At 43.0% G+C, this 144,179-nt stretch overlaps 7 protein-coding genes across 8 annotated transcripts; 2 read left to right on the forward strand and 5 right to left on the reverse strand.

The window, feature by feature from the left end:
- Positions 1–4,206: 4,206 nt before the first annotated feature.
- On the forward strand, positions 4,207–5,907 carry fgfbp2a (fibroblast growth factor binding protein 2a; the record flags this gene model as incomplete). Its single annotated transcript, XM_083652280.1, has 2 exons — positions 4,207–4,865; positions 5,396–5,907. One exon carries the CDS (start codon positions 4,207–4,209, stop codon positions 4,855–4,857), a length of 651 nt encoding a protein of 216 aa, XP_083508406.1. The 3' UTR covers positions 4,858–4,865; positions 5,396–5,907.
- Positions 5,908–13,212: 7,305 nt separating this feature from the next.
- Positions 13,213–14,518, forward strand: fgfbp1a (fibroblast growth factor binding protein 1a; the record flags this gene model as incomplete). The annotated part of the gene is made up of 1 exon (XM_083651868.1): positions 13,213–14,518. A coding segment is annotated over one exon (423 nt), but the record flags the coding sequence as incomplete, so codon positions are not given.
- Positions 14,519–24,086: 9,568 nt separating this feature from the next.
- anxa5a (annexin A5a) lies at positions 24,087–47,600 on the reverse strand (the record flags this gene model as incomplete). The annotated part of the gene is made up of 11 exons (XM_083651411.1): positions 47,573–47,600; positions 44,713–44,807; positions 42,456–42,569; positions 39,833–39,923; positions 38,839–38,918; positions 38,361–38,411; positions 36,166–36,259; positions 32,274–32,369; positions 31,957–32,015; positions 30,468–30,590; positions 24,087–24,146 (listed from the first exon to the last, which is right to left on the reverse strand). Exons 1-11 carry the CDS (start codon positions 47,583–47,585, stop codon positions 24,087–24,089), a joined length of 876 nt encoding a protein of 291 aa, XP_083507537.1. The 5' UTR covers positions 47,586–47,600.
- Positions 47,601–66,041: 18,441 nt separating this feature from the next.
- ccna2 (cyclin A2) lies at positions 66,042–71,278 on the reverse strand. 2 transcript variants are annotated; one of them, XM_083651452.1, is made up of 9 exons: positions 71,202–71,278; positions 70,599–70,849; positions 69,737–69,971; positions 69,504–69,610; positions 68,918–69,141; positions 67,911–68,115; positions 67,264–67,377; positions 67,005–67,138; positions 66,042–66,716 (listed from the first exon to the last, which is right to left on the reverse strand). In XM_083651452.1, the coding sequence occupies exons 2-9, from the start codon at positions 70,842–70,844 to the stop codon at positions 66,665–66,667; spliced, it is 1,317 nt and encodes a 438-aa protein (XP_083507578.1). In that variant the 5' UTR covers positions 70,845–70,849; positions 71,202–71,278; the 3' UTR covers positions 66,042–66,664. The 2 variants fall into 2 exon arrangements, with proteins under 2 accessions (XP_083507578.1, XP_083507579.1); XM_083651453.1 differs by having other exon boundaries at positions 70,599–70,915; positions 71,202–71,268.
- A 1,183-nt stretch (positions 71,279–72,461) lies between these two features.
- On the reverse strand, positions 72,462–80,601 carry bbs7 (Bardet-Biedl syndrome 7). The gene is given in 19 exon segments (XM_083651402.1): positions 72,462–72,758; positions 73,194–73,317; positions 73,505–73,608; positions 73,747–73,856; positions 74,033–74,197; positions 75,152–75,291; positions 75,556–75,621; positions 75,733–75,807; positions 76,311–76,503; positions 77,302–77,404; positions 77,681–77,765; positions 78,234–78,364; positions 78,572–78,677; positions 79,018–79,107; positions 79,206–79,392; positions 79,559–79,734; positions 79,846–79,908; positions 80,076–80,141; positions 80,513–80,601. Coding segments are annotated over 19 exon segments (2,154 nt in total). The 5' UTR covers positions 80,549–80,601; the 3' UTR covers positions 72,462–72,624.
- Positions 80,602–87,382: 6,781 nt separating this feature from the next.
- tmem33 (transmembrane protein 33) lies at positions 87,383–94,988 on the reverse strand. The gene is made up of 8 exons (XM_083651504.1): positions 94,924–94,988; positions 94,060–94,148; positions 93,364–93,458; positions 92,922–93,109; positions 92,097–92,164; positions 91,690–91,823; positions 90,028–90,111; positions 87,383–88,503 (listed from the first exon to the last, which is right to left on the reverse strand). The coding sequence occupies exons 2-8, from the start codon at positions 94,126–94,128 to the stop codon at positions 88,374–88,376; spliced, it is 768 nt and encodes a 255-aa protein (XP_083507630.1). The 5' UTR covers positions 94,129–94,148; positions 94,924–94,988; the 3' UTR covers positions 87,383–88,373.
- An 866-nt stretch (positions 94,989–95,854) lies between these two features.
- On the reverse strand, positions 95,855–111,625 carry LOC310789948 (uncharacterized protein). The gene is made up of 10 exons (XM_083651668.1): positions 111,588–111,625; positions 111,421–111,501; positions 111,239–111,274; positions 107,332–107,451; positions 104,606–104,716; positions 102,859–103,127; positions 101,764–101,832; positions 100,458–100,650; positions 100,058–100,211; positions 95,855–98,321 (listed from the first exon to the last, which is right to left on the reverse strand). The coding sequence occupies exons 5-9, from the start codon at positions 104,702–104,704 to the stop codon at positions 100,101–100,103; spliced, it is 741 nt and encodes a 246-aa protein (XP_083507794.1). The 5' UTR covers positions 104,705–104,716; positions 107,332–107,451; positions 111,239–111,274; positions 111,421–111,501; positions 111,588–111,625; the 3' UTR covers positions 95,855–98,321; positions 100,058–100,100.
- Positions 111,626–144,179: the final 32,554 nt, after the last annotated feature.

A 144,179-nucleotide genomic window follows, 5' to 3' on the forward strand; every position in this document is an offset into this window, starting at 1 on the left:
CTGCTAAATTTGAGCAGGTGTTAGAGGCTAGTTCAATTCAATGTATTGTCATTAACAATTTGCAGGTACATAGTAACGAAAAGGGATCACTAGCTAATTAAAGTTTTATATATATTTTTAAATGCAGTATTTTACATGCCAATCTTCTGGGTAGAGGCTCCCCTGAGTTTGGCATAAATACCCATGGCCAACATGCAATGAGGTCAATTGCTAGCTTTTCAATTCTGTGGGAAATAAGATTATAATACCCAACACTTTATTCAGTTGTTAAGATGGCCAGTTTTTGCAGTGTACAGTGTATCGTGTGCACTTTCACAGGACTATCACAGAATCAGTGGTGTATATCAGGGTCCGTTTGACCCATTGATACCTGATGCAGCATTTGTGTGTGTATCCCTTTAAGACCGCGAACCGCGTGGTCTTAAAGGGATACACACACAAATGAGGGATATACATGCAAATGCTGCATCAGGTATCAATGGGTTAAGACCCATCGTGGGGGGGAAATGTATGATCATGACACACAGTTTTACTAAGTGCTTAAACTAGATATCTTGTATCCTGTTTGGATGCCATCAGGACAGGTACAATGGTAACTGGTTTGAAATGTGATGCTCCATAGTTGAGCACTGATGGAGCCACTGGAAAGAAACCTTTTTTATGTGGTGATGAACAGTGTACAAATTGTGAATAAACATTAAAATTCAGTTAGTTTTTTTCACTGTCGTTCTTATCAGCTTTCTTTAGAGGTTCAAATGCCTCTATAAATGTTTTTTTATGAGAAAATTCTATTTCGATTTTTGAACAAGCAGTATTTCACAACGTGTTTGGTATAATAGGTTTGTATTTTTGTTTTTACATGCAAATTTATTTTGTGCCATTGTGTTATGGCACAAAAATACATGCGCATTGATTTTGTGCCATTGTTGCTATGGCACACAAAGTGCATAATGAACTCATAGGGAACTCTTAAGTGAGTGGGACACGTGGGTGTGTGTTGGCAGAGTGTGCTGTTACTGAGCATGTGTAGTTGTGTGTTCATAGAGAGGAAGCAGAATAACATGTAATTGTGTGTTGTTGAATCAGTTCTTCACATGTTGATGACAGTTTGTTCATAGGCTATCTTACATAAGAATTTAACACAAGACCGCACATTCTTAGGCGATGCTGCCACCGCTGGCCAAAACCCCTGCTGTGCTGCATTACTGGTCAGCTATTTTCAATAGGGGATGATTATCTTCCTCTATAAGCTTGCTTTGAGGTTTCCTCTGTGACCAGGCAGTATGTGAATAAACACCACCGGCAAAAACCACATGGTGCCAACACACGCCTCCTCCTAAATGGCCTTGAATATGAAACAGATGAAGACAAACTGGTCAAAAACAGAAGAAACGGCCCAGAAAAATATAATTTTTATTGTGTTTACTTTGACATCAAATGCTCAGTTGGAGTGGCTTTGCAATGCATGGTTATTTCTAGGGATTTGACAAATAATCCATGTTTATTCACTGAGTTATGTAAAAGTTAGATTTTGAATGATCTACCTTTCAGCTTGATGGGTGGAGCAGCCAGGGAACTCATTTGATGTTTAGCCAAGGACAGGAGCTCAGCTGAATGACTTCACTCCACAAGGATGAGCCACTCCTACTCTATTATGCAACCCGGTCATCAGAATAAAATGTTCTGCAAAACCACGAACATGTTAAATCTCAGCATTTGTGAACCAAAAATAGCCTATGTTGCAGATCAACATTTCAACAAGTCCTCCAACCAGTGGAGCGTTTCCAATGTAAATTTGAAAACGTGCAACTAAAACAACTTGGTTAAGGTTTAGGTTAGGATTTATTATTATTATTATTTCTGATTCCACCCCCCCATTTTCTCCCCAATTATACTTGGCCAATTCCCCCTGCTGCCCCACCCCCTGCTGCCGATCTGGGGAGAGCCATAGACACACATGCTTCCTCCGATACATGTGCAATTGCAAGCCGCTTCTTTTCACCTGACAGTGGGGAGACCGGCAAGACGTAGCACGTGGGAGAATCACGCTGTTCCCTTCCGCCCTGAACAGGCGCCCCCACCAACCAGAGGACGCACTAGTGCAGCGGCCAGGACATACCTCATTCCGGCTTCCCACCCTCAGACACAGCCAATCATGCCTGTATGGACGCCCGACCAAGCCAGAGGTATCACGGGGATATGAACCTGCAATGCAAAGGGTTAACAGGGGTAGGCAGGGAATCTACCGCTACACTACCCGGACTCCCAGGTTTAGGTTTGGGTTAGGGTTAACAAAAATGTTAAATGTGCCTTACAGTTGAACTTTGAACAGCCAACCCCAGTCTTCAGTGTTTAAGGCAAACCCCTGACCACAACGGCCTTACTGGGCACCATGCTATTTCAATAGCAGACTGTTGTTATTTAGCCTATACAACCGCTATAGAGGTCTAGGCTATAATGTTCCCCGTATCTAGAAATGTTGATATGCAAGGTATTTTTGGTTCAGCACCATAACTCCTACATTAAATTGCTGGCTTGCTGGGAGAAGCTAAGCAGGTCTGACTGTGGTTAGTCCTTGGATGGGAGACCATGGTGCTGGAAGTGGTGTTGGAGGACTAATAGGAGGTGCGCTTCCCTCTGATTTCATGAATAATATCCCTGTTTCCATTGCCCCAGGGCAGAGACAGGGACTCTGTCCTGTGAGTGAGCAGCACCATCCTTCTGAGACGTCCAAGGTCCTGACTGGGTCATTAAAGATCCCATCGGCACCCTTCGCAAGAGTAGGGGTGTGACCCCGGTGCCCTGGCTAAATTCCTACACAGGCCTTCCTTCAATCATGGCCACCTAATCATCCCTCGATATCTAATTGGCACATTCAGTCAGTCCTCAACTCTGCACCGTGATATCTGAAGTTTGGTGGGCGTTCTGGGTGCTACACATCGGTGGTGGAGTTGAATTCCCTCCCCCATAAACACACACCCTGACATATAAAGCATTTTGAGTGCCTTGAAAACACTATATAAATCCAATCAATTATTATATTATAATCATCATAAACATTGAGAGTCAAAGTATTTGCGGTTTGCAGGAACATATAACATGCCAAAAAAAATCTGGCAACTGGGGCTGTCAACATAATTTGTGGCATGGACGTAAAAGTCTATTGGGTATTAATGAAGTTCTTGCCTATTTTGAGCCTCTGACTCAGAGAAAGTGGTGGCTTTTTAGACTGAGGATGCAGTCTTCTGTGTTTTTGAACGTCAGGTCAGGTCACTTTCAGGGGGGGGGGTGCAAAATGGATCTACAGCATCGCATAAACCCTCTAATTCGTGTCTAGTAAAGCTCAAGCGCCTCCGGATGTGTCAATTACTGCCCCCCCCCCCCCCCCCCCACTCACAATGAGACCTTTTCCTCCACATGGGATTGATTGCCTGGGAAATAAAGCAGCTAAAGACAAGTCCTAACCCCCCCCCCCACACACACCAATCTGGCACTCTCTGGCCCAACAAGCATACTGCTACATACATGCAGTCTGAACTCACCAGTCTTGTTCTTCCTTAATTGGATAATGACTTACCCATGTGAGAGGAGCCTCTGACTCGTACTTAGGTTTCTCTCTCTCCGTGGCTGATTGTGCTTATGTTTGGAATGGGAAATGATAGGTTCTGCTTGCCTGGTTGTGAACCTCAGCATGCCTTTTAAAACAAGCAGGAACTTGACGGGTACAGCTTGTGCACTCGCTTGAGTGTATTCTGAGACACGGCGGTGTGTTTTTATTGTTGAGATGCCCTCAGCAGACAGGAGAATTCTCGTTTTATGTTCCCCTCTGGAGGCATCAGCCACTTTTTGGGGTTAGTTTTTAAGAGAGTTGTTCTCCTGAGATCCAATTGACAAAGTTGAGTTGTCAAGGAATTTGTTCATGAGTTACAGGCTGAACTCTCATTATGTAACACCTGGGCAAAACGTGAGCAATTCAGTGTCAACCCCACTTGGGTTTACGTGTGGCTGTGTGCACCAGACAACCACAACTGATGCTGTCACTGCTGAGGGCCTCCTGCCCTCCTCCTCTACAACCAGCTTATTTTAGTCTGCCTCCCCCCAAACTGAATTCCCTCTTTGTGAGCTCAGCCAATAAATAGCAGGAGGGACCCTTGGCTCGTGCAGTCCCTCTCTCCTCCTCCCAAACTCAGCATCCCATCTGGAACCATGTGGACTCAGGCTCTGCTGCTGCTGCTCTCCTGCTGCCTCTGGCCGGCCCAGGCCCAGAGCGACACTGGCCGGAGGCAAAGCATCTGGGACGACCCCATCAAGTTCAAGACCAAAGCGGGGGACTCGTGCACCATGATCATCACGGGACACCGGGACTTCACCAGGCTGCGGCTGTCCTGTCAGAGCAACAGGCGCTCCTACTGGTGCGAGTACACCGGCAAACCGGACACCTGTCGCCCCTACAGCAAGAACCCTCGGCACTACTTCGTCCAGATGATGTGGGGCCTGAGGAAACTGCAGAACGCTTGCCAGGCGCCCAGGGAGATCAAGCCCCAGATGTGCAGAAAGGCGACCGATGAGTCTCGGATGGTCTTCCAGGCGGCTTCCATCCCCCGGACAGAGACCATCCGGCCGGTCAGGCCTGTGAGGCCAGAGCCACGACCCGTACCTACAAGGCCCGAGCCACGCAGAAGAGCTCCCACACCCTCTGCCCGGGTCGCGCCACCACGCGTACGAACCACGAAGCCAGGCACCGCCAAGCCCACAGCACCCGCCGTCAAGAGCCACGCCAAGAAGATGGCTGAGCAGTATTGCTGGAGGTCACTGCAGGGCGTCTGTGCCTACGTCATCGGCAAGTTTCGGAATTAGCGAGGAAGGTGAGCAGCAAACGTCATCTTTAATCTCATGAGACTGATTGGGGAAATTCATATTCACAAGTCTTTCAAAGTCTTTTTGAATGATTTTATGTTTTTAATACAGTCTCTGGAATTATGTAAATGGTAAGAAGACATGTATCTGCTTAATTTGGTTTAGTGCTGCCCTTATTTCTACTTATTTGGTTTTAATTACATTTTTGTTTTGCTTTTTGTTTTTTTGCCTTTTGTACTTTTTAAATTGTAAAATGCATAATATAATAATAATAATATTTATATATAAATACAGTACAGTGTCCTTGAGTTCGAGAAAGGCGGAGTTCGAATTTATTATTATCATTATTATTATATTGATCATATATAAATGTTAATTTAAAAATCCCAAAACAATGAAATAACTGAACTGACTGCCTCCAGCACTATTTTGCACACAAAAAAAGGGGGGGTTTGTTCTTTTATTTGCTCAAGATATTACTGATGCACATAATTTTCAATTACATATATGCATTTCCCCCTCTGTTATATATTAACAGATTTACAATTCTGATGAAGAGAACTTCAGAAGTCTGATTGGAGGGGATATCCAGATGAGGAGAACTACAGCGTCCTCTGCAGGGTAAAATATGGTACTGCCAAGCAAACCCCTGGCACTACTTCACCATGAGCCTTGCATGTACAGTATGTTCTGTGGAGAGCCATTCTCGTCTGAAATGTTTGGTAAACATCATTCCATGTATCACAACTGGGAGAAAACTACTACCTGACTGCTTTATCAGGTAGCCTATGAACAACTGTTTTGTGAAAACTGTATATAGAGTAGTAGGCTACTGAATAAATCTATGAAATGGTACAAGTTTAGCCTGTGACAGGGGTTATGCAGCTCCACACAGCTCTTTAAACAATATTGGACACAAGCCAGGTGTCATTTGCTTATGTATTTATGTTTGTTTACTTGTATGTATTTGCATCATCTAAACCAAGTGTTGAATATTACGCTGTTGTGTTGGCGAAAGACAAAGGTTTTTGGTTTGATCCACAAGGCAAGTAGTTCCACTACAGGTGTGTTTGAGAAATTATGAATGTCAGATTTTTTTTTTGTATGCAATGAATAAACATTGGTTCTTAATTTCTGTGTCAGTAAGCTTCATTTTGTTGCCTTTTCCTAATGAAAAAGACTATAGGCCTACCTATTATAACCAGTGATGGGCAAGCTACTTGGAAAATGTAGTAAGCTAAGCTATCAGTTACTCTCGATTAAATATAGCTAAACTACATTGAAGCTATCCCCAGAGAAATGTAGCAAGCTAAGCTACGAGCAACATGGCAAAAGCAGCTTGCTACATCAAAGCTAGCCTACTTTTTTTTCTCACATTGAATCAACTTCATGTCAAAGAACAACTTTCCACCAAACAAATAGGCACTTGTTGTCCGTCATAATGGAACTGGAAGTGCTTTATTGGCTACACAGGCACACTTGACATATGCAATGTCTCCTCCTGTTTAATCCAAACCCCAGCAGAAATCTCCACTGCGTGCTTTGCTCATGGATTTTCTCTGGCAAGTAGCTTGTAGCTTTTGCGGGAAGCTACAAGCTACTTGGGTCTATAAATAGCTTAGCTACTGAAAAAGCTACTTGGTTCAAAAGTAGTGAAGCTACCACCAAGCTACTGAGAAATGTAGTTAAGCTATGTAGCTTCGCTACTTGTAGCAAGCTACTGCCCAACACTGATTATAACTGTAACAAATAATCCTTAACACTGTGCCAACCAACCCCATGTATGCCAAATTGTCAGTGTTGGGGAAGCTACTTTGAAAGCATATAGCTTAGGAAGGTACCAACTACTTCAATGTGGAAGTAGTTGAAACTACAGCAAAGCTACGCTGGGAGAAATGTAGTTCAGGAAACTATAAGCTACGCAGAAAAAGTAGTTCAAACTACTTTATAAAATAAAGCATTAAATTGACAATGTACATGTGAAAGGAAAGAGAGAAAATTGCTGAGAAAACCAGTCTTAAGAAGTCTGAGATGGTGGCACAGAGGCTTAGCTTGATGCCCTGCAGTCATGAGTCCTTGATGACTTTTGAGGTTGTGGGTTCGAGTCTCAGTCAGTTTTGAATGAAAGCCAACCGACTCTACTTAACTATTTCTAAATGGACTAAAAGCTCAAATATAGCCTTTTCCAGATTTTGACTTATAGCCAGGCACTTCAAAAATCAGTGCGAAATAGAGCATCAGCAGCAGTGCCTTTGTGGTTCACTCACTATGTCAGCTTCCTCCAGAGGGTGAGGTTGTGTGTTCTAAGCTGGGATGTGTACAATCCAAACTTTCATCTGTGCTGTTTGAGACAGCAAGGTTATTTGTATTTGAATAAAAGTTGAAATAGGCGCAACAATCTTCTTTTAGTTTGCATTACACTTCTAACTAATTTGAGGATGTTAAAGTGTTAATATAAATGTTCTTCAATAAACTATACTGCAAAGGAAAGTTCCTACAGTGGGTTTTGCTCCCTCGTCTTACACCTCCATGACACACAGACAGAGGCAGAGGAAACAAATAATTTTATAAATATTTATATGAAATAAATAACATTTGTAAAAACCCACGTATTTGTGCTTTTCTGAATACCGGGTTCAAATCCAGCCTGTGGGCTTTTGCTGCATGTTCTTCTCTCGTCCTCTCTCTCTCTCTCTCTCGATACATCTGTCAATAAAGCATAAAATGTCTGAAATTAAAAAAACATAAAGGAAGAGCTCTTATCTTTGTTTTTCACCATTACATTTTAACTTCATGAGACTTTATGAACCCCCCCCCCCCCCCCCCAGTCTATAGCTGCATGTGGCTGCGTGCTCCTGCAGGGCCAGCCCCTCCCCTCCCCTCCCCCCCCCCCCCCCCCCCACACACACACACACACACACCAGCTTTATGTTGATTGACAGCTGAAATTTAAAAACAGACAGGTCAAACTTTTTACAGCGGGATTTTGGCCGAAGTCTGTTCTCTCTCTCTCTCTCATTGTCTTTATATGTCACTCGCTCAAAGGAAAGTCAGGCTCCCTTCAGGTACTATCAGTTAAATTCAGATTGGGATGTGTAGTTTACCATGTACAGTAAGCTTCAGTCCTCTCACAGTAACCCTGGTACAAATCCAGCATGCGGGATTTTGTTGCATGTTCTTCTCTCTTCCTCTCCAGCTTTATGTTGATTGACAGCTTAAATGTAACATTTTTTAAACCAGACAGGTCAAACTTTTTACAGCGGGATTTTGGCTGTTCTCTGTTCTCTCTCTCTCGCTCACTGTCTCCATATGTCACTCACTCACATGAAAGCCATGCTTCCTTCAGGTAAAGTCAGTACATTCAGCTTTGGGGGTGCTGGTGGTGGTTGCTTAAACCTGTGCGAAACCTCTGGTATCACTCTGCATTTACTCTTTAGGCTTTAGGGCGAGATGTCACAATAGTGTACTGGAAATGTCTTCGACCCAGTAATGTTATTTCTTATTAACTTTTATGATTGAAATGTCATATGTACAGTATGCCTAGTGGATGAAATTCAACTTGGTTGCTAAGAGTTGCATGTTGGGCAATTTGAGTAATTACCATAATGAGCTAATTAATCGCCAAAACTGGAAATTAGCATGAATTATATAAATAGTGAGGCTGAAACCAGGAAATTGTTGTTGCTTTTAATCAATTTAGAAAGGTGATCTAGAGTCTAAATTGATGTTTGGAAGTCCAGAAATTAATCTCTTGCCATAACCGAGTTTAACTATTTCTAAATGGACTAAAAGCTAAAATATACAGTAGCCTTTTCCAGATTTTGACCTATAGCCAGGCACTTCAAAAGCCATACAGAAATAAATACAGTCATATAGAGAGAAATACAGGAACAGTGGCAGTTCCTTTGTGGTTCACTGTGTATGTCAGGTGCTTTCAGAGGGAGAGGTTGTGAGTTCTAACCTGGGATGTGCACAGACTGAACTTTCCTCTGTGTTTTTTGAGGCAGCAAAGTTATTTGTATTTGAATAAATAACAATGTTCTTTTAGTTTTTATTACAAATCAAATTAATTTGAGGATATTACAGTCGGCTGGGCGGTGCTGTAATATGTCTCCTCCATCGGGAATTGAACCAAAAGTACACCTGTCAGGTAGTGATAGGGACACAGCAACTCATCATGCTGAGCTATAAGCCTTTTGGAGTTCACCTTCTGAATTCTACTCACTGTGTTCACACTGACAACAACACAGAGCATAAAGAGTGAGATAGGTTGGAATTGAACGTGAGCAGCTGTTGATCAGACTGACCTAGTCAGAGACTGACTAGACTCCTCCATCAGATTATTTCTATCAGTGTTCTAACTACTGATGATGATAAAAAAAATAGCATGACTGGTGCTGCCTGAGGTATGGGATTGAACAAAAACTCTTCGAACATCACACAACATCCACATGTTTATCTGAGTGAGCTATAGCACACTTTCCCTAGTAATGCTTTCATATTGTAGCTTTAAACCTTGATCTGTGACTGTTGAAGTAGATCTGACAAGAAGGAGATAAGAGAGGAATATATGTGATTTGAAAAAGAAAGTTGTGCTTCACATTTAGGAAGTTCTTTATCGGACTCATGAGCCTGAAAATCTTCCGTAAATATCCTGCAGTCTTTTTTTTAAGATAATTCTTTTGGGTGTATTTCTGCCTCGGCCCTCGGGTCAGATCCTCCGTCATATGTGCGAGCCACCTGGTAGCACAGGTATGAGAGGATGCACAGGTATGCATGGTATCCTGCAGTCTTTGATATGTCACCTGGACCAGATCTTTCCAGGTACTAAATCGGCTGGGATCCAGTAGATCTGGATGCTGATTGAGCTGTGTGAGGTCACCCAACAGGTTTCCTCAAATCAGGGAGTGGTGTCACAGTGTGTGTGTGTGTGTGTGTGTGTGTGTGTGTGTGTGTGTGTGTGTGTGTGTGTGTGTGTGTGTGAGCAGGCCATTGTTCAGAGGGCATAACGAGAAAAGCTCTGTTCCATCTGTGAGCTTCTGTCAGCCCCACCATGTTTGGGGGGGGGGGGGGGTAGGATTCTGTGTGGGGGGGGGGGGGGGGGGGAGTTACCCTGGCCCATTATCAAGCCGGCTTTATTTTTTCATATATCTCATACTTATTGTTTCTTCTTTGATTGAAATAGTAGCTGCCGGCATTAAAGATGATTCTTTGGACCCTGCTCCTGCTCCTCCAAAATCCAAACTGCAATACTTGATGTGACCATTGGCTGTCACCATTGCATCAGTTTCTATCAGTAGTGATTTCATGCTGCAGGGACATCTGTCCTCTTTCAAGATGTTCATGGGTCGATTTATCTCAGCATTCAACACCATAGTACCCTCCAGGCTGGTATGCAAGCTCAAGGACCTGGGACTTAACACAGCAATGTGCGACTGGATCCTGGATTTCCTGACAGACCGCCGCCAGGTGGTGAGGGTGGGCAACCTCACCTCCTCCCCACTGACCATCAGCATAGGAGCGCCCCAGGGGTGCGTCTCCAGCCCCTTCTGGTATGACCTCTACACCCACGACTGCGTGGCGACTCAAACCTCTAACACCATCGTGAAGTTTGCAGACGACACAGCAGTCGTGGGGCTGATCTCGGGGAGCGACGAGACGGCCTACAGAGAGGAGGTGGGGGCCCTGGAACAATGGTGCCAGGACAACCACCTCTCTCTGAACGTCTCCAAGACCAAGGAGATCATTGTAGACTACAGGAGGGGGGGGGGGCGCACACCCCCCAATCACCATCAACGGCACAGTGGTGGAAAGGGTGGACAGCTTCAAGTACCTGGGAGTCAATATCCACCAGGACCTGCCTGACATGGGCCGGCCACACCGCCACTGTCGTCAAAAAGGCCCAACAGCGAATACACGGACTCAAGCGCCTGAAGAAATTTGGGCTAAGGAAAGAAATCCTCAGGGACTTCTACAGAGGCACCATTGAAAGCCTGCTGACTGGCGGCTTCACCACCTGGTACGGGAACTGTACCACCATGGACCGCAGGGCGCTACGGAGAGTGAGACGCGCGGCACAGCACGTAACAGAATGTGAGTTGCCAGATCTGCATGAACTGTATAAACAGCGGTGCCTCAGGAGGTCCCTGAAGATCATCAAAGACACAAACCATCCCCACAACAGCCTGTTCTCCCTGCTACCCTCAGGGAGAAGATACAGGGTTCCGAAAGCACGCACAAATCGCTTGAGGAACAGTTTCTTCCCGCAGGCCACGAGACTCCTTAACATACACAAATAGTGTAGTAGCCGCACTGTACCGTACTGTAGCTGCTACCATTACGTATGTCTAACGTTTAATTGTATGTTTAATAAGGAATATGCTATTTGCACCTGTATGTCAAATACGCCGAATTTAAAATGCCGAGTTTAATTGTATGTTTAATAAGGAATATGTTATTTGCACCTGTATGTCAAATACGCAGAATTTAAAATGTTTAAGCACGTCTAAAGTATGCACCCGACACGTGCACCTATGTGCAGTGAATATGCCACTGTCTCTGACTTGTCTTATCACTATACTGCCTTATGCTTGTTGTGTCTCTTGTTGTTTTTGCACCCATATGCCCTGTTATATTTGTTATATTTGTACTATTTGCACTATGTTGTAAACGGAGTCCACAGCACAAGAATTTCACACGTGATACTTGTACCATGGAGTGACAATAAAAATCTTGAATCTTGAATCTTGAATCTTATCTTTGGCATGCTGTATTGACAATACCCCCCCCACCCCCGTGAATTCAAAATCATTTAACAATGAAAACAGCTGAGTCATTTGCATTTGCATTTTGTAAGTAAATGCCTTAATGTTATTTATGTGATGAAACAAATAATGGAAGTCAGGCAGCCTGCCAATGAACGCACTGAGGTAGGGTAATAATGTTCCAATATTTCTAAATAAGTCTGGTAACTATACGACTATACGATACTATAAGCTTCTTAAAATGTATTTATCCTATAAATTGAAATTATATATAAAAGTGCATGAGATGTTTTGTGTGTGTGTGTGTGTGTGTGTGTGTGTGTGTGTGTGTGTGTGTGTGTGTGTGTGTGTGTGTGTGTGTGTGTGTGTGTGTGTGTGAGGGGAGGGGAGGGGAGGGGCTGGCCCTGCAGGAGCAGGAACTCAGCCACATGCAGCTATAGACTGTTAGGCTCGGCTCTCAGGTGTCACACAACGGAAAACCGCAGTTTACAATCTCAAAACTACAGGTAAGTTTACTAAAGTCCATTGCTTTTGCTCTAGGACCAGTGTGTCAGGATCAATAATGACATAAAAATAAATAATAATATTCCTATAGTGACTTATTAGTGTTTCTGTGATACTGAATAGTTAGTCTACAGTGACTTGATCATACTTGATGGTATTTTTTTAAATCGCTTATCACTCTAATATTCTTATAGACACTTGTGTGCCTATGGTAATCAATATCCTTAGTTTAAAGTTTATAGTGAAGTTATTTTATATGGACTATATCCCTATATTGATTTGTAGTGTGTATGTACTATCTTCAATAGTAAGTTCATAATGAACTTAAAACTTATGACATTGTTTTACCTCCTGTGGCATCCCTATAATATATCTATAGTGTCACTATAGCGGGGGGGAGGAGTCAATAGTGTGTTTAATGGCTTTTTTCTTTACATCCTATGATATTACTAATATACTATTCATATTCATATACAGTAACCATACTATAGGAAGTTCGAGTAAGGTTTCACTATCCCTATAATATTTCTAGGGAATTATAGTGTTAATATACTTATCTCATGGTACTTTATGGTACAATGGTACTTCTTGGTTTATCACTATACTATTCAATGAAAACTATCTGATGCTATGGTTATTCTTTTGTGTCTTGTGCTTTGTTTGCTTCCTTGTTTATTTTGCCATTTGTTCTGTGATTGATTGTTGATTAGTAGACCTAGGCTCGGCTCGGCTCCTTTTAGACTTGCTGTTTGATTAATGGCTATTCGAAATAAATCAACTTGAACTGAAGTAAATGGACTTCTAAAATCAATAGCAGGACTGCAGAAGTTCTCATTAGTAGTAGGGGTGGATTTGAGGTAACAGATCTGACTCCCAGTTTCTCCTCTTGCAGGTTGTTTTTGGAGAGGTGTTGGTTTCCATGGCCGTCCTGACTCATGTAACCGTCCTGCTGCTGTTGGCCTGCATGTCCCAGCAGCTAGCAGCTCAGGGGCGGAGAGGACGCGCCGCGGCCCGGGGCAGAGACAGGGACGGGGGGCAGAAGGAGGGCCGGCACCCCAAGTCCGTCGCACCCCTGCCGGTGAGGGGGGAACTGGTGGCCAAAGACAAGTCTCAGTGCACCTGGGTGGCGACCGGCGACCAGCTCCTCACGCTCTCTGTGAGCTGCAGGAACGGAGAGCGGCGCTTCAGCTGCGAATACGTCGCCAAGCCGGCCGCCTGTCCGCAGTACGCCTCCAACGGCAGACTCTACTGGAAGCAGATCGCCAGAGCGCTGAAGAAGCAGAAGAAGCCGTGCCAGGACACTGGTGCTGCGGTCAGGGCGGGTGTGTGCAGGAACGCCCCCGGTGATGCCCACTTCAGGTTGGCCGCCCCCCCTCCCTCGCCCCAGCCCCGCCCCACTGTCAAAGCCTGCAAGCCTGATAACAAGAAGCTGGCGCAGGAACACTGCAGCCACTCCTGGTCGAGTTTTTGCACGTTTTTCTTCACCATGGTCCAGAACGATGACTGCTGAGATGAAAAAAACAACAACACATTCTCACTCGCAACTCGTCAAATACTGATGTTTGGTCAAGACCCCCCTTGGCATCACATTTGAACGCCCTGGGTAGCCTACCCCTTTTCCATAATTTTTCGACGTCATCTTTTTCGTCACTTTTCGAAGCCACGAGATCGTAACCAACAACTTGTTACGTTATGGTTAGGCAACCAAAACAACTTGCTTAGGGTTGTGGTTCGGGTTAGGCGTAAATAACAAAAACGTTAAATGTGATTTGCGATCGGGCGTCCAGGTAGTATAGCGGTAGATTCCCCGTCTACAACACGAGGGTCGCAGGTTCGCGCCCCCGTGTTACCTCCAGCTTGGTCGGGCGTCCATACAGGCACGATTAGCTCTGTCTGCAGGTGGGAAGCTGGGTTAGGGTTATGTGTCCTGGTCGCTGATATAGCGCCTCCTCTGGTAGGTCGGGGCACTGTTCGGGGTGGAAGGGAACTGGTGGGAATAGCGTGATCCTCCCACGTGCTATGTCCTGCAGGTGAAAAGAAGCGGCTGGCAACTGCGCATGTGTCGGAGCAAGCATGGTGCTAGTCTACCAGCTCTCCCCAGGTCGGCAGAGGGGTGCAGCGACCGGGGCAAGCAGGGGGAAATTGGCCAAGTACAATTGGGGAGAAAATGGGTTGGAAATCGGAAAAAAGTGACTTACGATTGAAATGTAGACTTTGAACACGGTGGGGATCGAACCCCGGTCGTCGGCATCGAATGCAAATCCTTAGGTCCATCTGGCACCCTGGTCACCGTTTTAGTTTATTGTTACACAGGCGTCAATTTCAATGCGTTACAAAGTGACGCCAAAGGGGTCCTGACCAAACGTGAGTATTTGACAAGTTGGGAGTCACATCGCTGCTTGGCTCATTATAGACTCTTGGTGCTTGGATCATTATAGATTCTTGGTGCTTGGCCAACAGTTCCTTGATTCCCTGCTCAGTATTGCACAGTGTAAAAAAGAGAACTTAAAAGTTTATGCCCTACTCTGATGCATGTCTCTCTCTCTCTTTTTTACAGTGCCTCTACCTCTCAATAAATAGTTTCTATATTCTTTGATATTGCTCTGTTTCCCCCCTCAGAGTATAATTGATAAATATTCAATGAAGCTATAGCAAAATATATGACTTATGTGACTAATATGACATGATATGATATGATCAACTTATGATAATACTGCATGGACTGGCCTTGATTGTTCTCACACAAACACGCACACACGCACGCACGCACGCACGCACAAACACACACACACACACACACACACACACACACACACACACACACACACACACACACACACACACACACACACACACACACACACATGCATCCCAGCCCATTTGCCCTGTCAATTATGCATTTAGCCTCCTTACTATTTATTTTCATATAGAGAATGTTTCACAGCATCTATATTTAAAACAACACAATGTGCTTAGTTTTAAAAAGCAGTTTGGATTTGGATGTGTGGGGTTTTCCTTACTTCTTGCGTTCTGAGTCCCTGCCCTCTCAAAATGTAAATTGTGCTGAAGGCGTGCATTCGCCAGGAGATTAGGAGTTTGAGCATGTTGGGGAATGGCACAGCAATTTAAGCAGAGGGATTTTTTTTTTAGAAGACTTAGCCTGCATTCCATGGCATCGACATGCTTCTGGTTCAGTGGTTCCACACTGCCTGGGCCAAATGTTTCAAACCTCATTTCGGTGCAGCAGTAGCTTGTCAAAAGCATTGGGTAATCCTAATGAAAAGAAATACTTGGAATCTAAAATTGAAGATTTAAATCTTCCTTGCCTTTGTGTATGTCGGTTTTTCTGTCTTTCAGATTAGACGTGCATTACTTCCTGATCAGTGTGTAATTAACTACAAATAGTTTGGCCGACGTTAATTGGTTACTCTACTGTAAATCTCATTGAGTGACCTTGAGAGACGATTCCATTTTGAAATTTTCCTTTCATGTCAACAAGTGTTAGCTGAATCTATTAATTGATGGAATGCATTTGATTGTTATGAGGAGGCTTTTAATGTCACTTGATCTTGTGTCACAAATTATTCCACCTTCAGGGTCGCCTTTATAAGAGCACTTCAAGTCCTTTGAGTGGCTGGGATTACTTGGCCAGGATATTTACGAAAGCTATTCTGGGAAATGTATGGAAATCACTCACTGAAATAGAAGTAGACGAGGCAGAAGAAGTCTTTCACCTGCAATCATTTTTATCACCAAAGATGCCTCTGCTACAACCCATCCTTCAGACAAGCGTCTACATGACATACACACATTCTCCACACTATACAACCACCCGACATATTCTGCTCCCTTGCAATGGAAACTATGTCCAACTGTAAGAAACATGGTGAATTGTGGTCTGTAGGCTATGTCTCAATGACGATGATGATAATGATAATGATGGTGGTGGTACTACAGTCTGGGTGAGGGGTTTGAGTCCCACATTAATAATAATGTACATACTCATTTGGGTAAAATGACATATTTTGTTATGTTTACAACATTGTGAAGCGATAAATCACAATGTAGCAAACACATCGTAACAAAATGACCAAAATCATTTTGATTTCAGTTATAATTGCTCATAGATATACTGCAAGTGTATCCACACAGATTTTAACCAATATAATTTCTGTCCCTGCTGAAGGTAATATATTATATAGACTTGTGCTCTTGCCTGAGTCTGGTTACAAGCATTAATATGTAACATTTCAATGTAGTATTAAAGTCAAGACAAATGTATGTATCAAGTGTTTTGTATACATGTATACATAAAACATAATCATAAAACAATAAACAGCAAGAGAACAAGCTTGACTGTGTGTGTGTGTGTGTGTGTGTGTGTGTGTGTGTGTGTGTGTGTGTGTGTGTGCGTGCGTGCGTGCGTGCGTGCGCGCGCGCGTGTGCGCGTGTGTGTGTGTGTATGCGTACTTCATCTGTTATTCATTAATCCTATAGATTCCAAAACCTCCTTTGGAATCCCTCTGCTGTCATTAAGTTATGGATGAACCCTGCATAAATTAGATGTAAAACATGGTTTCCTTCTCCACTTTGCTTAGTAGGAAATAAGAGACAGAGGAGCTTGTGGTGTAACACAGGAGATGCATGATGGGGTTACAGAGGTGATTTGATTTGATGTTGAACAACACAATGACAGTTGATTACAGTTAATTCTCTGTTGGGCCTTTGAAGATGTAGTCCTACACCAATTGGATAAATCCATACATGTAAGTAATCCATACTCCTTCCCATAGGCTACTACACTCCTGCAGCCTATCAGTCATGTGTTGAAGGTGTCAGCAAGCGTGACGTCACCGGACGTCACAGCAGCAGCAACGACGGAGGAAAGAAGAAGAAGAAGAGGACAACAATTTAACTAAACAAAGGTAATCAATAAATCTCAGTCAAATCAAAATACTCATTAAATCATTGAACAAAGGAACAGCAATAACTATAACAAGCACCTGCAACTGACTTAAATAATGCATCTTTTCATGGAACGATCAAGCAGGGAATAAAAACACTAAAGCAGCATCTCAGGAGACAGAGGGCAAATGGATCTGAAGCCTAATCAGAGCCTGTTAACTGTCCAGGTGTGTCTGGTTTGGCTGAGGCTTTTAGGCTATGTTCACACAGCCATCCTTAGTGCTTAAATCTAATATTTTCCAGTGACTCAGGTCAGTCTTTTTCATGACTGTGTGAACAGTACAAGTCACACTGAAAGTGACTTTTTTTAAAGACGACCTGGGCTACTTTCAAATGTGGAAAAACATCAGATTCGAATCTGATGTTTTGGAATGTGACTCCGGTGTGAACAGACATCTGACTTAATGCTTCAATGTGACTTTTACGTCATTCCAGTGCGACATTCATCACTATTCTGCACTGGCGGGAGGAGGGAGGACAATCAAAGATTGTGATTACAAACATGGAGGACAGCTGCGAGGGAGCTAATCAGTGGAGGGACAGTGAGGTTTTAGACCTTGTAAGTATTAGCAAGAAGTAGCAGCTATTGCTCCACAGAAAGCCATTATTAAAATGTTGGCTCTCTTTCTCCTCTTCCTCGCTATCTGCTCCCGTATTCGTGGACTTCCACTGCACAATAACTTGTAAATTAAACTGTAAACGAACAGATGAAACAACATCGTCAGCTACCACCATGTTTACTCCGGTCTTCTTCCGGGTTTACGTAGAACAGCAGTGTGCTGCATGTAACGTTATTGTTGTTCTGCGTATGCGGGTCACTTCAGGGCCGTGACCTGTTCACACTGGAGTCTGATATGGGCCACTTTTAAAAAGTCTGTGTGAACAGCCGCACAAAAAATCAGATGTGAGCAACAAATCAGATTCAAGCACTAAGGTTTGCTGTGTGAACGTAGCCTTAGACAAAAAACCTTTTTCTCGCGGCCAATAGACCCTTCTCACGGGGGCCATTTTGTGTCGAAAAGGCAGGGTAAACAGACGGTCTTGATGTGATACTGGGTTGCTCTGAACACTCTTTGACTCTTCCTCGAGCCTTACAACAAGCCCTCATGTTCGGTATGGTCATAGCAAAAAGGGTTATTCTGAGAGAGTGGAAATCAGTTTCCCCTCCTTGTTTCAAGAAGTGGTTAAATGACATGGTGTCCTGTCTATACCTTGAAGAAATTCGGTATACTCTGTCCAACACTCACCATAAGTTTCTCAGAATATGGGGACCATTTATTGAACATGTTAAAAATGAGAGGAGGAGTCAACCTGTGGCTTAATTTTGCTCTGTTTTGTACTGAATGTTGAACTGCTGGGATTTAATCTAACCTGAACTTTCCTACCCGGTCTCTGGACTTTCCTCGACTCTGCACGGATTTTTGGTTCTGTGGACTCATTCTCGGGTCTTCAACAAATCTGTGGACAAACTGGACTTTGCACTACTCTATGGACTGATATGCATATGAGCACTTTTTTGATATGGCAGTTGTCTTGTTGTTGTTTGTTTGTTTTTTTGTTTTCTTTGTCTTGTCTTCTGTCTGATTTTGTTGTGTTAAACTCAAAAATGCTATAAATAAAATACATAAAAAAAAGAAAAGGCAGGGTAAACACAGGGGCAAGCAAAACACTAATGAGGGTTTCCAACTTCCATGATTGGAATTTGGAAGAAGTTACCCTCTTCCAGCAGTGAAACATACCTGGTCTAATGGATAAGGTGTCTGACTTTGGATCAGAAGACTGAGGGTTTAAGTTCCTTTGTGGCCAACTACAGCAATTCCAGACATTTCTATAAAAGCAGCAGCTATAGTATGTGATTGTAGTTGTCCGTTTCTAACCACATGGAATTGATCTTATTTTACACAGTATTGATAAGCAGCATACTATACACAATTGTTACAAGCCTATTCTGTTTTACAGCTTTATTTTTCACCATGATTGTGTCTATTTAATCTGTAGGCCAATTTCTGCTTATTCGTATTTCTTTTTCCCTGCTGATCACATTTGCTGTTGTGGCATTCTAATTTCCTCCAAAGGATCAATAGAGTTTCATATCATCAGTGTGGACAGCATCACTGCAGAGCTTGAGGGACCAAATCAATTTAACATTTCGGATGGCGCCCAATTGATAACCTGTGACGCACACTCTCATCCTCCCATCCTATAGTCTCACAAGCCAGACTGTCTCTTCTACATTCTGCGAATGCAGCTTAAACAGTCTGTAATTCACGCCCACAGAACATGGACAAAGGAAGTTGGGGGGGGGGGACGCTTCAGACCGGAGGAAGTTCGAACCGATGCATCCCCCTATCATCGCTCATTATTTCCCCCATTTCCCTTTCCGTTTTGACCAAGTTTTCCCAGCTCAAAGTACAGACGTTTTAGGCGAAAGCATTTGAAAATTGCAAGAGCCAGCCGTCTGTTTTAAGAGACTACCCTTCATATAACATCCAAGCTTGATTCCAATGTCGGCTAGCACAAAATGTCACTACAACCATTATTTTATTTTAATTTTATTTCTATTCTTTCACGGTTTGCCTTATACATACATCTGAGAGTATGTGCACAACTTGCCCTGACTGCACCTAGTGACAATGGGTGCTAGTTTATCCAATTTTATTTCTACTAGGGTATCGGACCCTTCGGGGCTGAAACCCTAGGCTCGCCCGCTGCGTGGGCTCGCCGCATGCAGCTCGGTCACTATGCGACCTCACCTGCTTTAATTGCATGCGCATCGCACAATTGCTCAACTTCGCATCACTGATGATGATGACATCACTGTCACGGATGATGTCACAATGCCTATGACATCACTGATGATGTCACAATGCCTATGACATCATCAGTGCCTATGACACCATCAGTGATGTCATAAGATGATTTTGGTCAATAATGATGTCACTGATGAGCTCACTGATGATGCCATAGAGATTGTGACATCATCAGTGTGACAAAAATCAAAACAGACAGACAGACAGACAATGCCCACTTGCTCCCTTTTACAGTATATAAAAGGATTATTGTGTTTTTCATTGTTGCCTTATGTACATCTGAGTATACATATTGTTTTGAGATTATGCACCGATTATTTGCTGACGTCCTGTAATAGAGCCCCCTAGCATGAGAATTTCACACGTATTTACTCGTACGACGAGTGACAATAAATCTCTTGAATGGTGAAGAATTCATTAACTTCCCCGGCTTAACATACCGTTCCTTATTGGCTCTTCTCTTCGCCCCATCCGGGCACATAAACTCATCATAAGCACTCATTCACTTGTTAGTTCACTACACTAGTTAGATCCCCTAAAGATGTATTCTTTGGTCAGAGGCGGCCTTCCTGTGTGGACTTAACAGGTGGCCTGATGGCTCCTTCCTCCTGATTGGCTGAGAAAAGTGGGCCTTGGTCAAACTAGTGCCCTCTAGAGAGAGAGTGGTGTCAGCGGAGGACCAAAATGCGAGACTCATTAGCCAATGAACAGCCAGGAATGGGTCTTGCGCTACTTTTGCATGCTAAAATAAAGCTGATAATGTACAATTTGATTCAAGGGATGAAAAAACCTTTCAAAGCACAACACAAACTGTCTATTTTGCTGCAACTCGACAGTGCTGCTTTTTTTACTCAAAAGTTCCAGGACCTTACTTCATGGAAAAAAAACTGGTCCATTGGAGTGAATGGAGATGTCGGGACTCTTCTATCTAAATGGCTCTGGGTCAAACCAAAACACAGAGAACACACCCTGCCACTATGCAGCGATTTGGCACTCAGTGTGTGTGTCTCTGTGTGTGTGTGTGTGTGTGTGTGTGTGTGTGTGTGTGTGTGTGTGTGTGTGTGTGTGTGTGTGTGTGTGTGTGTTTTTTTTAATTGTTTATTAAAAAGGATCCCCATTAGCTGACACCTAGGCGTCAGCTAGTCTTCCTGGGGTTCAAGACAACAAATACATTACATGTCAGAAACATGTCACATAGAGTAAGAGAAAAGATAAAAAGAAGAAACATTTAAGAAAATAGTAAAAGTATAACTAGAATCAAATAGAACATTACTGCAATGAACATTACTGCAATGATCAGATACTTTCAATCTCTAAAACAGACATCACAAATATGACCAGAGATAAGATAAAATACAAGTTAGGTAATGTGAAAATAAAAAAAATCTATGTTTCTTTTTAAAACCTGCCTTTCCTGTGATGGAACGAATGTCACCAGGAAGACAGTTCCATGAGACTATAGCCCTATAAAATACAGCCTTCCTTAAGTAGTTAGACCTAGGTTGGGGTAAAGTAATCTGTCCTCCATTTGCCCTTCTGGTGGGGTGTGTGTGTATATTTGAACTATAAATTATGTTATTGTGAAGAAATTCAGGAGTCTGGGTTAGAATCACTCTATGAAAAAATGTGCGCGTGCGTGCGTGCGTGCGTGCGTGCGTGCGTGCGTGCGTGCGTATGTAGGGGGGTATGTGTGAGTGTAACCATGCTTACATGCATGTACACATGCCTTTATGTGTGCGCATCATCAGCTTGGGTTTGATTTGCAAAGAGCTTTACCCAGGATTACAAAGACCTGGCTGGATGGAATTAATTAAACTCCACAATCATTGCATTGTTAGTGTAAAATGAGACTATTAAGAACAACCGGCCCGGAACAAGCAACATTGACAAGTCTCTGGCACAGTTTACTCTGTCTGGCCTGTAACTGTCACGCATAACAAAGTCACATTCTGTCTGTCTGGCCTGTAACTGACACACATAACAAAGTCACATTCTGTCTGTCTAACTGACACACAACAAAGTGACATTCTCTCTGTCTGGCCTGTAACTGACACTCATAACAAAGTCACATTAAGTCACATTCTCTCTGTCTGGCCTGTAACTGACACTCATAACAAATTCACATTCTCACAAGAGAGAGGTGGAAGCTATAACAGCAGAGAGCCGACAGACATTCTGGAACAATACTTGGACTTGAGATTAATCTTTTGTGACACCGGTGTGTTGCTTGTAGCAACACTGTCCTCCATCATTGAGCAGCTGAAAATGTGTGTGTGTGTGTGTGTGTGTGTGTGTGTGTGTGTGTGTGTGTGTGTGTGCGTGCGTGCGTGTGTGTGTGTGTGTGAGCTTTGAAAGTCAGACATGTCAGCAGCAGCTAGGCCAAGTAGCCAAGTAATCATTGAGTCACTGGTATTGATTGAACCACCTTAACAACCCCCAATTGTACTGTACGTTTTTCACCTATAAGTGCAATTGATCTAATCTTTGAACTAAAATACATGTATTTGTTAAACATCATGAAAAGCATAATCCTTCCTCTGAGCCATAGGTGCTGAAATCTAAATCATGGAAATGGAAAAATATGGGACCTTGAACAAACTGCCACAGGCAGCATGATGGAAAAATACATTTTGCAGTGAGTAAAGACGTAGAGAGGCTCAGCTGAAGCATGCCGACACATGAAAGCATTTTCCAACTTGAGCCTTGAGGCGGCGTCAAAATACATAAATGCCTAAAAAGCACCAATTACCTCAACATAAGGAGGGGGCTCTGAATAGCATTGTGAACCACAGAGACATCTAGCAATAATCACCTGGGTTTGTGATGCAATATAGGTAAGAGTTGATGGAGCCAGATTCAGGTCTTCATTTACATAGCAGTATGTGTCAGACTCACAAACCTACCAGTGTTCTCCCTCAAACATAAACTGTCTTGAATTGAATCAGAACAAGCTATAAGTATTAGGCATCAACCCCATGAGATTCATTAGTGCCAGTAAAGATCATATTATGTATAGTATATAGTTGTATTAGTATAATTATTTGTGTTTTTCTTACAAATCCATTCCAGATCATTGGTTTAAAAAAGAAGAAGCTAATAGGCAATTTTCAATGAGTCTTACTTTTGTTATCAATAATAAATCTGTCACATATTGGTGGATCTCTAATTTTGCAATGCATTCACCTCTTCAATTCCACTAATGAAAAACAGTGTTGGGAATATTTAATATACTATCTGGGGTTGGGAAAGAAATGCAACCCCCCCCCCCCTCCCCCCTTTTTAACCTTAAATTTAACCTTTGCTGCCACCCCGTGGTTCAACTTCAGCTCAGTGGAGTCTTTTTAATTGACCTAAGGACCCAATTAAGTTTGACATTAGGCGATCATACAGAAACACGTGAAGACAAACAAGTCTTCATATCACTCAACAAATGTCTAATAGCCTCCCTTCACTTATTGATCACTGACAGCCATGTTGCAACCCAAGTCCGGATCAGCAGTTCATTTGTAATGAATGAGAGCGCAAGCGTTGTCGACATGAGAGGTTTAATAATTCAGCAGCAGCCATTGTATCTTCTAACGTGCATTTAACACTTCAAGTCAGGCATATGTGCACAAGTACATTCTGCACAGTTGTACATTTAGCTAATAACAGGGTGTAAGCAGGACAATTTAAGTATTTCCAAAAATGTAACCATAAATTATAATAAATATAATAATTCAAATGCACAGATCCTATCTACTATTTTAAAGCAAAGATCTTAAGGTAACGCATAGTAATCTGCTTGATGTTCACGACAGCAATCATTTTGTCAGAGTCTGTGTCACTTGTCTTCAAATGGTGAATATCTCATCTTGGAATGGAATGAAACGATGCGTTAACTGAACAGGTGTATTGTTGTGTACTGATTGTATTGTCTTTTACATCAAAGAAAAACAATAGGGCAAGAGCTTTAATAATACATCTCTAAACTAACTGCTCTTGCTTTAGTTCCTGACCAAGATAATGCCATAAATGAAGATGACAAGCAGGGTAAGTTACGCTAATTAAATCGATAGCAAACCAATGTCAGAAAGAATCAACAATATGCGGATCGATAACTTCATCTGTGGTATAGCTTTGTCTGGCAGCACCATCACAGCTCATCATTCAGTGCTGCTGTGCTCATCATAAAACAGCAGCGTCGTTAATCATTCCCACCGCACAGGTAGAGCAAAGCCTTCTGGTAGTCTCCTTTTGTGTCCTCCTGGAGGAAAAACAACAAACAGAAGCAGATGCTTAGTATAATAATAATAATACATACAATTTATAAAGTGCTTTTCAAGAGCTCAAAGCACTTTACAACATAATAAACAGTAGAGTTAAAAACCATTAAAACGAAGGAATTAGGATGTATAAGTATAAGTATTGTCACGATCAGATACAAAACCTGGACCCAAATGCACGACTCAAGAGACAAGTTTCCAAAGTCAAAAGTCTTTACTCCAAAACAAACTCCAACAAACAAAACAGGCAAGATTCCAAAAGGTTAACTGAGGCAGAAAATGCAGAACAAGATCAAAAATCCAAATGCTATGGAGCTGAGCTGTTTCTCGGTGGATGGCAATTACAATCTGGCAGAGAGCTTCTTCTTCTTCTTTTTGATTTCCGGCAGTGTAGACGCTACTCGGCGTATTACTGCCCTCCACAGTTCAAATGGAATTTGATGTCTTCTTTATAGTTCTTCTTCCCAAAATGCTCCCATTCATAAATATTGTCCATACTAACACTCAGACGTTAATTGTCTGAGTTTGCGCAAATGCGTCCCTCAGTATTTTATCGATATCTGTTCCCGATACGTCCACCACATCCAGGAACCTCTTTGCAGCATCCACCACCATTTCAGTCCTCTCAGTCTTCCCAGTTATAGTAGCAGTACAGTTCAACACCATAGCAATAAAGGCCAAGAATCGCTTCTTATCCATGCAGATAACATTACTCTGAATCGATCTGTCCATTTCCTTTCTCGGTTCCTTTTGTACACCCACGCTATCCTCATTTCTTTCCACCCTCTCACGTTTCCTCTCCACACTTTTGACAGCCTCAGCATATGACAACCCTTTCTTTTCTCTGACTTTACTCACTATTCCTTCTCGGATTCTTTTTGGGCACTGTGCTGATCCTGTATAGTGTTTTCCCTCACAATGCAGGCATTTCACCTGCTGTTCACACTCATTGCCATACCTCATATCACAATCTTCCTTCCCACACCGACCACACCTTTTATCTCCTCTACACACCGCAGCTACATGACCATACTCTTGACAACTGAAACACCTGAGCGGCGCCCTTTCATAGGGCCTCACCCTGTAGCTCACACTGTCCAGGAACACTCTTTCCGGAATCCCTTCACTAAAAGACAGACACACAGATAGACTATCCTCTTTCTTACCTTCTACAAACCTAGACATCCTTCTAGCCTCATACACACTCTCTACCTGTTCCTCAAATAACTCCACCTCCACCTCAAGCGGCACACCACTGACTACTCCTTTCTTCATCGGCTCTTTGCTTAGTTTAAAGCACTCAACCATACACTGCTTATACTTACCTATCTCAATTACTTTCATTCCCTGATCCTGTGACACACACTCTATTACTACCAACCCACTTCTAGTTACCCTTATCGCTTTTACTACACCAACTTTCCTTTCCATAAACTTTCCCAACTCATGCAGGTTACTGAAAATTCCATCCACTTTTGACTTCGCTCTCATTCCTACACTATACGAACCCTCACTCCCTTGCCTCACCTTCTTCACTTCCTGATAGCCACCGTCACTTGAGTTACTACTTGATACACGATTACGTTTATTTTCAAGATCCCTTGTATCCTCATCACTTTCTGATTCATTCTCATTCGCACTCTCAAACGCCATTGCCGCCATTTTTTTCCGCCACGCCGCTTGCTCCGCCATCCTCCCTTCTACCCTTCCTGGCAGAGAGCTGGTGGAATGGACATGAAGATATACTAGGGAGCTGATTAGGGAATGAGGAGCAGGTGAGTGGGGATGATTGGCACACAGGTGAAACTACTGAGGGAAGACAGGCAGGTGGGAGTGGCTGGGTCTGGAATGACAGCAGAGTTAGAACATGAACCACAAGACTAAATGAATGAGGACTGAATAACTGAATGCAAAAAGTAACATAATAAAGAATGATATTACAAAACTATGACAACTATAAGATCACTCGGTGTTACAAAATACACAAGTTCACTCTTTATGTCAAAGGAAGAACAAAAAGAAGCCATGAACCAGCATGTGTGTGTGGAGAGAGAGATCAAGTAGCCTAAATGGCAAGCTAGGCAGTTTCGAGCCAATTACCTGTCACCAGGGTGGCTCTGCTTGTGAACAGGCAAGGCAGGCAACTGTTTGGGGCCCCCAAGCCATTAGGGCCACCCCAAGGGATGACACATTTTACTCCACACTCAGCAATGTCTCAAAATGTGCGAATTCCCTAGCCTGGTATCCAGCCCCTAATCGCTATGCAAATTCAAAGAGTGCTGAAAACTGCCATTCATAGGGGGCTGGACACCAGGCTACGAATCCCCCTAAAGTAGCCTACTATTGTAGCGACAATAGTAACCCCCCTAAAGGGCCCCATTTGCATCTCTGTGCCCAGTGCAGCTGAGAGTAGAACACGTTTGTTTGGATACTTGGTGATTTATTTTACTGTGCAAAATGAACAGGAATTATCAGATAGTATCATTGGAATTGTAAAAAGAGAGAGAGAGAGAGAGAGAGAGAGAGAGGGAGAGGGAGAGAGAGAGAGAGAGAGAGAGAGAGGATGAAGAGAAAAGAAGGCATGACACAAATGATGATCAAATAGTAAGTCAAAAAGTTAGCAAAGACACATGATGTCATGTAGGGCTAAAATATACAGTAGCCTAGCTAACATTTGGCAAGGCACATTGACGAACACTATCTCTAGACATACGGTAAATCTAATGTCAATAAATAGTGTAAGCTTTGGTAAGGTTGCCTGTGAAACTGATTAAAGTTAAGTAAATGTATCCTAAATAAATGTAATCAAATGGAATATTGATTTGAAGATGAGAGGAAATAAATCATAGTTAAATAATAGTTTACATTTAAAAAATTAATGTTTTCATGTATTTAACTTATTTGTTGTGGGGAACATAATCACAAACTAAAGTCGGTCAGAAGGGCCGCATGGGATTGTCTGCCTGGGGGGCCGGCGGGGCCCCCAACAGACTCTAGAATGGCCTGTGACCCACAGTGTGGGTCTCGATCCTCAGCCCGGTTTCCCTGGAGAGACCCACATTGTCACCCAGGAAGTAATTCAAGCAATATCACACAAGATGGAGTACTCTTATACTATGTTAATATACGTAGAACCTCCTTGCTGTAGGCTATGAGCATAGCTGCAATCTGGGAACCCATCGGTTAAACAAAAAAAAACTAAATTCTTTTCTCTAACCTCTGGGGGCAGCCCTGTTTCAATGTGGTGCAACAGGAACTCAAGAGGCGCGGTTGTCAGCGGAAGAAAATACCGTTCCGCTCCCTGCAAGCTCTGCTATTGGCTCCAACCGACCGGCTCTGCCCATTAATGGATTTATTTCCGCCCCATGTGTGTCGCTCTCAAATCCGTCGCTATGAAACAACAATAACAACTCTAGCTCGTTGCTAGTAGCAAGTAGCAACTTGCTATACGCTGAAAATGGTAAGTTTTGACCACACACCGGTCACGTTCACTTCATTTTGATCGGGTAAAGCGCAGCATGCGTGCGAGCGCTGTTACACCCCTTTTGACGGAGCCTGCCGACAGATTTTCGATGCAAGTCGAAAGTCTGTCTTGAGAGATTAGCATAGCTGTAGTCTCGCTAGCCAGCCTCCCTCCGGAGGGGAGGCTGGCTAGCGAGACTAGCATAGCTGTGATACAGTCGTAGGCACTAGGCTGCAAGCCGAGCGCCAAAGATACTAATATGCACATTCAATAGACTTATATCAGAAGTGACCGAATTCCCTCTGCTTTGTTTTACCTGGGGCATTTAATTTAATCAATTTCTCTTTAATTTATGAAGGCAGTTATTCTATAATAACTGCTGGAGCGGAAAGGGATGAGTTGGGAATAAATTCTGTTCACAGGTTGCTGCTGAGCATAATAAATATTTCCAGCTGGATGGACAAATATTCGTGGCAGACTTCTCTGAGGCCAAGCTGCTAGCGTCAGAAATGATCTAATTTGCTGAGTTAAAACTCAATGGGCGGAGCCAAAGAATCACAGTTTTTCAGAGCTCAAGTTAGCTAAGTGCCACAAACGACAGAGAAACAGCTCTGGTCGAAATATAAATGGCAATGACTTTTTTTCTTCATTCATTCATTCAGTCTAGCCTCCAGCCCGCCCCCAGTGATTTCCAGAAACTACAAAGTGCACCGGCCAATCAGGGACCTGCCTCTTAGTTGATAACATAACCAGCCAATCAGGGCAAAACGCTGGCAAAATGGTAACGAAGCAACGAGTAGTAATGTTAACGTTAAGAGTAAACAGCCATAAGTGTTGCAGAAATAGACTTGATAACAACAATTAAACAAGAGTATGTACCAGCGGAGTTTCTCGGGGGAAAAGACATTTTCGCTGTACTTCAGAGTGGATTTGGCAACGCTGATTGGCTGAAGGAGTTGTGTGTCAAAGCAAGCAGCCTACTCCCGCCCACTGAAATCGATGTGGACAGATTGAAGTCCAGACTGATATGTAGAGTCAAACCGAATGTAAGATCACATTATCAGGATGGTTTTTAAGGTGCTATAGGTTAGTTCAGCCTAACCTAGATTACTTATCTAAGCCATGTTACATTTTTCAGTTATGAGATCTGATCACACAACAAAACCATTTGGCAGCATCGATCAGGTTACTCCAGAGCAGCTCTCTCTCTCTAAAACCCCAACCTGCTAAATATTAATTAAATGGATTTTTGAGTTTTGGAGATGAAATGTCAAATTGCTGCCTTTGTGAGTCATGTTTGTTTTTATTACCAACAGCAGTGATATGACATGGTAAATAGTGAATGCCCTGCATTTATATAGCACTTTTATCCAAAGCGCTTTACAGTGAGTACGAACATTCACCCATTCACACAGATATTCACACACCGATGGCAGCAAGCTACCACGCAGGGTGCTGGCACAGCCATAGGGAGCAATTTGGGGTTCAGTATTTTGCCTGACGACGCTTCAACATGCAGACTGGAGGAGCAGGGGTTCGAACCACCAATCTCTTTTATCTCTTTTACCTCCTGAGCTCCAGCTGCCCCATGGAGGAAACGTTTTCCACCCGTAACTACAATCTACTGGATGTCCAATGGGAAGAGTAGACTCGCCTTCAGTAAGACTTGAAACATTACCCATCCATTCCAACCATCCAGGGAAATCAGGAGTGGAAAATACTCCATTCAATTGAAGAGAAGCAGTCACTTACAGTATGTTTTCTCTTATCCACTGAACTTTCACGGCTGAGGAATGAGATGGTTGAGGCAATAAGAACAGTGGGTCCAGAGAGATTAGATGCATGCAGTGGGCTTGTGTGTAGAGCAGAAAAGCAGTCCAATAAATCTCTACGAGGCGTTTAAAGAACAGTCCTATTTCCCTTACTGTCCTTTCCATCACTGCATGACATGAAGAAGAGCATAACCACCAGATGGTGCTTTTAAATGTAAATATGCCATGCAGTATGGGGAAACTGAGCAGATATTGGGGAGAATCTACACTTATTTTGGGGGGGGGGGGGGGGGGGGGGGGTCAGGCATTTTTGCCTTTCAGATAGGAGAGTAGGCAGACAGGAAAGGTGGGCAGAGAGAGGGGATGACATGCGGCAAAGGACCTCGGGTCGGATTCGAGCCCACGTTGGCCGCGCGAAGGACCCAGCCTCCGTCGTATGCGTGCTACCAGGTGAGCACGGAGAGAATCTACACTTTGAAAGTCTTACAACAATGCTACACCCCCCCCCCCCCCCATATTCAATTATTTATTTATAATAATTTCAAGTAAACATTTAAATTATATGCCATTAATTATGTAGTAATGACTGGAAAAGCTAAGTAACATAGAAGTAATACGTAGATATAGCAATAGAGTGACTGGAAGTTACTGAGTAATATAGCCTACACCAGTGGTCTTCAGTACCCCCTTTCCCTGATTTATGAATCCAAGTACCCCCTTTACCCGACTACAAAAAAAAAACGCAATGAATGAATGGTAACCCACCTTTGAAGAATATAACATTACAAATAAGAAATGGAGTGAAAGAGTTGCAATTAGTGCAACTTAGTGCCTTTATTTTAACGTTTTGTTTATTTTCACAATTTATTGTTACCCCCCCCCCCCCCCTTTCTACCCCCTGTAGTACCTCCATCTACCCCTCCATCTACCCTAGGGGTAGATGGAGGGGTATGCATACCCCAGGTTGGGAACCACTGGCCTAGACCTAAACACTAATGGAGACATGTTGAAGTTAGTTTAAAATGGATGACAATTTCTGTACGCCTTCATACTCTAGTGGACAGTACCTGAATGGTGGTGTGAAGCGAGGCTCCATGCTTCTTCAAGAAGCAGGCTCTGATGTCCAGCATGTCCTTCTCGCTCCTAGACACCATTATCCTCATCAGGGTGTCGTCGTCGGTTCCAGCACGCTAAGCATAAGAACAACTGGAGTCAATCAACAATTATGAAACTCCTTTAGACTCAGTTGTGTCTTTACTAAACTGTATCAAACACAATTTCAAAGAATATATTATCATATATTATCCGTCTTTGCCCGGGAAGCAAAAAACGTAGTGCCACTCAGTGTGCTGACACTGCAGTGGTTAATTATGTGCTGAATAGAACCTTGAAAGAGAACTCAGCAGGCTTTGAAGAAGTTGAATGAAAAATTTTGTGATATAGAGACACTGCATGAAATAGGCCACGCCCATCATGGGGGAAAGCTCTCCATTCACTCCCACACACCAGCGTCATTTTCCTTGAATTTAAACATAGCTAAAAGCTGTTGTGTGGTGGGCTGCGCAGACAACAAATGTAAAAAATTGCCAATTAAAGTTTTTTTGTACTCCTGAGCAAAACAAGGAAGCCATTGAGAATTGGCGAGAAGAAAAATGTGGATCTAGCTGTCAAGAAAGTAAGTTGGAGTGTTCGTCTTCCGTATATACGATCTTTGTGTGCAACACCCGACCATGCACGCGACATAGGAGAACGCCAGGATTGGGGGGGGGGGGGGGGGGGTGGGGGGTGTTTCCCCCCATTTTGGGGGTGGTTTCTGAATGATGACGCGCTCCGCAGTGTCTCTATCACAATCATCTCGTGACCCCTGAAAATTATCTCACGACCCCTTGAGGGGTCCCGACCCCTAGAACACGGGGCATGTTCACACCATGTTTGGAGCAGTCTGTTTGAACTGTTTGTACCTATGAACACCCACTACCCACATCTCTGACTCTGGTGGGATGACAGGCTACCAAACCTCTGTCCAATAAACGAGCCACATGTGAGTTGATGTGACTTTTGTTTACACTTGTAATACAGCTCAACAGGCACGTGACTTTTCGTGACGTAATTTGCCTCAGAAGTAAGTTCCGCATTCCAGCCCCCCTCCCCGTTGTTATTTTTTGTTCTCGCTTAAACCGAATGTTTTATGGTCACTCCAGATTCTCTGGAAGACTTTTTGGCTTGGTTCAAGCCTTAAAACCCGTTATTTATTTGGATTTATCGAAATGCCTACGAAGAAAATGGATGCGGAACTTACTTCCGGCTCAAATGACGTCACGAAAAGTCATGTGCCTGTTGAACTCTATTGGGCAGTGTGGAGCAAAACAAACAAAACAAAGTACACTTTTCCACTACGGTTCATAGCAAAGAAAATGAACTGTAGGTGTGATCCCATACACCACCCATACAGACAATTCCAAGACACAGAGCAACACTAGAAGACACCTACCGACTACAAGGAGCTACCCTGCAGGGAGACATACATTTAGGACACTGGGGCACAGTGATACATACCCTCATCGATCCATAAAGTTCCTCTGCAAAATACATTGGGACACTCCTGGCACACCTCACTATGGAGGGGGGAAAAACACAAGGGATTGACATGGTTCTTTGTTATCAAATTTACTGTATGTGGTGTTTTTGTCTTGTAAATCTGACTTTGGATTGTTTTAGGACTTTTTCTTACAGCATTGATTTGTCCTGTCAAGTATTACCTTATGGTGTACAGTATTTCATTCTATCATGCAAGTCAGAAAACGCTCCCCTGAGGTCAAAATGTCTGTTAGAGTCAGTCTAGTATCATCCAACAATAAAGCAATGGGTCTTACCAACAGCTAGCAGCAAGGTCTCCAAGTTCCCAGTGCACTCGCCTTTAATACTGTCCTCTATGTCAGTGCCAGCCAGCTTCTTATAGGCGTCAAACACTATGGCAAACAAGACAATCACAGTCACACTTTGATGTTCCTTTGAGAGTTAAACAAACCCCCTCCAGTGTTATCATTTGCTTTGTACATTATTGCATTGTACAGTATCCACTTTATTAGGTACACCTAGCTAGTACTGCAAAAAGGACGCACTTTCCTCCAGAACAGTATAGATTCTTTGAAGAAATGGATTCAACAAAGGTGACTCGATGAGATCGTTTAGTCACACATTCATGCTCATCCCAGGGTTTAGATTTAGGGAGGGTCATGGCAGTGGACTAAAGTCACCTCGGAGACTGACTATGCCAAGGCATCTTTCCAGCTCAGGCATGCATATACACTAGGGGTGTCACGATACACTCAGTTCACGATACGATACAATACACGATATTGGGTTTACGATAACGATACGATACGATATTTTAACAATATTTTTTTGCGATCGATTTGTAAGTTGAGGGGGCATCCTCCACGCTAATTTGAGTAATTTCACCATTTTCATCCTCCGTGTCTGTAACGTCCCTCGTCTGTTCAAACAAAGCAATGAAAAGGAGAGCGAGCATGCAATCAGATGCAGATCAGTGCCACCATGTTCAACTTCTTTTTCTCTCGATATGAGATTTCATCTCAACGATACATGTTTTCACATTTTGCTATCGCGATATATTGTGGGACGATATATTGTGACATCCCTAATATACACACAGTACAAACACACTTCCGAGCAGTGCCGAATATTTTCTGTCATCCACAGAATTGTTTTAATGATGACGGAAAAATCTGAAGCTGTCTGTCATTTTAACACAGGTAATAATAGCTTATGACAGAATTTTTACGACCCTGTCTGTCAAAGTGACAGACAACGGGAAGGTCTACCGCCACCACTGCTTCTGAGTTAGGTTATTCTTTCTATTATTCATGTATTCTCTGAGAGTCCCTGGTAAGCTCATTATTATAGTCCTTAATGGTGTTGAGGCTGCACTGCTCAACCGATAATAAGTCCAAGAAGTCCTTGTATAGTTCTTGCATGTATATCTTCCACTCTATCTCCCAATATGCATGCAATATAAGAGGACATTGACGAATATGGACATTCATTAAAACGTCAATTACCTCAGTCCAGAATCTTTCTACCATCGGACAGGACCACATAAGTACATGAGTGTACCAATCCTGCCACAGCCATTCCAGCACAACTCAGAAGCATTTTGGGTTGATTTTTGTATTCACTTGTGTGGTATAATATGAGTGACCTTCATTTGGATAATTGTATATCTCACATAGCTGGACATAGATGTTGAATGCTTCAATATTGAGTCCCAGTGATCCATAGTGAGGCGGGTGAACTAATGTCTCGTTCCCATTGTAATTTGGTGTGGATATTGCTGCTGTCAGGGAGGGATAGACTTAATAGCTTATATATAGCAGCATCCCTGCGTTTGCCATCAATGATTCCCTTGGCTGTGATTTTTTTTTAAGATCGATCTCAGCTGTAAATGTGCAGTGAAATGCAGAATTATTCAGCCCAAACTGCATGTTCAGCTCATGGAATGGTATAATATCTTATAACCTGTCCAAGTGTTCTTTGTCAGTGTTGTACCGCCTGCAGTTAACAGTGGATTATTGGATAAGATGGTGGAGATAGCCTACGGCAGCAGTTCCCAACCTTTCCCGACGGATGGACACTTGAACATCTCAAAAACATTTGCAGCCCACATCCAACCGTCAATAGTATGGAGGCCAAATAATGCCTTCTCAGAGCACTTTTCTTTTTACGATAAAAGGAGCTGTCTCTCAGCACCACACAGAGATCAGAAAATAAAAGTGAGAGGCGAATTAACGAATAATTGATTACAAACTAAATAATGGTATCATTCAACAATGGAGAAATGCATTCTCATACATAATAATCTTAATAATAATAATAAAAAAAAATCATGAAGATCGTAGTGTTTTGCAAATACTTGCAATGCCTTCGCGGCTGGCTAGAAAGTTCATCTTTATCACCTCTGCTCTGCCCCATAGCGATAAAGCCAGGTAGGACTGCCCATCTCCTTATATATCCTCTCTAATTACTTTTAAAATGTTAATGCCATTTAAGTTGAATATCTTGCTAATTGGGGATCTGATATTTATTCCGAGGTACTTCATGCCTTGAGGTTTCCAGACAAAGGGTGCAAAGCCAAGGTGGAGAAACAGTCTTGAGAAGATGCCACATCATCCTGCTGGGAGTTTGCATTTTGATAAAGGGGAGACTGTGGCCATGAAGGAATGAGCATTTTGGCCTTTTTGCAGTCTCGGCTCTGAGAGATGCGGATAGAGACTGAGTACTGAGTCTAGGCCAGCCATTCCCAACCTGTGGGCCCACTGGTGGGCCGTGAAGGTATTGCAAGTGGTCCGCCATGTAAACTATTACGATCTTCATGAAAAATAAAATATATATATATATATATTATTAGTTATGAAAATGCATTTCTCCATTGTAGAATATACCATTATTTAATTTGTAATCAATTATTTGTTAATTAGCTTATTGCAGACAGATCCTCACTTTGAGTTTCTGATTTCTGTGTGGTGCTGATGGACAGCTCCTATTATCGTTAGAATAAAAAGCGATCTGAGATTACACATTATTTGGCCTCCATAATGTTTACGGTCGGAGGTGGGCCACGGACAATTTTTAGATTTTCAAGTGGGGCATGAGTCGGAAAAGGTTGGAAGCTGCTGGTATTTGTGCTGCACCTCAGCATTATGGTATGCTGCGGTGTTCCACCGATTGTGAGTTACTGTGACACAGTCATCTGTCCGTCTATAGCCGTAGTCTAAGGGACCAAACATGTGCATCGAAACCATTCTCACATCATTACAGCACCAAGAACAGCCTGCGCTGCTGACACCAGGCAGGATGGATCCCTGGACCCATGCCCTCCGGACCGCCACTGAATGGATGGCTTTTGTTTACCGCACAAATCCTCGCTACACTTACAAGTTTGTAGTCGTGACTTTTGTTTACTGCACCATTCTCACTACACTTGCAGACTGTACTGCACAAAAAGTCCCATCCACGACCATACTACCTGGCTCATTCTGACACTGAGCAGTAACTGAACCTTTTGACCCTGTCTACGTGCTTTATGACTTATTTACATAGGACTCTGTCTGGAGGACTGTGTGTTGACGTAAATAGGGGGGTGAAATAATAATGGGGAAGTAGGACTATTATAGTGGATATTCTTTCTCTGCAACTTGTGATGCTGCTCTCTTCACCTGTTGATCGCAATGGGACTCGCCAGTTAAATAAACATGGAATTAAAATGATCAATCTTTTTTTTTAAGTGTATTGGTTTAGTAACCTTGCTGCGCTCCAAGCTATTGGTTTAACTCCGTCGCAGCAGTGGGCCGGACCAATTAGCGTCCAGAGGCAGCTATGCAGGATTTTGGTGTGACGACAGCGAGAAGCGAGCCTGTGATAGACGGTGATAGACAGATGGTTCATCCAATCACCTGCCAGGGTATTTTTTGAACGTGCCTGCCCTTTTCGAAAACAGTTTCCAAAGACTAAAGTCCCAGACGGTCCTGTGTAACAAACCATTTGGCAGCATCAGTTTATATGATTGGAGAGATCAGTAACACTCCATTTCACAAGATTTTAGGAGTAAAATAATCAAGTGACACATAATAAGCAAATGCACTAGCAAACATGAACATGAATGCACACACACACACACACACACACACACACACACACACACACACACACACACACACACACACACACACACACACACACACTCACCTTTTCTGAGATGCTCTGCGCTCCTGTTGCCAAGAATCGTAACAAATTTATCCTCATCTGTGCCAAACTTGCCCTCACCAGCAGCATACAAGTCCTAAAGTCAGACACACGCACGCACGCACGCACACACACACACACACACACACACACACACACACACACACACACACACACACACACGCAGAGCATTCTTGTAGAGACTTGACTTGAGCTTCTCGGTTGTCAAACAACATACATTTCATCATCGATCAAATGAATACAAATAACGGTTCATTCATTCTAATTAATTAAAATCTTTTTTTTTTATTATACACTGCTTTTTCTGCTTCAGTTGATCACAGAATGTTTTCACACTGCAGTAACGATGGTATTATTGATTAATTTACCATTATCAAGGAGGATTAGCAACATGTTAAGAGCAGCTAGATGCATGTAGGATCACTAAACATGGTCATTAGTGTTGGATGGTTCCCAATTTATAACTCAATATTAATGAGGAATCGTTCCGAAGAAACAGAATTCTTCCGTTCCGGGAAGTTAATATCATTAAATCAATTGATGGTATATTGACCGTTCTTCAGAGAGTGCTGTGATGTGTGCAAAGCTCTCTTGGCCTTTTGCTCTCTATACTTTAGAGAATGGCGTGAAGAATGCGGTCATATCCTTAACATGTTGACATTTGAAAGACTTGAAAAAATCTAATTATTTCTGCTCTGTAGCACACAGTGGTGATCGATGTAAGGTTTTGTCTTTTATTCACGTCTTTTTAGTCGTTAAAGGTGCTACATGCAGCATTTTAACCTCAATAAATCAGGGACCACATTCATTTTGAGATATTTGTACAATTACCCTACCGTAACCAAATGAGGCCATTGCCAAGAGGATTGTCAGCTTCTACACTGCATGTAATCTGATGTATTGCTTTATGGCACACGGGGAAATTGCTTTATGGCACCAAACAGGAAGAGTGCAAAGTTTCAGCCTACTGTTAGCTCACTTCGTCTGAATCTGAATTGCATTCAGTTATAAATGGCTGTTAATTGTCTCTTATCCTTCTTGCTTTTCAAAACAAACAAACAGAGTGACAGCAGGGAGGGGGAGGGTAGTGTGGTCCAGCCTGGGTTCGACTCCCTGTATGGCGACTACTACTTCAGAGTGTCCAGGTAGTGCAGCAGTAGATGCCCTGCCTACCTACACGTGCGTCACAGTTTGGTGCCCCTGTGTTACCTCTGGCTTGGTCAGACATCCATACAGGCACAATTTGCAATTTTCACAGCACCATTTTCTGTATCAAAGGTAAGAAGTAACACAGGTGCAACCAAAGCATTAACAAGGCCCCGGTACTGGAACACCTGGTTTGGAAGTTGGAAACCCTCATTAATGCTTTGCTTGCACCTGTGTCACTTCCTGCCTTTTAGACACAAAATGGCTGATGTGAAAATAATCAATGGGCCGTGTCTGCGTATGGGAAGCTGGATTAAGGGTATGTGTCCTGGTCGCTGCACTAGTGCCTCATCTGGTCGGCCTGTTCAGGGGGAGGGGAACTGGGGAGAATAGCGTGATCCTGCCGGTGAAACCCCTCGCTGTTAGGTGGAAAGAAGCGGCTGGCAACTGCATATGTATCGGAGGAAGCATGTGCTAGTCTACAACTCTCCCCAGATCGGCAGAGGGGGTGGAGCAACGACCAGGACAGGCCAAGTACAATTGGGGAGAAAATGGGGGAGGTGGGGGGAATCCGGAATTCCGGGGGGAAAAACTTGATAGAGAGAAAAAAATCATAATAAACTCACTACTATAATAAGACACAATTAAGACACAAACACAATTGCTCAACTGCGCATGTGCGAAATGGGCGAGACCTCGAGGGCAAACCAATGAGGCGTGGTAAAAATGAGCGCTGCCAGTTGAGTGTGTGCGAGGCAGCGTGGGACGATAGAAAGGAGCGTGCAACATTTCTAGTAATAATAATTTGCACAGGTGGGTGCTACACATCGATCGGTGGTGGAGGAGTTGAGTTCCTACCATTCACCCAGCTGACAACTGGGGAGGGGGGAGGAACAGTGCTATAGATAGATAGATTTTAGAGAACCTTCATGCATTTGATTATGAGCTTGGGTGATTTCAGAATTCTTCCATCTTCTTTCACCCCTTCTTTTTAATAAGAAAAAATGAGTTTTGTTGTCGTCTCTTCTTACCTTGGCGTCTTTTTCAATCTTTCCCTCGTCCACCCCCTCGTCCCTGCTCGCCTTCATGGCCGGATGAACAGTCAATCAGACAGAGACAGACAGACAGACAGACAGACAGACAGACAGACAGACAGAGTCAGTGCAGGTAAACAGACTGTCAAGACAGATGGATGGTAAGGAAAATTAGGTCAGGGTGGATGGAAACATGGTGACCTCAGTCCAGCTGAGCGCCTCTCAACCTGGCAACCCATGAAAATTACATTATCCATCGAGTCTCTCAAGAACCTGGTAAGCCGTGAAGATTACATTTCTGCCTGTACAACAAACACATCTGAGAAGCTGGACTGTATGCAGCACGCCTTCCTTCCGCAATCCACACTTAAACCTCTCGCGACTATCTATCTAATGGCATCACCGGAGCCTCTCATTATCAGGAGAGGAAGGAGAAGGTCCAACACCCCCCCCCCCCCCCCTCCCCCCTCTGTACCTGCAGCAGGATCACCAGGAGTTTCTGATAGCTTCCTGACGTGTCACCGCAGACATCTTTCTCCAGCTTGCGACCGTGCTCTGGAAGAAAGGGGAGAAGAGGGGGCAGAAGATTGCTTACACTTCCCTGGTCACACAACAACCATTACTGCTGCTTGCAATCGAGCCCAGTGGGGCGTCCTGTGTTTTGCAGATGGATCTCATTTAATTAGTGGGCTAACGTAACGGCCAGCTTGGCCTTCTCTTTTGTCCGGATCAAATAAACTGGCCTATTTGCCTTTGGCCCTTTGTGCCTTTATTGTCACTGTGGCAGACCTGTAAGGTGCAGTTCACACACTGTTTTCCATGACACTTTGTGCAGGATGTAGACAGGTGTGCAGGATGTAGACAGGTGTGCAGGATGTAGACAGGACACATATTTGGTCGTATCCAATTTGAGTGGGTGTCTTCATCTTGCAAGTTAGGGCCGGTCGATAATTCAATATTATTGTTTATCGTCTTGCTAGTGGAATTGTATTGTGATGTTTTGGTGATTTTTGGATAGACAAACAATTCTGCTGGCTATTTTTTTTATAATAACAAGCACATTATCATCATCATCATCATAAAAATGCGGGTTGGGCGGTGTTTGTGTGTGTGTGTTGTCGGCGGACACACACACACACACACACACACACACACACACACACACACACACACACACACACACACACACACACACACACATTTTAAATACTTTATTTGGTTCCACAAATTACATTTCATAAGCAGGGAAACAAATATATCAGGGTCAATTAATACTGAGCACTTATGGATACACATAGCACCTCCTTCTCCACACTGCTAGACTAGACACACACACACACACACACACACACACACGAACAAACACACAGAAGTGTGTGAAAACAATACCAGCCGAGCTGTCGTGGCTGATATTAACCAACCATTTACAGTTTGTTGTTTTGTTTTTGCCTCTCATGCCTCTCATGTACCTTTCTTGTAGGCTTTGATAATGTCCTTAATCTCTTGTCCGGTCCTGGAGGCCAATATCTCAATCAGCACGTTGTCATCGGTCCCGGCGCCCTGGGAACCAAACAACACATAAACTTCACTGCATTTTTAATCCACGAGTCCATGAAAGGCAGGTACTGTAAGTTTAGTTTCTTTCTTGCCCTCTTTTTCCATGGTGCATATACTGTATACAGTATGCATTATACAGTATATCTGGTCATATGGGTAGCCTATGCATATATGTAAATAAAAGATAAATATATGTATTGTAAATGTACACACTTTGTTATACTTGAGTTGGACATAATTTGTGTTGCAATGTATGTTGATAGCAATACAGCATATTTTGGCTTTAACATGCTTCTACTGTGTAGAAAAGTAATACGCTATGTACGCTATTAGACATACAGATATGCCATAATACATACTTTTAAGTAGATTACCATAAATCCCCTAGCATGGAAAACAATATAATTAGAGATCATTAAAGTTTGGTTTTATGTTGTGTCATGTTTTGTTGGAAAGAAAAAATAGAGCGAGAGAAAAACGGATAAAGGATAAAGGAAATAGGAAGCAGACTTTGTGAATACAGGACTCTAACGGATTTTGTAATCACAGAATGAGTCAGCTATAAGTTCAAACAGCGAGTGCAGAAGAGAATTATAGTGTTATGGTTCAGTCTCAGCGTAATTAACCTTACAGAAAAAAAAGCCTGAAATACCAAACAAACTGGTTTAATACCAATGTGGAGGCCAAGTTCTGAGTGCTTTGCCTTCACTTTGATTAAACGTTTCATTCACAAAGGGAATGTAAAAGTAAATACAACTGGAGCATAATGAGCTACTAAAAAACGAGTTTCATTTGTATGCTATGAGACGATCCAGAGACTCCTAATCGTGTTTTCCTCTGGGCAACTCAGCCTCCAAACTTTATGGATCTCGTTTGCAATTGAAAAGAGCATTAAAAGCTAAATCTCACGGTGCCTCAAAGAAAGAGAAAATGTCTGAGTCATGCCAAAGAAATGAAGCAGTAAATCAAGCCTACGATACCAATATGCTGCACCTGCTGCTGCTCAATGGAGCATCTCACACACACTGACGTGAGCAATGCTAGGCGCAAGAGATAGACATGACGAGAAATGGAGTGCACAAGGAGGAGTAACTGTGCCGTATTTCCCAGGTGTTCCAACATGGATTGATTCTGCAGATGGAACATGATTCAAGCAGTCCCATTGGTCCCAACTATCCAAACACAATAAGGGGAGCATCTCTCCAGAGTAACGCTAATAAAAGAGCAGCCCTGACCTGCGTTGACCTTTGCGTAGACCTGAAGGAGATGCGGGGTCCAAGGTAAGGTTAAAGGCGTTATGAAGACGACAGCACATGAAAGATGTTTATGATTATGGAGCACACACAGCGCTTTTCCAAAACAGGACTCAGGGACATTAGACCCGTTTGCCACTGATGAGCCTCGTCAGTTTTGTGTTTAGATAACGTCAGCTTGTTCGTTGACTATAACAGCTAACGTAGTATCTGAGCTATTAGTCCTGTTTACACGGTAGAATGTGTTAGGGTTTAGCAGCAAGCAGGACTTACGGTATTACATTTAGGCATGTTACTGTAATGGTGCATGCTCCCTAGTCCGATACCTCACGAGTCCGACACCTCACGAGTCCGAAAAAAGAGGCATTGGACAGGGGATCATGTCTATGTTCCCCGGCTTCTATGTTCCCCGGGTTCTATATTCCCCGTTTTTCACTAACCCTAAACCTAACCTCCCCCAGACCCTAACCCAAAACCTAACCTCTCCCACCCCCACGCCTAAACCTAACCTCCCCCAGACCCTAACCCAAAACCTAACCTCTCCCACCCCCACGCCTAAACCTAACCTCCCCCAGACCCTAACCCAAAACCATGAGGTGTCGTCGGACTCGTGAGGTATCGGACTAGGGAGCAGTCCCCACTGTAATTTGGTTGCTTTTTTTGTGTAGCTACTTGCACTTTTTGAGTATTTCTTAAAATCAGTATTTTTCTGAAACTGGCTGTAAATTCACAAGTCAGCAATGGAATTGAGCAAACCTGCTTTACTTTGTGCAGTTAATTTGGTAATGTTGAAAATGACCACCACAGCTAACAATGTTCTCTTTTCTAAAAAAGTAACTCAACATTTACTCAGAGTAATTTTAAATGAGCTAGGCTACTTTAATCATTTTACTTTATAGCCTACCTGTACGTTTACTTCTTCTTACGTAAAATATCTGCAATTCTACTTGAGTAGGATTGAGGCCTTTTCCACCACTGAACATGAGTTATTCTGCTAATTTAGCGTGCTGGCTAGTTAGCTAGCTAATAGTTTGTTCAGGCTAACTGAGCTGACTCTTCTCAAGCTACAACTCAGTGTTTTGGAGTAGAGCTAAAGACAAGGCAGTTTACTCACAGTAACCTACATTAAGAACAAATTCACAATATCAGACCATTCACTTTTACTTATGATGCTACTGAATGGATCCACCGACCTGGGCTACACCACCACCACCTTTAGGTATCTCTCTTTTTAGAGACCCAGTTTATTATTAGAGTGGAGAAGGAAATGTTTCATATCTACCTTTATGGCCTTGTGCAGTTGCAAAGCATCAAAAGCGATAGTTGGGGTCATCAAGGCCACAATCAGATCCTCAAACAGCCCGCCCAGCTCTGACTTCAGAGCGCCGACCAAGTCCTGTGGGCAAATGGTGAGTGGCAATAAGAGCAAGAACAATAATAATTATATTTGTTTTGCATTTAAATGAGTAACACTGCAATGCTGTAAAATTGAAGAACCAGAACAAATATATCGCCAGAGGGAAGACACCCATAGCTCCTTAAATTCATATCCCAACAAACAAATTAAAAAGAGAATGAAAAGCAAGTTCAATGCAAAGACGTTCAGATGTGTTTTACCAAAAGAAAAGAAAGTTTCAGAGAAATAGGCCTATATGTTTGCAAATGAAAAGACTATGGGGGTTGCAACTAACCATTGATGGCTGTAGGGGTGTAGTGGTAAAGGTGGGTAAACTATCCAAGGTGAGTACTGTAGTTTACCAACTTTGTCTCCCCCATTGATTGATAGATCTGAAAATAGGTGAGTAAACGCTCTGCCTCATTTCAAAGGGGTGGGTAAACTGCATTTACCCTCCACACTGCCCCTGCTGGTAGCGATCTTATTTTGCCCACAAACCAAAGATAGTCAGTACTGTCATAGAGGAGTACCAAAGAAAATATTCACATTTAAGAAGTTGGAAGCAGATAAAAAAAATTGACCTTACAAAATTACTCGAACACATTAATCGATTATAAGTTCGTGATTAATTTAATGGTTGACAACTAATAGATTAATTGTTGCAGCTATAGAAAGACATGTGGCCTATACATTACAGAAAAGTCATATATTTACTGCGTGATATTCCCCCTAACCTCAGAGTCATGACACACAGCAGCCTATCATTCACAGACTGCTGCATCGAAAATTGATTTCTATATGCAACTAATCAGAGATTTGAGCATTTCTGGGAGCATGACCTGAATGGAATTAGACAAAAGAGTGAATGATAGCACGTGTGTGTGTGTGTGTGTGTGTGTGTGTGTGTGTGTGTGTGTGTGTGTGTGTGTGTGTGTGTGTGTGTGTCCGAAACACCCAGCGGACCTATGATCGACTTGCAGGTGCTGTTCAATATACAGAAGACAAATTCCATTTACTGTACCCTATTCCCATTTTACTTTGCAGATCTGTTAATAGATAAGTTAAGTGAAATTAACATATAAAGAGCTTTTAGCAGAGCTATGTGCACGTGTTTATGAGCAGCCCCTGATACACTGTTAGATATCATCAATCAATGTTGTTCATGTTCAATGCATTCCAGGACTTATTTTGTGATCAATGTGATTTTTCTTTAATGCACCCACTTTCCCTCAAACTGCCTTGTCCAATTCCACTTCAGTTAGTGATTTCCTACGTTTGCCAGAATGCCGTTCAACAGCCTGCAGAGAAGGGGCGTGAACTTGTTGCTGTCAATCAAAGGGCACGTGGGCAGATAAATCACTTGAACGATGGTGCAAAATGAAAGAAAGTAGACTTAGAAAAAGAAAGATGCCTTCGCTCTTTGATTCTGAGGGCCTGACACCAAAACCTGACATTTACTGTTATCAAACTCTATTGTACAGCAGCTGCTGGAAATGTCTGAAGTCACATCAACTACTTTTGCCCAGTTATCCTAATAAGAAAAATACTCATAATGTCCGAAATTCATCGCCAGTTTGGGTGAATTAGGGTGTACGTATTTTTCCTCTAATGATAATTCCATGATCGTTCCTGGCCTGCATACAGCAAAACAAAACAATGACGGGACAATAGAAGAATATAAACAGACAAACAAGAGTAGGTCTACACGTATTTGCTATAGCGGCCAGCTCAGCCCTGTGAGCCCGGGGCGAGCGTCACCCAGCTACTGTTGGTGAGAGAGGAGGATAACATCCATTAGTCGCTGGCTGCTGCCTGTCATCAGCTCTCTGTTGTGTTTCCCAGTAGCTCAGCTCACTTTTCGCTGGGCCTTTTTCCCAGCGGCTCAACTCACCTTTCCCTGGGCCTTTTTCCCAGCAGCTCAGCTCACCTTTCTCTGGGCCTTTTTCCCAGCAGCTCAGCTCACCTTTCTCTGGGCCTTTTTCCCAGCAGCTCAGCTCACCTTTCCCTGGGCCTTTTTCCCAGCGGCTCAGCTCACCTTCTCTGGGCCTTTTTCCCAGCAGCTCAGCTCACCCTATCCTGGGCGTTTTTCCCAGCAGCTCAGCTCAGCTTTCCGTGGGCCTTTTTTCCCAGTGGTTCAGCTCACCTTTCCATGGGCCTTTTTGTAAGCTGCCTTAATTTGCTGCCGTTGATCATTGCTGCGTGAGGTCAGGAGCATCAGGATCATGTCTTCATCCGTACCTGGTCCAGAATGCAAATAGGCATTAATATGTAGAGAAGTACGGTAGAAGGTCGAACTTCAAGGTCAGGCAGTAGAATCAGATGCAAGATTGTGGATAACGGATTAAAGGGATCTTTGATTTCAAATAAATTATTTTCCTTTAAACTAGGGATGGGCAATAATTCAATATTACCATTTATTGTTTTGTCTTTCAGTGGAATTAAATTGTAATGCTATGGTGATTTTGGGATATACCACATCACAACAACACAGAATTGTTCTGTTTAAATAGGTGGAAACAAGCACATTTTATTTAAAACCTGACAACATGAGGGATGCAACATTACCGGTATTTGACTTTTTTATTTATCATCACGCTGTTGAGGAAGAAATGGAAAAATACCTATACTAAGGAACTTTATATCCTCACTTCAGGTGTAAATATGGGTCAAAGGTCACATATTAAGCGAACATATAGGAATGTTGTTTAGTATAGGTACCATTCAGTACAATGGGATGCACATTCATTTGATTAAGGGCACCCGTAGTATCACTCACTCTCACACACACACACACACACACACACACACACACACACACACACACACCCACACGCACACGCACACACACAACACACACACACACACACACACACACACACACACACACACACACACACACACACACACACACACACACACACACACACACACACACTTCGCATTCCACAGACACTTCACATTCTTATTATTATAGGATAGGATTACTTTTTTTTTTTCTTTTTTGTCTGGTGGTGAAACAACTGAATCCACCAGGCACTTACATTTGGCTGGGCTGGTGCTAATTGTGTGCCCTATAGCGATACCCGAATAAGAGCAACTGACTGACAGCATGCAATATTCTCCTAGATGAAAGCAGGAGATCAGCTGTTGAAAGAATGGGAGGTGCTGATGGTCCAAACAATCAATAAGCTGCTGAAAGTCATGCGGCGCCTCGGGGGAAAGCGGCTGAGACAGACAAACAAGCAGAAGGAAGACGACTCATGGCATTTCCTCAGAGGGTGAAATGGTTACGTTTCCTCCAGGCAATTACGCCGCAAAGCCCCAATCCAAAGGTTATGAGCTCTGGAGACAGACCAGCTGAGCCTCGGCTTCCTCCTTCTGCTTCCATCCTTTTTTAGTTCTTATTTGATCCTTCCATCTGAGGACACCTCTCATTTGCTGATAGGCCAATTGATTTACACTAACGACCAAAAAAGCAAGTTGCCATTTTCTATCTCTGAGATGAACCATCAGATGACCTGAGACAGGAGAATGAGGTCAAAGGTCAAACAATGAATCCAAATTAAGATGTCTTCAGCCATTCAGTAAAAACTGACCTGCTCGCTGACCCCGGTTAATCCTCACAGTCCATTGTTTATGGATATTATAGTACAATCATTTACAGTCACATTAACACAATAGTGCAGGGCCAGAACGGTATTGTTGGGCCAGGATGGGAGCCATGAGAAATGACTTTCTGAGATTGTTAGCTTATTTACCATGTGTATACACCTGTGTAATAATGCATATAATAATACATGCAAATAAATAAATAAATATAAAGATAAAACATATTTTATCATATTATTACATCAAACACTGCTTTTACTGGATTACGTTGGAGATTAGACATATTTTCCAAGACACAGAATTGCATGTAACTATCACTTATGGGTGATTGCCTACTGTAAACCTTTCTTGGATGTGAGACGAAAATGTTTTTTGTGAATGTAGCTTATCACTGTAGGGACGCCCTGCCATAGATGTTTCATTAAATAGCCCACACCTGGGCTCAGCCAGATGTTCTGCTGTCCCACAGCCATCTCCAATAAAAACATGAAAGGCTTTCCAGGCTGTACAGATTTGGGTCTTGGGGAGAGTCGTTTCTCTTCAAATATACGTAGTGGACCATACTAAGGATTACATGCCATAGAGGTAATGTGTTGTGTGGGAGTGGCTAAAGTGGAAATAGCCAGGCCGTCCTCACAAGGGAAACAACAACATTGGTCGATTTTCCAGGTTAAAACGACCGATGTTAACGAATGCGACCTCTTGCGATCGTGTGAGTGAGTGCATGTGTGCAGTGCATACGCCAGAGACGGGAGCTGTAACCTAAACCAGAAAGTAGCGGTGACCTCTGGCGGTCTTTAACGTAGACCGCCAGAGTCTAGTCTGATAGCTATATACGAGGGATCAACCAAGCAGCATTTTGGTAAATAAGCCGTGTCACTGGGCGGCTGCGACAGTTCACACAACTTTAACACAACATGCATATATTATACATCAAACTCTTGAGCTAATTCTGCTCTCGCTCAGAATTTCAAAAATATAAGCAATGTGATGTATACTTTTTGAGATATTAACGTTTGTTTGGCACAACTCATACTAGTTAACACATTTTTGGGTGGCAGTGACGTCACGCTGATTCGTCCTATAGCTCGCTGACACATAAAGGGGAAGGGTGGGATTAGTCGTGAGAGACCCGGTTCGCATCCTGATGTGTTCCATTTTTAGCCCTAACCCTAACCAAGTTGTTTTACTTGCCTAAACATAACATAACCAATGTTTGAACATAACAGATGTGACGTTTTCAAATTGACCGATGCGAGGCGTATCAGCTGTACGCACTATGCACCATTTCGCTCATATCTCATTTTGGGGGTCATTAGAAATTGATTGTGGTTTGGGTATGAGGACGTGTTGGAATAGCAGAGGAGTGTAGTGCCCATCTTGAAAAGACTGACCTATTCCTTTCATGGCTTTTTTCAGAAGTTCGGCGTCCTTCTTGGCGTCGAAGTTGACAAATGCTCGAACGCTGCCTCTTGTCTGTGGGAAGACAGCAACAGAAATAAATGTTACAGAAACATTTAACAAACTCTTTTTTTGTGCATGTTTTCTTTGTTTTGTGGCCTGGTTGGGGAAACAGCTCTTCATTAAGAGGTTAGCTTGTTTGTGAGGCGGCTTTGATTGTCAGAGGTGCGACCAAGTCAACTTTGCTGAAGCCCCAAGCCAGTCTCAAGTCTTGTGAGGCACAAGTCTCAAGTCAAGTCCCAAGTCTAAATGTCGATTACCAAGTCAAGTTCATGTCATTAATGTCAAGTCTCAAGTCAGATCAAATCAAGAGTAGCCCATCAATTTGATATATTCAAGAAAGCTAAATATGCCCATTTCCCTCCACCATCATCTTGGGAGCTGCTCTACGCCCCGACTGACTAGAGGAGGCGCTAGTGCAGCGACCAGGACACATTCCCTAAATCCGGCTTCCCGCCCGCAGTCACAGCCAACCGTGCCTGCATGGACGCCCGACCAAGCCGGAGGTAACACGGGGGCGCGAACCTGCAACCCTGGTGTTGGTAGGCAGGGAATCTACCGCTACACTGACGACCGTTCCACTATGATTCTTACTTGGATTAGATCGATATATCTGCTTGCCAATATATCCGGCCAATATCTGGCTTTTATTACATATCAGGTATCGGCCAGTCAGTGTTTTCCACCTTTGACATTATGCTGCTTCCTCGCCTGAACTCAGCAACATAAAGACAACCTGTAAAACCTGCGATGAAATTGTGTTTTCTTTGCGTTGCATTTTTTTATTGCGTGTTTTGTGTAAATTAACTCTTCACTTAAAGGCAGTGAGTATCAGCTGTCACTGAACACGTGAAGTGGGTCACCCCGGATACTAATCCACCTAAAAGCCCTTCGTATTGCTTTCAGTGGTTTTAGTGTCACATGATGCTCTAAATGCCTTTCCACCTTGGCAAGACTAAAACGCTGAGGGAGACACTTTAGCATGTTTCATTTTTGTCCAATTTAAAGACCCCCTAAAGTGATGTTTCAAGACGTGTATAAAATACTCTACTATGAATAATAATTTGTGTCTGATGGTTTTTCCCACAAAAACGGTAAATGATCTTGTTAAAATCCTTCAAATGACTTCCCCTCCTCCCTCCATTTAAAAATCCAAAAGCAACCAATCAGGGTTATCGAGAACATAACTAGCCAATCACAGCATACAACACGGACTGCCAACACAATTCTCACTCGTGACAAAATGATGACAAGGGTTCCTGACCGATCTGCAGTATATGAGGAGTTAGAATGTGTTGGGGCTTTAACTGCTGAATACTGGACAGGGATTGGCTGCAAGATTCGTGATGTCACGAATCTTGCTCGTTGAAAACGGAATTTTCAGTGAGCTCAGAGAAACTTTCCACTTTCAGCAGATGATTGTGGAAACAGCCTTTTAGTGTCAAACTCGGCCCAGACATCATTCTGCACAGTGAACCTCTGACATCCAACTGTAGGAACATGAAGAACTGATTTTTGACTTTAGGGGGTCTTTAAACATACCTACTGAATATTGGCACAAAATAGAGGCTATCAGTAGCTTCAACATAACTGGGGGAACTGGGAAGAATAGTCTTGCCGGTGAAAGTCCTCGCTGTCAGGTGAAAAGAAGCAGCTGGCGACTGAACGTGTATCGGAGGGAGCATGTGCTAGTCAGCTCTCCCCGGGACACGGAATTGGTCAATTGGGGAGAAAATGGGAGCAAACTCTAAGAAAAGAAAAGAAAAGAAACAAATGTGCGGTTGCTGCTTTGCGTCACGCAGGGGAATCACAAAATGTGAGGGGGGGAAAGTGCCTCCTCTCACGTGTACTTTGGACGGCTCTGGAGGGGAGATGTCATTTGAAGAAAAAGCAATAAAACACGTTTTCCGCTCCGTGCAGGTGGGAGATGTCAAAGAATATTGTCTCCCCCTCCCCTCGCACAAGCTTTCTCTTCACCATTTCTTTTGTTGGTCAAATGTTTTGTGTATGTTTCAAAAGCTTCTGTGTCAGTGTGCTCAGGTAGCACAAACACGTTCAACCTCAGTCAAACGTGACGGAGTTCACCTTAAAAAAATACAATTGTTGAAAATCTTGAAAGAATCGTCTCTCCCACGGAGAGCCAGCCTTGTGCTCTCCGCCATCACACGGAGGGCACAACATAAAAGACACGCGGGCACGGTCTGTTGTTTTGGATCCTCAGCATCCTTTATTATGCTGAGCTCCAACTGCTTCCATCAGGGCGCAGGTTTAGTCTTCCCACAGGAAGCACTAATAGATTCAGATCTGCCTTTGTTCCATCTGCTATTAGTCTGCTGAACAAAGTAGAACCCCTGATGTCACTGTGCCACTTTTGCTTTGCTTTTTTGCTTTTTCTTCCATGATACATGTTGTCAGTGTTGACTTATGGATTCTTATTTGTGTTGTGTACGATATGTATGTACTGTATGTATGTATGTATGTATTTATGTATGTATGTATGTATGTATGTATGTATGTATGTATGTATGTATGTATGTAATGTATGTATGTATATTCCCAGTGTTGTCTGTAAAGTGTTGGACTACTTACTGTGAACTAAATTGCCCCTCGGGGACATTAAAGTCTTTTGAACGTAAACTTAAACATGTTTTCCCTGCAGTACACTCAGTCATCACCATGACTTCATTACTAGCATGTGAATAGTGTAACTTCGTTCAACTTTCCATCAACTTTCCTGCAACATTTAGATACAGTTGGCTAATGCTATAAATCTGCTGCAGACATGTTTATGCCAACTTACATCAGAATGTGACTGTCACACTATAGGACTAATTATGCTGTTGTGTGAAAATGTTGAGGATTGCCAAAATTGTCAGCGACTCCTCTTGGATTTTTGTAATCCTTTCACAACCCAGTGAAAGCTGAAAACACGGCTGTTTTTCTTAGGCTTTCATGACAATGGCAAAATATTCTTCATGCAGATGGTTCCAGATGGTGGGTGTTAAAGGGACAGTTCACCCCAAAATAAAAAAATACATGACTGAACCACAATTGCTATAGCTGCTGCTGCAGTGGGTGTACAGTACTCCAGCTGCTCCTAGCTGCTACTGTAGCAGGTGAAGTTTGTTTGGTCAAAAGAAAATAGTTCCTAAAACTGCTCGCAACGGATTATCTTGAGTAACCAGGTCATGATTTCTGGAAAGAGACATTGCTGTTGAATTTATTTTATTTTATTTATTTATTTTATCAATTTTTTCCTCCTTTTTTTGCGCTTTGAGCACCACAAACTGAGTGCCATCCAGTTGCATTGTATTCAACAGAAGGCAAAACTAGGCAACTCACACCAAAATGATCTAGAGATGGATAAATAGCACTACAGGTAAGAGAAGGGGTGAACTGTCCCTTTAAGCGCCAACCACTCCCCCCCCCACCCCAACATAATTAATTCCTATTTGCTATGACGATGATAACGGTTTGTTACTGGCGCTGGAGTGGTACTCCGGGCGGCTTTAGCTCAGGAGGTAGAGCGGGTTGGCCAATGACGCAAGGGTTGGCGGTTCGATCCCCGCTCCCTCCCAGCTGCTGTTGTTGTGTCCTTGGGCAAGACACTTAACCCTCCTTGCTCCCGATGGTGTGTAGGCACCCTGCGTGGCAGCCTGCCGCCATTGGTGTATGAATGGGTGAATGTAGAATATCTACTGATTGTAAAGCGCTTTGGATAAAAGCGCTATATAAATGCAGACCATTTACTCCACCAAACCCTGCATTCTGCCCTATGACATGATCCGAGTCTCATGCCAGTCACGTCTATGCAAATGCAGCCTTTCCAGCACACCTGCAGGCAGGTGTGCTCAGGGCAGTGGACATAACCTGACAGACTGTGCCTCTGCGGCCATGACTCTGACGAGAGCGGACCTTGGCCCAGAGTGTTGTCTCTCTTCAAAGCTACCTGGACAGGTTCTAGACTGCTCTCCACCCATTACAGCCGGCCCTAGCATCTGGCAGGGCCCGCTAAACCCCTAAGGTGACATCTTGCGCCGAGGCCATGGGTGTGTTCATACTGCATTTCATGTCTGGTTCATTATTGAGCACAGAGGTGACTCTGTGGTGAAGTAATTCAAACTCAACTGCCACTTCCGGCTCCCACAGGAGCAGCCGGGTCTGCTTGGTTTCCTCACGGTGTGTCTTACAGAGGACATCCCATCCATATGAAATATGTAGGAGAGACCCAACCATGATAGAGAATGGTTGGTTAAGCTGTATCCCTGGTTCTCTGTGGGGAGGCTATCTCTCCAGCTAAGCTCTGAAACTGTTCAAATCAAGGTTAACCAAAGGGGCCAGCTCCTGGATTGGGGCTTATATAGCATGGGGCCAATCAGGACGACGCCCCCAATGACCCACAGGTGAAGTGATTCACCACATGGGAGGTGATAAGGGCCCTTTCTCAATACCAAGAATGCATTCTTGTTCTTGTTCTTTGGGAGAACGTTCTTGCTAGTCGTTCTTGGAAGAATTAACTCCCTAGGTCACAAGCACATATAACGCTGTTGGCAGTTTGAGGCGATGCGTTCTTGGGGGGATTGCGCAATACCAGCGCAGAGGCCGCCTGCAGTAGGCTACTACACAAATTAAAAACTCAGCTGATGTAGATGCAGCCAATTGTGCTCTGGGTGTTTTTTTTGTTGCTCCATTTTTCGCCATAAATGTTCGTAAAGTGGCAACTATTGAAACCTACTACCCTGCTTGTAGGCATCAAAAGTCATCAGAAATTAATTTAGTGATGAAATAAAACTTTAAATTGTAAAAAAAAAACGTCCCGGAGCTTATGGCATCTTCTCTGCTGCATTCTACCTCCGCTTATGCCTAAATGAATGCTGGGATACGTGCCTTGCCAAGTTGACACAAGTCACCATCACCAACCAGAGCATCCTCGGTAAAGTGGGCGTGTCCGAGAACACATCCGGGAATTTTAAGCGTTCTTGGGGAAATGTGAACTTTGCATTGGAAGAGTATTGGGCTGCGACTGATGCCGTTTCACAGGGACAAAAAGAACACAAGAACACACAAGAACCCTTATTGAGAAAGGGCCTATGTGTCTTAAAGAGCTATTCAACATCAGCTGCCGCTAATCAGGATATATCCCATACATATGAAATATGTACTATGTAGGAGAGACAGCCGAAGCACGATAGAGAACAGCAATAAGGCCAAGACAGAGAGCAAGCACTGATCAACATTATGCAAAGTGGGCCTGTTGAACAGAGGAGACACATCATTAGCTTGACTGAATCAGTGGTTACGGCTGTTGTTAATGTCACCGGCCATGAAGAATCACTGTGGCGGACGATAATACATTTTTCAAATGGCACAGCGGCGACTGAGCTTGTGCTTTGCTGTTCTCAGCCAAAGTGCCATCAGGGGATCAGTGTGTGTCTCTGATGCATCCCAACCAAGTCCCAGCTGATGAAACTGTATCCTGGGGGGACGGGCTACACTACGCACAGCACCTGCAGTTTCCATGCCGACGGTAACACAATACCATACAAATTAGACCACCGTCACGCCAAAGCTGCGGTCGTGCCAACACCTTAAATCAACTTATCAAACTCAGACAGTCTGAAGTTGCCTGAACAGGCGCACGATCAAATCAAATCAAATCAAGGATATCAAATGACAGCCTGCCAGAAGGAAACATTGGCATCGTACGTTTTCCACGGATAAGTAGAATGTCAACATTTCTGAACCAAAAATACGTTGCATATCACGTTTATAGATACGTATATCAACGTTATAGAGTCTGCTATTGAAATAGCACGGTGGCCAGTAAGGGCGATGTGTTTCGGGGTGGATAGAGGACGTCAACACTTGTCTTTCACACCAGAGAGCCGTGTTCGCGTCCCGGCGTGTTCCAAGTCTACTTTTCGACCGTAAGTCACATTTAACGTTTCCGTTATTTAAGCCTAACCCAAACCATAATACTAACCTTAACCAAGTTGTTTTACTTGCCTAAACATAACCAACGTTGTTAAAGTGGTTTCATTTGTTTACCATTGGAAAGGCGCTACTTTGTTTCAAATTTACATTGAAATCATGTACCAGATCGTGTTTTAGAAACATAAAATGCTGACGTTTTGTTTAAAATTTACATTGAGATTGTACGTATCCCTAACTGCGATGACAAATCCATCCTGCCACGCTCCATTCTATTGGTTCGAATCCAAACCAACAGTGGTTCACACCAATCAGTGTCCTTTGGTGTGACGCCAGCTAGAGTGAGCCCGTGATAGACAGATGGTCCAGCCAATCACCTGCCAGGTATTTTTTCTAAAGTGCCTGCCCTTTGAAACGGTTTCCAGAGCGACTTGTTCCCAGATGGTTATGTGAGAACAAACCATCTGGTAGCGTCAGGTTAACGTATCTCTGCTTTGTAAACACGTAGAATGCCAACATTTTATTCTGGCGTCTGGGTTGCAAATTAAGCCGTTCCTTCTCTTTTCACGCCAAATGCCTGTGGCTCTGCTGCAATGCTACGCTACGCTAATGAGTGCATCTTCACAGCAAGTCCTTTTTAATGAACCGAGGACACAATTACATTTGTGAAGAGACAGAAATCGCATGCAGATGAGGTGACTGGCCAGTGCAGTGCTGGTCCCCAATCACCCTAAAAGGCAGTGACCTTTGAAGAGTCAGGAGGCAGTCCATTACACATAAGATAAGGTTTAGTTCTGGTGTACGTTGCGGCTAAAACCTCATTCACTTTAATATCTGCACAGTGAACCAGCACACATGTGGGAATTATTTGTTTTATACCATATAACTCTAATCTTACTCTATGATGACAAATAAAATGAAGCAAAATGAAATACTCACCTCACTCATCCTTGTTGTTGATGGAAGGAAACAGTCCCAAGATGAGTTGAGGTGGAACAGATGAGATAATCCTAATGACAGGAAAAGGCAGAAAATAAAGCTTATGGCTAAAAGGTTATGGCACTCTATTCACGAAGCGTATCGGCTCTGCCTTATCAGTGCCGAGGCAACAGGAAGAGAACTCTGGATAAGTGGTAACTGGTCTCTGCTCTTACCCACAGGTGTGTTTTCTCTGCGGCCCCCGGCTGAAGCGCTACACACTTTCTGACCCGCTGAGTTGTATGAAGAGGCTGCAGTGTTTGGAGCGTGGTTTCCCCCGTCCACCCGCAGTGTTGTGTTTCACCTGCTGTCACTCAAACCGGAGGTCATGACCTTAGAGTTGGGTCATTTTTGCATGACCGTCACAAATGTGGTGAAAGTTAAACAGTTCAAGTTCAGGTGTGTTTATTATTTGTCACATGCACTGCCTCCTCAGTATAAAACAAATAAGGAACATATCATTCACAAAGATATTAATAAAGAAGTAAAATAAAGAATACAATTTAAAGAGGGAAAAAGTCAAAGGGAAAATAACAGCATATAAGAACATATAGTGCAACGGTTTCCACCTGTTGGTGTCTCCAGAAATGTCAGTTATCTGGATGTCTGCTTCTACAGAGATGTTTTGTAGTGGAAGTCCTGGCACTTTCCAACAGTGGTTTGCCTTTGGTTAAGTTTCAGTTACTGAGTAAAGTAAATGTTTCTATTGAAGTTTTCTTAATTTTCTTAATGACCATTGCAAGTTTTTTAAGGATCGTTTATTTGCAGATAGGCCTAAATGAAAAAAGACTAGGGGTTCTAAGAGTAGCCTATCTAAAACAAATCTCAATCAAAATGATAACCAGACACTTAAGGAACATAGTCAACATCTGATCTTTTTTCTTTTCTTTTTGGATTAGATTTTGGGGAACATTTCCGTGAAGATTTTGAGATTTTGGTCAAAATGCTTTGTACCCTTTTATGAATCAGAATCAGAATCAGAATCAGATATCATTTATTCGCCATTATGTTATGTAACATATAGGAACTTGTTTTGGCATTAAGGTGCATTAATCTTTTTTCACATAAGAGCACAGTAACGCCACAGCAGCCATGGGCGGCGCCGTCTTGCATTGAACAGAGCATCTAAATGAAATGGATGAAATACACTCAATTCACATTATTACTAGTTTGAAAAGTAATAAGGCACACTTCAATATTATACAATACATATACATTTGTTGTAAATGTACAGGATTACCAGCAGGGGGGGGGGGGGTTGCCGAGGAAAACAGGGGTGGGGGGAGGAGGATGCAAGGGCTAACAAGGCAGGGGGTTTGGGGGGGAAAGAGCTCAGTTGCAGACGAAAAATCAGGAGAGCTGCGTCCTTGGCAGTACGAGAGTCCAGATTAGGATAGAATGTTTTGGTTGCCTGGAATTCCTTTCGGTCACACAGACCAGGGTCACACAGACCAGAAAGTCAACAGCAAGTGTCAAGTCTCTGATTCCCAACTTAGTTCATATTCTCCTTAGATCAGTGGAATTTCTATGATATATCCAGATATGATCCATTTTTCACAGTTCAAATTCACTGACCGCCCATCTCAATTTTCATGACGTCACAGCCTAGGGTCAATCGCTGTTGTCTTCCCGTGCCCCGCGGCGAAAGATCCGTCTGGGCAGAGGGTGGGTGTTCCCCGGACCCCGCATTCCTCAAAGTTTAGTTGATTTGCGTTGAGAGACCAGCTTAGTAAATCCAATAAATCCATATTTGTCATTTCGAGTAGACGAATGCAAGTTTGCTCTGGGTGTTGTTGCAGGCAGAGGGAAAGAAGGGAAAGAAGGGAGATAAGGGAGAGCGAGAAATAAAGCGACTGCCCTGTTCAAGTGCTGGAGAAGTGCAAGTGAACATGTATTCGCTGAAATTATTCTGCTAATATTACAAAAACACACATGATGTGATCCTCTGAAATGTAAACCTCTTGAGATAGAGAACTATAGCGATCACTAATCTGTTTTCAATTTAATAGGAATCAAAGTGGGTGTCGTTTTTCCAATGCATGTTTTATCCCTCACTTTTTAATTAGGTGGTGTTCCCCACTCCTTTGTTTGGAGTGTCATGCTCTACAAAACGTGTTTTCGGGCGTTTCACGCGTGCAAAGTTTAGCCTGGATAACCTAAGAAGCTGGCCGCATCATGGTTGAGGAGACAGCACAGACAGGAGATGTTTGATAGGAAGGGATGCGATCAGCAGAGCGTAGTGCCGAAGTGCATCTCGCATGTCACAATGTCACATGTAATGGCAAGCCTTAATTAAAGTGAGCACTGTGAGAAGATGAGAGTCTGAACGCCATCTCCTATCCCGTTACGGTTTCATCTCACAGCTGTCCACGGTGACGTGGGGCCAATTTCCTGTAATCACAAACAAGGACACGAGCACCAAATAACAAACATGTCAAACTAATGGAGATTTCTTCATGTCATGTCCATGCAAACTGAGGGGCAGAATCTCTTTGGTTGGCTATTTACAATCAACATTTTAATTGTGTTTCCTTTGTAGTATTATGACCATCTCATTAAACAAACCCTCCCTTCTTAATCTTTTTAGTTGACTTCCCCAAGATGGTTGTATAGTTAAAATTCCAGCTATTGCCAACCGGGACAGTACCATTATGTGGTTTTATTTCCCCATCGCAATGAAAATTTTAATCAAAACTGTAACTCCTACACCGTGAGTAAACTTTACACAAACTTTGCACATTCACCATCATTATAAATGATTGATGCTTGCCAAATGTGGGCGATACAATTAAAGGTAAATGTATTTCAAGCCCAGTGTAATGTTTCACAAAGTTACACACAATTTTGATTAAACTTGAAGGGATGACACATGTTGGCACTTTATGGCATTTGAAAACATTCCACTGATCGGCCTATAGGGGTGCTCTAATTAAAGGTCAACGTTGCTGCTGTCTGTCCCAGACGCCCATTAAATTTTGAAATTACATTTTGTGTGTGTTCTGATGAGGGGGGGGGCTCCTTTTCTCTTCGGGAAGTGACGACGAGGGTTCCTGACTGAACGGCGATATTTGATGACTTGGGAGTGAGAATGCCCTTGATAACAAGCTGAGCCAAAGGGTTCTCTCCATACATGTATATCTCCCATATCTCCCGGTGCCAAGTCGCAGGGGCGTTTCTAGGGAGTGGCCAGGAGTGGCACTGCATGGCCACCCCTGAAATCTAATTGACCACCCCAGGTGCCACCCCAAAATCCTGAGGGTGCTGGCATCTGTGGCCGACTTTACTGTGCCCCACCTGGGCCACCCCAGTCAAAATGGCCTGAACATGTGGCTGCCAAGTCGTAGGCTTGGTCCTATTTACTGGAGTAGTGAACAATGTTTCCATTGCATAAGAACCTTGTGGGATGGTAATGATTGTTCCAGGTATTAGTCAACCCCTCAGGTGTTTCCAGGGAAAGTGAGTTTTGGCTTGATTCGCAGATTTTGATTCCAAAAGGCATGACAATATAAATTAATGGTCTTCTTTTTTTCTTTGGCAAGTGACCATGGTAAAGCTGAACAGACAGAACAGTCACGTGATTTTTCCTCCAACTGAAATGTTTTATGGTCACTCACGATTCAGTAGATCACGGGTTGGCATGGTTCCAGCCAGGCTTAACACTCGTTATATAAGGATTCATCTAAATGTCTTTTGAGAAAATGGATGGGAAACTCACTTCCGGGGCAAAATATGTCACGTGACTGTTCAGCTCTATAAGTGGGATTCTGGCGTCCCCAGCGTCCATTTAATTCCTGACAGCTCGTTGGGCATTATCCTTTACCGCAGTGGGACGTTTTATTGTAGGTTCACTCCGCTTTACAGCTGTCCTAATGCAAACATCCTATGTGTTGCTTGGCAACAATTGGTCGTGGGATCCCGAGGGAACAGTTTCTGTTGGCGCTTTGGCGGAGACGAATACGAATCCTAATCTATTGTCTCAAATTTCCATTACTACTTGATGGCTTTCTTTATATAACTGTTGTATAAAAGCAATATCACACTCGAGGTGCTGCAGCACTCCCTCTCATTGCTTACATATAGCCTGCAAGCATCTTGTTGCTGACTGGTCCCACAGATCTCTGCCTCACTAGTGAGGGATGATGTTTACTGTTGCTCTGTTAACAATCACTCATACATTCACAAACATATGCTAGTGGTCCCTATAAACAGTTGGCTTTAGTCCTATATAGCATTTTCAATACATATCCACATTCAAATCAACAGCCGAGGTAAAAGTATTGCAGTGTCATGAAAACAGCTTCTCTCACCATATCATATGCCTCTGAAAGATGTCATAACACAATGCAGTGAGCCTGCAGAGACTGCTGGTTTGAATTCCACACCAGCCTCGCAGTCTCAGCTTCAAAAGTGAATCAGTGTGAGAGTTTCATTCACGGTTGCAGCATCGGGGGACAGAAGTGATATAGCGAGCTGTGGACAGCCTCACGCTTCAAGCCGCCGACCGACAGGCAATAAACTCCAGCCATCCATCAAAGTGGCTGCCCATATAGTGCCCACAGCCACTTCTGTTTGGTGTCTTCCCCTCCATAGGGGGGCGAGATCCATCCCCACAGATATTAACTAGCCTTTATGGAGCTTTTGAGAGCTGCTGAAATCACATCTTGACGTTAGGGGGCAGCTTTATGAGACTCTGTTGAAATAAGGCCTGACCTGTCCACTGGGAAACTGTTTGTCTGTGGCTCTGAGATGAAGAGACAAATAGGTTTCCGGAGAGTAACTTTAGACTGAAGGACTGGGATTGATTTCTTATTGATATGACATATTATGTTCTTATCGATATGACATATGAGACAGTATTTATTCAATTGGTCTTATTGTAGGCTACCTTCAAGTGCTGGTGGGAAAGTCCGACATGCGGGTTGCATTTATGTGCTGTTTTGTCAGAAAATGAAACCCAGAAGACAAATGATTTAAACAAATGATAGACTAGAGTAGAGACCATCTTGCAATGGCATCACACCAAGTGGAGTAAAGTAGGGGGGTCAAAGTGTGTGTGTGTGTGTGTGTGGGGGGGGGGTGTTGGGGGACGGCGGCCCCCCTGCTCGGATCACACCCATCTTCGAACTCGGCCTTCATTTTGATGTTAACGACACACCTGTAAAGTTTCGTGACTGCATCTTGCACGGTTTTTGACGCTATCACGATGACAAAATCTGTCCACAGACATTATTTCCACCTGGCAAAATACTCAAAACCACGTCTGTGGTAGTTCCCGGTACAATCGGTATCTCCAGGAGGACCACCGTTTTTGCCTTGATGAGACACACAGAGTCAACAAGCTGAAAACAATACAAGCCAATGCTGTCGCAGCATCTTGCAGTTAATTTGAGAAATGATGCATCGCATTAGTTCATGCACAATCTGGGAGCCCAGAGTCACTTTGACGAATAATATTTCGGGTTTTCTGCCCTTCCATCATTGTTTACAGTCCTCATATGCAGCTATTTCTTCTTCTTATTAGCCGACATGTCGTCTGGACCTACAATCGATCAGCTCCAACTCCATTCTCACGTCATCTGGACTGTTAACAATAACCGCGGCACACGGAAGCGGAAGTCTTGCCTCGGACATCCACTCCACACACCGGAAAGCCTGAAATATCCGCTGTCTATCCCAGAGTCTCATTAGTCATCAGACTGTTAGACTCTGGGTGCCCAGATTGGCTCATGCAGGACACAGAAGTCATAGGCTACACCACAGCTGTAATCAGCTGACAGCCCGCTGATTGGATCAGCCTTTCTAATCACTCACCAATCGCATCCATTCTCACAACAAGGCGGTCCATTTAAATATGGCTCCCTTCTACACTGGTCTTTGCTACTCGTGAGGCTTTCATCACATCCTAACAAAGTGTTTTGATCTCCTCTCCACCAGACTCTCCATCTCTACAATCTGCAGGTTAACCATGCCCAGGAGGAGAGAGAGCTGGAGGAGTGCAGTCGTTCTCGATGGGTCCGGAGACCATCAGGGGTCCTTGAGAGGATTCCAGGGGGTCCCCAGCAAATTGATGAATTGTTAAGAACACTCCGGCAATTTTCAACCAGCTTTGTATCATTACAAAATAAGCAGTATATCTGCTTATTTTTAACATTTTTAACATTTTTAACATTTGTGCATGAACGCACAAATGTTAAATGCACACTGTTAAACTAAATAAAAGCCTGCAAAACTGTTTACAGTTTTCGGATATGTGTGAGGTTATGTGCAAAATAAATCGGCATTGAAAATTGGACTTGAGGAAGAAATTATTATTTTGATCATAGTTGCTCTCTGCTATGATGATATGCAAACCAAATTGCCCTTCTGGGACACTCAATAAACTTGAAACTTGAAACGTGTTTCTCGATTATCTCTCTACATACAATACAGATAGCCATGGAAGCCTGGACAAAATCACATCTGACAATAAAAATACAATCAAATTACAGGAGCGTCGTTCAATCTGTTTTAACCTTTTGTTTTATTGCCTGGTTCGGTAATTTCAACTGATCAAATAAGAACAGACATTAGTACCGGTAGTCTTCTTAAAGTATCGAGCAAGATTTCGAAGTGCAACCAGACCACGCTTTCAGAGATCTATAATACACACGTGCTTAGGAAGGCCTATGCTATTCTGGACTGCGAGAACCACCCACTCCAAAGGGAGTTTGAACTTTGACCCTCTGGTCGGCGTTTCAGAGCACCTGTTACCAAACCAAGAGATTTCATGTCTCTTTCATCCCTAGCGCCATCAACATGCAATTAGCTCTCCGCCATACTCCTTTTGCACATTTGCACTTTTTACTCTGCATTTTGCATCCCCTTTTCTTACATTTGTTGTGCAATTCGGTTTGAAATATCATTCCCTGCTCTGGCTCCTCGTTTTTTTTTTAAATAGTTTTTCATTGTGAATGTTGTTGTATTTTTTTTTATTTTTTTTTGGTATTCTGTTGTTGTATCCTGCTGCAAAACTAATTTCCCCTTGCGGGACAATAAAGTGAACCTTGACCTTGACTCATAAATCTCATCAAATGGGGCTCTAATGTGGACTAAATGAGGGTCCTTGATATGAATGACCGGAGGCTATCGGCTCGAACCATCGCTGTGAAGGCCATTTTAAATGTGCACAGCTTTTTGTTTTCACCACACCACTGCGTCGTCGTTCTCTCCTCCGGCTCGTGTGCTTTCTGTTAAAGGTCAGACGCACGTTGACAGATATGACCCTGCAGATGACCAAGTGGTGGCAGAGGACATTTGTCACCGTGACGTTTCTCTCTCTCTGGATGCCGGGGCTGCAGGCCATGCGTCTCAACACCGTCAGCCACACTGTCACTGCAAATAACAGGAGGTGAAGGACGCGTCCCATCTGGCCCAACATGCAGAGTCATGGAAGAAGGGATCTGTCCACGAGCTCCGAGCTTATTCATTTATATGGGCCTGTCATCACCGAGGGGGGAGCGGACATGTCAACTGTTTTGTGGTTTGAAAATAAGCTGTGTGCCCATCACCTGCGGAGAGAGTGGAAATCCCACGGCTTAAAATAGAAGAGACGGAATGATTTTCAGGCAGAGGTTTAAAAGAGGCTGAACAGACACAAAATAAGAAGAAATTTAAGCTTGATGTCCACAGTGACAGCCTCTGGCTAATGGATGCTAGCACATTTTAAATGGAATGGATTGTGTAAAAGGCTAATACAGAGACTAGCATGCAGTCCAGCTCATGTCTGCAGGTTCTCATTAAATAGTTTCCTCCTAATGGGAATGTGCCACTGTTTTATGACTGAGGCGTCACATGGAGGCACTCTGAGCGTCTGAGGGTTTTGTTATTGTGTGGCTCAATGGGGAAATCAACTGTTGAGGAATAATTAACACGCTCCCCTCAGGGCTGACGTGCTATTGATTGTTTTTCAGTCTATTCGATCAAAGACAGCCTGGCTGGCTCCTGCTCGTGGCAGCAGACACACACGTTTCAGAGCTACTACAAAGATATATTCTGAGTGAACAGTGTGATTTGTGGGATGGCAAATGTTGACATTTTGATGTAAATACATGAGGAATACTGTGTCAAAGTCAAAGCAGAAGACTCTCTGGATCTTCTCGCTCCTGGTCACTTCTAAGTTCATATGAGCCTTTTGCCTCAAGGGTCTAATTTTCTTTGTGCCTCGACGTGAACGTGGGACATGAGAAAACAAATCAGACAGCCACTTTCATATTGTCATGGGGAGCATTTCCTCAATATCCCCCCTGCCAATTCACCAATGAGATGAGAGGAGTAGCTCTCCTGAATGTGCTGCTTTGATCGGATGCAGATTTAATCTTGGCTTCTGCATTTTGTTACTGGGCAAAATGTGACGTTTGAGCTCAGCCGTGTACATTAATGTGAAAGATGAAATCGATTAAAACGTGCAGCGATGTAGCTCTTGCATTTTAATCAGAACATAGTAGATAAGACTCTCTGTGGCATGCTCTTAAGATCGTAGAAGCTGCTTGTAAAGCTGGTGAGAGAAGAGACTCTAAATGAGAAGATGGACATTTTTTTTATTCAGTCTTAAACAGAATTTGACACTGGAGTCCACACCAAAACAAATCACAATCACAAAGTTAAACGTGGATCATCGTTTCTTACATGAACACTAGAACAGTTCTCAGTCTCCATCCTGCAAGGCACACTCAAGCAACTCCTCCAACAGAGCAAAGCCACAGTCCAAGCAAAGTCCCCCGACCCAACCCCCGGCAGCAGCACCACTGGTCCCATCCTCCATCCGAGAGCCTTCACAGCACGTACTGGGACCTCTGAGCGAGGCAGGGCCGCCTGCAGGAGCGCGCGGGCTGCAGGCTGGAGGTGCCCACAGAGTTGCGGAGCTGGCGGAGCAGCACCCACAGCAGCAGGAGCATGAGCAGCAGCAGGGTCAGCAGCATCCCCACGTACAGGCTGAGGTTCCAGCCCCAGCCCAGCGCCAGGGGCAGTGAGGTGGACCTCACCAGGAACCTTCTGGGGGAGGGCATGGGGTTAGTACCCTCCCCCCGCCTCGTCCAGAGGTCTCAAGGGTTAGGCAGATGCTGTGGTGCTGAGGCTGCGGGAGCCATCGTTTCCAAGTTGCCGTATCCGAGTGGGTTTTTTGGCTCAAGTTATAGAATTCCCCTTCGCGTCCATGGTTTAGTTCTCCAGCTGGTCAGAAGAAGTGTGTGTTGTCAGTGATGGAGAGAAGCCAGACAGACAGAGCGAGAGAGAGAGAGAGAGACACAGACAGAGTGCATGGTCTTTAAACCAGTGCATGCTGAATGGTGAAATTGTGGAAATGTCTCTGCTGCTGGGCTCGGCACTTCCCCCCTCTCTCCTGTCAGCCTCCCTGCACAACGCCAGCCTCCCAATTTATCATGAGGGAGAGACTTAGAGAGAGACGGGAGGGCGGGAGGCCTTCAACGCCATTGGCTACCTCTCCCTTTACTTCACTTTCAGAAAAAAAACACACAGATGAATTGTGGGGTGGGGGTGGGGGGCAGAGAACATCAATGCTATTCAGTTAGTCATTTCTTTTCAACCGATTGACGTGTTATGTATCAATGTATCAACGCAGCATCATTAAGAAAAAAGGAAACTAAAGAGCTTTGTCTTTATTTCCATGCAGCAACTGGTTGCTTGCGATCACAATCAGCATCCATTCAGTAGAATGCAGCGGGGGCAACAGCTGGCCTATACAGCTGTTAACAGTTCACACGAATCCCCCCCAGATCATTCTGATCATTTAACTGTCAGTGAGATTGTTCTCTGAAAAAGCTTTGAATGCACTCGTTTTGACATCTTGCATCTGCCCAGAATAAAATCCATTCCTCAACCTTATTTTCAAACCACTGACAGATTTTTTTCTTCTAATCACGACAAATCCATAGTCTATCATGCTACTTGACCATTCATTGAATGAGTTAAAAGTGATTCCCAACCTTTTTTATATCAAGGACCTTTAATTAAGTCCACATTAGCCAGAGACCCAAGGGCCCCCCTGCTCAGAGTGGTTTTCTGTATACAGCCTGTCGGCTGTGCAGCTCAGAGTGGTTTTCTGTATACAGCCTGCTCACAGTGGTTTTCTGTATACGGTCTGCTGGCTGTGCAACGCTCTACCCAGGACCATTCAAGGCTCCCCGACTGTCGCTGGCTTCAAGGGGGATGTGGAGCGCCATCTGCAACAAGTGTTGCCATGGATGCTTTGCATCACTCTTGAAGAACATACATTTCATGCATTTAGGTGTTATTTATTTTCCTACGGTTAGGACCACCACAGTGAAGTGGGAGAAGGACGTTCCAGAGATAGAAACTATGATCAAAACAGTCATCCTTCGACATTCACTGCCTTAACTTCTTGTAAATTAAATAATTTAATCTATCAATTAATCAATTTGCTGGGGACCCTCTGAAACCCCCTCAAGGACTCGTGGTGGTCCTCGGACCCCACGTTGAGAACCACTGAGTTAAACGACTGTCCAAGGACATCAGATAATCAATGTGCTGCATCTCCTTTTGTTTGCTTTCAACCCCATCGGAAGGCCCAAACTGTAACAGATAACACCTCACCGAACCAAATGAGATGCATTCATAGAAGACACCATAGATCAACAATCCTCTTAATGTAATTTATTGATCAGTTTTCACATGCTGGGTTGAGAAGGAAACAGTTTCTACCCATTTGAAATGTCTATAATTTCCCTGACCTTACAATATTCAATAGTGCTAATTTAATTTGGCACCATTTTCTAAGATAGTGGTTCTCAACATGGGGCACAACGAACGCCCAACAAATTGATTTAAAATAACACATTTATGAGGTTATATGAGATACCAGATGATGGTCGCTTGACCGAAACATTGCATTTCATTTATCAAGTCTTAAGTGTGAGGTAGTATGAGGGAGTCTAGTTTCTACGATTATACAAGAGGTAGAGTATTTGATCAGATCAGTTTATATCCTCCACAATTCATGAAATTCTGGACCAAAATAAAGTACTCAAAAAAATATTCTGACTTCACAGAAAAAAAATCTGATGAAATGGGCATCCAATCTGTCTATGTCTGCAAAGTCATGGATAGTGAAAAAAGTGAGATACCACAGCAGACAAAATCATTCACTCAAGTGTCCTATTTTGGGATGAAAAAGGTGATAGTCACCTAAAAGAGGCTAGTTTGCATCTCCAAATGTGGTCCTACTGTAAACCATTGGCAGTGTTGTAGTTACTTATACTGTACTCCAACTCATAACCAAATGTTAACGCAATGCTTAACTTCAACAAATCCGAGCCCATGTTAACTCCCCACCTCTTCAGTATCCTGAGAAAACCAGACAGTGTTCTGCTGCCCCCAAGAGGCCAAGATTAAAAGATTTGAAAATTAAGAGCAAAAAACAAAACAGCTTTACTTAATAAATGAACTTTATTTACAAGAGCTGTATTTTACAGAGCAGAAGATTCCTTGTTTGATAAGTGGTGAGCTTCTATGACACCCATTTACTGAAACCGGCGACTTAAAATGCAGGCAAAAAAGAGAAAAGGCAGTGCTTTGTTCTGCATCCCATGAGGCCAAGTGATTTTGGGGGTACACCTTTCAAGACGAAGACAATAAAAAAAAAAAACACGAACGTCAAACCACTCTGAGCTCTCGTAAAAATTGCCAGGAAACCTGAAATGCAGTTTGACTGGGTCCGAGGCATCGACTCAGTCCGAGTTTATTCAGAGGAAGAACAATACAAAAATAAGACTGCAGAGAAAAGGCCCATTTACAGCATGTAAGACTGCAGAGAAAAGGCCCATTAACAGCATGTGGGGCGTTAAGACCACCACACATTTGCCTGGTGATTAAGGACAAACTATTAAAACTGCTTAATTGGCTTGGTTATGAACCCGACTGCATCGCCAGATATGAACAATCCTTCAGGGTTGCATATAAAAACACTATTAAAACCTTACTAACTGTCCGCCTCCACCCCAAAAAGGGCAGGCAATACGTTATTGGTATTGTGACATGAGGCATCAATAAAAAAATAAAAGAACAAAGGGGGTACAACTCTGCATGGGCAAGGTGGTGGGGGTTCAGTTGAATGTCAATTTAGATGGAGGCTTGACGAGGGAGACTTCATGGTACCTGGGAATTAACAAGGAGAACAGTTTTAGAAAATTGTCCCAACTGGAGTAGGTTTACCAACTTGCCCCAAGTCGAGTTAATATGTGTAGTAACAAGGAATGTACAGTAGCATTTAAAAAAAGTGAAGCCCACTGTCAACCAAAACGCCTGCATGAGAAAGCGGTCCCATGGCAGTCAGCATCAAGTCATTTCCAGTGATCAAGTGAAAACATGTGGCTGGAGATGATCCTATATACACCCATGTGATGTGGATTTCAGAGCACTTTGTTTTTTTAGTGGGTCACTTACTTTGGGCCCTTGTACTTCTCCCTGACAGACTGCTGGGCGTGCTGAGGGGCAGCCAGGTACATCTGGTGCAGATCCTGGATGCACGGCATCAGCTCCTCCAGCGAGTAGCCACTCATCTCCGACAGGGCCTTGGGCTGGAGAGAGACGACAAGTCGGTGATCTTACAGGCAAGTTCCATTCCATCACATCAAGACCATTTTCCTTCAGGGGTAAACAATTTATGCAATCGATATGATGAAAAACATCATGTCTAACATACCCATGAGCCGCTGGTGATGGTGTGATTTGCTAGAGCTAAGGCTGCAGCAGCCGTGTGTGATGGCAGGTACTTCAGGAAGGGATCCGAATCCACCAGACTGAGCTCCCCAAGGAACTGGAGGGGAAATGAAAGAAAAACACATTTTAGGACTGACAATCCATATGCCAAGTATTACGTGGATTCAGAACAACTAAACGCAAGGTTAGGGGTTAGAGTCCCACCTTGGCCACTTATTAATGCATGTACTCATGATACTGTGAAGTAGGGGTGTCAAAATTAATCGTATAATCGATGCAGCACGATGCAGACGTGTGAATCGAAGAGGGATGAATCGGTTACATTTCTGTTGACATTCAGGTTTTAAAGCACTTTAAAGTAAAAAAGGGACTTGATATTTATCCTGACTGCTTGTATTAATTGATGAAAAAGTAGCCATGTGCAGTAATAGTACAGAAAATTGAGGATTTGATACTTTGAGCTGCAATAATGTTGGAGCTGTATCGAGATGCATCGTGGAATCGAAGACAGATTAATCGTAATTGAATCGTGAGGCCAGTGAAGATTCACAGGCCTACTGTGAAGTGGAAGCATGATTGCATATGCCAATAGTATGAAGGTGCTTTATGAAATCAATGCTATAAGCTCACCATTGCCAGGTTCTCCACTTGTTTGTTCGTCGACTCGTGGACGAAGTACTGAGTGAGGAACTGGTTAATGGTCGGGGCTGCCAGATCAAAGGAGAGAACTTTGAGCACCAGATGCTCCATCTTCAGCACTTGTTTCTTAGTGTAGGTGTCGTCCGTGATGTAAACAAACTCTGCCACCTCTGGGGGGTAGATCTCCTCGAATTTCCTGCATTGAGATTAACAAAAGTGAGGGACTTGGCTCAAAGTTGGAAAACCCCCAGTCTTTTGAAGATTTAAGATATACTTTATTGTCCAAGTAGAGAAACTTGCCTCGGGCTCTCTACAGGACAATAAAGTATAATCTACTCTTAAATCTTCAAAAGAGTGGAGTTTTTGTACTTTATTTACTTGGCAAAGCACTGCAAATAAGACAAGTTTGGACAACTTTTTAGGTGCCGAATAGTTCTGTCGCTAGTCACGTCGTTCAACTGGAGACTGAGAACTTTGTCATAGCTCTTGTTGCTAAAACTGGGTGGAAACAATTCAATGTGACATGCACAAGTACCGTAGTGTCCTTGAACAAATAAAACATCAAATCATGTAAAGTTGCTCGGAACATCCATTTTCAATGTAAAAAAAAGCTCTATTACTCGCTGCATCTTATTCTCCAGTTTATTTCACTACAGAGGATAATGGGGGGAGAGCTTCATTTTCCATAATGTGACAAAAGCTTGTAGGGTTATTTTTATTTATTCCCCCATTGTACTTAGCCAATTTCCCCCTGCTGCCCCGGTCACTGCTCCACCCTCTGCCGATCTGGGGAGTGCCATAGACTAGCACCATGCTTCCTCCGGCACATGCGCAGTCGCCAGCCGCTTCTAGAGCTGTAGGTTTATAAGCGGGCGTTCTTGCCGCTATCTGGAACAAGTTCCCAAATGATTGGTAGGCGATCTCCAATCATCTGGGAGCCGAGACTAGGGGTGCCAAAAGGCCATTTTAGTTTTTAAACCAGTGTATACAATACTCACGAAGCCAACAACATTGCAGCGGTCCCAACCAGCTGGAGCTTGCCTCTCAGGACAGACATGGAGGAGAGGAAGCGGTCGATGTAGTTGACGGCCAGATAGAGCGTCTCGTTCTGCAGCTTGTACTCCTCACCCACCTCCACCAGCCAGTCCACCAGGATGGCCCGCATGCTGTTAGTGATGTCAGGCTGCTTCTTCATGTAGGCCGCTTTAGGCCTGCTTTTCAGCTGTGGAGACAAGGGATGAAACACCTGAGTGTATAGGTTACTGAAGAACACACAGACAGGCAGAGTTCTGACATTTCGTTCTGAACATAAGCGGTTCAAAAAGGCCTAACGATGACAGAAACTGACAGCCTGTCTTAGACCTGCCAAAGTCAAATCAAACATCTGAAAGAGTCTAGGAGGCAGAGATTCCAATTCAGCATAGGGATAAGACTATGGCTCATTTACTTGGTAAAAGGAAACGCCAAGCATTTAAATAATATTAATTATGCAGGAGTGCTGTGGAAATGGAAAATTATCTGATCAGAATTTAGAACTGGTCTTGCCATCCACACTTAAAAGGTTTGAGTTTTGGAGAGTCTCACCTCCATTTCCCGTAGGTAAGTGTGAATTTCAGCAGCGTACTCTGGGACTTCATTTACATTCACAGGTTTCTCCTCCCCCTCAACCAGAGACATGTCCATGGGAGAGTCTGTTGAAGAAACAGTCATTGAATGAGGCACAAATTAAACACTGTAGTTGTTTGTAGTCCAGTTAGTCAATGGCAAGAGGATGTCAATAATTATTACCACAGCTGTAGGCTCACATTTCTACCTACCAAAACTGAGATCCATCGTTGGTGGCAGATCGATGGTGGCAAGGGGCTGTCGGAGCCGGCCCACGACATGGTCGATGGTCAGGGGAGACTCCTCTGTTGTGGGATCAGCTTTGGGGGCCACTTTCTTCTTTGCACAGGCTCCATCAGGCTCGTCCACATGGATCTGGAAGGCGGGCTGTTTTGAGGAAACCTTCTCTTGGCAGCTTTTGCCATAATCATCATGTGTTGAGGATTCCTGCAAAAAAAAAAAAAAAAAAAAAATCACAAATAAAATAATTTAAAAAAATCGTATCAGCTGGCCTTTATTAGTTTTCACTAGCAGAAGTTTGAATTACGGTAGTTAATGTTACTCCAACACTCTGTGTATACGTTTTGTTGGGCGGGCTCACTGGACAAAGACGATCATGGGACAGGGCTGTACATCTTTTTAATTAAGCTGTAAAGTTTACATTAAAATGGCGGGCAGCCTGGGGTGCAAGTGCATGTACACATTTGCCAATTTCAAATTAACGTCAAACCTTTTGTTTGACATATGTACAGCGTCTTTGAGTCCTTGAAAAGCGCTATAGAAAACACATGTTTATTATTATTATAAACCTTGCCTGTCCCAGTCTGTGTCCGTCCAACTATTAGAAGAACCTGCAAGTGGCTTTTGGTAACTAACGTAACGTTACAACTAACGTATGGTTGTAGTTTGTTGCCTCCAAAATCCACAGTAGCAGCCGATAATGCATGCGATATTATTATCCAACGCTAGCTTTTGCAACGTTCTGTTTGAATAAAGTTAACCCATTTCCAAGCTAACGCTAACTCAAAGGGCTATGCTAGGTAACGTTAGCATCATTCACCATCCAAAACCAACCTGTTTGGAGCCGCGCTGAATCTGGGGTTTGCTGTGGTGTTTGTTCTGCTGCAGGGCTCCCAGCACGGTTCTGTTGGTGGTTGCTTTAGGGGCAACGTTCTCCTCGTTCTCCGCTGCAGAAGCTCGGGGTTTTATCGCTCCTCGCAGTCTCGACAGCAGCATGTTTTCTTGGTTTTTATTTCCTTTGGTTTCTTGGCTGTGATAGTCCTCAACCGCGCTTCCTTGTCCTCCGTTTGCGCCCGACATTGTTTCTTGAAACAAAACGTCCTGTTTTTTACTTGCTCACCAGATCCACAACGGGGTTATGTGCTTTTGTACTTTAAAATGACACGAAAACCCAGTTAATAATGGGCAAAGGATCAGGGATTGTCGACGTTAGTTAACGCTACACAGAATGAGCTTAGCATTAGCTGCTAGCGTTACCTCGCTAACGTAAGGTTAACGCTGTTATCACCCACAACCACAACGACCCTCGGAAATGCAACGTTAGAAATCCAGTAGATTAAAACAACCCTGACCAGTCTGTTACAGCAGTATAATCGCTAGAATGCTAAACATCTATTTTAACTCGCTATAGTTTCAATATCTAAGCTAATAACCAACCTGCAGCGATGTAGCTGTGCGAGGAGGATCCTTTTACAGAAAGAAGAACATGTAGAGTCGTTGCCTTTTCTCAGTTCAAGTAGCCCGCGACTATTGAACGGACCAATCACAGGCCGCCTAGGCAGTTACGCGTTGGACCTACGGTAGCCGAGGGAGCACATTGTTCAAGAAGTTGTCATTTTCAAATCGAGTAGCAGCACAGGGATTGAGCAGTGATCAGTGGAATAGTGTTGACTCACATTTTATTAGACTGTTATGTAACGCTAGATAGCTACATAATGCATACATAGATTGGAAGTACATGTAGGGCAACATTTAATGCTTTCCCCCCACAATATTATTGCTTTGTTTATGGTCGTTTGCCTTAAAATGATCAACCAGAAGTTATGTTTACCCACTAGGCCCATGGTTCCCACCATAGACTGTAGGTTCCCACACTGGGTATATGCGTACCCCTAGGGGTACATTGAGGTACTACAGGGGGTACTTGAGAGAAAGGGTAAAATGGAGAAAATATAATAAATCATGAAAATAAATCTGCTCAGGAGGCACTAATTGCAACTTTTTCACTCGATTTCTTATTTTGTAATGTTATATTCTTCAAAAGGTGAGTTATCATTCATATAAGCTATAGTTTTCTAAGCAAAATGTTGTGGTAAAGGGGGTACTTTGATTCAGAAATCAGGGAAAGGGGGTACTGAAGCCAGAAATGTTTGGGACCCACTGCACTAGGCTACTTAACACTACGGCCGACACTGACCACAATACAATGGAACCTAAATGTTGGCATTTGGTGTTCTTATGACACAGTGCGATGATTCATTCATAAGTATTGCTTTATTGTGGACTTAAATGTTCATTCAGTGAATGAGTCTGGAGTCAAGTGGGTAGTGTTCTTGCAGGTAATTCATGCGCCGTAAAACCCTTTGTCAAATGAACATGTTTAAATCAATATCTATTATACAAGCAGTCTCTCTTTGCTCAGCTCTTCACCAGAAAGTAAAATTAGGTCCCTTGCATGCTCTTAAAAGAGCCTACTAATAATGTAAATAACACAATCTCATTTGATTAAAAATACCGGTAAATAAAAAAGCCTACCCTATAGTAATGATGTGAAGACACAAACAAATGTATAGCACAAACCAAAATTGTGGTGCTTTATTAACTGCCACACTTGTTTTTGAATGTTATTATGTCAGGATGATACCGTTTCAGATGTAAAATAGCATTCTAAAATAGCATTCACGTGGTCATAAATCTTTATATGATACACTGCAGCAAGATCAGACAGTTTCTAAACTCTAGTATGACAACATGACATTGATACTGCTAGCGACATTATCTTATATTACAAACACAAAACTGTTCTATTTACAATACAAAAGCTAGCAAAAATAAATAATTCCCTCTTAATCTATGACATTTAGGCCTCGTTGAAAAACTCTAACAGAGACTTAAGGTCGTAGTTGTCCAGGATCTCCAACAGCGAAGACACCTTGGTTTTCACATTCTGGCCTTTGAACTTGAATTTGTCGATGAACAGGTCTGTGATCATGCCTGCAGCGGGGGAAACCGAAAAAGCACAGGTGCTACGAGTTAGTATCAGCCTGAGGTGGGGGGGAGGGGGTGGTGCGGGGGAGGGGGTGGTGCGGGGGCACTTCTTAACTTATAAAACAGAGAAAAATCTAGGGCTGACTCATCGCGTGTCAGTTTTATTCCACAAATAATAGTAGAATTCAGTATTATAGATATGTTTAACTTTGTTTAATTTCATTCACTCATTCATTCTGGAAAATAGTTAAGGTGTCATCATAAGATCCAGAAAGCTACAGAAGACGACCATTTTAGCCATAATCGTGGAGCAAATTTAGAATAGTCTCAACATTAGAGTGACTGTGTGCTGTGGACATTCAGCCTATTGAAGGAGTGTCATTGAAATGCATCATGCGATGTGAATGGATCTCAGTTCAAAGTGTCTGTTGAGGGACACACCGTAAAGCCTCTCAAGGTGCGCTGGCTGCTTCTTGTACTCCTCCAGCAGATGGGCCGACTCGTCCAAAATGCTGCGATACTCCGGGATGAGGAAGTCAGCGTTCCCCTCGTGAACCTGGAGCTCCTGCCAATCAGAGAGCCAAATGTAACATTGGCTGCATTGCATTCTGGTCTATTGAGGCTACTGTAGGTGGTGAAATTGGTCTCGCTCCGCTTCCACACTAATGTTTAATATCTCATTGTGAAGTAATGTCATCTATTCTAAGAGTTCTATAAAAATATACAAGATGGTGCATAACCTCAACACTTACTTTCAATGCGTCCACAAGCTGAACTTTTTTGGCCAGCAACAACTGACACTCCAGCTTTGGATGGATCATCTTCAGAGTGTGGCTCACAGAATCGTCATTGATATCTGGGGCATTAAAAACAAACAAACAAAAAACATTACATTAACAGTTGTACTGGAGCAGGATTCAATACAGATCCTTCATTGAGCAACATGTGTGAACGGTTGCTGAAATAAATGAGAAAGGATAATGGTAGGACTGACCATATGAAATATTCAAATTGATTTTCCTTTTGGTTGCTTCTTTAGAGAGGACGTCACTCAGGATGGAGATGGTAGAGATGTTGTCTGACTTGAAGTGGCCCTCTCCTTTGCTAGAATGACAAAAGAAGATGTTAACCCCAAATTACATTCTGTGTGGACACTTGTACAAATCAAACAAAATAATTTATAGCAACATTATATAGGATCTGAACTGAAGAGTGTCATAACCACCACTTGACAATGTCTTCATGTATTGTAGATCACCTATATGAGTGTTTGCATTTACCAGTAGGTGGCCTCCAGCTGTGTGCCGAGGAACGTGTTGTGGAAATGGAAAGTGATGCTGTCGCCTGCTGGAGTTTTCTCAGGAACCTCTGGCAAACAGAAAACCACCCAGGAGTGGATCTCTGCAAAACTGAACTGACCCACGAGACTGAGCCTGTTCATGGGCCTGAGAGACAGAGAGAGAGAGAGAGAGAGAGAGAGATTTTTTGCTGATTTATGTTACAAGTGACAAACAGAGAAACAGTAATAGTCAGTAGACAGCGGAGGCACAGCAACACACACGCGTACACACACATACATGCGTGCATCAGAGCCCTGCATTCTCGCCCGAGCCCGTGGGGGCCCGAGGCCCGGCCCGACCCTAGGGCTGATTTTCACATCACTAGCTAGGGCCGGGACCGGACCTGCCTGTTTTTTGTTCTGTTTAGTTTTTTAATGTTTGAACTGACACATTGTGGTGTTCAAAGTGTTTGAATGTAGTTTTTTAGTATAGTGTTGATTTGATAGGCTTAGGCTATTCGAAATTGATCAAACACATAAGGTTTGGGGGGAGGGGGGGTGGGCTCGGGCCTGAAATTCTGACAAGCCGTAGGGCTCACATCGGGCTCGGGCCCGAACATGTAGGGCCCGGGCCGGGCTAGGGCCTAGATCTGAGGCCTGTGCAGGGCTCTAGCACGCGTATGTGTGTGTGTGTAAGTATTATATCATCTGTTGAAAAAACAAACCTTTCATCAGCACTCATACACAAATGTGTGTGGTTACTGTACAGTATTTATTTATTATTTTTTGATTTCGCCTATTTGTCCTGCACCTGATGCCCAATGTGGTTTTGGATGTGCGCACAGTTTTCCTACTGTACAGTATGTCATTGATATATGTATCAATCTTAATGCTGTATTCATATTATTTTTGCTTGATTGATTCTTGATGCTTTGGCAATATTGTTGTTGTGACACTCATGCCAATAAAGAATTCAGAATCAATGATCAGAATTATCCAGATTTTCAAATTTGCTTTTTTGCAAGACAGGATTGCTGATTTTGAGTCATATTTTCAGGATCGTGCTGATCCAGATCACGAGATGGAGATGATAGATTGCAGACTTGCTGTGAGTCCTTACCTGTCTGGGTCTATGCTGTGTGTTCGCTGGTGGAGAGACAGTGGTTTGATCTGGTACTGGCGGACCTGGCAGGTCTTGGGCTGCAGCCTGGGGGTGATGTAAGCCTGCAGGGTGCCGTACTGACCTTCGATGGACCTGACCTAGAGCGACAGCACATTACAGACCACACACATTATTCTCCTGCAATGCATTATACAAGAAGCAGTATGGGCGAATAGAGGGTGTGACCGAGTAAAGACCAAGACCGAAGGAGGGGGGAGAACGAGACCAAGACCGAGACCAGACAAAATGCGAGACTATTTTCAAGCTGCACACAGGCTGCGCCGGCAGACTGGCCGGCCACGGCGCACCCCTCGGCACTTTCGGCGAGGGGTTTGACGTGGAACTATATTTTAGACCTTTACCTTGAGCTCCAGTCTTGTTGTGTTGGCCTGACATCTGTACGTAGCCAGGAGGAAGTTCCCATTGAGCTGCTGGGCACAGAGCAAGACAGAGTGAGTCCTCTATGGAAACTGAGCAGCAGAGGGTTTGGGGGGGGGGTCATTTGTTCGTCCCGTACAGAGATTGATTACAAAGCTCACCTCTGAATCACATTCGCTGAAACTGACAACGGCTGAGTTTTTATCCACATCCAGCAGGTCTATTGGCACGTCGCTCTGCACAGATCAATCATTAAGTTCACACAGGTGTATTTTTTCTGTCTTGTGCAAGCTGAGTATGAGATGAGAGATACCATGTCATAGATTTTACATGATTACGGTAGGCCTAAATGTGTGGAATACATGACTGAACTTTTCACCATTTCACTGGCTGATTTTGTTTCCTGAGAAATATTGAATCCTTACAGCGTCTAAATAATTAATTAATAAAGTAAAACAGACTGGAAAATTGGGGGAAAAAAAATATTTATATATATATTTATATAAAAAATGTATACCTGCAAGAAGTGATTATGCATGCATTGTTCAATTGGGAGGGGGGGGGGGGTTCACATCTCACAAGACAAAAAGGCTGACAATGTCTGCACTGGTAATGCTTTGCTTTGCTGATAAAACCGCTGACTTTACATACCCAATTATCAAGGCTTCCTCATTGAAAACACCAGCATGCCACACTGATTTCACTAGAGGGATATATGAGGGTTTATCAGTGAGCCGACCTGAAGCAGCAGGTTGTCGATGGCGGTCTGCACTTCCAGCGTGAGGCTGTAGGAGGCGTCGTCCTGGCAGAGGGTGAACTTATCGTTGATGCTGAAGACGGGCACAGCGGAGACGGCCGTGCTCGACTGGGACGTCTGCTGGTACTTCTCTCTGCCCTGCAGGACTTTGACCTGGAGCTGCTCCAGCTCCGCCCTGGGAGGGAACAATAGACTGAGCTGAATACTGGATTGGGGGCACAAAGAGGATTTTTGTTTGAAGCTATTTCACAGTTGCTGTTTTTTTAAGAAACCACATCCACCCTGGTGCTGGTCAACATTCTCTTGATAATGTCACACTTGACACTGGCAGCAAATCAAAGCTGGCTCACTGCAAATTAAGTAAACCCTATGATAAGAAGTTCCTCTGCACATTTGGTGAACATCCTGAGAATCCAAGAATGCCGGGCTCACCTGGTAGAGCACTTACCACTAAGGCCGGCCCCTATCTTTCCTATCGACCTATTTCCTATCAAATAAAGGCAAAAAATACCGCAAATATAATAAATAAAAATAAAAATAATAATAAATAAATAAATCCAAGTATGCCAAGCTGATACTTGCATCCATGTGGAGAGCGTTCTTCTGAAGTTGTCTTGGAGAGAACAAACAAATCAAAAGCACAAGTGCATAAGACACAACAGTTTGACGTGCTGTGTGCATGACATCACACAATGTTTATTTTCCCAGCTGTTTCAACCATCTCTGTGCTATTGACTAAAGCGCTGTTTGGACATGATGCATTGCTGTCATGAATCTTGGGGCTTCCAATTCATTCTTGTCAGGAAAGTCGGAATCGGATGCATCCTCGGTTAGCAAGTAAACTTCCTATCCCTCCTCCACCCTCTGAGTTCTTTTGTTTTGGAATCGTTACTTCTGCCATTGGATATGACATCAAACGCATCGTGGAGCACACAAGCACGCATATTGAGAAAGACCCCTGTTTTGGTGGTACCTGAGTGCTACTACTTTAGTCTGGGTCTCCTTGCTCATCTTGACCTCGTCTCCGGGGCCGGCCTCTGCCTTCAGGGTCTCCGTGGTCAGACCGGTCAGCCATCCTGAAGACAGAGCAGCAGTGACACAGAGTTTGTTGTATATTTTACATGCCAGAGCCATTAATAATCCACTTTTCAATGGTGAGCATTGAGTTTTAAGTAACCCATGGTAGATGCTGGACAGATCGACCAATCAAGTCTCACATCACAAAAGAAGACAGGTAGATAGATGTTATACAGTTACAAGGCAACAGATACTTTATTCATCTCTGAGGGAAAACTGAGGATAAGCTACACTACCGTAGGTGGCCTGTTAAGATGAGAGCTTCCTTGTCTAACCTGTGTAAGTGGCAGTCAGCACCTCATCGTAAGACTCCTTCCCTACACAGCCGCCCTGGATGGATGTCACGCTCTCAGACAAAACCTGCAGACAGGAAGACAGGAAACCATGACTTCCTGTCATCAGTGGCAATCATTTAACACGAGAAATGCTAACAAGCTGTGAATTTAGGGGGTTAAATATAACTACTATTTCCTACTACTATTTGGGATTTTGAAATAAGTAATGGACAGAGATTTTGAGATGATTCAATTAAAAAAATGTGGCCTATGTAGTTTTAGGCTGAAAAGCTGCATATACCGACAAAAATATCACATTCTGAATATGAGCGCTGATATGTGTGGACTCAGCCTTTCTACATAATTAATCAGCACTTGAAAAATATAATGAATAATACTAATAAGATACTATCAAAGAAAATTATTCTCCAATGTGCGATGCCATTTGTAGGCCCGGGTCGGGATACTGCACAGCACCAGAAAACAGGATTTGCATCCCTTGTGAGTAAGAAATGTTCCACTTTTGATGAATTGTGCCTGGAAGAAAACTCACATGCTCAAAGCGTAACGTAGGCTCACTGGAGCTGTCGAAACCGTAGACCTCCACTGTGCCGTCGTCCCTGCCCACCAGGATGTCATTCACACCGTCTCCGATAATATCATAAGTGTCAATGCAAAGAATACCTGGCGGCAGACAGCAGAGTGTGAGTGCATTGTGAAGGGATGGATCAAAACAACACAGAACAGGAGGCACATGCCAAAACCTACAGCCTGTGAAGTGAATTAATAAAGCCAGAAGTGCTAGTTTTGATTCTTGTACATTTATAAAAAATAATAACAAAGCCAGTGGTGCCAGTGTCAAGACTACGACATTTAATAAAGACAGAATACCTCCTTTCTTTTTGTCATTGTCGATCTCCCATTTGGGCACAGCCGAGGATTCGCCAATCTGGACCAACCCTATTTTGCCATCTGCAGTTCCATAGAGGATTTCATCTCCTGTAGTGAGATGGGTTATGTTAATTGTTTAACTGGTTTTAGGTTCTTATTTTAGCTACATTTGTCTGTTAAAAGTGGTTTGCTTGCTAGTACTGCCGTATGTGGTGTTTTTGGGTGGAAGACAATGAAGTAATAACAGACAAAGCAAATGTCATGCTTGGTGAGCTGGACGTATGCCAAAATGCATTCAAATTATGCATCCATATGATTACAAATGATTCAGAAAATGTCTCAAGACATCTAGGAAGTACACATGTGAGCAAGGGGGAATATTAAACTGACAAAATTCTGCATGCCGTTTGCTGTGACATTCTCTCCTATAAAGAGAGGAAAGCACAAATAGGTGCTAACTTGCCTCCGTTTTTGTCGTACAGTTCCAAGACAGATGGAGGGCCGGGGACTTCAATATTATAGGCAAGCTCTGATCCCTGGGGAATAAAAAACAAAAACAACTCTCAACTCGCTTGTTTGAGGTAAAACAAGGCACCGGATCAAAATGAGGAGAGGAAATACGAGTTCAGCCCACCTGCAAGACCCGGAGAACCCGATCCTGGCATGCCAGGATGGGGACGGGGCGAGCCAGGTTCTCCGTGGACAAGCATGTGATGTCATTGATTTTGTCCCCAGAGAGGTAGTAGTCTTGGTCCTTGCAGTCACAGTAGAGGTTGTAGATGTAACTTGCACAAACAAAAAGGTCGGCGCCTGACACGTGCCTGGTAAAACAGATTCCAAGCACCACTCAGTGAAAGTCCTACAGTTCAAATCATTGTTTTCTACTGATCGATCTAGCCACTTCCCTTTCACATTTTGCTCCCTGATTCTTGAGTTTGAGGAGCAAGATTAATAATTGACAGAAATGTGGAGAAGCTATATGCGTACATGGCGTTGATGCTCTCGGTGAGGTTGGCTTCAAAGGTGAGGAACTGTTTGCCTTTCTTGGTGAATCCTCGGACCTCAGAGCCAGAACACACGAAGATCTTCTCCTGTGGAGTTCCCGCGGCCCCACCAAGGTCCAGACGGGCTATCTTCTGCCCCGGGAGCGTTTTGAACACAGGCTGAGACAGAAAACATTGATTCCGACAACTTTTATTCAAAATCTATGCATTCTGGTCCTATTGACTGTATGGCAATAGAGAAACAAATCTCATTGCAACCTAGAAACCTACCACTGCCTCTCCCTTCTTCATCCCAAAACATGTTATCACACCGTCATGATCAGCAATAGCAACCTGAAACACACAGTAACCGGCCAAGATGAAAGCATGCACCATATTAACGTCTTAATTTTTTTTGCTGATATTCTATGGAAAACAGACTATACTACAAACTCTACATTACATCTTGGTTAGCGGTTAACCACTGTCATTTCCTAGCACTAACACATGATTAACGATACCTTTTGTGTTGCCTTTTTCCCCAATGCTGGAAGCAGTCTCATGGTTTTCTGGGATGTCACACCGACCTGTGTGATGACATAAGAGGGTAAACTGACTGGTAGAAAATATGTAGTTACTTAACTTGATAATGGTTGGATAAACTTGGATCAATTCCATTTAATTAGAGGAACACTACCATAATCAATGTATTATTTACAGGGATACAAACTCATGGTCCATGGTCCACTCTCCATTGGAGAGTGAAAAAGGGTGTGAAATACCATAGGGCAGACTCAGAAACTAAAGTTACTCAGAAATCATTCAAATTCTCCCTTATTTTGGGATCAAAAGGGTGGCTGGCTGTCTGTCACCTAAAGGTGACTAGTTTGCATCCCTGTAATAGTTTCAGTATCATCAAATGGAATTGAGCAGTGTAAACCAGATGCTTAGTGTTTACCTGCAGATAATCAACTCGATTTAGGTGGATTTCCATCTTCTTTCTTGACTGAATGCCACACTTCTTACCTCAAGTATTGTGAAGCAAAACGTATTGTGCAAATGTTCAAGTTATGACATCAGGCTAACGTATAACGCTGCAATGACCGATACGCTGGGTCCGCTGCAGCCAGCTGTCATTCAGAGCTTCTTGTCAAATTTCTTATGAGAAACCCAAGACGCTAACTACTAATGGGAAAGATAAATTGGATTATCCAAAGCAATGAGATTACCAGGCGTTTAGCTCGACATGCTAACGTTAGCTAGCAAGCTAATCAGCTAAGACGACTTTTTTGCACGCAAACTCACCACTTTAATGATAATTTGAAGACAAACCTCACAAACAAATCTAACGCTAAATCAAATTTCAGTAAAGCGCGGTCTGACCACGTGAGACTACGCGGTCAGTGAACTCCTTTTTCGTGAAATCCAAATCAACAGGAAAAGATAAGGAACGCAGTGGACGTTGCCCATAACAACACAGCGCTGTAACAAGCTCTGACACCATTGGATGAGACTAGCTAGCGTTAGATGTCGAGATTGAAATCCAATCCTGATTGGTTACCAGCTACAGTTTGTCTTTCTTTGGCCATAAATAGTGTAAGAACCACCAACCAAACAACAACAAAAGCAGTTTTACAATCCCTGAATGATTCAGAGTTGTATCCGAGAATATGAAGTGTGTTTGAGTTGTATCCTTGTCCTGCGGAGGGCAGTACGCCCAAAGAACTTTTATGGAAAGAACTGACAGCTCCATATTGCCCCATTGCAACATCAGCGCCCAGCAGCCTCCGCCATTTTTTATTTTTGGAAGCGTGACAGCGCCAAAAGAACCTCGCACAGGCTCGCAGTGGTCAGCTGCGGTAGCGCGGGCCCCTATAATCAGCCTCTCTAAACAGTAACTCAACGGGAGAACACTCTAAATTTCGTGGATTCACATCTTTTCTGGGCGTACTGCAAATCTTGATTGAAGTGGTGTAGTGCAGGGATGTAAAACAACAACCATATTGTGGAAACTAAGCAAAATTTTTCGTTTTCTTTGTTTAGTTTTTTCAAGATAAATAGCTAATGCGGCTGTCGTCCACTCCGTCAGAAGTGCGTTGCCGTGGTTTTAACCTCGGGTCCTTTGCATTTACTATTTATCTTGAAAAAAACGAAAAATTTTGCTTAGTTTCCACAATATGGTTGTTGTTTTACATCCCTGCACTACACCACTTCAATCAAGATTTACAGTACGCCCAGAAAAGATGTGAATCCACAAAATTTAGAGTGTTCTCCCGTTGAGTTACTGTTTAGAGAGGCTGATTATAGGGGCCCGTGCTACCGCAGCTGACCACTGCGAGGCGCATTCTGTTTCCAAAAATGGCCGGAGTGTCCTCTCTTTCCTTCCATGCTCTTTGGTACGCCTAGGCTAGAAGCGTCTACACTGCAGGAAACTTGAAAGAAGAAGAAGAAGAAGACTGCCGTCTCTTAAACATTCAGGACGTTTCAGGGAAGGAGGTGAACGATATCATAAAGGAGGCGTTTGCAGCGGAATAGAAAATTGATTACAGAATGGACGCTGTGTGAAGGGGAGCAATTTGGGTGGACATGTATAAATTACTTTAGTATGTTAAAGTGTAAATCTGTTGCAATACAGTAGGTGGCGGTAATGCACAAATACATTTGTCAACCGCCATAAAACACTAGAAGAAGAAGACTGCCGTCTCTTTGTGACGTCGCGCAAGATGGCGGCTGGTGTATGCGAACGTTCTTGAAAGGACTCGGAGTGGCAGTAGCGCATTAATTCATTCGTTATATCCTTTCGTTACAATCAGGAGACTCGTATGTGCGGAGGATAGAAATATCAACTGTCTGGAACCGGGGTCCCGTTTATCTCTGAGGGAAGAAGAAGCTCCTGTGTCATAGATTTGGGTAGCCCTTGCCTTCCCAGGACGACGCTGGTATGATTCTAGGGACTCGGGTGAATAGTTTAGCTGTGTAACGCTAGCTAACGTTAGCTGTGAAGGAGAAAGTTTGCCAGTAAATAGTTCAGTGGGAAAAGTTGCCTCAGTGTGTGAAAATGGAAACGTCTGAAGGCCAGAAGCTGAGAGCTGTGGTGCAGCAGCGTCTAGCTGCGGCTGTTGGAGAGATATTTTGGCTGTTTGAAAGAACGATCACAGACTACGAGGAGGAAGCTACTCGTTCAAAAGAGGAGATCGACCAACAACGAAAACTGCTGGACGCCGTGCGGTTACACAGAGACGCATTGCCTCCAGAGCTCCAGCAGCTGTTGATCAGAAGAGAAGAGGTTCCGGCTGAGCAGCAGGAGTGGAGCCCCAGTCTGGACTTGGAGGACCCAGAGCTCGCACACATTAAAGAGGAACAGGAGGAACTCTGGACCAGCCAGGAGGGAGAGCAGCTTCAAGGCCTGGAGGAGGCTGATATCACCAAGTTCCCATTCACTGCTGTCCATGTGAAGAGTGAGTATGAGGAAGAGAAACCTCATTCCTCACTGCATTCCTCACAGCTTCATCAAAGCCAAACTGAGGAGAACAGAGAGGCAGAGCCTCTAGCCAGCAGCTCAACTCAACAGATGAAAACAGAAGTGGATGGAGAGTACTGTGGAGTATCAGAACAAGCGAGGAACTTAGATCGAGATAGTAATTCACAACCAACTAGTGCTGACAAGACTTCACATCCTTCTGAACCTGAGACTGAAGACATTGATGATGAATGGATGGAAACTAGTGAACCTCAGTCAGGTTTAGACTATGTGTCAGTCTGTGGTCAAGGTTTTGGTCGCAAAGAACACTTGAAGAGACACATGTTAATTCACACAGGTGAGACACAATTTAATTGCTCAGTCTGTGGTATAGGTTTTGGTCATAAAGAACACTTGAAGAGACACATGGTAATACACACAGGTGAAACACAATTTAATTGCTCAGTCTGTGCTAAAGGTTTTGGTCATAAAGGACACTTGAAGACACACATGATAATACACACAGGTGATAAACAATTTAACTGCTCAGTCTGTGGTAAAGGTTTTGGTCGTAAAGAATCCTTGAAGAAACACATGATAATCCACACAGGAGAGAAAGAATTTAATTGCTCAGTCTGTGGTAAAGGTTTTGGTCGTAAAGCAGACTTGAAGACACATATGATAGTCCACACAGGAGAAAAACAATTTAATTGCTCAGTCTGTGGTAAAGGTTTTGGTCGTAAAGCAGACTTGAAGACACACATGATAGTCCACACAGGGGAGAAACAATTTAATTGCTCAGTTTGTGGTCAAGGTTTTGGTCTTAAACATAACTTGAAGACACACATGATAATCCACACAAGAGAGAAACAATTTAATTGCTCGGTCTGTGGTAAAGGTTTTGGTCTTAAGCATAACTTGAAGACACACATGAAAATCCACACAGGAGAGTAAACAATTTAATCGCTCAGTTTGTGGTCAAAGTTTAACATAACTTGAAGACACATGAAAATCCACACAGGAGAGTAAACATTGAATTGCTATCTGTGGTGGATTGGGGCCGGGGGGTTATGCAGTATATACTGCGGATGTATATACAGTATGTGTGTGTGTGTGTGTGTGTGTCTCTCATCCTGTTTATGTATAAAAAAAAATCACACTCACAAAAATGGCAATGTGTGGTAAACGTTTTAGTCAAAATGAAAACAATAGCCCTGTTCGAAACCATTCCTTATGACAGAAATAGTGGACTATATAGTGTGTTCACCACTTTTTTACTAGTTTCCGAATTCTCAACTGTTAATTTGATTCACTATAGACTGTTTCAACTCGACAACATATTCATAAACATTAAATTTCCCCAAACTTACTTCCTGTTGCAGTGTTTGCTAGACTATTCTAGTACGGTAACTGACATGACAAGACATAACCTAGGTTCCAAACTGTTCCCGAGCAACACCTGAAAACCGTATCTCCTTTGATCGTTCCCCATAGTTCACTACAACACTACATGGGGATAGTGAGTAAGTGAACGAGTAAAACATTCCGAACATGGCTAACAAGTCACATGAAAGCAAAACCAAGTGTTTGTGTGTAGTGTGGCATAAGATGTATAGTAGTGTGTATATGAAGTAGTAACTACATCAACATGCATTAACTACATTGTAGTTAATGTTTTTTTTTATCCTGGTCCAAGTTTGATCAATTTTTGTGTTTTCTGACTGGTGGTGGATAAATGTGTCCTGCTTTATGCATTTGTGAAGTTAAAGTTATTGTTCTGTTTTGTTTTCTTTTGGATTTTTCTCCCCAATTGTACTTTGCCAATTCCCCCGCTGTACCGGTCATTGCTCCACCCCTTCTGCCGATCTGGGGAGACCCTTAACTGACTACTAGCACATGGTAAATGGTAAATGGACTGTATTTATAGAGCGCATTTTATATAGTCTATCGACTACCCAAAGCGCTTTTACATGAATACCTCACATTCACCCATTCACACACCAACAGCCTGCAGCCATGGAGGGCGCTAACTGCTCGTCGGGAGCAGTTAGGGGTTCAGTGTCTTGCTCAAGGACACTTCGGCACACTGCCAGGAGGAGCCAGCCTCGAACCGGGAACCTTCCGATTCCCAGGCGACAGCTCTACCTCCTGAGCTAATGCCGCCCTACATGCTTCCTCCGATACATGTGCAGTCGCCAGCCGCTTCTATTCACCTGACAGCGAGGGGTTTCAGCGGCAGGACGTAGCGCGTGGGAGGATCACTCTATTCCCCCCAGTTCCCCTCCCCCTGAACCGGTGGCCTGACCGACCAGAGGAGGCACTAGTGCAGCGACCTGGACTCTATAGCCCACCGGCTTCCCACTCGCAGACACGGCCAATTGTGTCTGTAGGAACGTTTGACCAAACTGGAAGTTCCACTACTGGGAATTGAACCCGGGTCTCCGCAGTGGTAGGCAAGTGCTTTTGTGGGGAACGGAGGGGGGGGGGGGGGGGGGGGGGGGTATTTGAGACAAAAACAAAAATAATACTATTGAGTAAACTCCATGCATTAATAGGCAATAATAATCTACTCTTGACAAAATTATTTACACAGTGAATCTGATGAAGCAATATGTGAAATGCATTGTTCGCTCCTTGCGTTTTTTATGTAATCTATTAATAAAAAAGAAGTGTCAATCCTGATATCCTGGTGTGCGCTGAATGTTATTATACGCCATGCTTAAAATGCAACACATTTTATTATTTTTTTCAATCGTAGGGGGTCAGTGCTCTGTTTCCCTATCAACCATGGGGTTCTTGGGCTACAAAAGGTTGAAGACCCCTGCTCTACAGTATCCAGACGGATTACTTTACTTTGTAGTCATGAACTAGCCTGGTAAACCAGCCGGTCACATGAACTCACATTACCAGGCTAGTCATGAACAGTTTTAACAAGTAATTACATACTAGCATACTATCAAATGCTGTATTGTTGAAGTTTTTCACTTAACATAACATCAGTCACCAAATTTTGTGTGGTTGTAGGAGCAGATATGTATTCATTTGTATATTTCCGCTCAATTTTATATACTATTTAAAAACTAGAACGACCGCACCGCGGATATGACTCCGCCAACAAATGAGCTGTCGACATCCATGTCTGTCCAGACTCTTACACCCTTTCCCTCGCCCCTAGCCACCCCCCTCGAATCCCAACTCTCTACGACCTTCGTATCCCTAGCTATGGCCCCTTGCCCCGCTGCTTTCCATCACCACACCCCCTCCCAGCCCTCCTACCCACCCCTCAAATCCAGACTCTCTAAGACCTTCCTATCCCTAGCTATGGCAGCTTTTACCTAGCCCCGCCCCTTTCCTTGATGGAATGGTGGGACATACAGTCACTGTAACCTTGAACTTTGACCACCAAAATGGAATCAGTTCATCCTTGAGTCCAGGTGGATTTTTGAGCCAAATTTGAAGAAATTCCCACAAGGCGTTGATGAGATACCATGTTAACAGGGTGGTCATGGGGTCACAGTGACCTTGAACTCTGACCACCAAAATCTAATCAGTTCATCCTGGAGTCCAAGTGGACGTTTGAACGAAATTTGAAGAAATTCCGCCAAGGCGTTCCTGAGATATTGCGTTAACGAGCATGAAACGGGCAGTCACCGTGACCTTGAACTTTGACCACCAAATCGGAACAGTTCATCCTCAAGTCCAACGAGTTGGAGCCAAATTGGAAGAAATTCCATGAAGGCGTTCCTGAGATGTTAATGAGCTTGAAAATGGCATTCGTGAAGTCACACTGACCTTGAACTTTGACCGCCAAAATCTAATCACTTCATCCTTGAGTCCAAGTGGACGTTTGAGGCAAATTTGAAGAAAACTTTGGTCAAGAGAATGCATTTGCGGTAAGTCAGGCATTCATTCAGTCAGGAATGGATAACGGTGAGGTCATCGGTGATGTCATCAGTGCCAAAATTGGGCTGTTGAAAGATGTAGTGTCCTCGAATGGGCTTGAGTTGCATGAGGTCGCCTGGTTGCTACATGATGCACGTGGTCCTGGGCTGAAGTTGCCCTTGTTTAATCTCCTTTATACTGATGAAGGCAATACATCTGATCCAGCGACTCCTACTTCAGAAGTGCATTTGTTCAAAGACCATGTTAACCAAAGACCATGTAACACATATATTTCAAAAGTTACTTAGGATTTATAGCTGGGTTTAGACCCCCTAAATATGAATCAACTACCATTGGGTACATGGTTAAAAATGTGATCACTGATCATAATTAGAGCTGCTAAGATCAACCGTAATCATATTTCAGGAAATATATGCGTTAAATCAAGATTATTTTTCTTTAATATTTTATTGGTTTAATCAAGGGATCAATTTATTCTGGTCCTAGAAACGTGGCTTATCTATAGGCAATTAAATACATGTAACATATGGCAGAAAATCAGGGCATGCAATTAAGCTACTACAAAAGCCACAACTGAATGATGCAAATTCAAGACAAGTTTTGAAGTTGAAAAACAAAGTCAGAATGCAATGATGCATTGGAAAGCGGCACATTTTCCCACTTACTGCATGACATGCACTGTGCAATTCATGAATGTAAATCCTACAGTAAAATGCCCTGTACCTTAAAATATCCTATAAGCAGACATCTTGTTTTTTCTCATTTCATCGCCCATTTTGACACCATAACTACCTATATTCTTTGAAAAAAATAAAATAAAGGAGCGAGTTAATGTCATTTATAGAATGCATTTACGGTAGATTTAAATGTTAAGACAAATCAGGACATTCAATGCTTTACACATAAAAAAGGAATTGGAGTATGTAGAAATTGCACACAAAAATCCATCTTCATCCATGAGTTGGGGTGGAAAGGAAGCACAATATGATCATAAAAAAAACACCTGTAACTATGTATAGTACATCTTCATTTAAGTTACTAATCTCATAAAGTTAGGTTTTTTGTTGTTGTGATAGAATATGCAATTTTCATGAATAAATAAGGTCTTAAAAAGGACCAGACATTGTTAGCAGGTGAAACACGAACTGAACAGAGTGAAAAGGGGTGGGGTGGGGGGGTCCAGCAGTTGAATGAGGTCATATCGAAAACCTGTTGGGGGAGGGGGGGGGGGGGGGGGGTTGGTGGATAAAAGTAGTATCACCATGAGGGTCAGTGCATCACAGGCTGGTCCTCCACTGTAGTCAAATGTACAGCGAAGCAGGAACACAGACTATACTGACATTCACAAAAAGTTTCTTCTTCTTCTGTTGATGGCATTGTCTGTCCCCACCAAAAAGTCTGTCACATTCCTCATGGTGGACACAATAAAAAAAAAGGAAAAAAGTTTTGAGTGAAGTCAGACCCCCGTTGGGGCGAGGCGGCTGATGAAGGCAATACTGCTGAGGCACATCTTCCTGAAGAAGGCGGGGCAGGTCGGCTTCATGATGAAGTGTTCCAGAAGAATCCGCAGCTCTGTGAACAAGGTGCTGGAAAGACAACAGGGTTAAATACATAACCTATTATACAGCTTAAAAGGAGAACATCACCAAATCCAATGCTGATTTATTTTGCACATTATCTCACAGATATCCTAAAACTGTAAACTATTTTGCAGGCATTCATTTAGTTTGACAAAAAACGATTTGAGGCGAGTTGTGGACCAGTGATGTCCTCCATGCACAAGTGACATCACTGGCCCACAACTTAACTCAAATCAACTCAATAACTGTCAAACCACCGCCGGGTGGGGTCGTCAAAAGGGCCTTTCTGTGTGGAGTTTACATGTTCTCCCCGTGCCCCCTGGGGGTTTCCTTCATATAGGAACCCCTCACCAAAACATGCAATATCCTGGTCGCTGAAGTGGTGCCTCCTCTGGTCATTCGGGGGCGCCTGTTCGGAGGGAGGGGAACTTGTTGGAATAGCGTGAACCTCCCACGTGCTATGTCCTACCGGTGAAGCTTCCCCTGTCAGGTGAAAAGAAGCGGCTGGCTACTGCCCATGTCTCGGAGGCATGGAGCCGGTTTCGGCTCTCCCCAGATCGGCAGAGGGTGGAGCAGCAACCAGGATCAAATTTAAAAATTCAATGAGCTAATGGGGGATACAAGAAATCGGGGGAGGGGGGGTAGGATAACTGTCAAACTAAATGAATGCCTGCAAAACGGGTTAGAGTTTTCAGATACTGTGAGACCATGTGCAAAATAAATCAGCATGGTTTTTCGGTTAAGTTCTCCTTTCATTAACACATTACTTTTACTTGACCTAATGCTGCACCAGCTTAAATACATATTCCAACCAATAAACCATTACAGATTTCTGAACAATACTCCCATCAAACAAATCTGCCTCCTTCTCTTGATATTCCATTGGTTTAGACCGGTGATACACAACCCAAGGCTCTAGATTAAGACTTTTTAAAGGCCTTCATTTTCCATAAATTGATCTATCAACTTTTAATACTTTTCAAGACTCCGCGGATACCCTGTATTAGTCGTCAGACTGATAACACGTTTGATAGCTACAGTAGGTAGAGGCTGAACGGCAATCTTAGGGATTAGTTTACCTTTTTATGGTTACAGTTGTACTACAGTATAGCCATGGATGGTTGGTGGAAGCTTGCAAAGTACATGAGTTTGGAATAAAATAATTTCGAATTAATATTTCGTGTCAAATGATTGTCTTTGGTCAGTAGCCATGTAATAAGGCGGATAAGAAACAGAGAGCCTCCGCTTAGCATCAATCTTAACTCAACCTTAAGTTCACATTAGATTTTGCCATAATGTCCACCTCACTACAGAATCCCCTTCATATATGCTATGTATTTTTGTGATACTCTGCATCTGATGGAAATTTTGTTTGTTGGAATTTAGTGTCCTGGTCAAAAACCCTTCAGCAGGGAGGTTCAAATGGGACCCTCCAGTTACAGGACGGTCTACCTAACTGCCACTCGAGATGTGCCCATGACTTCATTATCACTATGACGACTGACTGAGGACTTGTATTGTGTAACTTACCGGCAGTACGGGTTTCTTCTGGATGTGTAGCGGAGAGTGAGGAATCGATAGTAAATGAAGGGCTGCAGCAAGCTTCCCTGGCCGCTGTCAACAAGAGATGAATGACATGAATAAGTGAAACCTGCCAGTGCAAATTGTAGTATAGACTGAAGTATTTGCCTAGATTCATGTGGTCCACAGCATTTCAGGGTGTTAAGTTATATTCTAATGCATTGTCATTTTCCTTGGTAGTCATTAAGTCTTCCTGTGCTCTAAAGCTGCGTTCACACCGACCTATTAAAGTTTTTCGCTGGCATCGAGTTTACATACAAAGTCAATGCAAACGAGCGACTGAGCGTATATTCGCCCGGGAGAAAAATCGCTGGGCGTCCGAGTGGCAGAGACAGAGCGATAGGGATAAAATACGCTCGTCGCCCGAGATGAAATATCCCAACTCGAGCGAAAATACGCTGGCATCAGTCGCTCGCTGTTCAACGCTGATTGGCTGCCGTGTGAGAGCGAGTCAAGGATCACTCTGGCTTGGAACAAACAGCTGGTTTATTGTGTGGCAACAAACCGCATTGACAGGCTGACAGCTGACATGAAGTGAAATCTGTACTACCCGTATGGAGCTTGCAAGGGGAGCACGCTGATAGGCTTAGCTTGTAAACAACGACGCGACGGGGGCTTGTAGTGGACAAACAGCATGACATTGCGTAACGTTATAGTCCCCACATGTCCGTCCATTCGTGTGCCTGTTGATGAGCGATTTAAACGGAGCGACAGAGCGATTCCAAAGGGTTGAATGAAGCGACAGAGCGAAAAATAAATATCTCGGTGTGAACACAGCTTTAGACTTCTAGTCAATCCAATGAGGAGTCACGCCTTGCCCAATCAATGCCAAAGTAAATGGCACAAGGTAATCTACAACAGTGGTTCCCAAATGGTGTGCATGGGCCAGTGGTTCTCAAACCTTTTCACATCAAGCACCCCTAAACAGACCCCCCCCCCCCCCCCACTCGTGATGTCACTGATGATGTCATAGACATTGTGACATCACTGATGATTTCATAGACATTGTGACATCATCAGTGACATCATCGTCTATGACATCATCAGTGATGTCACAATTGCTCGTGTGTAACCAAAAACCACAATTGCTCGAGTGACATCACTGATGATGTCATAGAGTCTGGTCACTCGAGCAATTGTGATGTCATCAGTGAGTGATGTCATCAGTGATGCAAAGTTGAGCAATTGTGACCTGTGTATGCGAGCTGCAGGGTGGGCGAGGCCACGCAGCAGCCAAGCTAGCGAGGCCGCGCAGCGGGCAAGCCTTGGAATCGAGCGCGCGTAGCTTGCGAGATGCCTAGTTTTACAAAGTCTCTACTGAATTCCTGAATTATTTTAATAAAAATTTAGAGTAATTGTTGTTTGTCAAATTTTATTTGACAAACAATTTGGAGTACCAATAAGAGTGATAATGCGTGTTATTCATTTATTTTGCACGGATATATAGGTGTGCCTTGAGATTTTGTCTTGCCCTTTGGTGTGCTGTGCTCTGGCACAAAAACTTTGAAAACCATTGATCTACAGTCAAGATCTGCAATGTCTGGAATCCACCAGTGACTACTGAGCATGAACAATTTGGCTTCAACCATGTTCATTTAGGCATAAGCATACCTGAAGAGCATGAAAATGGTCGCCGGCATCAAGAAGATCTCATTGCAGGCGATGAACTTCAGGATGTTCTGCTGATTGGACGTGAGTTTGTCCAGGAAGTTCCTGATAAACGCTAGGCTGCTGGGGCCCATGGACTGTAAATAAAAAGAAAGAAATACTGAGGACCGGAGCAGACATGAAAACAGACTACACATTGGTGAGACATGGGTTTGATGCATTTCAGACATATTCCCTTTGTCAACGAGGGCAGGAGACTTGATTGAGTAGGTAATTAAACCACCATTTGGCTGGTGGTAATTTCCCACCCAGTGAGAGAACATTGCAATTCAATCAGTGCTCCACATTTGTATTTTATAAATAACATGAAGACATAAGAGTAGCAGCAGGTGGCTGATGTCTATACTTACATCAAGGACTTTCTTTGTGTAGGTGGTTGCATGAAGCAAGGAGAAGAGGAAGACTGGGAAGATGCTCACTGGAGAAAATGGTTAAGGTTTGAACATAAAAAGGTTAGCAAAATACAATCTAATAGGGATGCACCGATACCACTTTTTTGCAGACCGAGTACTTACATTTGGGTACTTGCCAGAGGACCGATACGAGTACGTAATTAGTTTTTTTTTTATGCCTTTGCGCACAAGTTTAAATTAAAGAGAACTTATGGACATCATGGGTTTTAGTCTTCTCTCCAATTGCATTATCAGCTGCATCCCTACAATCTAAGGTAAACAATACGATGCCAGCCAAATAATCACACCGAGTAAGATTGGCAAAATGATTCAGTGTGGGTACTAGGGCTGTACAATTAATTGTAGATATATCGTGATTGTATGTCTCCATGATTAATGATTGTGTAATTCTGCAATATTGAAGTCCTGGGGGTGGGATATCAAGCACTTCCACTACGCCTGACCAATTAGAACATACTTAGCGGGCAGCATGTGAAAAAACAAATGTTTAACAAAGAGAGAAACCTTACAGAGACCATCTTTGGAAAACAGCGATGGACACAGTGCAAATGAACATTAAAGAGGAAAACCCTTCTCTCGAGTGTGAAGGTGAAAATAATGTTTTACATCCTAAAACTGGATCGTCTGTCACCTCTGATTTAGGGTTATGTGCAAAAGTGCAATGAAATTCTGTTGCCCGGAACAAAGACCAATCGTGATTAAAAAATAATAATCTATCGTTTTTGCCATGTCTTTTGCATCTCTATGGCGGTGACAGGATACTTGTGATGGGGTAGGAGTTGACCAGGATGAGCGAGTAGAGCAGGTAGTGACAGCTGTCCTCCTGAAGCGCCTGTGCCAGGAACGCTCTGCTCAGCTGGAAGTGGGGCAGCCTCTGGTGCAAGCGCAGGGCACTGGTGAGGGCGTTGGCCAATAACGCCCGCTGGTAGAAATTGGCTGCTGCGTGGGCTCTGAAATACAGGAACGGTGAAAAGTTAACTATTATAACATGGGAACAAAGACTTTTTTATGTTATGTTTGATGTCAGATTTCACAATGTGCACAAAGCATTCTGATATCTGTTCTGGCTGGAGGAAAGGAGAATGGGAGGTAAGGAGGAAGAGGAGGGACAGATAGAAAACATCATGCCAGTCTTCTGTCTAATCCACCATCTTTTTACACTGCTGACAAAGACTGAAGGCAACACAGAGCTAAGCGCACTCACCCTAAGAGCGGTAGAATAAACATTACAGAGCAGTAGACGGTGAAGAGCCGTGACAGCCACATTGCAGTCTCCAGCTTGTTACTCAACAAAAATTGCTGTGAAAGACAAAGTAGATTCAGTAGGTTTAGATACATCAAAGTTGAAAGGAAGCAACATGCTTTGCGGTGAGCTCCTTGTTATCACATAGCCGAGTTCATATTTAAAATGACTACCCTTGCCACCACAGACACACAAGGTGAATCTTCTATTTGCTCACATATACTAATGTATGTTTAAAACGGATTTATTGATAGGCTCAGGTTTTCACTCTCCTGCATGTAGCCAAATTAGCTGACATTTTTAACCAAATCTGGCTCCCACCATCCTCTCATCGTCAGGCAGGTGACAGCATGCAGCTGGAGCTCATGAAAGACCCTGTTGATGTAAAGCCATCTTTACATATCAAACAGGTCCTTGATAATGGTGAGCAGTTTGAATACACGGCTTCAGGGTGGGGAACTGCCTCCAACCAACTCTCAACTTCCCATATTAGAATTAAGTGACTGTGCATGTATCCCAGTACCAACTGTGGCTAAAACAGGTTGACTGAACCCCCCTCCCCCTTTAGATAAGATGAAACTTGATTGATTCAAAAGGAAAATTGGCTTGCTGCAGGCAGCAGCAAACAGTAACAGGATCACAGATGACATGATTTACCACAGGTCCTGGAGCTGGGGCCCCTGGAGGAGGAGGAGGAGGAGGGCTTTGTTGTTCATTGTCAGACATCTTTGAAAGTATAGGTCACCCTGTTGAAAGAATCAACACACCATGAGCAAAATATAGAAAGAGGGAACAGTAGGAGTCATGGCCACATGTCTCTGGATTCATTTGTGTGGGAATCATCAAGTTGTAACATTGTAACAAGCGGTTATTCTAACAACACATCACGAAAGGAGTAGTCTAACCAATGTGTAATTTCTCTCAGGCTATCAGTGTGAAGTGGAGGTGGACCAAGTCGTAAATAACGTTATTCAGTAAAGAAAACTATTGAGTGAATGCGTACTGTGGTCCTTTGAAAGGAAGCCTTAATCTGGTTAAATAAAGCAAAACAGTAAACAAAGGAACTGACGGACCAACCAACCAGCCATAACGCAAGTTGTAGCTAACGTTAGCGACACGATTAACCTCGTTAGTTACCGAAGGCGATACAGTAGTTGAAGATGAAAGGCTAGCGGGAGAAGCTAGCCATTGGTCAGATTGGCCATTGGTTGACTTTGCATCAGTCTCAGTATGTAGAGAATCAGACAGACGGTTGCGCATCGGGGGTTTGGTGGTGCTAAGTAGTGTTAGCAAACTAGCAGCAGTGTCACTAGTCTAGAATATTCTCACATTGATTAAGCGCTACTACTAGTATGTGAGCTAGCCCCTCAGCTAGCTAGCATGGCAGCTAGCTAATGTTATCCTAGTAACGTTATCATCGTCTCGGGATGCTACAATAAACATTCACTTCGACAGAAAGGAAAGTCATAGCGTTAGCTGCTTATATTAATAACAAATGAAGTGTTGCAGAATATAGCCTACCCGGATAAAACGAATCGTGCTGTTCCGTAGCGTGCCAACACAACCAGGTTCACAGTGACATGCGCCGCTACAGTGAATGATCAGCTGACCTTTCTTAGGCAACAAGGGAGTAAAGTTGTTCTCGCGATATTTTACTATGGTTGTCCAAAATTGTCTTTTGCAGATGTGACTTCTCAATGGCTGAGAGATTCTGTGGCAAAGAAAAACATGGAATCTGTTATATTTCTGAAATTTAAATTATATTTCCTGTATTTTATTTCATTAAATTCTATTTCTGAAATTTCAATTCTATTTCCTGTATTTTTATTTCATTAATTGACCCTAACCCTGCAATGTAGGTGTGCGTCATTATACATTATACCATAATTTCACAATCTTTCTGAATTGGTGCTGCAGTGCCATAGACAGTAACTAATAGTATAACCAAACATAAAACAGGTTCCACTGTGCTCGTCTGTCTTAATCACACACTCCTTCTCCCCTCCAGTACAGAGCTTGGACCATGCTGGCCATCACATCCTCAGCCCAGCCAAGATGGCTGATGCTCTGAACTACTTCTATTGAAATTAAGTAAAATCCATTGCAGTCAGTCAAATGTTTAGGTGCTGAGTCAAGGCAGATCAATAGTATGTCAAATAGCCATATTCCTCTTGAAATTGTATATACATTTCGAGTAATGTTAGGTAACATCATGCATTGCCTAATGTTAAGCTGAAGTGGTAACATACATGTGTGTGAGAGCTAGTTTAAACATCCATAAGACTGTTATAAAGAAGGCCAAAGTGGAGGCATTTATTCCAAGTTCCAAAACACATTATCTTCAGAAAAGTATTTACAGATGTTTCAAAATCTGAGCTCCAGTACTTTTTATTGTGAACTTGGATATTTAAAACTCAACACAATGGTTAAAAAACACAAATATGTGGCTCCATTGCAAAACAGTCAAACTACTGTAATAACATCCAAGAACATTTGCAAATATCAAGACATAGGGAATACAAACAAAGGCACCAAAGCACAAGCCCTGAATCTCAGAGATGGTAACCAGTTACTGTCTGATAGAAGCATAAAACTAAACAGAAATGACTCAATGCATCAGATATATTACCATTAAATAATACTAAAGCTACATTTTGCTGATCTAGAAATATTTGCCTACAGTATGAAGGATTCAATGTCCTGTCAATTTCAAGCTTCCAGATTTTAATTTCTTGATTTGAAGGTTTTGGTGTTCAGTATGATTTACTTAATTTATGCTGGTAGTCCCCTATACTAGCTCCACCATAGCTCTCTATAAGGATGAAGATTACTCTTCACAGCAAAACAATATCAGAATATGAGAGATGACAGTGGTCTAAAGTCACAGAGGATGTGTAGTCGTATTTATAGCAGGACAGTACAACATTTCCCCCAAATATTTGTGCAATTTCCATCACAAAATGATCAAAACATTTGACTTTCCAGACCTGTGTAGGAACATTGAGTATGACACTGAAACCTGGCGTGAATATTTGTCCCTGCATAAACTAGTCACAGTTGTAGCATTTTTGACAGTAATGTGGGCATGTCTGAAATAATACAATTACTAACAGATTCAAATGAAAAGTAACATTTTGATATCCATTCAAAAGGCCAACCACTGCAACCCACAGCAGTAGAAGATTGCAGCTGCATGCAACCTGCATGGCCTGTCCTGTCAGCCACTACTAACTGTGTTGCAAATCAACATGAGATGAGATCATTGAAGGCTAAGCATTGAGATAAAAAAAAGGCTTGTTTCTTTCCCTCCTGTTTACATACAGTTTGGATCTTATATAATAGTATTTCTGTAAAAAAATAGAATCTTCAATGTACATAACGTAAATCCACTAAATATATGTAAACATTTCTTTGAACAATGTAAACTAGAGTACCGGTAGTGTAGGACACAGCAGTATGCAGAACAGTCCCCTCTCCCCTACTGGGGAGGAAGTATAGAGAGGCAAAGTGAATGTCACTTCCTGCCTTACCATGTGTACCAGCGTCTGAAAAAATATGAATGGTGGTGGTGAACGGAGACAAACGTTACTTGTTTTTATCCCGTTTGAATTGTGCCATGGGGTACATGTGTCAATTAAAAGATAACTATGCATGTCAAGAAAGTCAGTTTGTCCTGAAACTGAAACATGAGGTTTAGTTTTGTCAGTTGACTACATCTCGTGTTGCACAATATACGTCACACCATCAACAACATGGACTGGCGGGAGAGAGACGTCACCTATGCGACTGGTTGTGTGTAGTCTTTCTGATGTATAACTTATAGTGCCACAGTATTACCACAAACTGACTTTCTTGACTTGCAAAGTTATCGGTTACATTGACAAACAGGATATGTGCACCCCGTGGCACAATTAATCTCAGTTCACCACAATTCATATTTTTTCAGACGCTGGTAAGCCAGGAAGTGACGTTCACTTTGGCTCTCTATTTATACTGTGAATGTGTGTCTGTGTAACTGAGTAGAACAACCCTATATCCAGTCAGGATGTTGGCCACAGCAACTGTCTTTCCATCTCTGCCACATGTCTCCGCATCACCAAGACAGAAGACGCACAACGCGGGTTGACCTGGGACAGCAGACCAAGACACAATGCGGGTTGACCTGGGACAGCAGACAGAAGACACACAACGCGGGTTGACCTGGGACAGCAGACAGAAGACACAACGCGGGTTGAACGCTGGGTCGACTGGAGATGATGCATCATGGGCACAGTTTGTTTGATTACAGCAGCTCCTTATAGATGTCTGTTATTCCCTCCTCATCACCTTCAATAAGTACTTTCATGCTGCTGGCTCACTCGCCTGGAGAAGGCTGTGTAGAGCTGGCCATGAGCAAACACTGGCTGAGGTAGGTAGATGTCAACTCGGTCATTCTCTTGCCCTTTGACCTTTGTTGATGGTAACTGAGAAAGCCAATCTGATTGGTAACTGCTGTCTGACAAAGGTGAAGGGAAGCTCATCATTTCTGTCATGGTGAGGAATTCCTGGCAGGAAGATCCTTTCACCTTGTTTGTCCCTACAGAAATCTCACATTCAACCACCTTGCAGGTCAGGGGCATGGTGGCAGAGTGGTAGCAGCGCTGACGCCTCACAGCTAGAAGGTCTTGGGACGCTGTGGGCACTGAGGGTGTCCCCCCCCCCCATGCATTCAGTGCCTACTGCCCAGGTGGGATACCTCGTCAAAAGGGCCTTTCTGTGTGGAGTTTGCATGTTCTCCCCTGGCGTTCCTCCATATAACATCGGTATGGACCCCCACTAAAAACCTCCAGAAGATCGTCATCTGACCAGTGATGACAACGTTTGAAGATAGTCCCCAGGCACTGTACCAAGAAAGCTGCCCACTGCTCCTCGACTGCCCACTGGAGGAAGATAAGAAAGATTAAGAGAGATAAGATTAAGCCGATAGGGTGATGTCACTTGAACAATTGTGATGTCATCAGTGATGACGTCATCAGTGATGAAACTAGCAATTCTGTTGTCACTTGAGCAATGACTGTTGACAGTCATGTAATATTGGCATAATCAATGACATCATCAGTGGGAAGCAGGGAAGGGAAGGGATGCTGATGATGTCACAATGGCTCTGTGTGTGAAGACCTTAAAGTCAAGGTGAACCCGTTCGTCATGTGCATCTGAGTCCGTTTCAGACTGAAAACAAATTGAGAGGCGGACCATATACGGTGTCGATTATTTGATTTGACAATTCTGAGGACTGGCTTTGGCATTGGCCAATCCTGGCGTGTTCCACCCCCAAATCGGGTGTGATTCAGCGTGTTGTCGTGCTACGCGAGTGGGATCTGCGGAGTACCAGGCAGCCAGGCTGCTTCGTGCGGAGCGAGCCGACAATCCGATGCATGGGTGCTGCCCGCCCGCCTGGAAACTCCGAGAGACGACCCCTGACAGCCAGGGAGGCTGTCAGGCTCAGAGGCGCGCGCCATTATCGTTATAAATGTAAATAATATTCCTGGAATGTGTGTTTTAACGAGCCAGTTACATTTCTTTGCATTCTTAGAGATTATAGTTTTTGTTTTTTTGTTCATGTTTCTAACAATTGGCCAAGTTAGTAGTTAGTTTATGGGATAGGAATTCTGCCAGATGACAGGCACTAGGCGCCATTTTCTCTTTCTTTTGGAAGAGAAAATGATCCTGAAATGAAGATTTGATTGACAGCTGCATGTCGTGATATGATTGATTGAAATGGGGTAGAAATTTGATAGTACTAGGTGACGTCAGCAAACTGTACATTACTGTTATCAATGAAATCTTGAAAAATGAACTTTTGATGTGAAAAAGAGTGAAAAACGAAAGAAATTACTTTTGTGATTTTGTTTGCATACATTATTAAATAGGTGCACTGCATACCCAGGTATTTGAACTAAAAGAAAAGAAAAGTCATTTTTGGGTTCAGCTCGACTTTAAAAATGCAAAATATCGTTGTAGTGCCCCCCGTGGGCGGATCTTTTGTTGTTTTTGCACCAGGTTCATTCCAGACCTCTGAAAAGTATTTTTGGAAATTTTAGAGGCGATCAGAGCAACGGTGCGCCTTGCAACTCCGGACAGACAGAAAGCGTATTAAGATTTAGTGATACAAGACTAGATATCACCTGTGGTTTTTGGTTATCTCACCACACTATAATTGGAGAGTGGATCGCTCGGCGGCGCAGCCCCCCCGGGAGAAATGCATGACTTCTTCCTGGTCTTAAAGGCTGTGTTACAGTAAAGTGATCAGGTTTTCTGAACTTATTAGCAGGTTCTCGCTGCGTAAAATGAGCAATGATTGCTTTTATCTGCTAATTATATCCATAATACTGTTAGTGATTGATGACTCACTACTCATTATTAATTCAAAACAAATATTGTGTGTGTCATTATCCCATGATACTGTCACATTATCGATGTTGAGTTATCAGTCTAAAAACGCATATTTGATTTTGTCAATATCGCCACAGTACATGCCAGTTCAACATAGATACACAGATGAGTCATAGCATCACACCTACAGAGAGAAAACAGCTTCTGCAAAACACAGGTTATTGTAGGTATTGTTGATATAGAAAATATCACAAGTAATATGCTACCATAGATACCTGCTCACCTGCAATCGTTTGCATGTACTCGACCCAACGGACGTCAGTCATCTAGTCCATCTGGTCCTTGGCCTCTTCTATGCCGACTTCTACCCCATCCATTGCTTCCACGTCCTCATATTCTACTGCTTCTTCGTCATCTGTCTCTTCATCCTCCTCGCACTGCAACAATTAGTCGATTGAAAGAAAATTAATCACCAATTATTTTTATAATAATCAATTAATGACAGTAAACTGATTATATTTGGGTTATGGACGGTTGGTCAGGACAAAAGAAGGCATCGGAGGATGTCATCTTGGGCTTTGGGGGGAAGTTATCAACATTTTTCACCATTTTATTGTCGAGTAGTCGAGAAAATAATGGACAGATTAATCGATCATGAAAATAATCATTAGTTGCAGCCCTACATCCTCGTCTTCGTCCTCTGTCTCCTCTTCTCTGGACCATGCCTCCTCTTCCTCAGACTTTATTGCTTGCCGTTCCCCTGGCACGACCACATCTACTTCAGCCACTGCAGCGGACCCATTCTCTTCAATCAGTTGCTGTGCTTTGTTTGGGCAGATCCTTCTCATCAAATGCAGTGCTCTCGACTTGGAAGTTCTAACATGTAAAAAAATAAAAATAAAATATTCAATGAAAAATTCAGCCTCGTAAGTCACTGATGCAAATAAAAGAAGCTACTCAAAGTTGGTGCGAGTACAAACTATAGCTATGTTCATTTGTTTATGATCATTATGTTTTCTTACATGTGATTGACATTAAATAGTCGGGAGTCTGGAGATTATGACAAACGCGCTCATGTGTTTAGAGGGAGCGCTGAAGATCAACCTCGCCCCACTCAGGACTCAGGAGCCACATTGACAAAAAATACTTTTGCAAGAGCTACAATCCAAAAGCGGACGGTTCAGTTTGAGTCTCGCTGCAGCTCTTCAGCTCTCCACCTTTCAGAAAGTCGGTACTGGACTGTGGCTGCTATTATTTTGTGATGTTGTTGCAAATGGGACCGTTTGATTTGTGAAATAGAAAAGAGCACACTGTAGCTCCCGTTTGCAGATTTATTTACCCGTGTGATGTTTCGAGCTTCACACTCTTCTTCAGACATAAAATATACAGAGACAGACGCCATCTTAACCCATTGATACCTGATGCAGCATTTGCGTGTATATCCCTCATTTGTGTGTGTATCCCTTTAAGACCGCGGTTCGCGTCTTAAAGGGATACACACACAAATGCTGCATCAGGTATCAATGGGTTAAATAACACATTAACGAGGGCCCCGGCACTGGATCACCAAATGGATTGGAAATTGGAAACCCTAAATGTTCTGGTTGCACCTGTGTTACTTCCTGCCTTTTACAGTATACACAAAATGGGTGAATTGGGAGTGAAGTGAAAAAGATTAATTTTAGGTTCATGCTAAGCTAATTTTGCACTTGTCTTGCGCACCTGCAAACAGAGCGTAACACCTGAGATTAATTCTGCTGAGAGATTTGTATTTATTTATTTATTTATTTATTTATTTATCTATCTATCTATCTATTTATTTTTTAAGTATGACTTAAAAGAGCCACAACTACCCATAAAGGAGCGGCATGTGGCTCTAGAACCTCGGGTTGAATATCACTGTATTAAAGAAAGATACAGTACATCGTGGGCAGCTAAGATAACAGTCTGCCAGCCATGACAGCACCCACGGCATAAAGTCACACTCACCGGACAGAGATAGGAAGAGCAGAGGGGTTTGGTCTCCAAGGTGTGGAATTTGTCAGATCATACTCATAGCTGCAAGAAGACACAGATATACACATTTACGTCCCATGATATACACATTCATATCACATTTACATCCCATGATTGCACATGGGAGCGCGGATTTGGGTTCAGCAGGATAATCGTCACAAACATGAATAACTTTTGGAACATGAATGCGTTTTTTTACTGATTTTACTGATTTTTAGAAAACGCTTCAAAATGCATAACAGATTATCCTGCTGAACCCAAATTCGCGCTCGCATAAACTTTTGTTAACCACATTTGTTATTTGATGCATTTAAAGTCCCTGGAAACCAAAATCCACAAAAACCTTCTAACTATTAAATTTAGGGTCTTATGTGAGTAATTGTGTGCCTCAGAAATTAATTGACATTACTTTCAACCCTAACCCCAAAAATCGACACTTTTCTACAAGGTCTGGATTTCCATGTCCTCATTGAAGAGAGCGGTGCTAAAATGCATGATCTTTTCACGTCTTAAGACACGCGCACACACAGACACACACACAGTAGTGCAGCAGCAGAGATCTCTTCCTCTCTGTGAAATGTGGTCTGTGCTATGCGCCGACGCCGCCGAGCAACGCGCGAACACACACACACACACACTCCATCTCTTTTTCCTTCTCTCCCTCTCTCTCCGTTAACGGAGAGAGAGGTCTCCTCCGACCAGGTCTCCTCCTACGAGAGAGGAGACCTGCTGCAGACGGGACACGCCCACACAGTCCGCGGGGGAAAATACACTCTAAAATCAAATTGATTCTCATGACTTTTGCCATGACTGTCAAACCTAAATTTATATACTTTGCGACGTTCATCATCGTTCAAATTTGGCTGGTGGCTTATTAACATAGGTTCCTGTGATGTGATGAACTCAAAATGCTAAATAATAAAAAAATATTTCTGGTTTCCAGGGACTTTAAGTGAAATCCCCATTCTAAAACCCCATAGACTTTTCGCCTGATGAACCAACATGGCGGCAATTTCTGGTTAAGCCTACAGAAAAGCCAAGCCATCCGAGTTGGTAAATGTCACTCACCAATCCAAAAGAAAGAACGCCAAGTCGCTGTCACTTGTGGCCCCCGTCCTTTCCCTTAGAGCTCTCCAAGGTCCTAATGCAAGTCCTAAATTGAGCCGTGTTTTGCCTCGTTCTTGATCGGCTAATAGTTTGGCCAAACTGCGTGGCCTTTTTGGCTTGGTGGCACTTGCATCAGTTTGGCTCGCTTGCGCCGTCGATTCCGCCATTGAGAAAATGCGCTCAGCATTGCTTGCCAGGCATCCTGGCATGTTCGCATCAGCAAATGTGGTCTGCAACAAAGATGAGATGTCACAGTCAGAACTCGGATGTGATGCATACCAACTGTCAAACAAAGCAAAACAAGTTGCACCCGTTACACCCGGGTGTTATAGTGTAAATAGCCTATGTGGCGTTTGATTACGCATTATGCTCGCATCCAGTTTAAGTCCATGCAGACCAGGAGGAAGGTTTTTGAGCTCAGGCTAGGCTACAGCAGTCAATTGAGTTCAATTTAATTTCTTGTAAATGCTTTATTCATATTTAATTGCATTGTTCATATTTGCCTGCTTAAGCACAGTGGCCATGGTGTTTAACACATTGAGTGCCACAGCGCTTCAGTAAAATTGTCTGGAGCCTGTGCCAGATTCACTTCCATTCAGTTGAAAACAGCTATATAATTTTTTCTATTAGGGCTATATGGACAGGGCTGGACTCTAATGAAACATTGGACACTCCTGCTTCTTTCAAAGAAGAAATTTTGTTTCTAGACAGTTCCATTATGAAATGACAGCCTCTGAAAGAAGAGCACTTTCAAGGGTTTTCTGCTGTCTTTTTTTACTTTTCAAGATAAAGTCACTTTTATGAATACTTTTTGCACTCTAATTTCAAGCACATTCACTGACTCTAGCTAATATTTTCTGATGTAGTGACATGGTGTAGTTCTGTGCAGCCTGCGTGCCCCACCCCCCTCTCCCCCCCTCTCCCCCCCTGAGCTGCAAACTCCTCCCCACACGCACACAGTCTATTTTCGCAGCCTCCGTTTTTGCCCCGGGCGGATCCCAGCGCGACAAGGAAATGCCAAACGGGACTGAAGGAAAAGGTTTGGCTGTTCGGCGTCGGGTGCTGCCTTTCTGGCAGGGAATCGTGTGGAGAAACTATATGCAGACAGATAGACAGAGGCAGAGGAGCTCAGTTGTGGGCGCGGATCGCAGCCAACTGTCAGCTGCAGACAGAGCAATCTATATGGCTCTGGCTGCAGCATGCATCGGTGTCTCTTTGATCACGGCTTTCTCCTGCACAAAGTAAAGGAACTGAGCGCCAAGGTTTTAGGGTGGCGCAGCTCCCGTGTAGATTTTTAAGGTGGCGCCGTGTGATCCCTTGAAGGGATTCATGCTCACTGGCTGGGTACGACCTTAAACAGCAGAATTATGGAATAATATGAATTATGATTTTAGGACGTCCACAGACGTCCTTGGCACTTCTCGTTACTTTTTTTTAGGACGTCCACAGACGTCCTTGGCACTCAATGTGTTAAGTGCCCCTTCAAACACTTGATGAAGGTCTAATCGACCAAAACGTTTGTTCGTCCAGAAATAAAAAATATTTCTCCAGAGAAGGGAGACGGTGTGCGGGAGTTTTCTGTTCTACTGATTATCATAAAATAAAATAAAATAATTAATCCGTCATAGAATATGACGTAATTTTTACGGTCCTGCCCGTCAAAATGATGGAAAATAGAGAAAGTCTAAGTAAGGAAAAAAGCTGATACCGTCAGAAGGTTTTGACAGCCCTCCAGGCCGATGTCACTTAGAATAGTCTTCTGGGTTTTTCGGATCTTGCCAAGATTTCCAACTGGAGCCTGATACATTTCCTTAGATGCCTAGCAAACATTACAAGAAGAGTACCTTGTTGTCAAGTTAGGGAGCATCAAGTTTTAAGAATTTCTAAGTGGACCACTGATAGAATTATTCTAAAACTATTAAAAAATACTATAAAAAAAATACAAATTTGTGGTGTAATCGGTGGATGCAGTTATAATGACAACTCTTCATAAGCCCAGACTTAGGATCCAAAGTTAGCACCAGCCAAATGCTGGTAAAATATGCTGAATTCTCCTACTAAATCCAATCTCAGAACCTCTCTATTAAGTCACTAGTCTTCACACATTACACACTACACCTCACACTGCCTGTTAAACACCTTGCCATCTTTTATTTTATTTGCTTTTATCTCTTTTTTGTGGTTCTTCTCCCTTGTTCTTATTTATATTATGTTTTTGCTGTAACTGTTTAAATTTTATTTAATTTCTGAGCTAAGCGACCTCGCATAAGCCCTCTGGGGTTTCTGTCTCTTACCTGCACAATGTTTGCTTTGCTATACTTGTTGTATGATGTATCTGTCTTTCTTTTTGTTTTGCTGTGTGCAAATAAATAAATAAAAGTAATAGCAAGGAATTGGATAAATGGATAGTGAGAGTGGTCAAATGACATACTCGGATTGTTTGTTGCTGCTGTCCTGCCAGCATCTGAGTGGGCCTGATGCCCGGGTCAAACCCCTGGCCTCCTCTCCGTTTCCATCATCATAGATATACAGGGTTCGTACAGCTTAACAGTAACATTCAAGCACTTTGCTAAGCACCTTTCAGAGTTCTGAGAGCAGATGGTCGCCCTCATGACGCGGAGTGGAGCAGAGCAGAGCTGAACAGAAAAACACCCTTTTTCATTTCGGAGCCCATGTCAGTCAATCCAGCTCCGTCTGGTCCACTCCATGTCTTGTGTGAGATGCCAGGAGAAAATAAATACGACGATGGGATCATTTCATTTCAGGTAGGTGTAGATCAGGGGTGGCCAAACTTTTTTGGTTGTGGGCCACATACAGAAAAATATAAGGAGTCGCGGGCCAAACAATATTAAGCGCGTCAGTTTTCGCAGCAAAAAAATTGGACCAGACCCTTGTGCCATCAAAATTTTTATTTCTACCTAAATAAATATGGGTATTTCTGTATGTTATCAAATTTTCTTTTCCTGTGCCAACAGGTTAAGACAGAGATAATTTAACATAACATTAGTATTAAACATTAATTCAGTATTTTTTTTTATTTTTTATAAATAGACCAGGTCAGGGTGCCCAAGTATAACCCATTTTCAATGGTTTTAAATTGAAAAAACGAAATGGGGGAATCCGTTTTTTTGTTGTTGTTTTTCAGTTTCTTTTTCTTAATGTTTTTGTTTTTCCGTTTTTTCCCCCGCTTTCGTTTTCCGTTTTAAACTTTGAAACAGAAAAACGTTTTTAGCAAAAAAAAAAAAAAAAAAAAAAAATTAGGGGTTTGGCCACCCCTGAAACAGCATATTGTTCAAAATCAAGACATATCAGGTGAAGTAAACATCAAAAGATGCTCCGCTACAAGCAGAAACTGCAGGACCACCGCGAGGACAACACACAGCAGCCCCTGCCCGCAGCAAAGCACCCCCGACGTTCACTTCACATCAAAGATCCCTTGCCACAAGCAGAAACCGCAGGAGCCACGACATGCCGCCCCCACGGCGGTATTCCTTGGTGAGAGTGGCCAGAGCACTCACACCGTTGGAAACCCTTCTACATCCTCAGCAGGTATCTCAGGGTCACCAGCGTTTCGCCCCTCAGCCTGTACGCCTCGCCTGAGTGGGGCTGCGAAGATTAATCTTCGCCTGTAGAAGGGCTCCAACTGCGAGCTCTAGTCAGCCACACCCATCTTGCACCCCCTCTTCTTGTGCTCTGAGCAGGTTGAGCAAAGAGGTCCAGGGCACTGTGGTTTGACTCCTGACCCCGGTCCTCCGCCGACTAACAAGCAGTACTAATAAACTCAAGAGATAAATCTCTGGGTAGTATCAGGTGCTTTGCGTTGCTGCAGCTGCTCTTTGCACTTGGTCTTGTACTTGTAGCTAGCTTGTGCAGTGCCTCGGGGTGCCAGCCCTAACACTGTTGCGTGCCGTCTTCCCGAGCGGTCATCCGTTCTTTCACTGATGTCCGTGAAAGAATTATATTCAAATTCAAGCATATTCCTAATCCTAACCTTGAAAAGATGACAGTTAAAATCAAGCATTTTCCAAACTTTAAAGACTATGTCCGAACCCTGGAAATACTGATAATATCAGTATATGGGTGGAATGTTGATCGTGCTCAATTCACCTACTGAACATTCCAACCATCAGTGGCACTTTGAAATGCTGGTGGTAACCACAAAAAACAATGGGGGAAGGGCTCCCTACCTGGCCAAAAATAACGTGTTTGTGGCTTGTTCGTGCCCTTTGAATTCTGTGCACTACTATAGCACTAATAAATATTTTTTTGCTTTCAATGAGCTACATACTTCTATTTTTATTTTTTTTTACATTTAAATGTTAATGTCATCATGACCAAACAAAAAAGTCAAAAATATCACACCATATTTTTAAATTAGAGCTCAAGGCAAAGTTTCTATTTGCGTTAGTTTCTAACATTATAGCCAAGTCTTACCTCTGGAACGAGCCCACCTTGGCCGCGGGCTGCGGCAGCAACAGGTCCTGTTTCTGTCCCACTTGGCACAGCTATGGCAGGCCACTTCCAACTAGAGCTATTGGCAGTTAGTTCTTCAAACTACCATGACAGAGTAAAAATAACAATGATCAGCATTTGCCACGTTACTTGCAAGACATCTCGGTAGAGCAGACACAATAACAACGGTTGCACATACAAGTACACATTTTATAGCGTTGAAGGAAAATGATGATTTGCCATCTTCCAAATAGTAAGACGAGGGTTCCCACTCTTTTCCAGTGATCATTTTCCAGAACATTTTCAGTGATGACCTAGCTGGTATGACAGACAGGGATCGCGCCATACACCTCTCTGTGGAAGTCGATTTAAAAGACTATGGCTATAACTTATCCATGACATCATATTTTGCTTACTTAGAAATTATGACAAATTGATCATACAATAATGCAAACACCTGCAGATGTGTAGGGCGATGGAATTTATACTTTTAAGGTGGGATGTGTTCTTGTGTAAACCTAATAAAAACTACCAGAGTTACCAGCCAGAAGTCCCTAATATTTACATTTGAATGATACTGTAACAAACATTGTCATCCAACCTGCAGGTGGCATGATGTGATGTGACTTTGGGGTGCGTTCGCAACATTTCCACAATCTACTACTCTGCATAAACTGCAATTTGAACATTAATATGATCCTGAACTAGGGTTGCACGGTATACCGGTATTAGTATGGTACCGCGGTTCCCTGCCGTTAAAAAGGATACTATACCACGTTAATTTAGTACCGATACTTAAAAAAATGTCATGGGTTGCGTCAGTGTGCGACCGTGGTGTTTGTTAGCGGAGGAGAGAGACACAGCGGCATTACAGTTGAGAGCCTGTCTCCCACCTCACGTGAAGGCAACACAGCCTTGCCTTGAACCAATGGTGACTCGTGAAAAGTGAAAAAAAGCTCTCTCTGACTCTGTCTGCTTCATGTGGGGGCGTGTCGACTTTCCTCTTCCCTCTCTGCTCGCTCTCTGGCCACAGTCCTCACTGCAGCACCCCGACACACAGGACAGACGCAGCGAAAATGGCAGCGGCTTCTTCTAGTCTTGCAAGCCGACCAACGCTTGTAGAAAAAGCAGATGCACGAAGCGAAATATGGAAATATTTTGCTTACGTTGCCGACAGCGAAGGCAAGCCCGTGGACACCTCCAAACCAGTGTGTAAAAGGTGCTTCAACGTGACGCAAGCGAAAGGATCAAACACATCGAACCTGGCTAAACATCTTGCCGACAGGCACCCCGACCTGTTCAAAGAGTTTAAAGACCGACGGGTTAGCGAACGTGAACGATAAACATACATGCCCTCAAATAAGTCCAACGAGTATTGTGTGACAAGCGAACTTGTTTCACTGAAAAAGTTCGCTTGTCACAATAGCCTACTCGTTTACAGTGAAACACGAGGCAATGTGCTGGAGCACAGATCTCTGCCAAGGAGAAAGTCATGACATGTAACGTTTAGGGGAGGGGACATCAGATGACTGCATACCATGTACAATATTTAATAACACTATGGTCCTCAATGCCAGTGTTATTAAAGCTTTTACATGGTAAGCAGTCATCTGATCTCACCTATCCTAATATTTACAATAATCCCAATTATTAATGATATACGAATTCATTGTAAAAACACCTAGCCTACACGTATGGGGGGGGGGGGGGGGGCTGGGAATACACCACATAATAAGCCTACATTTCAATAGCCTACATTTATGTGTGAAAATAATATATATTACTAGATTAACCATAAATCAGGCACTTCATGTTAATGAAGCTTAGGAGCTGCAAGTACAGAGTACTTTTTTTGGATAAAACAAATAGCTATAATAGTGTAGCAGCTGTGTGAAAATATATTTTATTTATATTATTTATAAGTTTAAACGGTTGACATTCCTTTAAAATATGTTTACAGGAGAGATTATGTTAATTTTACACTAGATAATAAAAGTTCTAGCATGTTCAGCGCCACACGTGGTGGCAGTAGCCTACTACCAGCATGTAGTAAAATGACTACATGGCTGTGCATTACCTTGTTAAATCAATAAAATAAGTTTTAAGTTCCATGTTTTGTCCCCTCTATTTATTCCAATACTTTTCCTGATGTTTTAGTTTTTTGCCGTGGTATCGTTTCAGTATCGGTATCGAGATACTTAGGCAGGTATCGGTATCGAACTCATAATTTTGGTATCGTGACATCCCTATCCTGAACATAACTTGGCCCTTTCAGATGGCAATGCTATACATTTTGGGTAGCTTTGATAGATAGCTAAAAGAAAATAGGAAAGAAAATAACCTTTTTTCATCTACCCAAAATAAATAGGAAAAAACTAGGCTGGGCCTAATTGACAGTTGTCCATCGAGTGACCATAATAATGATCTTGATGCATGGGGCACATAGTGCTGGATATTATAACGTTGTTAGCTGTAAACAAACCTGTAATATTGGCTAATACTTTCATGATCGTTTGTATATTTATTATTATTATTATTATTAATTTTTGTTTTCATGTTTTTATTGTGTCTAGCAAGACACATTCTCTGTAAAGCCCTTTGAGACGTACTAGTGAATTAGGGCTGTAAGTCACGTTTACTAAACATGACTTGTGCAAAAACGAGACAGGGACACGCACATCCAAACTGGGCCACACTGGGCCAGGGTGCTCGATCAAAAAGGTTAATGTACAGTGAAAAAGAACGATCCGCACACCAAAGGAGCTCCCGTTGGGTTTTTTTAATTTGCAAATCAGCGTGACGTTTCGGGCCACACCGGCCCTTCCTCAGACGTTTTCTGAGGTGGCAGAGAGACGCCGTCTTAAATACCCGTATCAATACATCACATGACAGATCACCAGGTGTTCAGCAATTAACAATTAGAAAATAAGTTATGTAAAAATGTACACACATAGTAAAGTATTATAGACACAAATGTACTGATTCTAAAAGAATATATATATAAACAAGCAGGACAACTATAGTTGCCCCCCAGAAGGGAGTAGTTTGTGGGCTCTGGTTTACAGTAAGTATAGTCAAGTGGGGGGCAACTATAGTTGTCCTGCCTTGTTTATATATATATTATTTTAGAATCTGTACATTTGTGTCTATAATAGCGGGTATGCACACCCACACACGCCCCCTCAATCAGGAATGAGTGTCAAAATGAGTGTCAATTTCCTCCCTGAGCAGCAGGTGTCAGTTATCTAGGCTGATTACTGCATTCAAGCTCAGTCTTGCTGTGACTCAGTGGTCGTGACCCCACAGTGACTTCTGCCTCTGTGACATCACATGCATACCCTCTATACTTTACTATGTGTGTAAATTTTTTTACATAACTTATTTTCTAATTGTTAATTGCTGAACACCTGGTGATCTGTCATGTGATGTATTGATACGGGTATTTAAGACGGCGTCTCTCTGCCACTTCAGAAAGCGTCTGAGGAAGGGCCGGTGTGGCCCGAAACGTCACGCTGATTTGCAAATAAAAAAAAAACAACGGGAGCTCCTTTGGTGTGCGGATCGTTCTTTTTCACATAATAAACATGACTTGACATACAATTGTTCTTGTTTCTCAGTCAATACAGATTGACTGTTGACTAATAAATATCCATCTCACTCGTTTCCTGCAGTTGAAAAACAAACACGACACTGTTTTTTTACCCACTCACGAGTGTTTGAGTGGCTGTTGTTCACCTCACTTATCAAAGATGTTGTGAATATATATTTCTATAAGCTCTACTGTTGCATGTTACTTTGCTCTGGATAACTGCCAACTAAATGACAGAAATGTAATGAGTTAAGAAATTCCATTATAGTACAGGATTATAGATCGGTCACATGTACTCACAGGAATGATTAGACTTGTGGATGACGATGCACTGTCCTGCAAATGAGAGAAGGATTTAAAAATATATATTCTTGCATTCACCACACAGTATACATGAACCCAACTAACTGACAGGAATGTAATGTAAGAGTTGATAACTTGTAGTATTGTACAGGATTATTAGATCAGTTACATATACTCACAGGAGGAAAGACTATACTACTTGTTTGTGTAGCACACGTCACCGTCCTTGTGGATGAGGAAGCACGACTACTAGCAGTGACCTGCAAATGAGATAGATGGATTTCAAATCTTGATGCATTCATCACACAGTAGAAGACATTGCATGATAATAGATGAATTAGCCTACAGATCGTTTTGTCCAACAGAGTGGTAGTGCATGGTACTTTTCAGATCTTGAGGGCTTTGTGCATGGCCCTGTCTGCACAGGACTAATCAGTTGTAAAGTGAGTGGGAAGCCCTCAGCAGCATGGTAGCTGGAATCACCCTCCACTTCTGGATCCAGTTGGACATCACTCACCTCACCCTAAATAACAGAACATTGATCACAAAGTATTACTCTTAACTATTTGTAAGGTCAGTCTGGAGTTACTTCCGCGTTGTTGCTACGCAACGCAACGGATACGAGGCTCGCTCTCTTATGGGTTACGCCCACTCACGCCAAACTCAATCCAAAAACCTGTCCGTTTTACTGTTGTCTGCGCCCGACTGCCATCACTTACCACGTCCGCTCTCACTGTGATGCCTACTAATGGAATGGCCGTATCATTCAATACACTATAGATGTATCCATTACAGTCGATTTTGTCAGTGTAATCATCCGGTGAAAAATGGTCGGAGCAAATGCGCATCTTCTTTAGTGTTTTCATAGGTGTGTTTGGATCGATGTTGAGAAGAACGAGCCATTCCTTCATCCGGTATGGATTTTGGGGAATAACGTGAAACTTCAAAGTAGACCATCTCTTAGGCTTATTGTAGCAACCTTCAACCTCACACGTATAAGGCATGATTCGTGTAAATCTATCGACTAGGCTTAGTTTTTGAAGAACTTTCTAAACTACCCTAACGTTACGTGCTCAAGCTGGTGTTTTCACATGCGAATCCTCTGCTGCTGCGCCATGTTGACTGTGTCCCTGCGCCTGCGCACATGCGTCCCGGGGGCAATTTTTTTCAGGAAAGTAGTTTCAGCTATTTGCGTCAAAGTGTCTCGTAACTACGTAAGTTTGCATTATTATTCCATAACGTGGTGAATGCGCGAGTCGCAACATGTAGGCTACATAACGCGCGTTTTGGAGCTGTTGAAATTATGTGTATTTGGTTCAGCATGGGGTGCTGCTGCTTTGCAATGCTGGATGGAATTATTCAATTTGTCTTTCACTGTTGTGTAATTACAACAATCCGTGTACACACGGTCTGTTATAACATCAATCCACAAAGTTTCATGAAAATCTGCACAGTAATTTCGTAATCCTGCAGACAAACAACTACCCCAAAACAGTCCGAAAACATAACCTATTTGAATGAGGTTACCTCCATTGTGTGTGTACCAAGGCCCACCATCCTCTCGGCCACCAAGGCCCTCTTCCCTCCCGGGACAGCATTCTTCCTGAGGCGAAAACGCTGTGGTCTTTGGGATTCATTGCGATATTTGTTCCTGACCGGCTGGTTATAGTCCTCAGGGGCAAAATGTGCGCTGCAAACCCGATGATCTTCACGTCGCAATTTATGCAGTGGAGTGTTAGGGTCAATTTTTAGCGCAACTAGCCATAGCTTTAGTGCGTCCGTGTCGAATAAAGGAAGCCTGTGGAAGCTGAACTTTGTCCAACTCGTCATTTTGTTGGTACAATACGGATAACCGCAAAAACGAACCATTATTTCGATCTTTCTTCTTCCTTCTTCTTCTTCGCGATTTTTGGCACATTGCAATCCAACGATTAAGGTGCATACCGCCACCTACTGTACCGGAGTATGCAGTCCAGGATCAAATTTACTTTTATCAGTCTATGAAATTAAAATCATTTTATTTTTAACCCCCCAAAAAACGAATTCTATTAAACAACCCTGTAACTTTTAAGAATTCAATTACCCTTCTCTGTGTAATCCACACCTCATCTCTTTTTGTTCCTAATATCCCTTTCAAATCCCACCCTCGCCCAACCTCTCTCACCCTTTGTTGTAAGCTTACCCTTTCTTCATTATATGTAGCACACACATATAGCATATCGAGAGTGTGTGTGTGTGTGTGTGTGTGTGTGTGTATACACACAGAGTGTTGCATTTTGGAGTCATCAACCAGGAAAGACTAATAGAATAATACTCTGGTTCGTACGTCTGGTTCGATGACGCGCAAGGGACGGCGTCTGAGGAGCACGATGGCGGAAATGGCGTCTGAGAGTGATTTGGAGGGCGAATCAAATAATGAAGATTCGAGGTGTCTGGAGAACAAGAGAAAGAGTGTGTCGAGTGTCTCGAGCGGGTCTGCTCAGAATATTAAGAAAGTGAAAAAAGACGGGTCGGGGCCTTGGGTGGTTGGAATGAAAGCGTGTGAAGACATTGATGGAGTGTTTAGTAATCCACATGAGGTGGGAAAGTTTGTGAAAGAAGAGTTTGGAGCAGTGAAGTCTGTCAAGATAACAAGAGGTGGGATTGTTATTATTGATTGTGTGTCGAAGAAGCAGGAGGTGGAAGTTCTAGATTTATGTATGTTCAAATCTTTGGAGTGATGTGTTTCCGACTTGGAACGGGTCCAGTGACATTGAAGAAAGGAGTGATCAGTGGAGTGCCAGTATGTGTTGACTGTGATTTATTTGAAGAAGTGGAAGGTGTATTTGAGGCGAAGAGAATGAATCGGTTTAGAGATGGTGTAAGCGAGGAGAGTACGGTACCTCATTGTGTTTGAGTTTTGAAGGAGAAATCCCGGATCGAGTATTTTTGGATTGTGTCAGCTGTAGTCGCTCATCCCGATCTCGACTCTTCTCCTCCCTGGCACCCCAATGGTGGAACGAGCTGCCACCTTCGGTCAGGACTGCTGAATCACTGCCGATCTTTCGGAAAAGACTAAAGACTCACCTTTTCAGGCTCCACCTGGGCCCTTCTTGATCTAACTTCTTTCTCTCTCTTCTTTCTCCCTCTTTATTTAAAAAAAAAAAAAAAAAAAATCCTAAACTAAAACTCGTACCACTGTTCCTTCAGGATTTGTAGTTGTCATAGACTGTGCTCCATAGTTGATTGCTCTATTGCTGACAAAAAGTGTGTTATTGTAAGTCGCTTTGGATAAAAGCGTCTGCCAAATGACGTAATGTAATGTAATGTAATGCTGTAGGGTGAGGGAGTATGAGAGGGCTCCTCTCAGGTGTTATTCTTGTCAGGGGTACGGTCATGTTGCTGCAGTGTGCAGAGGACAAAGGAGATGTGGACGGTGTGGTGGAAAGGAGTGCAGGAGGGAGAAATGTAAAGATGAGGCAAAATGTTTGCACTGTGAGGGGAGTCACATAACAGGATCAGCGCAGTGTCCACGTAGAGTTAAGGAGAATGAAGTGAGAAGGATCAGAGAGGAGAAAGGAGTGTCGTATGCTGAGGCTGTTAAGTGCAGGGAGATTGAGAGAAAGGAAAAAGTGGAAGTGCAAAATGAATCGGAGCAGAAGAGTGGAACTGCTGTAATTGAACGAAACATTTGTGTCGACAAGAAAGGATTTTTGACATTCATGGCCATGGTAATTAATTGTGCGGAGCAGGTCAAAGGAAAAAAGGAAAAGATTAAGATGATGATGGATGCAACTAGAAGGTTCTTGAATGTTGTTGACATTTCCGGAGAGGAAATCGAGAAGGCGCTGAGGGATGAGTTCCCGCCGACTGAGTCATAGAATGGACATATATATCGTGAATGGGAGCACTATAATGGGTGGATACATGATGAACACTGTAAATAGATTCCAATATGAATAAGACATCAAACTCCAGTAGGTGGCGGTAATGCACAATAAGCTGTTTGCCAACGGCCATAAAACAATAGTAGAAGAAGAAGAAGCAGCACACACACAAAGTACTGAAGACAGTCTGGATGGAAGGGAGGCTCCCGTGCACATGCGTGTGTGTGCCCGTCTGATACTGACGAGAACGCGCACGTAGAGCTGTCAGTAGAGGCTGATCGAGGGATGACGCGCAAGGGACGGCGTCGGAGCACGATGGCGGAAATGGCGTTTGAGAGTGATTTGGAGGGAGAATCAAACAATGAAGAAGATCCGAGGTGTCTGGAAAACAAGAGAAAGAGTGTGTCGAGTGTCTCGAGCGGGTCTGCTCAGAATATTAAGAAAGTGAAAAAAGATGGGTTGGGGCCTTGGGTGGTTGGAATGAAAGCGTGTTCAGAAATTGATGGAGTGTTTAGCAATCCACATGAGGTGGGAAAGTTTGTGAAAGAAGAGTTTGGAGCAGTTAAGTCTGTCAAAATAACGAGAGGTGGGATTGTTATTATTGATTGTGTGTCGAAGAAGCAGGAGTTGCAAGTTCTAGATTTATTGTCGTTCAAATCTTGTAATGTGATGTGTTTCCGACTTGGAACAGGTCCAGTGACAGTGAAGAAAGGAGTGATCAGTGGAGTGCCAGTATGTGTTTACTGTGATGTATTTAAAGAAGTGGAAGGTGTATTTGAGGCAAGGAGATTGAATCGGTTTAGAGATGGTGTAAGCGAGGAGAGTACCTCAGTGTGTTTGAGTTTTGAAGGAGAAATCCCGGATCGAGTGTTTGTGGATAGTGTCAGCTATAGGGTGAGGGAGTATGAGAGGGCTCCTCTCAGGTGTTATTCTTGTCAGGAGTACGGTCATGTTGCTGCAGTGTGCAGAGGACAAAGGAGATGTGGACGGTGTGGTGGAGACGAGTGCAGGAGGGAGAAATGTAAAGACGAGGTAAAATGTCTGCACTGTGAGGGGAGTCATAGAACAGGATCAGCGCAGTGTCCACGTAGAGTTAAGGAGATTGAAGTGAGAAGGATCAGAGAGGAGAAAGGAGTGTCGTATGCTGAGGCTGTTAAGTGCAGGGAGATTGAGGGAAAGGAAAAAGTGCAAAATGAATCTGAGCAGAAGAGTGGAACTGGTGGAATTGAACGAAACATTTGTGTGGACAAGAAAGGATTTTTGACATTCATGGCCATGGTAATTAATTGTGCGGAACAGATCAAAGGAAAAAAGGAAAAGATTAAGATGATGATGGATGCAGCTAGAAGGTTCTTGAATGTTGTTGACATTTCTGGAGAGGAGATCGAGAAGGCGCTGAGGGATGAGTTCCCTCCGACTGAGTCGTAGAATGGACATATATATCGTGAATGGGAGCACTATGGGTGATGATACATGATGAACATTGTAAATAGACTCCAATATGTAGAAGACATCAAACTCCATCCAGTTGGTGGCGGTAATGCACCTTTATGTTGGATGCCAACCGACATAAAACACTAAAGAAGAATAAGAAGAAGACGACGTAGTTTACAGTGTGAGGCAGCAATGCACTAACCCGTGCCTAGTCTGCCGGAAATTTAAAGAAGAAGAAGAACACACAAAGTACTGTTTGGATCAGGTAGTATCGATACATACCTCCACTCTGGGTACAGCATTCCTCTTCAAAGTAGTACGCGTTCTTTTCTTGGTGGGGTCTCGAGTCCAGCATGGCCCACGGTAATCCTCAGGAGTAAAATGTGCACTGCAGACGCGGAGGTCGGCTTTTTTCAGCTCTGCGTGCCTTGTGTTTGGGTCCCTCTTGATGACGACTAACCATAATTTCACGATGTCCATATATTGTAATGGCAGTCTGTGGAAGCTGAACGATGTCCACCTGGTCATTTTGTTGGTGCAATTGGGATATGCACAAAATCGAACCATGTTGTAAGATTTCTAAATCTATTCTCCGAAAAACGGGCCTACCACGCTCACTTGTTCTCTCTTCCGCGTTCGACGCAACGTATTTGTTCTTCCGGTTCAGCGCTAGTTGGCGCCCATTTTCAAAATAAAACGTCGAGTAGCCCCCATGGTAGCCCCTAGCTGCAGAACCGGAGAACTAAGCCAGCAAAATAGCCGCCGCACCGCACAAATAGACGCCATCCTAGTTCTTCGCAACAGCGCCGCCGGGGTGAGAAGGACATAAAAGATAATTCATTCTACACACAGCACATGGAGAGAGTCGAACAATTATGGACGTGAGTAGCCTACTAGCGTTAGCTACACTAGCACTGTTTACTGAATATGAATCAAGTTGTATTTGTTTAACAATTCCTGTTTCTAGTCTAAGTGTGAGTCGGTATTGTATCCACGATAGCCCTACACTGCAAACGTAGCTTAGGAAATTGAGCAAAACGAACTGTTCATAATGTTGAGGTAAATCCAGTATAAAGAGGTGTGTAATATGTAGTAATACATTATATTATGAATCCTGTAGCGTATGTGTATACACACATCCTTTTTTTAAGTAGTTGTCACATTAAGATGAAATCCACGTTTACAAGTTCTCACTTGTAAACCTAGCTAAGACGGTCAGATAGCAGCATCAAAACACATGACATCAAGTCACAACAACACTTTGTATATTTTAGAAATACTTTATTAGTTTGTTAGATGATGTCATCATTCCTACTATGATGTCATAGATCACTGATGATGTCACAGACGGTGATGATGTCATGATTCATAAGTGTCTTAAATCATGTCTCTGATGGCCTTACTGATGATGTCACTACGCAGTGTGATGTCGTAGTCGGGACCTATAAGGTTGTGCTCTGCAAGTCCTCTGTAGTTAACCTCATGGCAACCTTCTGCACAGTTCTTCGAACTTTGCAGACTCAGCTATCAAGTGCTACAGCGTTCCTAGTTATCGAGACTTCAGTTACCAAGTGTGTCTTGGACATTAAGTATCCGCACCTTAATCCACATGTCTGACAGCAACCCTAACAATTAGATGATCCCTTTTAGATGACTACATTATGTTAACCATCTACAGACTATCAGTAGACCATCAGTAACTAACAACAGATGTAAGATTCTGGATGCCATTCTGTTGACAGTCACTGCCTTAGCTTTTTCCTGTGCAACACTTTAAAATTAATCTTGTTATTGTTTGAAAGGCATGGCCATAGGTCTGCACGATATGAGGAAAATCTGCGATGTGCGATAGCATTGTTTAATATAGCGATGACGATACGACTTGCGATAAACAAATATTAAAGTATGCATATTAGCTATACAGTTCCTATGTCTTTCTGCTTTAATAATGCTAACATAGACCCCAAACATAGCCTATGCCCACTGAGTAAAGAAATTAAATACACACTGACTCTAGCTGAAACTACACACAGCGTGTTTGGGCTTTGGCAGAGGGGCGGAGCGCACTGTTGCAAGGGAAAGGTGTACGCTGGATTTACCACACAAGAGAAAATGATCAGATGTTGAGTGGGAATGCATGACGCATGTAAATAAAACCACTTTTGTTATTCATTGCGTTTCAGGCAGTCTTTGCGATGTGTTTATTGCGCATGTTCATATTGCGATGACGATGAAAATACGATTAATTGTGCAGCCCTACATGGCCAGAGGTTTGCCTTCTGGACTGAAGAGGCTAGACACCTGCTCCAGGGAAGACTTCTGCCAGTATACAGAGTGCCAAGAGGGAGTGGCATCACTGAGAATGTTCCAGACCACATGCTGTGATGGACCGCAGTGCAGATGAAAAGACACTGGTGGACTTCATTGTGCAGTCACTGGGAGTTGAGCTCCAATGTTCCAAATGGAAACAATAAATATAGCCGATCTTGTTTAAGAAAAAAATCTCTTGTCTTTGTAGAGCGGTGGAAGAAGGGTATTTGGTCTATTACACACATCATGGATGACAGGCAATTTATAATGTTATAATGAATATTGTTTTTCCTCTATTTTAGTTCCAATTCCCTTATGTGATTTTCTTGTAGGCCTACTGTTGACAGCTTGCTATGTTGTATTGAGTATAGTGTCCACTGTGAGATAATGGATTTGGAAGCAAAAAGTAGAAATAGGACTGAGGGATGCAGGGCAGAGTACTGGACACAAGCAAGTTAGTGAACCGGTCCAGATCATCATCTCCTCTGCAAAAGCAAACCCCACTGCTTCCCTTCCATCCTTCCTTCATTCATCCTCAGTGATGATTGAAGGAACGTCAGATCATAGCATGAGAAACATCATCCAGAATGAGTGATGGAGACATGAAGGAGCAAGGCATCCCACAAAAGGTGGACCAGTGCTCATAACAGATCAAGGTTAGATTCGTTGGGCAGGGAAAGGTCATGTTGGCTTAATTGCAGAACAAAAGGGCTCACAGCTGCACAGGACCACTGGTCAGGTGAAGTGTGTGGGGGGGGGGGGGGGGGTGGCAAATATTTGATTGCCTGTCATTTTTATATAATTTGTGGAAGCAAATAAAGAATTCAAATGTGTGTTTGTGTGAGTGAGTGAGAAAGGGAAGGAAGCTTGTGGTTAAGAAGAATTTTTAAGAGTATTGTCATTTCTGATGTTTTCATTAGGGATGTAGGGATATTGGAATTATTATTTATGATATTTGAAAATTAAACCAATCAGTAAAATAAGAAAAGAAAGTGCAATTCTTGTTCAAATTATTGTTTTTTCATTTTGTGTTAAGTGTTAAGATCAAAATGTATGCACAGAAAAACATTGTGTATTCTTTAATTGTGGCGTCACGGCTTAACTCGCGCATGCATAGTTGCGTGGGAAGATATCTGTGCGGCCGAAGTAGCATTTTAACATCGCTAGGTGGTGCTGTCACGCAGAAGATATATTTGCGGCGCGTCAAGCTGCTGGCTGGGTTCTCCGGTTCTGCAGATAGGTACTATTGTACACTGCAGCCAACTTCAGTTACATGTTCATAACGTTACTGCTGCTCATAACGTTAAGGACATCGTTGTCCGCTCTCAAGAGCTATTCAGTTGGTTAATGAAATCGCTGGGCTGCGAGCCCTGCAGTGTTTGTGAGCATGGGCGCCTGGCCAATCCCGGCGCTTGACTGCTGCATAGGCGGGCACAGGGCGTGGTTATTGCGGAGCCTATGTGCGATTCGAAATAACGCGACCGGGACAGACGCGTGAGAGATATGAGCGTTGGAGCTGTGCTTCCATACACAGGCCAGCCAGCAGGAAAGTCTCGCGGGACTTGGCGAGAGTTGGTGACCCAGACCACGAATGAGGAAATGAGATCCCTGGTAGACTACTGGAAATAGCCGAGGGGAGAATAGCAGTCTGATGTTTCTTTAGGGATCATATAATGAAGATATGGGTCGAAAACGGGAATAAAACTGTCTATTTACATGGAGGCAGGCCCGCGGGAAGTACGGGTGCTGCAGGTGCTGCAGCACCCCCCCCCCCCCCCCATCTTTTTTGTTTGGTTTACAAATGTCATTACAAATATCTTGCAGTGCACTATGTTCCTTTCTTGTTTGGGAATGTTTCGGGAAATTATTGCATTATTGATATACTGAAAATGTAGCCTATTTAAATAGAATTATCAACAATAACAATCAAGGAAGTTACATGCTTGTAGGCTAGATAAGAAGAAGAAGCGCGCATGCGCGCACATGTTGTGTTGAACCAACCAACAACCAATACGAATTGTTTAATCTGGCAATAAAGAAATGTGAACTTGACATGCTATTTTAATAGCCTACTCAAAAATGCACCTCCCACTATACAGCAAAGAGAGGAGTCAATGTTTCTTGATATAATCATTGCCATTCACATCAGAATAATTAGTCTAGTCTTGCTGATAATATTTCTATCATGTTAAGTCTGTGTCATGTTAACTGGTGTATTCAGAGCAAATAGGGAGATATAGAGCATTATCATCATGCTCTAAATCTCCCTCTTTGCTCTGAATGAGTGAGAAAAGGAGAAAATACTGAATAATTACATCACAACAGTATCCTAATGTTAATTTAAAATGAGATATTCCTCTAAATATGGCAAAAAAAAATAAAACGTAATTTTTTTTTGCTGCTGAGAGTCCCTTCCTCTCAGCACCCCCTGCTTAAAGTGACTTCCAGCGGCCCTGCATGGAGGAACAGCACGCTGCCATGTGGCCCCGACGGAGCTCCATTCTAGGACTGGCTTGGACACTATTGATCTCAAAACAACGCCTAGGACGCACAAAAACGCTGCGGAGAACACTGGGTGAGTCGTCAGATAATTAATGTGAGGAGAGGGCTCCAGGTTAAAAAAAAACGAAATTCTCCTTTAATACGTGTTCAGTATTTTCAGCAATATTACAGTGTTTATGTGGGAATTCTCTACTGATACAGTATTGACTCAGGCAGCAGGATAACCTTATTAGCTCTTTTCGACTTCCGGTCAGGATTATATATATATATATATATATATATTTTTTTTTAAGCCTTCATTCAAACTCCTACATACACAAATACACAAATTAAAGATACATACCCTTGGAAAATGTTATATTACATTGTTGACAGCTGCAAAAATCCACACTTGCTGTGCTCTCTGACCACTGAAAGGCAATTGAAAGCCGATTTCAAAAATATATAACAAATCCAAAGTCAGTCATTGCAAATTAAACTCACTTGATTCATGTAGATACTACAGTTGTCATAGGAAACTGCACTTGGAGCTAGATGTGTGTAAATTTGATTGTTGTTGACATTTCTGGAAATGCAAAAATCCATGCTTGCCGTGCTCTCTCAGACCACTGAAAGGCCATCGAAACAAGCCAATTTCAAAAATATATAACAAATCAAATGTCAATTGTTGCAAATCACTCACTTGCTTCATTTAGGTGCATACTTCAGTTGTCATAGGAAACTGCACTTGGAGCTAGATGTGTGTAAATCTTATTGTTGACATTTCTGGAAATGCAAAAATCCATGCTTGCCGCGCATGGTCTCTTAGACCACTGAAAGGCCATCGAAACAAGCTGATTTCTATCTATTATATAGGCTATATAATTGAAGATGTGGGCTTTGTTTCAAGTTCTGTGTTCGGTCACAGCTATGCCTTTATGTGCGATCGGGCTGAAACCTTCAGGGTGTGTAAAGGGCACCCGTGTGGGTGACCTGACGGAGCTGGATTCTTTAATTAGGCTAATTCGCTAATGATGTGATGCATCAGTGCTGATGTCAAAAGTGATGTCATAAGGGCACACACACTCACAAGGAGGCATTGTGATAAGATTGATCAGTGATGTCACACACACACACACACACACACACACACACAGAGGGAGGCATTGTGACAAGACTGATCAGTGATGTCATAGGGGGGCACACACACACACACACACACTCTGATGATGTCATCAGTGATATCATAATGGGGCACACACACACACAAGGAGGCATTGTGACATCACTGATGCAATAAGATTTAGTGAGCAACACACACACACACGCGCGCGCCAATAGGGCAGGCAAGGCAGAGCTACGGGCGACTGTAACACTGTCTGAAAATCCTGCAACATGTTTCAGATGCTGCGTTAGTGACTGGAAAATAAAAAGTGCCCGAGAACACATTATTTAGCCTCCATATTTTTCATGGGGTGGGCGGCGAGTGAATAAACTGACTGTAAATGAGGGTGTGTAGCTGAAACAAGTATAGCTTCTTAAGGAAATTGTCTGTTTTTTGCCCAGTGTGATAGAACACTTGTACACTTGTAATTTATATAGCTAGTTAATTTCAATTACTACATTTAGTCTACCTGGTTTAAGAAAAAGGCTATAATAGAAGTTTCTGGGAAGAGTACTAACTCAGGAAGTCCAATTACAGTGTAAATTCACACTGAATCTGAGTACATTGAATTAAACCAGGAATTCAATTCCAAATATAAAATCAATTGTTCCTCGCTGATTGTATTTAAATGTGGACAACTACCGGTAAGTAATGAAAAAAATACAAAAAGTACAGCAAACCCTTTTCTGACATAATAGCCATTTGATATTTTGAGTTTAGCACCCCAGCCTTGCTCTCTCGTGAGGGAGAAATCCACAAACGCTACAGATTAGCCTCCTGAAAATCTGTGCAAACATCGGCGCGGCCTGGGGTCCTTCAGGCTAGAGCGAGGTGCTCGGCGCAGGCGAATGATGTGCAGCACACAGGCCTTCTTGAGGCATCCTCTCTGCCCATGGTAGGATTGCCTTTTCCCCCGGGAGGGTCTGGTGAGACGAAAGAGGAGCCCGGCCTGGAGTCACCCACAGGGCCTTAGACCCTCCATGCACCGAAGGGTCTTTCACTACTGCGGTGTAGCACTAACTCTATTGCAGCGGATTGGGCGTGATCAACCCGTCTGCGGGCAACGTTGCAGACAGAGTAGGAAGGCTGATGATGTTAGATTTTGAAATACAGTTACTTTCATGTAAACTGATTATCTCCAGCTTGCAACCATCCTGAACAGCCTCCACTTTTCCTAAATCTCAAGGAGCTTCATGAGGCATCGATGCCTGATGCAATCTTCCAACAATATATGACAATACTGATGTTCATCTCAATTGAAATGCAGGATAATATAAGATACAAACATGTAATTTTCAAATAATATTTCCTCATTTGTTTCATCTCATCATTTTGGGACACTAATGATTTGCATTTTATCATTCATTTAGAACAGGATTGTGATGACAATCACTCGAGCAATGGTCTCACAATGTTTACACGGATAGACAATGATAATATTTAAATATTGTCCAGCCCAATATTAAGTGGCCTCTGCTATGTGGAGTATCATGTGTCTCTTCAGGGTTCGTTTATGACCAAAACTGTTAGCACAGACTGAGCATTTAAATGGTTTATCTCCTGTGTGGACTATCATGTGCGTCTTCAAGTTTTGTTTATAACGAAAATGTTTACCGCAGACTGAGCATTTAAATAGTTTTTCTTCTATGTGTACTCTCATGTGTGCCTTCAGGCTTTGTTTATTACCAAAACATTTCCCACAGTCTGAGCATTTAAATGGTTTATCTCCTCCTGTGTGGACTACCATGTGTTTCTTCAGGTTTTGTTTATAACGAACACTTTTACCACAGACTGAGCATTTAAATAGTTTCTCTTCTGTGTGGACTACCATGTGTTCTTTCAAGGTTCCTTTATGACCAAAACATTTACCACAGATTGAACAATTAAATGGCTTCTCTCCTGTGTGGACTCTCATGTGTCTTCCCAAGTGTCCTTTACAACCAAACCATTTGCCACAGACTGAGCAGTTCAATGGCTTCTCTCCTGTGTGGACTGTCTTGTGTCTGTTCAAGTTTCTCTTATGAACAAATCGTTTACCACAAACTGAACAACAAACGTGTTTCTTACCAAGAACGCTGTTTTTCTGAGAGTCTAAGAGAGACTGAGGTTCACCAGTTTCCGTCCAATCATCACTGTCTTCAGTCTCAGAAGAGTCTGAAGTCTTGCCAGCACCAGCTGGTTCTGATGCTCTACAGTCCTCTCCATCAGCTTGTGTTTTCATCTGTTCAGTTGAGCTGCTGGCTAAAGGCTCTGCCTCTCTCTTCTTCTCAGTTTGGCTTTGATGAAGCTGTGAGGACTGAGGTTTCTCTTCATCATCTGCACTCTTCACAGGAACAGGAGTGAATTGCAATGTGTTAATATCAGCCTCCTCCAGCATTTGAAGCTGCTCTCCCCCCTGTCTGATGCAGAGTCCCTCCTGTCCCTCTTTAATGTGTGGTGGCTCTGGGTCCTCCTGAAGCTGCTCTCCCTCCTGACTTGTCCAGACTCCCTCCTTTTCCTCTTTAATGTGTGGTGGCTCTGGGTCCTCTTGAAGCTGCTCTCCCTCCTGACTTGTCCAGACTCCATCCTGTTCCTCTTTAATGTGTGGTGGCTCTGGGTCCTCCTGAAGCTGCTCTCCCTCCTGACTGGTCCAGAGTTCATCCTGTTCCTCTTTAATGTGTTGTGGCTCTTGGTCCTCCTGAAGCTGCTCTCCCTCCTGACTTGTCCAGAGTCTCTCCTGTCCCTCTTTAATGTGTGGGGGCTCTGGGTCGTCCTGAAGCTGCTCTCCCTCCTGACTTGGCCAGAGTTCATCCTGTTCCTCTTTAATGTGTGGGGACTCTTGGTCCCCCTGAAGCTGCTCTCCCTCCTGATTTGTCCAGACTCCCTCCTGTTCCTCTTTAATGTGTGGTGGCTCTGGGTCCTCCTGAAGCTGCTCTCCCTCCTGACTGATCCAGAGTTCCTCCTGTTCCTCTTTAATGTGTGGTGGCTCTGGGTCCTCCTGAAGCTGCTCTCCCTCCTGACTCATCCAGAGTTCCTCCTGTTCCTCTTTAATGTGTTGGGGCTCTGGGCCCTCCTGGTCCAGACTGGGGCTCCACTCCTGCAGCTCAAGGGGAACTTCTTTACTGATCAACAGCTGCTGGATGTCTGGAGGTGCGGCTGCTCTGTGTAACCGCACTTCACGATTTAAACCAGTGTCCAGCAGCTTTCGTTGTTGCTTGATCTTTTTGGAACGATAAGATTCTAGCCTGATATCAGACTCAATTGTTAACTCGTTACACTCCATTTCCTTCTTCAGAAGGAGTCAACTCAGTGGAGTTGGAAGATCTGAAGGTCGACTCAGGGAAAGAAGCTTCCTCCCCGTAGCCTACTCTCTCTTCTTTCAAACAGCCCAAATATCTCTTCAACGCGCGCAGTTAGTCGCCAGTTCACATTTATACATTTCCATACAGTGACACAGGAACATTTCCTCGTGAAAGTTTTATTGAAAAACGTTGTTCTTCAAATCTCCAATAAACGTAGCGTCTCGCGTCGATGCTACACGTTAGCTGCAATAGCTTCACAGCTAACTAAACCATTCATCTGTGTCCATAAGATATAAGATATTAAATTAGCTTCTTCTTCCTCCTCTCAGTGCTAACCGGAGCCTCGTCTCCAGTTTATACATTCGTGGTAATATCATACATACATACAATTACAGTTGTAAACTCTACTAATGGAAAACATCGGTAGGTAGACCTCTGCTCAAGAATATTTACACGGGAGCTACCATTGGAGCTACCAACCATGTCAGCATAATACCCAGAGTGCCTTGCGCCACGGAAGAAAGCTGAGCTATCTTGGTGGTGCATTACCGCCACCAACTGGTATGAATCAGAATCAGCTTTATTGTAAAGAATGTACACGCTGCGCACAAGTCAAAAGAGGCAAGGCAAGAATGGTACATTGACATTAGCAAAAATGTACAGTAGCTACTATACAATAAGTGTGGTGTAAGCGTCTATTTTAAATACGTACGCCGCTATAATATAAATCCAATCAATTATTATTATTATTATTATTATTATTATTATTATTATTATTATATAAAAAAAATAGTTATAGGGTAAATAGTTATTTTATCTTTCACTTTTTATGCAATGCTGTCCTGGTTTATTGTTTAATTCAAGTGTTACCTCAGTAAATACCGCAAGAGGGCGCACTCGACCATCCTATCGTGTTAGTGCCACTGCTGCTAGAGTTTTTAGCCTATAGCCTGTGTTGGGTAATTATTTTAGCTTTTAGCGCACCTTATTTGGTCCCAACATGTTTTAAAATCTTACATCTACTGTAAAGCCGTGCCGCATATATCTGAAGATTATTGGCAAGTGTCTCAGGCTGATGTGTTTGCTGTAGATTCCATTTGAAAATATAGGCAGTGTAAGCACTGTAGAATCTAATTATTTCTTTGCAAAACCTAATTAGGCATTAAAAAAGGTTAACGCCAGCGCCTGAAACGTTTTTGTTTAATAATCCCATTACTGACGGCTCATCATGTATAAAATGGTGCAGGAGGACACTAAGTTTCCACTTGTTAAAGAGAATCCCTGAGAAATAGTCGCAGATTTTTTGACACCATCTGCGATTGGAAATTATATGGCTTATAATTAAACTCCGGAGACTCAACCCAACACAGCGGAGTAAGTAGGCTACAGCGTCCTGGCTTGCATGCATTTTTATGTTTAATTAATTATTCTGCCTGTCTGTTAAAAAAAAAAAAAACATTGTCCATGTTTTGTTTTATTTCCACACTGTATAAAATGGGCTTGAACTGAGAGCTCGCCTAACGGCATGTCGTCTTCTTGTGAGAATAGACGAATAGACGCTTGATGATTTTTAAGCGTCAGCTCCTCTAGGACCATTGCAGTCACTAGAGAGCTCAAGGTGAGAATTTAGATGAGAACTTTTTTTCGGGCCATGTTTTACAGGGCGAGCCTTCGGCTACCGAAGAACAAGATCATTTTAGAGGAATATAGAAATCACAGCAAAAGTAGACTGCGGTGGGCTATATGTTAGGAATATTAGGCCTGAGATTTAAAAACAAATCGAATCTCGCTATTGAGCACCAGAGCCGCATACACATTTCCGTTAGGCTGAATAAAATCACACATTGAGATATTAAGACTAAACTATAGGATGAGAGCAAAATATGTTTTCCCCACATCATTTTGAATTGAATATCTAAAACGAGATGGCCAGTAGGCTACTGTATTTCCTTTTCCTCTTTATATGCACCTGCAGCGGTCAAGTTCAGCACAGACGGCTTATACTGACACGATTAGGCTTTTAAACTTTACCACAGGATATATAGCCTATAGGTCAAGGAAAATAGCCTAAATAGACATTAAACATTATCAGATGGTTATTTTTAATTTTGCATCATGATATCAAAATCAAATTGTGATATTCTGACTTCATAAAATACAGTGGCAGTGAGTGAAGATGGAATTCAAGCTGAAAAGATGCACTCATGCTCATTGAATGGTTCGGGTCGACAGAATAATAATAATTAGGCTACATTATTAGTAGATCTTTTTTTGCTATCATCATTATTATTAGACTAATGCCCGATATCCACCACCACCAATACTAATACTAATACTAATAATACTAATAATAATAATAATAATCAAATTTAAATACTATTATTTACTGATTTCTTTAATAATTTTCAAATAAAAACCTATTTGATAAAAAGGGTCCCCGTTTTGCTTTTATATCTAAACAAAATAAACAAAGACGCTTTGAACCATGCGCTCACTTTTTGCTTTAACCTTTTCCTCTTTCTAAGCTTCTGCATCAACAGCATTCAAATAATACTAAAAATCCCCCATGAAAGCGGGTGACAGAACAAAGTGAGAGGCTGCTAAAAGAAATAAACCATCGTCTAATCAAAGGAATGCGCTTGTAATGGAAAACGAGGTTCATTCCCTAGCTCTATTTTGCCAAAACAAACAGGGCGTGGAATGGGTTGAAAATCGCGACAAGCGAAGAAGACGACTATAAAAGGAGTTGGTTTGATAGGGAGGAAAAGAAGGACACGCTTAATTCCCCCCAAACTGGTTAAAGAAACAATAAAGCAGTTATCAACAGCCCCCCTTTGCCTTTTATCTCTTTGTTGCCTGCGGTCTCAAGGCTTTTCAATTCAAATAAGACACAGGCCTTATTCACAATACAATAATACAAACATAGCCTACAATTTGAATGAAAATCTTATTATTTATAATAGCCTATATGCACCCTTTCAGAAGTTGTAGTTGTATTGAAAGAAAACCATGTCAAAATCAAAGCAAAAACTCGAAATCAAGGCTACTCGTTTCTGACAATGTATAGGAAAACCTTGGTTGTGTTAGTGTGCCTTCAATTAATATACTCAGCTGACTGAAGCACCTTTTGCTTCGAGAACTGCAATTTTACCAAAGCACATCTGGATTTAGCAGATTTCTCCTATATTCTTTGCAGAAGAGTTCACTCAATTTGCAAGTCAATTCACAGATTCTACAGGACGGATCATTCTGAACTCCCTTTTTCTCAGCCATCCCTTGGTCAATTTCCTCCAAATTTCAAATTGTGTGCTTATGATCAATGTCATGTTGAAAGATGTCTTCGTCTTTCACTCAAGCTTTTTTGCAGATGGCAGCAGTTTTCCTCTAGCTTGATGTGTCTTTCCCCTGTGAAGAGGGAAAAGTCCTGAAGCAAGATGCTGGATAATGGATTTTTTTGTTAATCTTTTGGGATTGAAACCAACCAAGTTCTCCCTTGGTTTCACCAGATCATGCACCATTTTCCAACATGGTTTTGGAATACTGCATCTGTTTGCATCATTATTAGATGGGACTGCATTTTCGTTTGTTTTTAGTGAGAAAGTGTCTCCTGTTTTGCCACTTGGCTTTTTTTCATCCATTATAGGTGATGATGTGTTTGTTGGTTGTGTGCTTCAGATGGCTGCCATGTTGAAGGATGAAATTCTTCTTTAATTTTAAGATTTTTACAGCTTTACAGCAGGTTTTTCCACAAAACATCATGGTTCTGCAGCCTTGTACCTGTAGCATGATGCTGCCACGCTGACATGCTCTTGGGCATCTTTGAGATTGAAAAATGTCACAAATGTCTACCTTGGTTTCAGCAAACCATAAGACCCACGTGGTTTTGGGAGACTGACAGTGTCTTGTTGCATGACGAAGATGCAGTTTTAGGTGACAACATGTCTTGCAAAATAGTTGAGAACATGATGGCTGTTAAATGCATGGAGCGAACAGACTCTACAGGCAGGTTGCTCTTAGCTTAGCCTCCTCCTCACATGCAGGTCATCCATCTTCCAGGATCGGGCCTGATCTATAAGGTTCTTTATTATGATCTTCATTATAGTCTTCTGTGTTCCAGGATATTCAAAGTCTCTTAAATCTTCTGATATAATCCTTTCACCATCTCTAAGAGCTTGCTTTAGCTCCTTGTTGCCCATACGTCCTCTCTGCACACACTGACATTATGCAACAAAGCAACCTTCAGTGAAATCCTGGTTTTGATTGATCTAATTAGAATAACTTAATCAATTTCAGGTGAATGAGAATTAGCTTTGTGCATGCTTTGGAATGGGATTAGTTGCCATAAGGCATGTGTGCATTATGCAACTGAGGTGTAATATATAAAATGTTCCATTTTGAATGCAATTTGTCGGATACAAGCAGCCTTTTGCTTCTGCTTTGATTTGGCTGGCTTGCATTTTGCTGGATTGCTATATTGAAATCAAAGTGGAAAAAGTCAAAGTGGAAAAAAAAGTCCATATAAAATACCATTTTCATTTCAGTGTCTGTATTCAATAGTGATTTTATTTCTGACAAATAGCATAACTGCTGGTCGATTAGTTGCAAAGGCTTGAAGGAATCTGATGCCTGCAGCAATCACTGAGTCAAAAACGATTGACATAAAAAGCAAATGGGATCCGGGAGAAAGTTGACTTTCCCCCTTCCTTTTAGGAGTAAGCCCTATGTTTGTTTCTGGGTTGAATAGGGCCCTATAATGGAACTGATGGCGTCAGGATTGTCACCACAAATGGTCTGGGCGTTTTGCAAGGCTGTTTGACAGAGCCTATTATGTCATTGGTCACGTCCCTCCACTCCTTGCTCCCTTTGGCTTGAATGGGGCTGAATTAATCAAATGGTTTGAGAAAGATCAGCCAGCTTAATGCACTTTGTGTCAAAGCCTACAGTGATCCGGGATCAGTGATCCTACAGTGATCCGAGATCCTTCTCTGTACCTGCACTGCTTCCACTTGACCACATTATATGACCTCACTCAAATCACTGGAATATTGCCATAATATTGTTATAAGGACTTATATAATGTGGTTGTGGCACTCACAAGTGAGTTTAGTGACCTTATACTCAATGGTACTAAACTTATATGATATCACCATAATATTCCTATAGAATTTACAGTGTCTCAATAGTGAGTTTATAGTGACCTTATATGCACTAAGTCAAATTCCTCATTTATAATGTAACTGGGTGGAGACTCTGGAGACTGACACTGCATGCCACAGACATGCACACCACCACAGAACCCACTTAGCCAATTTTAACTAAGACACTGATGACACCAGTGATGCCATCACAATTGCTCAAGTGACATCAGTGATGACATCACAATTGCTCAAGTGACATCAGTGATGACATCACAATCATGACTGACACTACCACAGACACCGCCGCCACAGACACCACATAACTTAACCAATTTTAATTTAAGAAGATTGCAATCATTATTTTACCTCCTATGGTATTGCTATAATATTTCTATAGGTACCTCAATAGGTGTCTCAATAGTGGGTTTTGTGACTTTACACTATATTATATTTTACCTCCTATTATTATACTATCCTCCATATCCTTATATTACTATTGTACTTTTTCATGAGGGTATGTTTGTGTTGTGATGGGATTATTATAAGAGTCTGAGGACATCTTGAAAATACCCCCCCCCCATCATATTTCAGATTAATATCGTCTTGAGTATAGAAAAATGTGACAGTTTGAGCATGCAATTGTAGGCTATATGATGTAGAGAGGATTTAGTCTGTAACATAGGACAGAGGTTGTCAAACCTTTTCATGTCAAGGACCAATTTGATGAGATTATGCCCCCATATAGAGGAGTTTTGTGGTTGTTGATCAGTATTGAATTGTTTAGCTGTCCACACATAGTAGACTATACATAAAATAGTGAAACCCATGATATATTCTGGATAATCTGTATAGTGAAATTAAGGTATTGCTCATTTTGATGGAGGGAATTCAGCATAAAGGACTCACACCTACTGGATATCAAATCCACAAAAATGTGGTCTATAGCAACAAAGGCCAAATTAAATATTGATAGGATTTTCAAAAAAATCAAAACGCAGCCATGACATCAAATCTTTTTATTTTTCTTCTTATTTTTTTTGCAGAAGGGGAATTGGTCCAACTGGTCCCAAAGTCAAGCCCATGCAGCGCTGTAATGTTATTGCTTTATCAAACACAATCAAAATGTGAATTAATCAAAGCACTGTACGTTAGAGCACGTATATGCATGAGCCCCGTTTGTCTGTAATGGATGGCTTTAAAATTTGACGTTATTATTTCCCGTCATTTCAGGAAACAAATTGAACATTTATTGCATATATATTAAAAATTATACAGTCGTCGAGAGAGGCTGATGTCTCTTTTATTGAGGCGCACCGAGAGGTGAGGTCTCACCGGATCAATTTCCCTGTCTTGTTACTCCCGCAAGAGGATGTTTGGAAAATGCCTGGAACTGCTAAATTGATTCAGAAACGAATTCATAACTTGGGGGGTTTACGCAATTTTGTGGCACGCTTTATCCCATGCTCCTTTCTCTTGTTTCATGTTTTGATTGCTTTAAGCATCCAAACAAAGTTTCCTTCTATTTTGCTTTGCATTGAAACAGTCTTATTCTCATTTCTGTGGGCTATAGCCTAGTCCACGTTATTTTTCATTCTGGAGGGGGAAAAATGCTCTTAATACACTGGGTTTTGGGTGGTTTCACAAACATAGCCATTAAGCAGTCACAATGCTTTTATTGTGCACTTGATCTCAAAATAGAGCCGGGTCTGACTGCAGCATCCAGACGAACCTATGGAAGAGGCCTTGTCTTTGTCTGCCTGTAAGGAGATGAATGGCCCATGTCACCCAGATGATTAGTTTGCACTATTAAATTGTCAAAAAGGAAGGATTTTTCCCCTAATAGTGCCTTTTCGTGAAGAATTATGGAATTCAGAGTTGTTTGCGACTGCCGGGGAACTCGCAGGGCTTCGCAGGGCCGAGGGCGAAGGTCAGACAGAGTTCTCAGCGCTGCAGCCAGTGTGGCACAGCAGTCAGAGGCAATGCAGACACATATATTTCCAGCAGAATGGAGATATGACTAACTCCAGTTTATGAAGGATATCCACTCGGTGATGTAATGATCAACAAAAAGGGTAAACCACGACCACCAAAGTTTGGTGAGTTGAGGTTGGGTTGACTGTATTCCCGAACATATCCAAATGCGTAAAAGTCGTGCGTAAAAGCGCAACGGCTATCATGCAAGCTATAGGGGGGGGGGGGGGGGGGGGGTAATAGACCAGGGGAAAAATAATAGACCAATCAATGCCAACATGAAGCAGGGCATTAATTGTTTAAAAAAATTCGTTTCATTGTCAGATCGCTCTCTTTAATAAAGGGAAATCAATTTGGATACATTTCAAGTCATAAGCTGCATCTGCTGGTGCGCAAAAAAGTGCCCGCCAGCAGCGCCAGATCTGTCCCTAAAGACGAGCTGTCTCTCATGCCTGACATGAACCCCCTCCTATTCTGCACAACTTCTATTCTATAGTGCCAACGTTTTGTGTTAAATGTTAACAACTTGGCCCGATCCATTTTATTGCCAACAACAAATCTGTGTTGACTCTAACACTCGCCTCCTTTGTGCCCATTATACGCCTGCCCTCACTTGAAGATTTATGTATTTTTGATATTAAATTCCCTCTGTCATCAAGACTGCTCTCTTGTTGACTTTTCTTGACCCGTCGACCTCGTTCCCCAAACTTTCCCATATTTAACGCGGGACCCCCCTCCCTCTCTCTTCTCTCTGGACTTCTTCTTCGGCTACCACAGCTGAATACTTTGTGTCCCCCTTTGTTGGCATGTGCTGTTTGCACTGTTCTTGAACTTCAGTGTGCTGCCCTGTCCCCATTCTGTACTTTGAACCCATGTAAGCATATATTCCCCCCAAAATAACGACTTATTGTTCACACAAGCCCAGCGGCGTCAATTCACTATGACAATGCATCTATTGTTATTTAGGCTATTTCTTATATTTCTGGAGGCAAATGGAGTCATGATGATGACTAGGCTATTTGGTCAGCGTGATAAATTATTACATAACCAAACATTGGTCCTGAATGGAGCATAGCTGGTGTGCTTTCTTATGGCTTCCGCGTAAAATTATTTGCGTCATCATACCATAATAGTTACTAAACGCATCAGATTTGGACCCACTTTAAGGGATGCCCACACCTTGCCATACCATGAATTGACGCCCATGTAGCCATACAAGCCTCCCTGTGACTGCCCAGCTTGCTAATTAGTTAAACAAACGCTCATACTAATGATCCCACTGGCCTGGTGAGCTTTGGGGGTTTTGTTCGACGACTTTACCCGTCCTGCTGGAAACTTGGCCCCGCTGACCCGAGCTATCACGGCGCCGTAGAGACGGCTGGACCGCCCTGTCCGGAGTCCAACCCCCCAGGGGCCAAAGGGCAGTCCGAGGCCCGGGAATGCCACCACCAGCTGCTAGCGGTGACACCAGTTACAAAGGCGCTTGGTGAGCAATCCCTCTATAGGTTGTCAGTATTGTGACAGTGTCGGTCTGACGTTTATTTACTCTCTCATAGAACCAAAACGACTCGGTTTGGTATGAGCCACGGGAAGCTGCGCTTTTTTAGCTTTCATCTCCAACGGTTAGTTGCAAGTTGTAAAAATCACTTAATCACAGGTGCGCTATGATTTTATAAAACGGTGAAACAATAATTGTTCAAGACATTTGAATCTGTAAGGTCGGCTATCTATGCTCTATAAGCAAATGCGTAAAAGTCGTGCGTAAAAGCGCAACGGCAGTTTAGGCTAACATTTAGTCTAGGCCTAGCTAGCAAGTAAGTTGATGTTAGGTCTACCCATATAGCCTATGAGTGGTGGTGATTTGTTTAGTGCATTGATTAAAAATACATTGGTCTATAAAATAAATCAGTTATAATTAGCCTAACTGCTATTCCATTATTCTTGAATAAACGCTAGCCAAGTGGTTGATACACCTGTCCTGTGGCATATGAGTGGTGATTTGGGGTTGGCGTATTAATATCTTAGCTAGCCTACATTATCAATTAGACTATTGATTGGTTTAGTTTCGAACGCCATTCAGCCAATCAGAACCGAAGACCGCGAGACCGAGCTCTTTATGTGAATTCTGCCTCTCTCTGTATAGCACGCGGCGCGGTTAACACTGGCCCATTACACGTTGTCATTTGTGGCTCATGGTGTTATTTGGACACTGTTTGGCCATTTACCCGGCCCGTGTCTGTGTGCTCCAAGGAGGTCTCGACAGAAATTGATACTAATTGCGGGGACTGCACTGCTGGCTGGTGGAGCGCCTGCAGGCAACTGCGGACCTGCTTGTCACTGCCTAATTGACAAGGGCTTGTCTGTCCTGGGAGCAGCTGGTCCTAAGCGCTGGCACACAATCGCAATCTTGACATGGCCTCCACTCGCCTGGAGGAGTTTTGAGGGAATACGCCGTTAAAGGGAGATTTATTGAAACTCCCATTGGCATTGGCTGACGCTGTATTAAGTAATATAGGCCTATATCCGCGGGTGCAAAAGGGAGCCACACCCCCAGTATTAATAACAGAGGGCGCCAATTAGACAGGTGACATTTCTTGTGACATTGTGAATCATCCCAAACAAGACAAGCAGGGAAAGCCTATATGCTGCATCCCTCTGAAATAGGTTAGTTTTAATTTCTGTAGCCTATATAACATCTCAGCGATATGCTTAGCAAATCGGGTTGATGCGGGGGGATGTTGCACCAGCCATTCAGTCGGCTTGGACGGGCATATAGGATAGGCCAGAACACACAAATAACATCTCACAGTAAAATAATCAATTCATTATTCTGGTCCCGTTTCTATGAGCCCATATAGCCATAGCTGAATGCATCAAGGGGGAAAACCAAGCAGGTATTGTTTTCGTCTGCAAGTGGAAAAGGTTTTCCTGCACTTTCCCACTGCCTGTAAAGAAACGCTGCTTTTCTGCCCCTTTTGAACTGAAATCGTGATTTTTTTCCCCTGGTGTTCTCCGGACGCGCTCCTTTATTTCTGGGGAACAATGACAACACTGGAGCACCCCGCCGGTGCGCCACAGTTGGGGATCCCCCGGATTGTTTTAGACATCTTTGGATTTCATCAATCAAAATGACTGCAGTTTTCCATAAAAATGCTGAATTTGGTGCTGGAACCGAGCGAGCTAGGTAGAAAATACGAAGCTGTCCTTCTCGATGATAAATGGCCATCCTTTGATTGAACAAATAGAGAAATACGTGCCACAGTATACTGAGAAACAGGCGAAGATTGTTAAGAGGACTCGTGGTCTGTGGGCTTGCATCAATTCATGCGAGAAATGAATTGCCTCGAAACATTATAAAAGCAATTGCATTTTCTCCAGCCAGCCATATACCACCAAAAAGTCAGAAAAAAGTTTTGTGATCACTTATGTGAACAAACCCCTATAAAGTCTTTGACTGGACATGCTTTGATTGATTGGTATAGCCTATAAAGGACCTATTATTCCTTATTAAACTATTATGCAGGGAATTGCATTGCATTATTATCGGAATAAACGACCATTGTCTTCCTCTATAAAAACGATAAAAATTTGCTATATAGGACAAAGGTTTCATCTTCTTAGGGAAAATAAATAACCAAACACCCCAGAACCACTGGCAGGCAGACATGTGGGTCAACTACTGGTGTCAGATATCATTCCAGTAATATTGGTCTTTCTCACTGGGTTACTGAGCTAACAAACCAGATTATGGACCATAAATATATAGGAGACTTTGGCCTGGGACTGCAGAAAGCTGATCCAGTATCTCTGCACATCCCTCACCCATGGAGCATAAAGGGCCTGTTTACATAGAAACAGCTTATTAGTGACAAATAAATCTAATTAGATAATTGTGGGGATTTCACAGCTCTTGTTGCGGGAGACCCAAAATGAAACATGAACATTGCAAAGTAAAAAAAAAAACTTTCAATTTTCTAAAAGCAATTATGAATTAATGACCAGAAGCCTCTCAAGGTGTCCTTTCTAAATAGCCTTATTGCTGCAGCTAATTATCCAATATTGACATTTTGTCCCGCCTCAGGTCAGCAGGTCAACAGTTGGAGATTAATGGCACTGGATAGGACAAGCAAGCCAAACGAAAATCACTGTGATAATATTGTAATAGCTACAGTCAGGGACTTATCTGTCTGTGGTGATTTTAGTGACCTTATTATTTTATGGTATTTTGTAAACATCCCATATCTGTATAATATTCATATAATATTACTATTGGGACTGTGTGTCTGTCACTCAATAGGGCTGCAACTAACGATTATTTTCATTATTGATTAATCTGATGATTATTTTCTCGACTAATCAATTAGTCATTTGATCTATAAAATGTTACAAATTGCTGAAAAATGGCGATCACTTTTGCCCAAAAGCTATAGATGACATCCTCAAATGTCTTCTTTTTTCCTGACCAACAGATCACAACCCAAAGATAATCTAGAAGACTAAAGAAAACAGAAAATTTTAACATTTAAGTAGAGTATTCCAGTAGCCTATCCAAGTAAAAAAAAAAGTCTAAACGATTAATCGAGTATAAAAATAGTTGTTGATTAATTGTCTGTCAAATAACTAATCGACTAATCGACTAATCATTCCAGCTAGTGAGCTTTAAAGTGACTATAGCATACTTGATGGTATTTTTTAAAATTCGCTTTATCATAATAGGATATTCTAGCCTATAGTTTTCCTGTGGTTTTATATCACTCTAAAAACAATTATAAGATGTTTGTTTTTGTAAGAAAATGTACCCCTACCCTTACCCCCCCCTCCCATCTTAAAAAAAAAGTGGTGCTTGACTAGGGCTTGTCGGGCTTGAAGAATTGTTTAATTTCAGGGCCCCGGCGTTTCCTGAGGTGAGGTCTGCATTGGCTGCTAATAGAGATCTAATTGATGGGCCGAGTCCCGTTTCCGTGCTCTCTCCCTTTATTGCGCCCCGGCGTCTGCTGTAAAATAGCACTATAATCAGATTCCGCCTATTCCTCCTGGAGCAGGATGAGAGCTCAGGGCTGCACACAGAGATGGGGCAAGGGGGGGAAAATCGTTATTAAAAAAGTTAAGCCCAGAGTAGGAATTCGACATACTGTTGAGGCTTGATGAAAAAGAAGAAAGTGAGCTTTAACGTGCAATATTTTACCCTCCTCTCATATTCATAATAGTGTGTCTATATGGCACTCATTAGGCAGTTAACAGTGACATTATTACACTAGTATCACTATAATAATCCATAATATTCCTATAGTGTGTCTATATGACATTCAGTGAGCTTATAGTAATATTATTGCCCTGTTTTATCTCCTTGTGGTATATGATACTAATATGCTTATTTTTCTTATAGGGATTTGTATTATTTGTACAGGCCTATCTTCTAAAAATGTATTGCAGTATATGATTACTATACATCTTTTAGCTATTGCTGACAAAATATCTGTCATTATTGTTATTACAATGTTTTTCTTTAACATGATCATGTGTGATGTAATGTCGCTCTCTCACTATATGATCACATGAAATGCCATATAGGCCAGTCCTTGTTAATCCCGATGCTGTCATGCACTCAGTAGGTAGAGAGGATGTCAATCAAAAGAGACTGAGAGTGGCAGCCACGGAAACAGAGTGATTCACCCCCTTCTCTCCTTGTCTCTCTCTCTCCGTCTCTCCTGCAGCTTCCTGGAAGGCTGTGATTGGCCTGCCTGTCTGGGGCCGTGATAGCAGCCCTGGAGCCTTGGATGATTGATGATGGCGAGGGCAAGGCAGAGCGCTGGCAGCATAAAGCCCCATAGACGCCTCAATAAAGAGCCTGGCTTAGTGGAGAGCCTGGGCCCCGCTCAATAGGGCCCCTCCGCCTCCGAGGACCCACGGCTAGAGGAGTGCAGAGAGAGAGAGAGAGAGAGAGACAGACAGAGAGACAGGGAGAGAGAGAGAGAGGGAGAGCTGCTCTGTTGTTGGATAATCCGTTTAGCTATCGAGCCAGCAGCCGTCTGAGGCTGGATAAGTGCAGCGACGGATGTGTGTGGGGTGAAAATAGCAGGGGTTGGCTGCTGGAGTGCTTGGGGGGGTGAAAGGATGGACGAGGGATATGGAGAGAGGGAGAGAGAGAGAGAGAGGGAGGGAGGGAGGGAGAGATGGATCATCTAGACTCAGGATGTAATGGGAAAACTGGAAGCGGATGAGGCAAGGCTGGAAATGAGATCTGTAGGCTTCTATTCAAACTGAAATAATCACGAGCCCAAAAAAAAGTTTACAACCCCCAAAAAAAAGTTGCTTCAAAGAGATGACTTCAAAGCAAAGTAGAGCGACAACACGCCCACGTAGATGTTTCTGTGGTGCAGCCGGGTGGCCAGTAAGATGTTTCTGTGGTGCAGCCGGGTGGCCAGCAAGCCGCTCGGGCACATGCATAACTGACGCTGCTGACCTCTTGCTTCAGGAGATCAATGAGACCCTGCGAGGTTGGATTCCCCCGGTCCGACGTGACGTCCACTGCTGTGGCCCCAGTCAGACCGCACGCCGCCCTGTTGTAACCCCCAGCGCACAGCGGCTCTCAAAAGCACAATTAGGCAGCAATCTGCTCCTCACAGGCAGCTTTCAGTGACTCCAGCATGGCTACATGATGTCCTGCAGGCCCGCCTGGCTGGAGTTGGCAGGTCCAGACTCCAGGGTCTCACAGAGCAGTGAGTCTCAAACTTTTTCATGTCAAGGACTGCCACAAATTACACTACGGACCCCCAGTTGATAAGATTTTGTCCCAGAGGCAGAGCCCCCCATCTGATATGGTTTTTGCTTTTATTTTTGATGTTTTATTACAGAAAGTGTATGAAACCCATCACCAAAACAGTCATACATTCTGTCATTGTGTCACTTATCCCCCTTTTTGCATGGGACTGCAGGGGTCTCAGGTGGTCCCCACTTTGAGAATCACTTTCATGGAGATCAATGAGGATTAAAAATGGGTGTGTTTCTTAACCAAAGTGTCAGCTTTTCTCAGGAATAAAGAAAAAACAGAGCAGCATTTTATCTGTCAAATGAAGTTAAAGCATGAAGATCATTAAGACTGGAGTTAGAAAGTGTTTGCAGGACAACAGCAATGTGTCATGTTTACATTCAACATTTTAGCTATTTTCTGATCTACAATGAGGACAATGATAGAATAAGCTTAAATCAGGGGTCCCACAGGCTTTGAAATTCATTGAAAGTTTGTGGATTTGACAAAGGTTTTTGGAAGCAAATGGGATGGCCTTGAAAGTATTTTTTTTTATACAGCACCCAAATTCATCAATATATCAGTATATGTAAAAACGTGTGATGGAGATTTGTGTTGTATAGCAGTGATCAGTTTTAAAATCAACAGGATTTCTTGACATGACAAGTTCATGAGCAAATAATTCTGATTCTGAGTCCTTGGATATCATATCGCCAAACAAGACCTTGAAAGTCTTAGAAAAGTCCTCGAATTCAATGTCCAGGCGAGTGTGGGAACCCTGATTTACCCAAGACATTACGAATCCTGGATCTTACATTTACATTTAATATTCTAGCTCAAATGTGCACATTCTCTCCTTTAGATTGCATTTCAAAAGCTATTGATTGTTTCCTATCCCTAAGTCAATGTCTTCATTATATGGAGTGTTGCATCATTTCAATTATACTCGTTGAAATATGGAGTAAATGTATTGATGTGATGAATACTGTCACTCCTTGGTTCCTTGGACTCCCTGGTTCCTGCTTTTATTGTCCTTTATGGAAATAAACGAACAAAAGATTGCATAAAATGTCTGTCTTTGTCCTTGGAATTTCTGCTCTCCATATATTGATAAAGCATTTTTAAAATGAGCAATTGAAGAGAGAACCATTACTTTTTAGGTTGGGGGATGAGGGTTGGCGAGATGTTACAGCAATTACATTTCATTCAGTTTATGCATGCAGCATATTCAGGGAAGAACTTGTTCACCCACGAGTCACAGTGGCCAAAATTCACCAACTACGTCAAATCAAAAGATGTCAGGACTTCAGGATGTTTTGTTGATTTGGTGATCGGCTGCCACAGACAGCAAAGATGATACAACTCAACTTAGCTGCAGCTAAAACAAATGCTAAACACTGGTTAAATCACAAAAGTTGGCATCAAATGGATGCATTACGGTATTGTGTCAAAAGGGCAGCTACCTGTTTGTACACAGTGGCTGGTAAATCCCAGAATTAATCAACATACTATTTTACCAGGTTTTTAGTCTATATGGTCTAAAATGTGGTGAGGGATGACATTACCTTAAAGTGTCTGAGCTACAGCCAAAATACACCAGCTTATGCCTGTGGTAGGCTGATGTTCATTTCCAACCCTGTTTATATATTTGGGTTGCTTTCAGATACTGTAGCTACAATCAACATCCTCGACTATATTGACTTAATGAAGCGAAAACTACACACCTACCTAACAACAAATTACACCTTATTGCTTTAGAGCCAATTAAAGCCATGCAAAATCAGTGTGAACAGTTCAATAGCAATAGGTTAATGAAACCACAACAGTCAAATGTGTCTTTGTTGATTTGTGATTAGTGCGGGGGCGTATTCATGGGGTATCCATAACTTGATTCCGCCCTTGGGTCTTAATTGACTAATTGGAGTGATTATTTAGCAATGGGAAACCATTCCACCTGTTCCTCTGTACTTCTGGAAGTGTCAGCCTTGTTTGAGAGTCGTCAATGACAGAGTGGGTCTCCTTTCACATATGGTTATCCCGCCAAAAAAAACTTAAATATATCCCTTGTTTACTGCATGCTGGTGAGATCAATTAAATCTATATTAGAAATGAATTCATACAATGAAAAGGGGGATGACTTGTAATTCACCCTTTATTACTGAATTGTAAGACATGCCATGGCTTCCATGATCCCACGGGACTCGACCCATTTCACACAAACAAGTCTACAGCACCAACAGATCCAATCCTGAGTGGGCTTGTTGTGCGAGCCATTAGCCAGCACAGAATGATTTCATATGTGCTGCTGTGTGTTGTCGGTGGGCAGAGAGGTTAACGAAAGGCCAAAACAGATCCGAGCCACCGGCGTTGGCCGCATGGGGAAATGTTGGCAAGCGAGCCAGAGAATAATCATAGACTAATCTGATTTCCAGCTTTGATAATGGAGGCCAGGCTAAATAAGAAAAAATTCCAGGCAAATTTGTGCAAATGAAAAAGGATTCCTCCTGACATAATGGTACGGTGCAAGGCAGCCTCTAATGAGCAATAATCTGTCTAAGAGCTTCTCTCTCTCCCCTCCCTCTCTCTCCCCTCCCTCTCTCTCCCCTCCCCCTCCTCTCTCCTCTCTCCTCTCTCTCCCCTCCCTCTCCTTCTCTCTCCTCTCTCCCTCTCCTCTCTCTCCCCTCCCTCTTTCTCCCCCCCCTCTTCTTCTCTCTCCTCTCTCTCATCTCTCTGCCCTCCCTCTCTCTCCCTCTCCTCTCTCCCTCCCTCCTCTCTGTCTCCCCCTCCCTCTCTCTCTCTCCCCTCCTCTCTCTCTCCCTCTCCTTCGCTCTCTCTCTGTCTTGCTCGTTTCTCCCTCTCTCACCCCCCTCCCATCTCTCACCAGCTTCTCTTCTCCTGAGGAGGTGTGCGTTGTTGTTATTTGAGACAGATATGGAGGAGAGGAAGAGGAGAGCTTCATGCTAGAGACTCCGAGGTGCAGCACTATTACTCTTTGAAACAATTGTCTGAGGATACACAATGTTTAATTACAGTCATGAGGTGTATCTTCAGAACGTACCTACAGTAGGCTATATGCAGCATGAGGGTGAGTTAGAATTAGGCTTGACTAAGTGACTGAGCTCTGGTCAAAGGCTTTAGAGATCGTTTTCTAGTTAAATTCTTATGGGGTGGGACAACAACATAATTATGTCCTTCAACTAGTTGTTGAAGGAAAACAACACATGTGCAAATACCAAGCTTTTCAGTAATGATGTAAACAATGCTTATTTTCTAATTGATGCTGATTTTTTTAAAATACTACAATGGGGTTGTAAGTTACAGGTCTCAAATGCCTTGGGGTATTTTGTTTTTAACTCAACCGAAAACACAATCTAAATCAGTGGCTCTCAACATGCAGGGTTGAGGGGGTTCCAGGGGGTTCCCAGCAAATTGATGAATTGTTAAACTTCACGATAAGGTTATTTAATTTGCAAGAAGTGTAGCACAATTAGAGAATGTAGAAGAATGATTGTATTGATCATTATAGTTTCACTGTTATCTCAGATATTCAAAATCAGTCCAATCAGACCTAACAGTGATTACTGGTCATTATGAGTTATGCCTAACCACTAGGCTTAGTTATCACTAACCAATACACTGAATACAGTTAGCCTACCGTTAGCCCTCAGCCCCAACGTAACATTACATCTCCCTAGGTGTATTGACTTGATTTCCTTGACTTACTCACTTATGTGTTTGTAAGTTATCTTCCTAGGGGGGAGGGGTCAGTGATGTACTACCGAACAGGCATACCGGGCCCAGGCCCAGGGGCCCAAGAATTCATGGGGCCCATAACACAGAGCCTCACAGGGCCACCGCATATCTTGCCCACGCCTGGGACCAAATGATCCCTTAGGGCCCCCAACCCTTCATTTTTGACAAAATGTTCCTTGAGTTTATGGACAATTAGAGGGTTATTGTGCTTTTGGCTTTAATTGAGCGTACCTGCTGTAAATCCTGTGTTATTGAGATACAGGTGAATTTATTTCTTGTTATTGTGCTGTTGGCTTTGAGTGTTCAGATGGCTGTGCTGTTGAGATTAAGGTGGATCTTAGAATTATTCTGGCCTTATTTGTGCATATGTGGACTGTGAGGGGGGGCCCTTTATGCATCCAGGCCCAGGGGCCCGTCATGTCATAAAACCGCCTATGGGGGAGATAACAGTTTATTAACTCAGATTCTTCCAGGTCTTTCCCGCTGTTTGGTTTGGCGTGGGCACCAAGCTCTGACACGGTACACTGCTCCGCTCGGCTCGTAGCTCCAACATGAGTCCACCGTTCTCCGTGGTCTCTTCAGCTAGCCGACTGCTTCGCCTTGCAGTCTGTTTGTGGGCCTGGTAATCAGTCACAGGTGCGTCCCTTCTCCTCCATGTCCATCTTTGAATGTCTGCATATCAGGTCACCTTTACCCCGGAAGTGTTGTATCAGTCTCACCCTACTCTCTGTCTCCACCTAGTGTAGCCTACACCTACTGACTAATATCAGGGAGAGCAATTGTGACATCAC

This window comes from Poromitra crassiceps (assembly GCF_964638095.1).
Source record: "Poromitra crassiceps genome assembly, chromosome: 15".
In the NCBI taxonomy this organism is placed as follows: Eukaryota; Metazoa; Chordata; class Actinopteri; order Beryciformes; family Melamphaidae; genus Poromitra; species Poromitra crassiceps.

Bases quoted from the DNA above. Each gene is read 5' to 3' on its own strand.
- ccna2 (XM_083651452.1), bottom strand. From the start codon at position 70,844: ATGTCGGGCGCAAACGGAGGACAAGGAAGCGCGGTTGAGGACTATCAC. The intron at 67,378-67,910 runs GTGAGCTTATAG...TTTCCCCTCCAG, and splicing joins AAGTGGAGAACCTGGCAATG to TTCCTTGGGGAGCTCAGTCT. The intron at 66,717-67,004 runs GTAAGTGACCCA...GTTAATTCCCAG, and splicing joins GAGAAGTACAAGGGCCCAAA to GTACCATGAAGTCTCCCTCG.
- tmem33 (XM_083651504.1), bottom strand. From the start codon at position 94,128: ATGTCTGACAATGAACAACAAAGCCCTCCTCCTCCTCCTCCTCCAGGG. The intron at 93,110-93,363 runs GTGAGTGCGCTT...CCTGTATTTCAG, and splicing joins TTTATTCTACCGCTCTTAGG to AGCCCACGCAGCAGCCAATT. The intron at 92,165-92,921 runs GTATCCTGTCAC...CATTTTCTCCAG, and splicing joins CAACTCCTACCCCATCACAA to TGAGCATCTTCCCAGTCTTC.
- LOC310789948 (XM_083651668.1), bottom strand. From the start codon at position 104,704: ATGTATCAGGCTCCAGTTGGAAATCTTGGCAAGATCCGAAAAACCCAG. The intron at 101,833-102,858 runs GTGAGTGACATT...GTCTTCTTGCAG, and splicing joins GCGTTCTTTCTTTTGGATTG to CTATGAGTATGATCTGACAA. The intron at 100,212-100,457 runs GTAGGGCTGCAA...TAATTGTTGCAG, and splicing joins CAGAGGACGAAGACGAGGAT to TGCGAGGAGGATGAAGAGAC.